This window comes from Melozone crissalis, unplaced genomic scaffold (genome assembly GCF_028551555.1).
Source record: "Melozone crissalis strain CALT ecotype California unplaced genomic scaffold, PUWL_Pcris_2 ptg000041l_1, whole genome shotgun sequence".
Lineage (NCBI taxonomy): Eukaryota > Metazoa > Chordata > Aves > Passeriformes > Passerellidae > Melozone > Melozone crissalis.
This window is the reverse complement of record NW_026535819.1, coordinates 5440987-5578174: the sequence shown is the minus strand read 5'-3', so window position 1 is coordinate 5578174 and position 137188 is coordinate 5440987. Positions and strand designations below refer to the sequence as shown.

Below are 137188 nucleotides of genomic sequence, written 5' to 3'. Positions count from 1 at the left end.
AACATCCTTAGACTGTGTGTCTGCAGTGTTTAGATATTTATGACTTTGTACTGAAAACTTAATTATTGATAGATTGCTTTTTGGCATCCTTATTCATAGAGCCTGAAATACTTGATTGCCAAACAGCTTCATTACATGCACTGTTGCTACACAGCTCCTTCAGGCCAAATGTAATCTTTTGTCATTGCAATTCATTTTTAAACAGGAGAAGAATTAATCATACAGTCAATAAAACAGAACTGGTCTGGGCAATATCTACCTCCAACTCCCTGCTGTTTCTGAGAACTGGGGAGGGGGAAGCCTAAGGCTTATTTGAGAAGAAGCAGAGTAAATGCCGCCTGCCAAGCAAGGACCGAGTCCTCCTACTCAGTCTGGCCACCTTATGATTGCCCCGCAGCTCCGGTATCAATGGCACGGACACGTCCCTGCCAGGCTGGCAGAATTTCACCCTGCCTGAGGCGGTGCTGCAGCAGCTCTGAGTGTTTACACCTGACAATCTGCAACGCGATGTATTTCACTGCTGAGTTACTTCGTTTTCTTGTGCCTGCCGCAATTCCCTCCTCCGCACCTCCTTTTGGGTAACGTGGGGCTCCTCGGCCCCGCCGCTCTCAGCAGCGAACGGGACCCGCACCGAGCGTTTGCTGCCCGGCTCGGGCTCCGCATCCCGGCTGCTCAGGGCAGAGAAGCTTCCCACTGACGTGCTGCCGAACATCCGGTAGCCCTCCCCTCGCTGCAGCCCTGCCTGCTCCCTCTCCAGCCCAAGCTCCCGCAGCGCTGTGGGCGCCCCTCAACCCGCGGGCTGCCCGCGCCTTGTCCTTCTACGCTGCTCGCCGCCGCCTCCTGTCCCCCTCAGCCGCGACACCCACAGCCCAGCCTCCGCTACTGGGAGCGCCATCCGCCGCGGGCGGTGCCGGAGGCGCTCCCGGGTGATTCCCGGTTCCAGCGCGAAGCTGCGGCCCCGCCCCGGAGCCCAACGCGCACCCACCTCGCAGGGCGCCGCCATCTTGCCGCGCCGCCTGTCACATGACCCAGCTGTGAGGGCGTGTCAGGGGCGTGGCCTGTGCGGCACCACGTGACACCGGCGTGGTGGAGGGAGCCGGCCCCTGGGTCACGTGACATCGGAGCGAAGATGGCGGCGGGCGGGCTGAGCGCGAGGTGCGGGGCCGGGGCCGCTGGGGCGGAGGGAACGCGGGGGCAGCGTGCGGGAGCCCCCGGCTCTCGCTGCGGGCGGACCCCGCTCCGCGGGACCGGGAGCCGAGAGGGGCCGGCGGGGAGGGGGCGCAGCGCGGGGCCGGGAGGTTTTAACTGCGGCGGGGCGCGCGCCGGGCTGGCCCCGCCCCCGCCTCGCGCGCGCGGTGAGGCCCCGCCCCCCGGGCTGGGGGAGCCTCAGGGTCCCTCAGGGTCCCTCAGGGAGCCCCGGCTCAAGGAGCGCAGTGGGGAGAGACTGCCGGCATTTTGTGGTTCTTCAGTTCTGCCGTGCGGGATCAGGGCTGGGCAGCGCTCCCTGGAGCCGTTGCTTTGGCGGGGCCGGGGCTCGGTCCGCGCTCCCTTCGCGGGGGTGCCCAACGGGCGCTAGGCTCTCCCTGAGGCGAGGGGCGCGCCAGGGCTGGCTGCGCCTCCCGCGCGGCTCCTGGGACGTGCGAGTCAAATCCACACGTGGAAATGTGTAACGGAAGCGATTTAATGAATGCCGTGTTCAGTGATCATCTTACTTCGGTGGTTTCGTATCTCCAGAGCACGTTTTTTGTCATTTATTACAACGCTTTATGTTCTGGAGTTTCCCTAGTGTCTAATTTTTATTAAATTAGTGACACCGCTGTTACTTGTGGTCCTGTACAGAGAGCTTTCCTTCCTTAGCTGTCTTGGAGCCTTATTGATGAGGGGACAACAAACCACGGTCTGTTTTATTCCCAGAGGGGGTTGTGAAGGAGTGAGAAGTAGGTGGGCTGGCGTTGCTAGGCTGGGACTCAGATTTGACAATAAGTGAAAGAAACTGTGCACGACAAATAAAGGCACTGATCTGACATGATCACCGAAGTTGGGATTGATTCAATAGCTTCTTTCACATTGCTGTTCAATTCTTGGTAAAATTCTGGGCCTTTGGGTGCTCTGTGTGGCTGGAGAGGTTCCTGGCAGAGAAATGCACACAACCATTGAGGAATGAGCAGGGAGAAATTATGCTGATGGGTGTGCTGCAAATAACAGGTGTTGTCATTAAGTGTCACCACATGGCAGAAGTCACAGATGACTTTCACTGCCACAGTGACTTATTTTAATAATGTTATTCTAAAAATAAGGCAATGAGTGTTCTTGTGTAGACAGTCTTTGTGTGGGGAGTTGGGGTGTTTAAATCCTCATTTGTAATGTGTTGCTAGCAAATCATAGTTTATCTAAATGAAATACTCTTTTTGGCAAATATCTTTTCTCTGGGCTGTTGTAGGGAGACTTTTTGAATGCATGTGCCAGGGTCAGGGTGTGATCTGTAAATTCTTGTAGTGCAGGTTGGCTTTTCTACAGAGTTCTCATGAAGAAATGAGAAGCTGAGTGTAAATATTCTGGTGCCTGTGTAAAGATGGTGCAGTTTTTCACTTCATACTCTTTTATGCTCTGCTTAGAGTGGAGGATGAAACTGGTGGAAAACTTTGTTTGAAGGAGAGCATTGAATGTAGCAATAGAATACTGCTTTATGCTTTCATTTTCTTAGGAGCCTGAAATGTTCAGTTAGCAAAATTGAGCTGGTAGCCTGATATCAATGTGAAGCTTTGATGTGAATTCACAGGTCTTGCTGTGTCAGTTGTCACCCTCTCTGGGTTTTCCCTTGGTTTTTCTAGGACATCTGAAGCTCATTAGCTAAAAGCTAATGTTCCTTAAATCACTTTTCTCACACTGTAGTGTCATTTGCTGCAAGTTAATTGCAGGTTTGAAAAGTGTAAGCTAAATGGAAGGCTGGAATAACATTAATCATTAAAATACTCTCCACCTTTTCCTTGTGTTTGCAGGAGCAGCAGAGAATTATGGACAATTCTGCTGGGCAGATCAGCTTTAAGAGAACCAGTAAGTTCATTCCCTGCAGAGCAGGTTTGGCCATCACTTCCTGGGCTCCATGGCCAAACATATAATTTGTTCATCTCTTTGAATATTAGTGAAAATATTTTCTGCTGCTTTTCCTTCTTTCTCAGTGTGATTTTTGTTCCCATACCTCTGCTACTTGTTTATTTTTCCACTGCTTGTTTGCAGCTGCTGCATGAAGTGCCTGGAAGGGTGTATGGAAAAGGTGCTTCCTTTTCTGGAGTGGGCACAAGTGCTGCTGCCTGGATTGCCCTGGGGTGTTCATGTGTGGTACAACTGCTGCCTTATTTTGAGGGCTGGAGCCTGTGCTTTCAAGAATTTGCCCAGAATTTGGGAATCCAAATGTTTCTAAACCTACTGCATTGCCTCCCTTTTCCCCACCTCCCTAGGAATGGGCAGTGCCCTGTTCAGTTCTGCATCCGTATTTATTCTGACCCACAGACTGCCTTGTGTTGTTCCTGCCTCTTTGTGCTGCTGGAATTTCTTTGCTTTGCTGAAGTTTAACAGCTCTAATATTTGGTAATGCACTTTGAGGAGTCTGTTCAGTGGTGTTTGGTTCTGTTTTAGGCCCAGATTGCTGCAGAGTTGAACAAGCACTGGCAGAGGCTGTTAGAGGGACTGTCATACTACAAACCACCAAGGTACAGTCACTGCCTGATTTTAGACGTGAATCTCTAATGTGGAGTTTCCTAGCAAGTAAAGAAAGGTTACAGAATATTGTATGAAATATTGAAAGGTCACTGGGGAAAAAGCAAATGTTCAGTTTAAACTGGTAGAGTGGAGAACTTTGAAATTATGCCTATTTAATTATTTCCTTGAGATTGCTGCCTTTTTAATGACTAAAATTTCTTTTCACTTTAGTACCACTTCAGCAGAAAAAATTAAAGCTGATAAAGATGTTGCTGCTCCACTAAAAGAGTTGGGTCTGAGAGTCAGCAAGTTTTTGGTGAGTGAAGCTGCTCTTGGATTAGTTTCTATCCCTGGAATGCATTGTTACAGGATTCTGACACTGAAGTAACCTTTGTGATGTTGAGTAGAGAGAAACTTAAGGTCCTTTCAGTTCAAAGTAACCTAAAGGATGTTGAAGCACATGTTGAGGCTCTAGGTCAAGCTTCCAAAGTGATGAGTGACTTTGAGATGCTGTGGTTTTCTTGGTCCTGTTCAGTGGCAGCCACCTGCTGTGGGTCTGAGCTGGATTCTTCCAGGAAAACTGCTCAGCTAAAAAACTGATGTCCCTTAAATCAGTTGCCTTGTTTGACAATCCTCTCAATTTACCTGCAAGGTTCTGTTTCTTTAAGCCAGAAGTTTAGAGGTCAGTGGCTGGTGGTACTTTTATTTAAATGACTGATGCTCCTTTAGCTGAAGTTAAACTGCAGCTCAGTGACATTAAAGCTGGTATTTGGATTTAAAAGAAGTGCTGATTAAAATATCTGCCTGGTGCAAAAATATTCTTTTGGTATATTATTTGTTTTGAAGATAAGAGCTGCCTGAGTATTTGGAGAGAATCTTAATCTTTAATGAATTCAGCTGCCTTTTATTAATTTCAGGTCATTTATCTTTCTTTTGTTCAGGGTCTGGATGAAGAGCAGAGTGTGCAGTTGTTACAATCTTATCTTCAAGAGGATTACAGAGGAACAAGAGACTCCTTGAAGGTCCATAGCTCCCATTTATGTTCTATTGACTCCACACCTTTCCTTAGTAACAGTTGTTTTTTGATGCAAATGGTCACATGTGAATCCTAGTTCTGATCGGGAAATGGCTTTGTAGCTTTTCTTCTCTGGAGCTGCATCCAGGCTTATCTCTTCCTTCTTGGATCTCTGCAGGAACTCAGCTCCTCTCTCTGTCACAGGAATACAGGAAAGCTCCAGATTTGTGAATGAGAGTGGAGCTGAAAAATAAATACATAGTTAAAAATGAGTGTTTTGGCTTTGTGCTTTTGGAATCTGTCTTTCCAATTGAAAGAAAAATTGTCTTTTATTTGTTTTAGTCATTTTGTGAACACACATTTTGTCAGTAGGTATTTCTCCAGTAGCTATTTTTTTGTCATTTTTTTTTTTACAGACAGTTCTTCAGGATGAAAGGCAGAGTCAGGCTCTGATGCTGAAGGTTAGTAATTTCCATTTGTATTTTCTGGGGAAAAATCTGTTGGCAGCAAACCTACTTTATTTCTGTGGAAAATCTTGAAATAATTTAAGTATTCCTTAAATAAAGGATGACTTTTATTTAGAAGGTGCTTCTGAATTGAGGGATGTGCATGTAGACTTGAAGAGGGTTAGTAATTGCTACAGAAATGCAGTTTTAGGCTTGATATTAGGGAATTGAGCTGGGTAGATGTACACTGCCATATTTTCCAAAGCTTGCAGATTTGTATGTCATGACAAGATTGATGATCATTTCTGACAGAGGGTAATAGGGGTAACAATTTCCAAGTTTGCTCATTTAACAGTGTAATTATAGACCTGTCGTTATGGCAATGCTTGATTGAGTTCTGTGACGTTTTTTAAGTCTTGGTTATTTTCCCCAAATTCAGAACTGCTCAGTTGAAATTCCATCTGTAATAACTCTGTATTCCTGTGGTGAAGGCCTTGGCAGTGGTTGGGAGAGGGAGGTGGCAGGGACTTGGACACTGTGCCAGGTTGGTATTGGTGACACTTTACATTCACAGCTCGCTGACTACTACTACGAGGAGAGGATCTGCATCCTGCGCTGCGTCCTCCACCTGCTCATCTACTTCCAGGACGAGAGACACCCTTACACAGTGAGTGCAGGACGTGATGCCATTGAAACAGGCTAAATATGGGAGCTGTGCAAAAAGCCTGCTATTCCCTGCTTGTGCAAAAAGCCCACGTGCATGTGAGAAGTTGATGGACTTGTTTCTTTTAGGCACAGTACTTCCAGTGCGTTGAAAAGTTGGACAAGGAGCTCGTTCCCAATTACCGCAAGCAGTTCGAAGCGCTGTACAAAGCAGAAGCTCCTACATGGGAAACACATGGAAATCTGATGGTATTTTGTTTCTTACTATCATTTCTCAAGCTTATAAAGTTGTTTCTTATATGTAGTGTATTGGAAAATATATCTGTACAGATGCAGTTAATCAGGACATCTAAGAAACATAAAATTTGTTTTCTCTATAACAGCATACACTTTTGCTCAGAGACAGAGTCTCCTGAAACTTAGTGTTCCTTGTAATAAATATGTGGAGAGCCAACAGAACCATTTATGTGTAGTTGTTCATGATCTCTCTGGACCTAGAGTGGCTTTCCTTGCCATTGACAGTGTTTCTGGCTGCACAAGCTGTTGAAATGCCTCCACACTTCTCAGTTTCTGACTGCTTTGGCTGCCCTGTGAGTTTGACACGTGATGATGGAACTTTCCTTCATGCAGACAGAACGTCAGGTTTCCCGGTGGTTCGTGCAGTGCCTTCGGGAGCAGTCCATGCTCCTGGAAGTCATCTTCCTCTACTATGCATACTTTGAAATGGCACCTGAGGAGCTCCTGGCCTTTGCAAAGATGTTCAAGGAGCAGGGATTTGGCACAAGACAAACCAACAGACATTTAGTAGATGAGAGCATGGATCACCTCGTGGATCGTATTGGGTAAGTGTTGTGTGTGTTTGTGATGTGGGTACAGAGCAAAACAATTGTTTATCTCAGGAAAAAATGCATTTATAATTAATGTCTTCGTTGTTCTGTGTGGGCCATGACTCAGAAGGGGGAATGAGAATCCTGCCATACCTCCTGATGGCAGAGAGTTTTAAAGGTGGAAAAGCTGTCTTCAAATTTCAGTGACCCTTTTTTGTCTGTTCAACCAGAAAAGGTAGTTCTGAAGATTGTATTTTTTCCTGTACCAGCATTTCAAGACAAAATTTGGATTATGTGCCATTCATTTATTGTAATTTCTTATTGCTTCGAAGAAAGATGAACAAAGCAAATTAAAGGTTGCTTTTTGACCTCTTATAGTTTAAAAAAAAACCTCACCTGAACTCTCAGATGAAGTTACTGACCTATTTTTGTTCTTCTGCTGCTTGTAGCTACTTTAGTGCTCTTATTCTGGTGGAAGGCATGGAAATTGACTCCCTCCATGAGCGTGCTCTGGATGACAGGACAGAGGAGCACAAGTTGGCCAACAATCAGCACATCCACCAGGTAAAACACTGGCAGAGCAATCAACCCCTCCTCAAGCCTAACAATACAGAACTTATTGTGATTACCCAGGCTGTGTTTGTAAACTTCTGGTCCTTGTGCTTGTTGGCCAAGTGTAGAAACTGGCATCCACATACCATGAGAAGGCCACAGTTAGCTGTGTGCTTGTTGAGTGTGAATTATTTTCAGATCTCAGTTATTTTACTTTTGGTTTGTCTCTGTGCAGGAGATGGACAATCAGCTGCTGCAGTTAGGGGATGTCTCACATCATGCTCCAGTGCTTTTGGCGTGGGCTCTGCTCCGTCACACCATAAACCCAGATGAGTCCACAAACATCATCAGGAAGATGGGCAGCACTGCTATCCAGCTGAATGTCTTCCAGTATCTGACAAAGCTGCTGAGATCCCTCAGCAGTGGGGGCAAGAATGTGAGTGTCTTCAATTGTGCATGTAAGCTTTTGAGGGTCTGACTGCTCCTGATGTACAGCTGTGATGGGAAGCAGAGACTGAACCAATGTTCTTTTCAAACATGCAGTAAAGCATGTTCTATCATCTTCTTTCAGTGAGGATCAGAAATTGAGTTGGAACAAACCAGATTGTTATGTCCAGAGAGTTAAGAAGAGCTTTGTAAAGCAAGGAACTACATCTCACTTGAGCAGAATAGACTCCAGTTCATCAAAGTTCTTGATTTGCCTTTATATGTGTATTTGCCGTTGTAGATCTTGAGTATTGGATGATTTAACTCTACACTATTCTATGTATAGGACTTCAGTAGAAAACATGGTGTGGTAGGATAAACTGCTTTGTAGATAGAAGCCTGTGAAAGCAAATCCTTTTGATTCCTAGAAGTGTTGAGTGCCTTTTTCTTTTTTTTTTTTTTTTTATTTTGATGCCTGCAAGGCATTTCTAGTGATAGTGGTAGTGGCAAGACTTCTCCTGTCAGTGAAATACTTCGTGTTAATATGGAGCTTAACTAATGACTGCTCCCTGTTTTGCAAGGATACATAAAAAGTCAGTTACTTGGTGTGTAAAGCAGAGTTACAGCATGTTTGAAATTCATATCTTTCCCATAACAGCCATGTTTATTCTGTCTTTGCAGTGTACTGCCAGCACAGCCTGTATGTGTATTTATGGACTTCTTTCCTTTGTCCTGACATCACTGGAATTGCATACATTGGGCAATCAGCAGGTAAGCATCCAAAACCCTTTGCAGTTGTTACATAATTTAAAATTACCTGTCATAACTGATGCTAATTGTCTATTAAATTGTAGTCCTGCATTTCAGACTGCAAATTTGAATAGCTTTATGCAAAAATGCATAATTTATGCAAATTTTCTTTATGCAAATTTGCTTTAGGCAAATTTGAAAGCTTTATGTGGCTTAGGGAGACTCAAATGAGTGATTTGCTGGTTTTCCTACTGCATTTACACCATACAAATGTGGTAAACACCTCTACAGACTGGCAGATTAGTAATGAAAGAACACATCTTGCATTTGAAGGCCTACGGATGTGAAGCTAATTGGTGATCTGTTATTCCCAAAACAATGGAAATAATACAAACTCCATTCTGAGTTGGACTGGACATTTTACAGCCCTCTGCAGATATTGTGGATGTGTTTGTTGTGGCCAGTTCATTCATTATGAGGAGCATGGCTTTAGGTTGTGGTCTGGGGTGGGAGTGTTGGATGTGTTTTGGATCCTGGAAGTAATTATATCTTGGTGGAAATTTAAATTGCAAAAATGTGGCAGAACCTGGTTGGAACAAAATCCTCCTGTGTGAAGTAGCTTTGATTTTTTCCATCCTGTCTTCCTTTGTAGGATATAATTGATGCTGCATGTGAGGTTCTGGCAGCTTCCAGCATTCCTCAGCTCTTCTGGAAGACAGTGAGTGTGTTTGCTACTTGTTTGACCTACCTTGTTTATAACTATGACCTGATAAAAGGTTCCCTTTTAGGAAAGGAACAGGCTGGTTGTATTTGGTGAGTTGGTTTCTAGGAGGGCCTGAGGAGCAAATGTTCATTTGCCTCTATCTTTGATTTACTTTTGCCCTTTCCTGCTTTTTAGGTACAGCCTTGGCTTTACACTTGAAAAGGATACTGGAACGAGTTTTAATATAGGTGATAGTTGATAGCAGGGCTGGGGCTGCAAGGATTGAACTAACTGCTGGCAAAAGCACTGTGCTTATTTTTTGTTGTCAGAATTAGGATGATATGTAATGCCTTACGGTCTTCTTGCCTTATATTTGCAGACTGCCTCATGCTTTAGTCTGTGCAAGTGTGATCTCCAGTCACTGGAGTGATACTTTTGTGCATGATTAATGTTAAATGTACAGCTTAAAATAGAACTGTAAACTTGTGCTATACTGAGACCCTTTTAGCTTTTCTTTTTAGTAATAAGACATTTGTTTTCTGTTTCCACCACCAGGAGCCTACTGCAGGTCTGGGTATTATCCTGGACAGTGTTTGTGGGATGTTCCCCCATCTTCTCACTCCTCTCCTTCAGCTGCTCCAAGCCCTTGTGTCTGATAAATCTACTGCAAAAAAGGTACAGGATCTCTCTTGGTGTTTGGGAGATGATTTGTTTTGAGTCAGGGATGACATGCTCTGTGATTCTCTCTTTCCATTACATGTGCTTATCTCAGTTGCAGTCTTAGATAACAGACATAAGCTTTTGTCTAAGGACAGTGGACACGGCTTCTTCAGAATTGTGTGCTGTTGCAGGATGCTGTTTTCTGGCTTTTAGAAAACTTTTCAGCTTTAATAGTTGAAGATTAAGATGCTAATTTTTGGGTGGTATTTATCTGATTCATTAGATGAGACTTGTCTGAACATGAGGGCTGTGTAATAATGCTTTGGTAGCGTTGGTGTATTAGAAGGATATTGTGCACCTCGAGTAAACTTGCTTGATACTGGAAATGAGCTGGTTGATAAATTTTTAAGAAGCTCTGGCTCTTTGGCTGGTTGTTGAAGCTCTCTCTGATGCAGGTATACAGTTTCCTGGATAAAATGTCCTTCTATATTGAGCTGTACAAGCACAAACCTCCAGATGTGATCTCCCATGAGGACGGCACACTGTGGCGAAGACAGGCTCCAAAGCTCCTCTATCCTCTTGGTAAGGAAACTGCACTCACCTTTTCTTACTGAAATCCTTTGGGGAACTCAGCTCTTTCTTTACCTGGCTTCTAACTCATGGGTAAATTTGTGACTTTGTTTCACCTGCTTCTTCAATCTTTAGGACTAGGTCAGACAAATCTACGGATACCTCAGGGAACAGTGGGCCAAGTGATGCTGGATGATCGGGCTTATCTGGTACGCTGGGAGTATTCCTACAGCAGCTGGACTCTGTTCACCTGTGAGATTGAGATGCTGCTCCATGTTGTGTCAACAGCAGGTGAGACAGGCTGGGAGTGTAAAAAAAATAAATTATTAATTGGTGTAAATTTGAGGTTAGTAGTAGGACTGAACAGCTCTGAGTGCATTTGGAAGAGCATGGGATATTATTCAGAAACCTGATGATGATTATTCTGTAAAATTCACTGCAAAAAGCCAAGAGCATGTAGTGTAATGAGATAGACTTTAGATGAGGGAAAAGTTGAGATAGATAAACAAATGTTTTTTGATATGGGAGAGGGATGGTTTTGAGTCATGCAGATATATGGTAAGATAAATGTGCATTGTTCTAGGCTTGATTACTGCTGAAGTGTGACTTTGCATTCTAATGTTTGGTTTTTCTTTACCCAGATGTGATTCAGCATTGCCAGAGGGTCAAGCCCATAATTGATCTGGTTCATAAAGTCATCAGCACTGATGTATCAATAGCAGATTGTCTTCTGCCAATCACATCACGAATCTACATGCTCCTGCAGAGGTGAGTCCCTGACAGCAGAGGTTCCTAAGCAGATAGAGTGACCTGAAGGGTAGCTGATTACTTATTTTGCCAAGAGCTTTACAGGATGTGTATCAGTGCTTGAATTCCCCAAGACTGGTGTTCAGCTCTCAAAACTGTTCTGGTTACACACAGGTTAATGTTTTGATACAGCAGAAATGTCCCCTCTTCTACTTCTTTCCTGAAAGGTGTGCAATTTTATCCCTTTAAAGGTAATTTTGATTAGTAGCTATATTTACATGAAACAGGGATAAAACATAGCATTAAAGCAGTAGCTCACAGGTTTTAAAACAGTTGTAATTATTAGCTCCTCCCAGAGTTAACTGCCTGGGAATTGATGTTCAGCTGTATAATTATTGTTTGCTGTGACAACCTGCTGTCTTGCCAGCCTTGCTCTGGCAGTAAATTGATCTGACTCAGGTGTGAGGGGGAGGTGGCAAGTCTAGACTGAAAGTGCTGACTGTGGTGTGTGTATTTATCTGCTTAAATTTTATATATGTGTACTTCAGTGAGAAAGAAAGAAGCTTTTTGATTAAAAAACAGACTAGACCACAGGTGGCAGTGCTTTTTTCCATGCATGCTGTTTCTCTTTTGCAGGCTAACAACTGTAATCTCTCCCCCTGTGGACGTTATTGCTTCTTGTGTCAATTGCTTGACAGTCCTGGCTTCTCGGATGCCAGCCAAGGTGAGGAAAGGACCTGCTGGTGAGAACTAGTACATTTATCTGTAAATCAGAGGGAGTATCTGTGCCTTTTCTCTTGCAGGTTTGGACTGACCTTCACCACACAGGGTTTTTGCCATTTGTTGCCAATCCACTGTCCAGTATGAATCACATGATCAGGTATTCCTGTTCCCCACCCCATTTTTTTTGCCTATCCAATTCATAACATGCAATAAGAACTTTTTGCCAGTGTGCAATCTCTGCACCTGACATCTCTCATTCATGTCACAATCCTGCTATTCATGTGCTGAACTCTCTTGCTCATTTCACAGTGCAGAGGGAATGAATGCTGGGGGCTATGGAAACCTTTTGATGAGCATGGAGCAGCCCCAAGGCGAGTACAGTGTTACCATCTCCTTCCTGAACCTGGTAACAACTCTTGTCCGGGTGAGTCCTTCTGGAGTGCTCTGGTGTGACACCAGCTCTGAGCTGTTATGACTGAGAAGTGAAAGTGATCTCAGCCATGTCTGAGATCAGTCTCTTTGCAGCAGGGCTGTCTAAGTAATATTTGCTTGACTCTTCCTTCTGCACTGCTGTTTGTTCTTTTTCTGATGTGAGTCTTACAAAAAAAACCCATTTTGACTTGTCTCAAATGACAACAAAAGACTAGAAATTGCTTGTACATCTATGTTCCATGGTTTTCTCACACTTCAAAGACAATAAGAAATATCTCCCTCCAGAAGTGTCCTCGTTCCCCTCCTGGTTAAATAACATTTCTGTTTCTCCTAGGGACAACTTGGTAGCACCCAGAGCCAAGGCCTGGTGCCCTGCATTGTGTTTGTTCTGAAGGAAATGTTACCAAATTACCACAAATGGAGATACAACTCTCATGGAGTGAGAGAGAAAATTGGTAAGGATGTAAAAAAGGAGAGTAAGAGGGGAAGGGAATAAAAGGGATCACCTGCCTTCTTTTTTCTAGCAGCCATTTGGGATTTGCATTGTACAACTCCTGATATTGTTAGATGCTGTGATTTGTTTGAAAATACTAGGAACAAAGCAAGTTTTCAAAAGCTGAGTAGTCCATTCCATCTCTGTTTTAGGGTGCCTAATTCTGCAGCTGATCCATGCTATTCTGAACTTATGTCCTGAAATGGATCCTCGCAGCAGGTAAGGCAGGTGAGAGGTCTCACACCTGCACTAGCCTGATTTACAGTGCAGGAATCACTGTCATCTTGTTTCAGTTTTTGAATTCAAAAGAATAGGAGGGAGCTGGCATAGCTGTGTAGTTCTGGTTTCAGCTGTTTGCTGCATTTCTGAGTACAGGAAGGGTAGCAAAAGATTAGGGACAGAGCAAATCTTGTTGGTTTCTAGAACTTCTGGTAGAAAAAAGAAAAGAGCACATAGATTTCTTGGGACAGACTGCCATCCACTTTCCTATTTGGTATACTCTGGTGAAAGTAGAAGGGAAAGTAAAGGAAAGGTCAGTGGGGGTTTAGAAATGAGGAGGTTACTTTGTGGTAGTTTTTCAAGTTCAATGTGGCAAAATGCCTCAAGTGCTCCTGCTGACACTGTCCTGTGTTTGTGTCACAGCAATGCCCCCAGCCTGCAGTCCTTGTGTATCTTCAGCCTGGCCAACACAGAGGCAGGGCAAGCTGTCATTAACATCATGGGCATTGGGGTGGACACCATTGACATGGTCATGGCCTCCCAGTCCAGCAGGTGAGTGGGGTGTGCCTGTTTGGGCAGCTTCTGTGTGCTGGTTTTGAGTGAAAATGTCTTGTAACTCTGATGGAGTTTCTTCTGTGAATGTTATAAAATCATAAATGTTGGTTGTGAGCACAGTTCCTTACTTTGGATTCTCTTTGGACACAGTGATGAGTCCCAAGGCCAAGGGCAGCTGCTGATCCAGACAGTGAAGTTGGCATTCTCCGTTACCAACAACGTCATCCGGCTGAAGCCCCCGTCCAGCGTGGTGTCACCCCTGGAGCAGGCACTCACTCAGCATGGTGGGTACTGCCTGGGGCATCTGCAAATGGCACTGTGTGTCTCATCACAAACACTGGTTAAGGTTTCCAGGTTACAAAAAGTGGTTGCTACTGATGGGAGGATGCCTCTTCTCCCTCCTCTAAGGCATTCTTCCCCTCTGGGACAGCTTTTAAAGATTAATCAAACATGGCTTATTGTTTGCTGCTTTGTAATGAGATTATTTTAATTACAGAAAATACTAAATCATGTGCTGCTAATGCCTCTGGCTGGACCCATACCTTGTTCTTTGGGGAGACCAACTTAGTTCTCATCTTCTGCTGTGGAAATCATTTGGTAAATAGTTACATCTTGTTGTTTCTTCTCTTTGATTTTATTTGTGTTCTCTCCAGGTGCTCATGGGAACAACCTTATTGCTGTCTTGGCCAAATATATCTACCACAAGCACGACCCTGCACTTCCACGCCTGGCCATCCAGCTGCTCAAACGACTGGCTACAGTAAGATAAGACACATCAGTGCTCCTTTGCTTCTCCCCTTGTGACTGATTCCACCACTGAAATTTTTTCAAATAATCTCCTCAGGCTTTTTTTGTATCAGGGAGCTTAGTGCAAGTCAGTTGAAGCAGGGTGGACTGACATCTGTAAGTTAATGCACATGAAAAATCATCTAAAAGATCCTTTCATTTTTTAATGTGATCTGCTGTTTCAGAAGTCACTCAGCACTCACTGGGAGGCATCCCATTAATGGGGGTTTTTCTGCAAAGTATTTGCACCTCCAGTTGTTCTCTTCCTAATTTTTGAGCAACTTTCTCTAGTCACACTCTTAAACACAATTCCTAGACCTTCCTACCTGGAATTGTACCATCTTACTGAGAAGAGCATCCTATTTAAGTTTTTATTGGGACCTTTCAACTTTTAGACTTCTGGACTTGGTAAAAGTAGACTTTAGACTTAGAAAGCCTTTTACACTTACTCTTTTTGTCTGCTAAACATCAGAATATTTGTAGCTTTCTAAAAGCATATAAATCCATGTATTGGCTCATTTATTTCAAGAAATGCAATTCCAAAACAGTCTTTTTCTTTGTCTTTTTTATTTCTGTTGTAACCTTTGAGAAGTAGGTGAGGATAGAGTAGAATTGCTCAAGAGAAAAGTTTGGATCGCTGGTCGTGTTTCTTCCTGGTTAATGACAACTTACTTTGATAGATTCATAGATTCAATATTAAATATTTTTGAGTTTCAATACAATCACCTTTTAAGCATTAAGCATTGTGTTCAGCATGTTTATTTTTCCCTCTGGTGCTTGTTCCCATGGGCAGGTTGCTCCCATGTCTGTGTATGCCTGCCTGGGCAGTGACGCTGCTGCCATCCGCGACGCCTTCCTCACCCACCTGCAGAGCAAGATCGAGGACATGCGCATCAAGGTCATGATCCTGGAGTTCCTTACAGTGGCAGTGGAGACACAGCCTGGCCTCATTGAGCTGTTCCTCAACTTGGAAGTGAAGGATGGCAGTGATGGGTCAAAGGTACAATAGCAGATTCTTGCCCGAGGACTCACTGGCTGTTTTTTTTGTAACCTGATGTGCTTAATGTAAAGATAAATGCAGGTTGTGCTTGTGTTTAATGCATGTGGTGTTATCTCAGTTTTGCTTTTCCCTGTAAACCAAAGAGAAACTTTCCCCAGTATTTCAAGGCAGATACTGAGTTAGCAACAGAGCATCAACAAAGACCAAGGGTGCCTGTGAGCTGCTCTCTTCACTGCATGTGTTGTTCTTTAAGCAACCTTAAAACACTCGTTCGTGACACTCTGGCAGTGAGAAAGATAAAGATTTGTGTACAGTGGACAATATATTTCTCCAGCATTATAGCCTCTTGTTTCCTTTTGCTTTAGGAATTCAGCCTGGGGGAGTGGAGCTGCCTCCAGGTGGTGTTGGAGCTGATTGACTCCAAGCAGCAGGAGAGGTACTGGTGCCCTCCCCTCCTGCACCGCGCCGCCATCGCCTTCCTGCACGCGCTGTGGCAGGACCGTCGTGACAGCGCCATGCTCGTGCTGAGGACAAAGTGAGTTGTCAAGGCATTTCCCTTCCTCTTTTCCAGAACACTCTTTCTGTGGTTTATCAGGCTTTTCAGGGACATTTGCATCTTAGTGTGTTGAGGGTACACAGTGTGTGGGCTTTGAGTGTAGAAGATGAGAAGCCCCAGTGTGTCAGAATCAAATATATTTGTTTCTTTTATACAAAGCTAAATAAACTTGTATTTATCAAAGCATATTTTCTGCAAAGTTTGGGACTCTGAAAATGCTGCTAGGCACATGACATGAGGGAGATAACTGATAATACTTTTGTTTATGTCTTTTAGACCAAAGTTCTGGGAAAATTTAACTAATCCCCTCTTTGGGACCCTTCCTCCGCCTTCTGAATCATCAGAGGTGAGTTACATCCAAACAAAATGAAGGGATTTATGTACTCTTCAGGAGAGGTTTCTAAGTGATGTGTGTGGCCATTCCCTCTGCTTCCAGCTTCCTAAAGGGAGCTGTGACCAAGTGGGTTAAACACAGACAGAAGATGAAGGGAATGCTGTCTTGCTTTTCAGAGACTGGGCAGCCATGAGCTGCCTTTTGAAATTCTCTGCTATTTATTCACATATGAAACAAAAATAGCTGTGTGGCAGCTGTGGTGACACTCACTGTAGAAGGTGTGTGTCTGAAGTGTATCCATATTCTGGGCTCAGGCTGACTGATATCATGGAGGGATTGATTAGGTTCTTGTTCTTCCTTTCTGTTCGAGTTATTTCCTTCATTCTGAAAGCCCTGTGCTCTCACTGAAGAGTTCAAACTCTGAGCACAGTATTCTGTCCCTATTGTCACCAGTCTGTGGTCAAAATGGCATAAGTATTGCTATTGTGGGAGAAATCAGTCTCCTGCAGAACTGGAGTATCAGCCAATCCCAAGTGGATGGGTAGGGATAATTTCAGTTACCCTGTAGAACTCAGATTTTGATTTTTTTTTCCTTTTTTTTTTTTTTTCTTCATAGCTCAGTGTCTTGGATACCTGTGCCTTAATAATGAAAATCATCTGCTTGGAGATCTACTATGTTGTCAAGTGAGTCTTTGGTAGTCTCTCCTTGATCCCTGTACTTGTTAGTTATCTAAACTGTGTGTATTAACTCTTGATACACCATATGGGTTTTGATGGGCAAACCACTTGTAATCCTTTGAAAATTTGGGAGTGATTCATGAGCACATGACAAACATTTCAGATTCTTGCAATCACTAATTGCAGAAAGACATTACAATTCTTCTGCAGCCTTTAGGTGGGAATGTATCAGTATTTTCCTTGTATCCTGAAATAAGAATATACAGTATTTATTAAAACTAATTGTCAACTAAACTGAATAAACCTGTAGTGGTTGAATCACATTTAGTAGTTTCCTCCCACTTGATTTTCTTTCCTGAAAGTAACATCTGTTTCATATGTTGAAAAGTCAGGATTAACTAAAATTTGTTTAAAAAAAATTATAAATTTTCTTCAAGGATCATGTTTTTCCTTCATATTTGATGCAAAAAGTGAGATTCCCTGCACAGCTCAAATACGTGGAGTAACCTTCACTTGCAAGCTGTGTGCTTGGCTTTCCTCCCTGAATCTCAGAAGAGGTATATTTTCTGACCCAAGGATAACTGAGGATAACTTCTCCTCTTGGTTTGGCCAGGGGCTCACTGGACCAGTCCCTGAAAGACACTCTGAAGAATTTCTCCAGCAAGAAGCGCTTTGCCTACTGGTCGGAGTACGTGAGGTCCCTGGCCCAGCACGTGGCAGAGACCGAGGGCAGCAGCTGCGCCTCCGTCACCGAGTACCAAATGCTCATCTCAGCCTGGAGGATGCTGCTCATCATCTCCACAAGCCATGTAAGGGCTGCCTCCTACCCTGCATGAGAGGCTGAAATGAATGTTTTGAGTAATACAATGTCAGCAGCTTCCTAGAGCCAGCTAAGCAGAATTCACTGTTTTTTCTTTCAGTTTTGTTGTGTATGTGAGCACAGTACAGGTTGGTGTGAGCATGGTGCAAGAGGTTAGAGTGGGTGGTGTTTTGCTGTTTGATCAAAATGAGCATATTGCCCTCTCAAGGAAGGAGGTAGTAAATCATTTTTAGAGGGTTTCTAAGTAATTTTGCAAACCTGACAAGCTTTTCCTGTGTCGAGTGCAGCAGGGATGCACCATTAAGCAATTAGTCATTACCAGCTTCTTGTCAATGGTAATGTAGGACTAAAGTGATTTCTGTAAAACTCAGCAGTTACAATATTGATGGATTCTTAAAGTAACAAAACAGTAGACTGATTTTAGGCTGCTTAGAAGATGCACCTTTTGTTGTGCTGATTGATCTTTATCTTTGTTGATTTAGGCTGATATCATGCACCTGACTGATTCTGCAGTTCATCAGGAGTTGTTTCTGGATGTGCTAAATGGCACCAGGGTTTTGGTAGGTGTTGCTTCCTATCAGTTCTTTCATTTCCTAATTGCTTATCTTCTTTGCACTATTCCTACAGATGCTTGTAATCTTAGGGTTTTTAGATCGTGTGAAAATGGGCTGAAACAGAGACTCTCCATGAACTGATGAGCTGCTTAAATCTTTATTTTGTATGTGTCATTCTTGTCATTAGTAAATGACTCTGTGGGGGTCCTGGCTCTGGTCCCCTCAGTTCTGCTGAAGAACAAACCTGGTCATTTGGTGCTGGTGGTGCTTGAGCATTTCTGCAGGGTTCTACCTGTGACTGTTCCAGCTGTAACTCTTACTGTACTTCTCCTTAGCTCCAGGTTCCCATGTCAGTGCCCTGTCTGCAGCTGGGGTCTATGCTGTGTACCCTTCTTCTGATCCTGCTCAAGCAGTGGAAAAGGTAGGTATTTTGTTTGGATATTTTTTAGTCACTGCTAGAAAAAAACTTTGGAGGTCATGTTTAAATAAAAATTTGGGAGATTATGTTGAAGTGTTTTGCTCTAGTGAGAATCCCTTAGTGATCTGGGGAGAAAACTGAAGCCTTATTGAATTCTCTTTTGGCATGTCAAATGTCTCTTGGTTGTTGCTGAAATTGTGAGAAATCTCTGGTAGCAATACAGTTAATTTGGTTTCCTGCTTGCTGGTGAGAAGTAGCAAAAGAGCTTTTATGATAGTTAGTCCTGCTTTCTCACTCTCATTCTCACAATGAAGAGAAAAAGCATTCTCTCATTCTGTGGAATGTCTTTAGTGAGATCCAGGTGGTGACTTAAACTTTACTTTCAAGAACTGCTTATGTTTTTAGGGGTCATATAACTTATGATCCACACAGCTCATTCAAGGCAGTATATTTATTAAGGGATCTTGTCTAATCTGAAGAGCTCTCCCTTTTTGTTGTCAGCGAGTTGAGTTCTGTGGATAAAATCATAAACTCCTTGACGCAGATTCTGGAGGGAGTACTACAGGCAGATCAGCAGATGATGGAGAAAACCAAAGCCAAAGTGTTCTCAGCTCTTATCACTGTTCTGCAAATGAAGGAGATGAAAGGTGAGGTGGTGCATGTGCAGGTGTTGAGGTGCCAGGGCTGAACACTCCTTACCCCCAGCATGTGCAAGATAAACACACAGTGCTGGTAGTAGTGCTGAATGTAGTCACCAGCCTGTGGGACTCTCTACTTTTTTCTTCCCTTCTTTAGCTAGTTTTGGAAAGAGGTGAGGTTTATCATTCATTCACTCTGTGTCCATGTCTTCCCTTCTCTTTTCTTTCCCTGACAATAACCTCTGTTTGATCAGTTTAGTTCCTGTGTGTTTTTGGAGACAGCTCAGTGGATGTGTAAGTCAGGCTCTCTCAGGGTGACTGTAGAGCTTAGATTCTGACATGGATTCCTAGTTAGAGATAACAAAAGACCCAAACACAAGAAAGGGTACATTTCTGTGGTTTGTTACAAACCACAGAAACCAGCCTGGTCATTGTCCCTTGTGGAGCATCTGGCAGTGCAGTAGAGCTTGAAGACCCTCAGTGAAATCTGGGCAGTATTTCTCTGTGCAACACATACAAAGGCAGCTGTGATTAAAAGTGTGTCAGGTTACTTGTCTGTGTTCCTTGTCCCATTGCTTTGGCTCTGCAAATGTTTACATTTTGAAAAATAAGTAGAAAGTGGAGGGTTGGTTGTTGAAAGAAAACAATTTTAATTGTTTTCTTTGCTGTTGAATTTGAGTTTCTAATCATGCTGGTAAAAGGTGGGGCAATTTATTATAATGGTTTTGATAAGTATGTAGTATTTATATGGATTCACAGACCATGGACTGCACCCAGTCTGCATAGGCTGATACCAGCAGTCTGGAGCAGTGGGTGGGAATTGCTGTGGTGGAATAATCTGTCCATAGTAGTGCTTGATTTGTGTTTTGACATGTCATGAGTTTATATGACTTTGTATGACAAAATCTACATGGTTTTATTATTGAGATGAATATAATCCCTTAATGTATCCTCCTAGATGTAGAAATCTAACTCAGTCACAGCTGCTCTCATTGTTTTGTAGGTTTTGAAATGAGAACAGAATCAATGCTAATTCCAGGAAACGTGGCTCAGTGATGTTACCAGTTAAACTGGAAAGCCGAGTACAAGGCCTGTGTGTTAACTGGTGTGTGTTGTGTGTGTCACAGTGAATGACATCCCCCAGTACCCCCAGCTGGTGCTGAGTGTGTGTGAGACTCTCCAGGATGAGGTCATTGCTCTCTTGGACCAGACCCGGCACGGCCTGAGCGTGGGCGATGCCACGGACGACAAGGACAGCATGGAGACCGACGACGCGTCCCGCGTCAAGCACAAGGACCAGCGAGATGGGGTAAAGGGCTGCTCACCTGCTCTGCAGTCTTGTCTCTTCTCTCTAGACAAGCCTTTCATGGTGCTTGTGATAGTGGAACCTTGGAAAAAGTTAAAGATACATTCTAAAATGTTAGGCTTTGTGCTTTCCCAGATCAACTGCACCTGCGTAAGCAGTATGATAAATTATATAATTGTTAGATGTGATGATTGTTTAGTAATTAAATGTAATTATTATATAACCATAAGAAGAATAGTGAGAAACTATGTTGGAAATTCAGAGAGGGGCTAAATTTATGTATACAATAGAAAAATATAAGTTTAATAATTAACATGAAAGTTATGTAACGATAGAGTAGAAAACATGATCATTCGGATGTATGGTCAGAGTCAGATTTGGGTTGAATATACCCCGATTCCCAGAGCTCTTAATAAAAAGCACCGCATATAATCCCCCGTGATTATGTGTTTTTGAACGCTAACACTTGGAACAGCTTTCCTTTGTAGCCTGCTGCCTTCAGAGGAAGTTTCAGCAGTTTCTATATCAGAATTTTCTTGGCTCACATCAGTCTGGGAAGTTGGTTGTTGCTGCCTCTTCTTCAGGTGTGCACTAAAAACATTGTCCTGAGTGCTGATACAGCCAAGAGGTGTACAGAGTATAATGTGAGGGATACCAGGAGCCTTCATTTGTGATTCTGAGAATGATTGAACTTTAGGTGGTGGTAGTAAATGCTTTTGAGATTTTTCTTGGTACAGCCCTGTACCTACCTACCTTTCCTTGTCACTGCAGGTGTGTGTTCTGGGTTTGCATCTGGCTAAGGAGCTCTGTGAGGTGGATGAAGATGGAGACTACTGGCTGCAGATTACTAGGAAAGTCCCTGTGCTTCCTACCATCTTTGCTGCACTGGAGATCAGCCTGAGAGTTAAACAAAACCTTCACTTCACAGAGGCCTCGTTACATCTGCTGCTGACCTTAGCAAGGACTCAGCAGGTGAGAGATGCAGAGAAGTGAGAGTGCATGGCTGTACACTTTAAATAAGAAAAGTCTGTCTCATTTTTTATCTCATTATCCTGTCTGTGATGCAGCTGAGTGATGAGCTGTAGATAAAGGGATATTTTTTGGAGATTGGCAAGCAGCAGGTCCTGTATGTACACCTGCTTAGTGTGCCTTGTTCTCCATGGTGGGATGTCTGGGAAAAGCTGAGCCAGCCAGGCAGACCTGCCATTTAGAGCAGGCACTTTCACTGAATGGATTCTGCAATGCAAATACCCCTCATTAAACCAGCATTGAGTGTTGGAACCTGCTTCTTCATTAGTTTTAATAAAGTGTTACTTACCTATTTCAAATTCAACTTATATGGGGCTTTAAGTGAAAACAAGGTTGTTCCAAGCCCCTTTGCAAAGATTATGTACATACCAGAGCAGGTGATAAATGGAATTTTGAGCATAGTTATGCAGGTTTGATTTCCCTTTTCTTGATGTTAAACTTTTAACAACACAGAGCTGTGTGTAGATGAAAGTTCTGTAAAAGGGTGGTGACAGTGCAAAGGACAGAAATACCTGCTGCAGCACAAGTCTCTTCAGTCTCAGGGAGCAGAGGCACAGATCCCAACTGCAGTCTGTTCTTGCAGGGAGCAGCAGCAATGGCTGGAGCTGGTGTCACCCAGAGCGTCTGCCTGCCCCTCCTGAGCGTGTACCAGCTCAGCACCAATGGAGCCATCCAGGTGGGTGCTGCTTCCTTCACTCCAGCTGGGAATGCACCCAGAGAGCTTCCCATGCCCTCTCAGGCTGTGGCTGGAGGCTGCCAGAATGGTGTGGAGGGGAAATAGTCACTTGTTTTTGTGTGTGATTTGTTCAGACTTCTGCCTCATCCCGGAAATCCCTGGATGCGCCCTCCTGGCCCGGGGTCTATCGGCTCTCCATGTCCCTCATGGAACGTCTGCTCAAAACACTCAGATACAACTTCCTGACAGAAGCTCTGGACTTTGTGGGTGTCCATCAAGAGAGGATCCTTCAGGTGTGTCACAAACTGCCCCTGTGCTTCACTTGGCTCCTCTGTTCCAACAGCAGTGGAGATGAGTCAGAAAGGGCAGATGCACTGAAAAGCCACTGCTGCTTTGGGCAGGGTTACAGTGGGAATGTCTGTGAGAGGAGGATGGGCTGTTACTCTGTCTGTCCCTTATCTGCCATGGCCCTGATTTACTTCTCTCTCCTTCCCAGTGCCTGAATGCAGTACGGACTGTGCAGAGCTTGGCCTGTCTGGAGGAGGCTGATCACACTGTTGGCTTCATTCTTCAGCTCTCAAATTTCACAAAGGAGTGGCATTTCCACCTGCCACAGCTTATGAGGGACATGCAGGTAGGAATCAGGATAATACATTGCCTTGGAGTGCAGGGATTTGGTTGTCTGAATAGCACAATATCACTTCGTTATTACCACTCCTTTAATGGGAATTACAGCTGAGGTTATTTAACTGCCCATTCTGTCAGTACCTGCTCTCAAGTAAGAAAATATAACTGTTGGGAGAGAGAGAAGTGGTAGCTTGGTAAAATAAATTGGGTAATTCAATGACTTAATTTCAGTTCTTAGTGCCAGGTGATTTCAAGAAAATACTGGGAAATCAAGAGACTGCGTGGATCCTTTATGATCACAGTGCTATGTTTGGATTTTCTGGCTTCCAGCAGTGGCAGTGAATAGACAGGGTTTGAGCTTTTCTGAGATTTCTCCCTGACTTTATTTCTTTCAGGTGAATCTGTGTTACCTGTGCCAGGCCTGTACCTCCCTCCTGCACAGCCGTAAAATGCTCCAGCACTACCTGCAGGTGAGGATCCTCAGCCAAACCTCACCATGCTCCCTGTCAGAAGGGAGCATTATTCATTATAAAGAGTCTTGGATATTGAATGGATTATTGATACACTTCATGGTGATTATTGACACCCATCTGTAGTTAGAATTTGCATTTTTCACAGCCAAAAAAAAAAAAAAGTGCTGAGATTAGTCTGGACTCTGAAAACCTTTGGACTGTGTAAAGCCAGTCCTAGATAACCAGCAGCCTGTGCTGAGTAGCCTGCTGTTACAAAGAGGCTGCATTGCTGCAGGACTCTGGAGTGCCATTAGTTAAGCCACTGTTGACCTGGTGTCCTTAATTTGATTTAATTTGTTAAAGGGAGATAGTTCTTGTTCTTTGGACATCTTCAGATGCACGAGGTGGAGATGATGCATTGCTGCTGCAGAGTTCCTTCAGCATGGCTCAGGCTTGGTGTGTTGATCATTCTTTTTCCTGAGTGTGGAATCCAAACAGCCTCTGCAGCTGCCTCCCTGCAATGCAGTGTCTCCCCAGCCCACACCAACTGTACATTCTCAGCAAGTGACAGACTTTGGGTGCCTTATTTCCTCATTCTCTTTGTTCACAGCATTTTTTTTTTCTCCAAACATTTATCTTAGTGCAAAATAATCCCATCTGTACCCAAGACTTTCTCTTTCCTTTCTCCGCAGACAAAAAACGGCGACTCCCTCCCATCCAGCGTCACTCCCCGCGTGCAGCGCAACCCCCAGGCCTCCTCCAAGCACCCCAGCCCCGAGTCAGAGGCAGCAGAGCAGAAGGCCCTGCTCACAGTGCAGTACAGCCTCCTCAAAATCCTCAGCAAGTCCCTGGCTGCCCTGCGCCACTTCACCCCTGATGTCTGCCAGATCCTCCTTGACCAGGTGGGTGCTCCAAAGGGGAGTTCCCAGCATTTCCAGGGATTTTCTGGATTGGTGTGTCCTGCTTGATGCAGTGACCCCACCTGTCTGCTGCTCTGCACAGAGCAGGAAGGCAGGAGAGAAGGAATTTGCCTTGGGAATCAGACGCTGCACAGTGGGAAGGGGAGGCTTGGCTGAGCTTTTGTGTGATCTACACAAGGCTCTGTGTGTGTGACCTTACTGGAGCAGACAATAACCCAGCTGGATTGTACTTCAGTATACCATTCTACATGAAAAATCCTCTTGTCATCCTCCAATGGTGGTGTGATCCAGTGCCTGGTCTCCAGGTTCAGAAATGAAGGTTCAGTCCTTGATTCTGCTGCTAACTGTTGAGTAGGGAACATCTTCCTGTGTCTCTGGGAGCAGCCAGTACTTTGGTGTGCCAGTGATGGCAGCTGTGAGGGGAGAGCAATGGAGTCTGATGGTGCAGTGCTGTGCAGGACACTTTACTGCTCCAGCTGCACACCTGAGACTTGGGAAATTATCACAGTGCTTGTATTTCTCCATGTAAAAAGTGTGATCAGGGACTGGGTATTCCTGGTCCTATGGCAACACCATCCTCATGGCCTCCTGGGTCTCACTCCTCTTTCTGTTCCTCCACAGTCTCTGGACCTTGCTGAGTACAACGTGCTCTTTGTCTTGAGTTTCACCACACCAGCCTTTGACTCGGACGTTGCACCTTCCTTTGGGACCCTCCTTGCCACTGTCAACGTGGCCCTGAACATGCTGGGAGAGGTACTGGCCCTTCCTGTGTCTGGGAGCACGGCAGCTGCAGTGCTCCTTCAGCTGAGACTCTGAGGAGCATGAGCAGTTCTTTCCTATCTCCTGTCTCTAATGCCTGTCTTTTTTTCCCTCAAAGATGGATAAGAAGAAAGAACCTTTCCCTCAGGCTGCAGGGCTGAATATGCAAGAGGGAACCAAAACCCTCAAGTAAGTTTCCAGTTACTTGGTGTAGTTACAGCCAAGCAGCAGCCCGAGCTCCTCAGATCAGAACTGAAGTTTAGAAGCATTTGTGTATCTTGGTACATCCCTTAACTATTTGACCTGGAAACCAGAGTGTGCTGACCCTTTTGGCTGCTGCTGATGTGTGTTTCTTTGCACAGGTCTCTGCTGATGTTTACAATGGAGAACTGTTTCTACCTGCTGATCTCGCAGGCTGTGCGGTACCTGCGGGACCCGGCTGTGCACCCGCGGGACAAGCAGCGCATGAAGCAGGAGCTCAGCTCGGAGCTGGTGAGCGCCTGGTGCTGTCCCCTCCCTGCTCAGTGGGTCTGTGCTGCCATTCCCCAGCAGCACTGAACAGCCTCGGGCTGCTCATGGTGCCACATCCCTGTGGGGTTGTGGTGGAAAGAGCTGACTTGTTGCTCTCTTTGCTTGCAGAGTACGCTGCTCTCCAGCCTGTCCCGGTACTTCCGCAGGGGAGGTCCCTCTTCCCCTGCCAGCGGGGTCCTTCCCTCTCCCCAGGGAAAGTCTGCCTCCAAGCTGGGTCCAGAGGGGCAGGAGCCCTTGTTCCAGCTGGTGCAGGCCTTTGTCCGGCACGTGCAGAGATAGATCCCATCCTGGCCCTGCCTTCCTTGTCAGGACCTGCAGCGGAACAATTCCCATCCACCACAGAAGGCATCACCTTTGGCAGAGCTGTAATGAGGACTGGGGAGGGAGGGAGGCCAGGTGTGGGCAGTGGTGTCACCTGAGCAGAGAGATCCCATGGAACTCTTGCCACCCAGGAGCAGAGTGAATGTAAGGAGAGCCCAGCTGGCTCCCCATGCCCAGCCCACGTGCACAGTCTGCTCACCCTGTCTGCCAGAGCATCCTGGCTGGGTACAAGCACTGAACAGTCAAAACCTTTATTTTTATAGCTTGTACCTCAGCTGGGGAAGCTGTGGCTGGGTGGAGAGAGGAGATGCTTTCTGCTGGGCATTAACTCTGCTCCTAACACAAGGTGCAGTCTGCATCTCCTGTGTGGAGTCCAGCTAAGGCGCACCCAAGGGATCAGCCAGCAATTCAGAGACCATCTTTCTACTGCTATTTTTGTACTGAATGGTTCCAGGCACGATGGTGTATGTGTGCTCACGCCTTCCCTGCACCCTGCAGTCTGTGTGTTGTGTGTGTTTCTGAAGAGCAAGGCCTCACTTAAGGTTTTTACGTCAAAATTCCATTGCTCCAGTCTTGCAGTTTTTTGTAACTGTGCCCTATTTATACTGATATTAAAACCTTTATAGACAGCAGCTGTGTTCATGGGTTTGTGTTGGACACAGCAGCACCAGTTCTGCAGTGTCTGGGTGGTAGTTCTTTGAAATCCCAGCTAATGTTGTGACTTCTAAGTGACAATCCAGAGGCTGTCTGAAATGATTGTAATTAGAGGCTGACTCCCTGGGTTCCCCACACCCACTCCCTTTCTCTTACTCTCCTGTTGGGGAACTCGTGGGAGGTTTGAAAGGAGCAGAACTATGAAATACTCCTCAGGGATGATTCCCCTGCACACTGAAGGTGCAGCATGTGGTGTAGCTCTAGATCAACAAACTCTTTGAGGTTCTGAGGCTCAGTGTGTAGTAATGACAGTAAGAGAAAATCAGTGATTATTGCTTAAAATACAGCCTGAAATCTAGACAGACTTATCTAAGCTAAGAAATCAAATTTCAGTGTAGCTGTGAGCTAATAACCTACCAGTTCTTTCCTAAATAGACACTTGATTGCTTTACCAGCCAGAACCTTTTTAATTTCAATAGTTTTAAAGAGACTAGAGCTAGAAAATGAGATTATCTTGCTTTGAGGTTGTTTGGGCTTTTTTACCTTATAAGCTTAAGTGCTGGCAATATCCTGGCACATTTCTTTGATCTGGTGTTGCATGCCCTGAGGGCTTTGGAGAGATTTGAACTGGCTGGAAGTAAAGTCTTAAAGTAGAAGGGAGAGGGGCTTGTGAGGTGGTGTGACAGTCCCAAACCCAGTGGTGTTTTGATGGGGCAGCCTGTAACCAGGAACACTTTGTGCCATGGGAGCTGGGTGTGACCAGGGAGAGCTGAAGGTGAACAGCTCTGCAGAGACAGAATGGATGAGGGCTGCCAAGGGGAGGGGGAGCAAAGCTGGAATCTGGTCCATCTAAGCAAGTTCAGTTAGAGCAGAGACTGTTACTTGACAGCTGTGGTCAGGATCTTTCCTTTTTCATTCCTTCCTTCCTTATGGCTTTGGAAGTTGCAGTGTGCTCATCACTGTATTTGTGTTCAACAAGAATGGATTCTTCTAGATGTTTATTCAAGCACCAGAGTGAGTTGGTGGTGCTTGGCAGGAGCCCTTGGTGCCAGACAGCAGAAGCAGTGGGTGCTGTTGGTTGTGTGTGTTTGAGAGCTGCAGCAGCATTTCAGTCTTATCTGCCCCTGCCCCTCAGGCACAGAGGGATCCAGCCAAGGATGTCCCCTGACATCTGCAGAGAAGCAGCACAATTGTCACCTCCCTGTGCAGAGTCAGGAGCAGCAATAGATGTTCCATGTGCTTTTCTTCCTACTGCAGAGGGAACAGAGTGCTGGTGCCAGGAAGAGAATTCCCTCTGGCTGCTCTGAGGGAAGAGACCATTTTCTGCTTCATTAAGCTGCTGCTGCTTTAATGTACCAAGGAGAGGAATAACAGAGGAACAGGGATGTCACTGGCCTGGGGAAAATATACATGCTGGAAGGGAAATAGACAGGAGGAGATCTCTAATAGATCAGGACTATGAGATTGGTAGTCCTGGCAGTTTTAAAACTAACTAGAACAGCAACATCATTTGATTTTCCTGTTCTCTTTAACTAGAACAGCCAAGCTTTACTGCTGCATTTCAACAGCTTCTTTTCCCAGGAGTTCCTTCCAAGCTGGGTGTTGGGGACAAGACTTTAGGATTTTAGATTAGCAGCAGATCTAGTTTCCATAACAACTCAAAAAGTCTGTTAGATCTAGAATAGCACTTGGGTCTCCCAGCAGCTGAAGTCATCCTGCTGCTCTATTTTTGCTTCAAGTGCAGGAGGAGCTGTTGTTTCTCAGAGCCCCTGAAGCTGTAGTACAACTGAGATGTGGCAGCTGGGAGAGGAACCACAAGGCTCTGACAGAGTGTTGGGAGCGTCAGGTGGGACAGGAAGGATGAGCAGCTTTGTTTTGCTTTTAGCCTCAACTTCCAAGCCTGGGGCAGCAGGAGGGCTCTGCTTTCACCTGAGCTGCTCCTTTGTGTCCCTGCTTACAGGAGCAAGGACAGCCCTGAGCCCACAGAAGATGCTGAGGCAGGAGGTCAGGCAGTTCTGTTTATTGGCAAATAAGTGCTGAAACCCATGAGCCCCACAAACACAGGTGCTCAGTGCCCTGTTACATTAGAATGGTCACAAAACCTTTGGGGAAAGTGCAAAAGATCAATAAACAAGCAAAGTTAGTTCTGACATACCTGGGGAAGGATGTGAACAGAGTTTGGTGCAGGTGAGTTTCTCTTCCATCCAGCTTGAGTGGAAAACTTGTGACACATCAAGTGCAAGTCCTTTAGGTGAGCTCTAGCTAAGAGTTCATTCCAGAGTGAGCAGGCACACACACACCTGGGCTAAGCTGGGTTCTGGAGTGTGTGTGGCCAAGAACTGCTCCTTGTTGGGGGTCACAGCAGCTGGGACTGTCCCTTTCTGCACTAGGATGCACCAAGTCTGTTCACTGCTGACATGGGAGGGGAAACATTCATTAAATCAGTGATTCAGGGTGGAAATAAAGTCAGGCTAAAACATGCCTGGACAGACACACTGAAAGAAAAGCCTGGACAATAACACAGGGAGCAAAGCTTGTAAAAAGGCTTGTAAACTTTGCAGTCCAAGAGCAATTTCCCAGAGGAAATGCAAGCAAGATGCATGGTCCCTTGCACAGAGGTTTGGGGTTAGGCCCTACGGTAGCAGGTTGGTCTTCACAAAGAAATCTTCCAGCTTCAGGGGACAGGGGCAGGTGGGAGCCTCCAGCCCCAGGACAGTGACTGTGGCTCTGGCCAGCTGTGCATTGCTGGGCTCCCAGGGGACAGCAGGGTGGGTGGGCTTAACAGGCTCCTAAATTTCACTGCAGCCTCCTTGCCTGGTGTGCCAGGACAGGTCAGGGGGGGTGTGGGACATTCCCTGCTGGAATGCTCAATGGCTGGACTTGGGCAATTCTACTGGAGAAGGGAGGAGGGGCAGAGAGGCACCAACCCACACCTGACACAGGGAGTGTAAGTGGTGAGCAGCTGCTGAGGGACACAGCTCCCTCACCCCAGGAAAGCCACTGGGAGGAACAGGACTAGGGCAGGGGAGGGAAAACGAAATCAAGGAATCTTGTGCCATCAGGACTAACCTCAAAGCAGGCTGCACTGGTAGTAACCAATTCAGTCTTGGGTGCCATCAGCCCTTTCCCAAAACCTCACCAGAACAGCGTTCCCACTTCTTTCCCCCAATTCCTGTATGAGCAATGGAGTGTCGACCCTGAAGAGAGCAATGGTCTCGGATGAGGAAATCCACGTTGGAAGTGCCAGATGAGGGGTGCATTCTGCTTGTACATTCTTCTTCCTTAACATTTAACTTAACAGTTCCAAGTAAGTGACAGGAACTTTCCCTTTCTGGTTCCCTCTTTCCCCTATGAGCCAGTCTGGATCCATGCCTGGCAGGCTGTACACAGTGATCATCTGGGGAGAGAAGACAGCACATTAGACAGGACCTTACTCTGCAGACAGAGCCAAGAAGTTCAGTCAGATGAGGACTGAAAGAACAATAATTCCTGAAGTTCATTTAGCAGCCATCTGTGCCCTCTCCCTGTGTTAAAGCTCTCTGCAGCTTTAACACAAGATCTATGGAAAACTGCCCAGTGATGTCCCTGTTGCTTTTTCATTCTCCAAAGTGACTCAAGGTACTTTTACATGTTGCTATGTCATCCCTTCTCAATATGGAAGTTCAGTCTACAGAACAGAAGAGTTTCCAACTTGCTGATTTTTCTTTTTTTCTCAGCATGATTAGAGCAGGCCTCCAGCCAACAGCTTATCCCATGGCTCTGGATAAGGGAGCTGTATTTGAGGGTCACAGTGAAGATACTGAGTATTGGATATTGAGGATTTTTGGTACAGTTGGGCTTCAGCAGGAGGAGTTGTTTGAGTGATGTAAATAGTAAATGGTTGTGAGCACAAGCTCACTGCAACTCAGCAGATACTGCTATCCAGGAAAAGACTCTATTAATAAAGCAGGTTTTAGGGGCAGGAAAAGGAACCAAAGTCCTTGTTGGGCACACCATGGGCTGCTGGGTAGCTGTAGCCAACACTCAGGAAAGGCACCAACCTCATCTGCAAGAAGTGCCAGCTCGGTGCTGTCGGCTGCTTCGTAGTCGTAGAGGACTCTGGCCCTGCGTGTCCCACTGGCAGGAGGTTTGACTTCATTGGGGTTCAGCACACCCTCTGCCACAGTGTTGGGCACCCCAACAATTGTGGGCACCACTGGGATGGTAGGCACAGCAGGGAGGGTGGCAGCAGCAACAGGAGGAGAGGCGGCGGCTGCAGGAGATGCGGATTCTGCGTTGCCCACGAACGTACCTGAAAATCTGACAGGGGAGAAAAGAGCCCAGTTCAGAGAGGCTCCAGCCTGAGGATCCACCATCAGCTCTTCCTTTCAGCAGCTGCTCTGCAGAGATGATGCTCAAGAGTTACAGAGGCAGCTGTAGCACACCCACACTGCCCTTCATGTGGGGAAACACCCTCAGTTCTCAGGTGCTGAGGCTGAGCAGGTGACATTTGTCTGCCCATTGTGACTCCAGTGCTCTGCTTCAGCACTTGCAGAGTTCCAGACTGATGTATGGCACTGCAGAGGGGGCTGGGCAGGTGCTGCTCTGGCCTCTGATTGACTGGGTCCATTGTGCTGTGTCCTTGCCCTGTTCTCACACAGTCTGTTACCTGTTCTGCCTGCTAATTCTTCTGGAAAGGGATGGGCACTGATGCTGTTGAACTGGGTAACACAGCTGGAGGCTCCCAGGCTTTGCAGGCTCTCTAGACAGACACAGTGATGGAGCTCAGGCTCAGTTATCTAAGGGGGTACAGCTCTGGCCCTGGCAGTGCTCACACAGAGATCCCAGAGTCACTGAGGGGAGGAGAGCCCTCAGAGCTCATCCTGGCCAGTATCATACTTACATTTCTCCTTTGGAGCTGCAGGCATGGAAAAAGAATGGAACAGGAGTGTGAGTGAGCACGTAGAGGCAACAGCCCCTCCTGGGTCAGGCCTGTGCTGGTGTGACAGGACCAGGCAGAACATCCCAGCCCACCCCACGGGATGTGCAGCCAGCAGCACTGAATGTGGAATCTGGGATTTGTTACTGATGCAGCAGAGCATGCTCAGGCTCATTGCTTGGCAACAGGAATTTGAGTCCTGTGTGATTTAACTAATTTAGAGGAAGAATGTTCAAACTCCCATGGCCATCATGCTTTGAGAGGAATGTAAAAATCCAGTGGCAAAGCCTGCTCCAAATGCACCGCCAGCACCAGGACTGCTCGCCACTGTAAACTCAGAAACTCTGTCAGAGCTGTGAGGGCAATTTATAACTTCTGCCCAACATTATGATGGGAGGGAGAAAGAGCCCTGAGCTGGGGGTAAGGAGATCAATAATCCCCAGAGAAGTAAAAGCAGTCCCTTGTCTTACCTGCCCAGCTGCTTCTGTAGATCCAGCATGAACTGGTAGCACTGAGCATAGTAGTTGGTCTGAGACTCCACAAACTCGTGGAGGCAGCGAAGATGATTCACCTGCAGGGAAAGGAACCATCAGCTTGGCTGAGTTTGGCTGCCAGGCACAGAAACCCTCTTGCTGCAGCTACTGCTGCCCTGAGGTACCCCCAGTTCACCACCTCTATTGCACATGCAGGACTCCAGGAGCCCAGAGCCCCTGTGGTGCCTGGCAGCCCAGGAGGACTCACGTGGGTGCTGCTGATGCCCTCCAGCAGCAGCCGGGTCACCTCCGCCTGCCGGTCGAACTCGGTCTGGGTGAGCCTGAGCTCGTGCTCCGCCTGCAAACAGCACAGGGTGAGGCAGCACAAGGCAGAGCCCTGAGCTGCCTCTGCACCCCCTCCACATCCCTGGCAGCACAAGGCAGAGCCCTGGGCACCCTCTGCACCCCCTCCACACCCCTGGCAGCAGGATCCCCCTGTGACACTGAGCAGCAGGCACAGGAGAGCCTGGGCTGGGATCCCAGAGACCTCTGGCTGCATCTCAGCCTGATTCCTTCTTAACCCTGCACTGGACCACTGCAGGTGATGGAATGAATGGCAGCTCAAAACTGGTGCATCAAGCAAGGAAGCTCCTACTCCCACAAGACTAGAACATGAAGATGGGGAGGCTTTGTTAATCCTGAGTTATGTGGGAAGTCAGTCCCGTGCCAGCTCTGGTCCCTTTAATCCCCTATTTCTGCACCTGCAGGCACAGGAATGTCACAGCCTCCCCAGGCTTCTCTCTGAAGTGCAGTGGTTTTGCTTTTATCACCACAGAACAAAGACTGAGGCCAGGCAGCATTTACCAAACTGCTGCTGCTAATTAAATCTGCAATGGAGATGAACATCCCCATCCAACTTCTACCCAAGGGTCTCCTTTGGGGCTAGTTACTGATTCTGAGCTAGGAGGAATTAAACACTGGTGAACAGCAGGCAGCTCCACAGCAGCTCTGGGGATTCAGAGACAGACTCACATGGAGACCCATCTCTCGCCATCAAACAAAGCATTTACACTGGGGCAGTTCTGCAGGACCAGAACACCCAGGTGGATCCTGGCAAGGAGATTCAGAAGTGCTGGAGCAGCCAAGTGCTCTGGTGCTGGCTCTCCCCTCCTGCTGATGAAAGGGGTGACAAGCATCCCCACATGTTCTCTGGTGTTATTGCTTAATAATTCCTTAATTCCAGAGGGCTGGTGTCCTCTTGGGATGAGCTGTGACTGTCACAGAAGAGTGACACCCACCCAGCTCCAGCTCACAGGAAATAGAATCCTTTCCCCCCTCCAGGAGTGTGCAGCCATCGGAGCTGCCTTGGTGCAGGGGCTCCTTTTGCTGCTTTGGGAATGCCCTGACCATTGTGGCACAGGACTGGCATGTCTGGAACTGAGCCCAGAGGGCTGATCCAGCCAGGCTGACAGAGCAGAGGCCACATCCCTGGTGACCCCAGAGGAGACCCAGCATTCCCAGCAGGACAAGCTGGAGGTGCTGCTGGGGGTAGCAGCACTACCAGGGTAGGGCCAGGCTACAACAATGAAATGCTTTGACTGTCTTATAATCAGATTTGTCTATTTTAAGCTGCAACTCAACTGATCTATTTTCTTGCATCCTCTGTATGAAAGGGATTATTTAAAGGAGAAGGGGGAATGTAACAGAAAACAACAGTGCAATGCCTTCAAAACACCAAGTGATTCTTGCTCCTGTGAGCTGAGGCTCCAGCCTTCAGAGCTATTTAAACTTGTGCCAGGCAGACCCAGCTCCATTTGGTGCTGCCTGGGATCTGCCTCTCCCTGCCAGCTCTGAGCAGTTGCAGGATGCAGTTTCCTATAAAACCAGAGCCGGATGGTGACCTGGGAGGCCTCTTCCAGTCTTGTGCTTCTCCAAGAAAGGAGAACTGCAACATTTACTTACACACTTCAGTCTATCCAAGCAGAATAACCCAAAGAGAGGACAGAGGAACAGATCCTTGCATGCTCATAGCTGACTGTAGCCAGCTTGTTTGGTTGAGGGACTGAAGGATTTAATAAGAGGAAGGGCTGGGTCAGGAACAGCCAGTCCATTCTGCAGATGCCTTTGGAGTAACAGCAACAAGCTGCTGTCATGCACAGCACACAGAACCTCTGCCATCCTGCACTTCAGCTTCACAGCAATGCCTGCTGGGGGTGTTTGAGGTGGGAAAGAACAGGAGCCCAGGGGTCTCTGGAAGCTCCAGGCTGTGCTGGGGCTCCACACAGAGCTCACCTTGGTCTCACCCTCCATCCATCCTCATGGACAAGTCACACTTCCCTTCCAGAGCCTCCATGGATCAGAAGGGTAAGTGCAGCTCATCCACAGAGAATCAACTCCATGAGGCTTCAAACCTCTCCCCTGAGCAAGCTGCTCCCTGCAGCAGCTGGGGATGTGCTCTGTCCTTGCTGCAGCTCTGTGAGGAGCCAGCTGGGTGGGTCAGGCCAGAGGCACATGGAGGATCAGAGCCTTGGCCACAGGAGCAGAGCTGGTCACACCTGAGCCACCACCTCTGCTCCTGTCACACAGTGCAGGGCTCTGAGCCTCCTTTCACCACACAGGGAAGTGTCTCCCACCAGGGACAGCCAAGGGGCCCATGGCTCATCCCAAGCTGCTGCCATTGCACTGAACCACCCAGAGGGATCAGGGCTGGGGCACACAACAGCAGCAGCAGCCCCTGACCCTCCCTGCCAGGGAACAGGCACGGTTCCACATTAGCCCTGTCCTCAGAACACCCCCAGAAGGTTTGAGCACAATCCCAGCTGGGTACTCACCTTTTCCACCTCGTCGCTCCAGAGCTGTGGGGGCCACAGAGCAACAGGAGAGGAGATCAGTGTTGGAGACATCGTGAGGCACTGGGCACTGACACCAACAGCAGGGACCCTCCATGGGCACAGCAGGCCAGCTCCAGGACAAGCCAGCCCTTCACCCACAGCAGCTGCCAGATCCATGCCCCTTCCCCTCATCCCTGCACCCTGGAGCTCAGTTCCACAATGGGACAGCGAGTCCCTGCTAGGGCTGCTACAGCCACTGCATCCCATGGGCTCCAGGGAAAAGGGATTCACAGCAGAGTCCTCTGCACAGCAGGCTCACTGTGCTGGAGCTGCAGAGGCTGCTGCTGGGGGACAGCCCTTTTGTAGGATTGTGGAGAGGCAAGTGAGCTTTCTGAGCTCAGGCCACAGAGAGGCAAATGTTCCTCACCCACAGTGCAGAGAAATGGGATAACCCACACTGCTCGGTGCCAACAGCCTGCTCAGGCACAGCAAGGAGGAAGCAGGGGCTGGATGCTGCCTCTGAGCCAGACAAAACATCACACAGCTCCTTCAGCTGCCTCTGAGCCAGGCAAAACATGACACAGCTCCTCCCTGCTCTCCTCATCCTCAGGGGCACACCTGAGGAGCAGAACACTGCACACCTCCAGCTGCTGGTGGGATCTGGCTTCAGGACACGAAACAATGAACAGAAATCACACACAGCAATGGCAAAGGGAGAGAGAGGAGCCAGAAAAACAGAAAAACACATTGATCCTTCCCAGAGGTCCTTGGCTTGGCCTTTCCTCAGCAGCCAACAGTCCTGGCAATGTGAAATCCCCCCAGATGCAGGAGCACAGCAGCCTGCAGCACCCACACCAGCAGGGCCAGGGGAATGAGCCCTGTGGAGCTCAGCTTCACCACCCAGTGTCAGCTCTGCAGGCCTGGGAAGGGCACCAGGCACAGCTGGATTTGCACTGGGGGCTCAGAGGGAGAGCAGGCTCTGCTTGGCCCAGGCTCTCCCAGCTGAGCTTTGCTCACCAGCTGCCCTCAGGTGAATTTGTGGCCAGATTTGTTTCTCCCCTGTTGCCTTTGCTGTGCCACATCCAGATCCAACCCTGTGGTGCTCTGGGACAGCCCAGCTTTGCCCAGATCTATCCCTGGGCTAAGACTCTTTGTGGCTCCTCTTTGGGCAGCTCAGAGGGCAGAGAAGGCCATGATCTGCTGTTGTCTTCCTGCACCCCAGCTCAAGCCAGAGGAATCCCCTTTAAGGCACTCAATTTGTTTTTCTTGGAGTCATTCCTAGGAGTACAGCACATGGCAGGGGCTGAGAGAAAGGGATATTCAGGTTTGCACAGCTCATGTACACCTTCTTACACAAAAACAAAAGGTCAGTGTGGGAGAGAGGAGAAATGGCTCCTCAGCCTCCAACTCATACAAAACAAGGGAGGTGCTTTTTTTTCTTGGATTTAATTCCATCTGAGCCCTCCTGCCGTGGAAGGAGAAAAAAAAAAAATGAAAGCACCATGTTATCCACCTCTCCAAAACCAACAAAGTAAATTTAGAATCCAAATCAGAGCCCAGCTGAGGGCAGGTGTGGTCCAGGAGAGAGCTGACCTGTTTGCTCACCTGTAAGACAAAGCTGTTCCCTTGGGCACAACCAACCCCTCCCTCCAGAAAGGAGCAGGTGAGCAGCAGCCACTGCTCTGCACTCTCAGTGCACACTAAGAAGTAGCACAAGGACTCTGGCCTGGAAGAAAAGCAGAGCAACAGGATGAAGAGCTCCTACCTTGCTGCAGTGCCTGACCCTTTGGGATGAATGCTGGGATTTGAGAGCTTGCAGCCAGGCAGCCCTGCCTGTACAGAGCCAGGGAGCAGCCTGGGCTCAGCCTGTGTGCTGCTAATTAGAGATGCAAAGTGCAATTCATGTCACCCCTGCCAGTGCAGCTGGACTTCAGATGGCCCTTCAGCCACCAACTGCAGCCTCTGGAAGAGTTTTGGAAGCCACAAGGCCTGACTCTGGCCAGGCCAGCACATTTCCCACAGGCACTCCTGGTAGGAGGCCCTGCTGTGCAATAAAACCCTTGGGTCAGTGCTGGCTGCTCTCCCAGAGCCCTGCTCTCACTGCCCAGTGCCACCAGCACCAGCACAGCCTGATGAGGCAGCACTGAGCTAGGCACAGATGTCCCAGGGTAGCCACCTGTTGCCTAAAAAACCTCACAAAATCTGTTCTGTAAAGTTCCTGTATGTGGCACCTGCTCCCCAGAGCAGCTCTGCAATAGAGCAGGAACAGACCAAGGTAATTTCTGGCGAGGGCTGGACGTGTCCAACTGAGTGTCTGTACAAATGCTTGTCTTCAGCTGTGCTTTAGCCCTGCTCTGCTCAGAGGCAGGGAAAGCCCAGCTTCTCTCCTCTGGGTGTCCCAGAGCTTCCCTGCAGTCCCTCAGAACAGACTTCCCAAGGGAAGAGGAGAGCCACAGGCTGGCTCTGAGCTGCACGAGGAGACAGGAGAACTGCAGCACCACCAGCATCAGCTTCTTCTGCAGGACTCTCCTCACTGAGCCTGGGACTGATGGAATTGTTTTCTAGTGTTGTGCAAAGCTGTTTCTGATCCCAGCATTGCTCTCCAAGAAGGTCAGGACAGATCCCCCTAGGAACTAACACTGATGCTGTCAGCTCAGTCACACCTCTGGCTCCAAGTGGGATGGGTTCCCCATTAACCAAATCCAGCTTGTTTCCATTGTGCTTTTTGTTTCTGAGAAGGCTGGGCTGTCCTTTTTCATATCAGCAGATCCCACTCCCAGATTATTCCGTTAGCAGGCATCAGTGTTGTTCTGAATGCTGGTTAGGAAGCAAGATGATCAGTTTTCAACATTTTAACGAGAAATGTGACATTGTGCAATGGGGAGCCATGAACACAGCATGGGAAGTCAATTGCTTGGCCAACATCCACTCAGTGTAAGAGTGGAGACACAGTGGGCTGCTCACCCACCCCGGGCACATCTGGCTGTGCAACAGCTGCCAACACACTGAAACTGTAAAAAATGACCTCTGTTTGCAGAACAGACAAACCTCAATGTTATTGACACTGGTGGCAGAGAGATTCCTCCACCTTTGCTTCTCTTGACCAGCTTCAAAGCCTCTGATTCTGATACCACAGTGCAGATCAGGCAGTCATTTGTGTGATACTGCCAGTGTACAGCTGGAACCATCCAGAAAGGCCACTCTTGGGGGTTGTTCCTCTCAATTGCTCCCCTAGCAATACAAAACCATCAGAAGATCCCCACTGGAAATGTGGAGGAGGGCTGGCAGGGGAGCTGGTTTGGAAAGCAAACCCAGCTGCAAAGGGCCAGACCCTGAGCAGGCACCCCCAGAGGGGTGATGTGAATCCTGGAGGCCGAGTCAGAGCCTGGGCAGCCCATGTCACATTAAAATGTTGAAAACAGCAGAGCACTAGGCCTAAGTCAAGTAGAGAGAGGGCAGGAGGAGGCTGGAGAGGCAGGATCCAGGAGGAGCAGTACCCAGTGATCTTACCGCTGATGCGCTGGCGGAGAGCACGTAATTACGAGGTCTGGTTTCCTGAAAGTCAGGCACAGCCTGGGGGGGAATAGAGGGTCATGTACAAGGCACCAAGGAGCCATCAGTAGTCACTGGGTGATGGCTGGAACAAGAGACCAGTGGCTTTTTTCCTGCCTGTGCTGGGAGCTTCGCTCAGACTCTGATGAGAGGAGGTCTCCTGGCTTTGTGCAGCCACAGCTGGTGCTTGGACAGCAGACACTCCTGCTCTTAGGAACTCTGTACTGACAGCTGTCAGCTCATACAGCACCATCCCAAAGGCATTCCCACTCCCTTGCAGCCAGCAGGTTGCTCTTGTTGCATTAACTCAGTCCTGTGGGCAGGACCTCCCTTCCCCTGGTTTCCTACAGCCACTGTACAGGGCCTTGCCCTTAAAGCAGGAATGTTTGCCAGCACTGGAGCATCCCTCCCACAGTGCCTTCCACTGCTCTCACTCTCTCCAAGCCACGTTTCCTCCTAACAGAGCCAGATCTGCAGTTTCCAGGAAGGCACATGGCTTAGCCAAGCCAGGTCTAGCCAAAGGCAGTGCAGGAGTTTTCATCCCAGAGGTCAGGAAACCTCCAAACCAAACCCCTTTCTCCATAGCTGAACTTCTGCCCTGGGGCACCAAGACTTGAGCACTCTGGAGGTTTCCTCCCTGGAAGTGCAATGGATCCAGTCCATCCCCCCCAGTTCTGGGCTCACTACCCACCACAGAACGTGGTGCTTTTATTCAGGTGAGACCAGGCCTGCTCCTGGGATGGCAGCACTACCTAAAGAACAAACCAACACCACCAGGAACCCTCCTGGCCAGCCCTATTGCACACAGGCTGCTGTGCAGGGCTGGCACAGTCCTGCTGCATCCCAGCTCTGCTGTTAATCCCCTCAGGCCCTCTCCCAGGTTAATCTCTCTGCTCTCACCCAGATCCACTTACACACACTGACCCACTTTGCTGGGCCCAAGCAGCCGGCTGGAATGAGTGACCAGTGTGTGGAAGAGCAGTCAGGCTGTCCCAACCATATTTCTTTTTCATACCATTTAGGAGTTTTAGGGATGGCTGGAGGAAGGAATAAGGAGGAGCAATTCCTATGCAAGTTAAACCTGAATATAGGGAGAAAAATGCACCAGTGAGGTTTGAGGCCAGCATAGCAAGTAGGCTGGACTCCTCCCTGTGGGGAGAAAGGATGGTTCAGAGAAATAGCTGCTTATGCTTTTTGGTTTTTGAAGATCAAGAGCAACTGCAGAAACCTCTCCTCCCATTCCCTGGTCTCCAGGGGGTCCCAAAACTAGTCACAGCACATGGGATGAAGGAGGCAAGCTTCTCTTGTACTTCTGTGCATGGAGAAGTTGAATTTGCAAGCAGTGATCAAAAGGGACCCACCTCCCTCCCCCTTCCACTCTGGTAATGGGGAAAAGGGGCAGAACAGCAGCACAACCAGATCATCCTGCCTGTCATTGTCTCTGGGCTGCCCTTCCAGAGAGGGACTGGCCACCCGACCCCAGGGGGTTTTCTGGGGAGCCCCTGCCTCTCTTGAGCACTGCTTGCAGCAACGTGGATGGACCCAAGGGATGCTCCAGAGGGGCTGCAGGCAGCCTCTGACACTCCCACCCTTCTGGAGCACCTTCCCCAGGCAGCCACAGCCCTGATCACGCTCAGAACATGCTCCAGGGCCAGTCCCAAAGGGACCAAGGAGAGATGAATTTTCTTTTTAAAAATGGGAAAGAGACAATGAGAGGTGTTAAAGGAAAAAAAAAAAATCACAGCACTGTTAGCACAGTCAATACTCACATCTCCCTCACACTGAGCAAATCACAAAGAAACAAAACAAAAAGGTTAGTAAACAAAACAGCATCAACAGGAGGACAAAGCACAGAGTCTGTGGGAAATGCACAAGCCCAGGTGCTCCACAGCAGCTCACAGGTCTGGGCAGCAGCTCCAGGGGCATCAGGAGACAGAAGCTGTGGGAACACGAATTTGCACTACAGAGGGGAAAGAGCAGCAAGAGAGAGGTGAGCTGGGAGAGCTGGGATACTTCAGCTTGGATGGGGAGGTGTGGCACAGGACTCCAGGCAGGTTACAGGGAATGCTGTGATCCAGGTGAGGTGTTTAGAGCACAGGGAGCAGCTCTCCCCACTGCTGGGAGCTTCCACCCTGACATCCAGCAGTCAGGGAGGCACCCAGAACCCAGGGACTCCCCCTTTGGGGTGACAGATGGGTCCCCAGAGCAGCAGCTGGATGGATCTGCTGCTGTGCTCAGTGTTTCACCTTGGGGAGGACACCCTGAAAGCCTGGACTGGCTCTGCACCTGCCTGGGACACCCCAAAAGCTCCAGTGGGAAACAAAGTTTTTTTTTTTCCAGCTACAGGGGAGTCCCTAAACCAGGAGAGTGTGTGCAGGTGAGAGGCCTTGGGATCATCTCCTGTAGGGAGCAAGGTAAGGAGGGTGGAAAGGGAGGAAGCACAGGAGGCATCTGAATTCCTGCTCTGACCATAAAGATAAAGCAATGGCCACCAGTTTCCCCTGAGACTGGGGGCACTGTCCCCTCCAGAAGGGGAATGGGGGATTCCTGAAGTTACTTTCAGAGGATCTGTGGGACCTGACTGATTAGAGGAGGCTTTTTTAAAAGGGCAGCTACTACTTCTGTTCACAGCTGTCCTGTGTAGGTCTGAGCACTCTGTCAGGGCTGCTGAGCTTAGCACAGCTTCCCCATCTGCCATGGATGTAACTGGAGCTGGAGGAAAGGGAAAACACCTGGGAACTGGCTACCCAGGGAGAGAGGCCCAGCTGGCAGATGGTTAGAAACAGGCTCATAGCAGGGCTGGTATCCCAGTGCAGCCCAGGTCTCACTGACAAGGACAGCCTGATTCTGACTTGCACACATTTGCCAGTTGAGCTCCTGGCCCCAAGGCAAGAGCAGAACTTGGCAGGTCCTTGTGCCAACAGTCAGAGCTGCACAGGATGACAACCAGCTCCAACCAGGCCCTCCAGGGAACCCATCAGTGCCCAGTGGGATGAATTCCCCAAAGCCAGAGGGCAAGACAAGCTGTAACTAGAGCACCATGAACTGAGTGAGCAGAGAGGCTCAGGGACAGACCTTGCAGCCAGTCTGACCCTGGCCACCCCTTACAGGCTCCCACAGCACTCCTGCCTGGGAGCTGCCAGAATCCTGACTGGTCTGACAGGCTGGCACTGCTGCAGAGCCCCAGCAGCCTTTCCCTTGTGCACCTCCCAGCTCAGCTCTCTCTTGCCTTGGTTCAACATCCCCTGTGAAAATCAGCAAGTCCTCAGAAGATGCAGCCTTTTAGTTACTAGCACAACTCATCAGCAACCCTGATCAGTCAGGAGGCAGGAGCCTGGGTCAAGTGCAAGTTTCCAGACCCCAGAAGCTCAGAACTGTCTCAAACAGGCACATGGCTCCTGCTCCAGCTCCCTTCCACCCCACATGAGGAATTAATTCCCCCACCCATGCCTGCCAGAGACAGGACACAGCAGGGTAACCTAATTTTTGACCATGTGAGCCAAGCCCTGGGGCCAGAAGGACGGGGAGGGAAATGAGGGGAGGAGTTACCGCTGCTTTTGCCTCGGCAGCTTTGGCCTTCTTCAACCTGGCTTTGCAGGCATCCAGGTCCAGGCGTCGGTTCTGCAGGATCCTCCTCTCTTTCTGCAAGGGACAGGAGATGGCTCAGAAGCAGGATTGAGGAGGGGGTGTGCTATCACCTAGGAATCAAATCTATTTCTTTATTAAAACATGCCAGGGAGAAAGAACCAGTTGCTATGCTCATCTCCTTAGCAAGAGTTTTGGGGCTGGTTGCCAGGGATACAGGATAACCTCCTGCAAGCAGGGCAGCCTGTGATGGGTGGTGCCCACAGGCTGCAGGAGTGAGGAAATGAGTTACTTTTTCATGCACATCAGCTGGCAACTCTTCCTTATTAGAGGAGGAACCTGAGCAGATCTAGGGCTGGTACTTCCTCATCCTTGCACTGTTTAAGGGGAGAGCTATGGAGTTATCCCTTATCATAGAGAAAGAAAAGGGGTTCTCTTAGCACTGTGTCCCTCTCCCCCTGCCCTCCCTGTCTCCAGGGCTGTGACAAGCTTGCCCTGCCCTGGTGGCACACTCACAGAGATGGTTCTCCAGTCCCCCTCCAGGAAGTTGCGCAGCGGGGTCAGGAAGCTGATGGAGGCAGAGCGGATGAATTCCCGTTCTGCTGCACCCAAGCGCCTCTGAGTCTCTCCAACTTTAATCAAAGTCTTTCCTGCAACAACAGGAACCTTCAGCTCCAGAGAAACCAATTAACACGTGTTGGCTTCAGCCAGCTCAGCCAGAGCTCCCACACTGCCGTGCTGGGGGACACAGGCACAGCTGTACCTGGCCTGGGCAAGGTGACCGTGCCTGTCCCAGCCCAGCTCCAGCCCTACCCACTCTGCTGCTGGCCTGAGGCATCTTTTCACTGCTCCCAGGGCAGCTCTGATCTTATCTACCTGAGGCACTCATGCCACTGATGGATTTTACTGCTCTACCTGCTTGCGCAGACTGATCCTTCTCTGCCTCGTAAAACACAGGCACAGGAACAGAGCAGCAAATTAAAAAGCACCAGAGCAGAAAACATGAGTTGATTAGGCAGGGTTGGCTATAGATGCACCCACAGCTGCTCTGGCTGTAACAGGACTCACTATTGAACAGCTATTGATTTGGAGAGCAGGAACAAAGCTCATGGCAGGGGCAAGGACAGCTGGAAGTGAAGGCTGTGTGCTGTGAGGATTTAAGAGCAGGAAGATGCTCTGTGTGGTCAGGAAGGGCTTGCTGCAAACATCTCAATGCAAAACAGGGATGGATTCCCAGGACTTCTCCATTAGCCAGGCTGACTTACCATAAGGTGTCCCTGGCCCAAAGTCATTGGCTGCCTCTGTCATGTACTGTGCCAGCAGCTCCCCGTTGGTGACCCGGGAAGGCACCTTCCTGTCCAGCTTCTCATACAGGAACTCTTCCACTCTGGCACCTGGAGTGGGGACAGCAGGGAGGCTGAAAGAGGGTCCCTGAACTGGGAATGACAATAGCCCAGCCCATGCAGTCCTCAGAGGGCCCCTGAACTGGGGATGATGACAGCCCAGCCCATGCAGTCCTCAGGGATGCACTGGACAGCAGTGCCAGGAGCAGGGGTCCCTGCCAGGCTGTGAGGTGCTCTCAGCTGCTCAGGGAAGGAGGACAGGCCCTGCAAGGACACATTTCTCCCAAACCCCACAAACCCTGCCAGAGGCCATGTCTTTCAGTGACATTTGTCCCTCAAGCCTTAGGAGAAGCTGGACTTACTGGGGTTTGGCTGTAGCAGAACTTCAGTCTGACGCAAGATCTTCTCTGTCCAGTTCTTTGTGCAGTCTGCCCTGGCCAGGAGGTTTTCAAAGTGGGCATCAAGCTCAGTCTTCTCAGCCTGGCCCAGCTTTTCTTCAGTAAACTGCAGGAAGAAGGCAGTCATTAGGTCTGTTCTTCCAAAGCAGATTTACAGTGTGTTGGAGAGCTAATAAGGGACACTGAAGCTGCTTTTGTCTTGTGTATTTACCTTAGAATAGAGCTAAAAACCCTTCAAGGTATCATTCTTTTCTCCCAGGCATCTTTCAGGGCAAGAGGGCAAATTTTTGCCCAAGAGTAGAACAAGCATTGGGCTAAAAATAGACTCCAGGTCTGAGAGGTATTCCAGAATAAGTAACTTTTAATAAGATCTAGTACAGAAATAGTCCAGTTGTGAGGGATCTATTTAAATATGCACATGGCTTCCACTGCTTCATGCAGGAGAGCAACAGACATCCTTCACGTGAGGGAAGGTGCTAAATCCCTTCATCTCCTACTGACCAACTCTGTGTCCTGCAAACCCAAGGGGTCAGGAATGCCACCACCATCTGAAATCAGGAGATTCAAACTCAGGATTTAGGTAAAACCACTTTCAGCAAGTGACTCTTCTTCTGGGACACAGTCTGAAGCAGGGAATTGAAATACAACACTGTCCAGCTCTTCTCAGCACTCAGATTCATACTGGCAATGGACAATCCCTCACTCTGCAATTCCTTTTAAGTCTAAAATTAGCAGTAGGGAGAATTAGGTGGTGAAAGTCTCCAGTGTTTTCATACTGGGCAGTGGCACCTGACCAGGTTTGTCAGATGCAGCCTCAGATGGCCTGGACACTCTCCATTACTTCCTTGAGGGATTTCTGAGAGAAGAGCCCATTCCCTCTCCTCCCATCCCCATTTTCCACTTACTCCTTTCAGTGAAGTTGGCCGATTTCAGTGTATTTTGAATTCCTGCTCTTGACAGAACCAGCATCTTGTTGGATCATGCCAAAAGACCCTTTGGACAGCTGTGCTATTTGGGGTCTAACAGAGGCTCCAGCTGTCCCTTAACCCTTGTTACTGCTCTCTGATGCCATTGCTGAGTCACCAGGACACGGTGCTGTGCAGTACTGGCACAGGCAGATGCCAAAGATCACAGCCTGGCTAAAGCTCTGGGATGAAATGCAGCTCCTGTCTCATCTACCACTGATACCCTCTCCTCTCTGCTTCCCTCCTCCAGAGCTCAGCTCTAGGTGGGCTGAGATGTCCCTTCCATGGGGTTGCTGCCCTTCTGAAAGGCTTCCTGGCCAGCTCTTTCCTTCCTCACCCAGCCCAATGCTGGGAACCAAGTGAGATAAGGAGAGCCCAGAGCAGGGGCAAACAGCCCTTGGAGTCCTGTTACCAGATGGCTGAGATATACAAGGCCTCCAGGTATGTTTACACAGCGACCTGTTTGGCACCATGCACTGGAGTGCTCTGTCAGATGTGGGAGGTGACAGAGCCCCAGCTGCAGGGACAATTCCTCAGCTGCAGGGACAATTCCTCAGCTGCAGGGACAGTTCCTCAGCTGCAGGGACAGGGATCCTGTCCCTGCTCTCTGCACCAGCAGCCCCTGGTTACTGCCACGTAATTTCACCTAGGTCTTGCCATGGTCCCCTGGGTAAAAGCAGATTCACTGTGAAAGGGTGTTTGCATTGTTTGGGCTGTGATTTCTCCGGGGGTCACACATGGCTCTCAGTGGCTGAGGCTGCTCTCCTCTGTCTGGGAGCCCAGGGCTGTTTTCAGACTCTGCCAGGCTGGGCTGAGTCACTGCCATGCAGCAAACTGGGACTTCCCAGGTATCTGGCACCAATTCTTGAGTCATCTGTTAAAGATCTTTCCTAAACAAGACTCTTTGATGCAAAGGTAAGTCTCTCCCACCCCCCCTTTCCCAGACAGCATTTTGAGACCTCATCTCACTTTCAAGTCCAGCTCTTTTTCCTGCAGTTTGGGCTTATCCTGCACCAGCATCTGCCCTGGAGCTGTCAAACCTAAACCCAATTTCTATTCAGCTGAATTGAGTCAGCTTCTTACAGCATTGCTGCAGTGCCAGATCACTCCAGCATCTCCAGAGTGCTGCTGCCCCTGTCCTGAACACTCCAGCTCTGGGGTCCTGTGCTCTATTAGCAAGTGACACCTTTGGCATCACTGTCCTCTGGGCCTGTTTTGTGTAACCCAGTGCAGGGGTCACAGCTCAGCATTTGCCAGAAATCAGAAACTCAACTCTTAAGTCAGGCACTGAAGCTGTTTGTCCTGCAACAAGGTTGAGGGCAGCACCAGGACCACAGCAAGGCTGGGATGCCTGGCAATGCCAGAAAGGGAGGGTGGGCAGGAATCTCAGCCACAGCCCCTGGTTCCAAAGGGTCAGGCCACAAAACAATCTCTTATTGAGGCTTTCTTTCAGGGCTGGAAAGGAGGGCATGGAGTGGGTGCAAGGCACAGGAGGCTGTGGCTCCACTGACCCTTAACTCCCTCAGTGTCCCCCTGATCCAGGAGCTGGATGTGCTGAACCCAGCCCAGGCACAGCCTTGGGGGATTGGTGCCTCACTGCAGTGACCCCAGGGTGCTGTCCCTGTCCAGTGCTACCTCCTTCTCCTCCCCCCTGTGCACAGAATCATTGATCCAGCTCAATTTGATCTCTAATGTGACTTTTCAGACCTATCAGAGAACCCACCTGACTTGACAGCAGTGGTGGGGATGTGCCATGAAGTGCAGGGAGAGCAGGACCACTTGCTGCAGGAGCAGCCTGCCATGGGATCAGATGAAGCTTCTGGAGGCACAGCCAGCTCAGAAGATCACAGGTAAATTACACTGACCTAGGAGCTGGTTTGTGTTTTTGTCTGCTGCAAGTGGAAATCTGAGATTCTGGGTGCAACAGATCTCAGCTGCTGCTCCCTTCTTACCTGGCTGCCCAGTAAAAGAAGGGTAGAAGAACAGCAGTTTATGAAATTTGGCTACTCAAGCACTTCAGGCAGAACTCCTCTGTAAAGGATTTCTATTCTTGAGAATCTGTTTTCATAACAGAAATTTGATTAAAAATATTTCACTGTGACACCAAGAGATGCAGGAGAAATGAACTGATCATCCTCTCAAGCCTCCTGACTGTAAAAAGACAGACTTTGAGTATTTTATATCTTGCTGCTCCCAGACTAGAAGCACTGCTGTCTTTTACAACAGACTGCCAAAAATGGCAGTGATACTGGGTTTTATCAAGCTGATTTACAGGCTTGGTCTGTTACAGATCCCTGGGGAGAGGGGCAGGGCTGGCAGAGCACAGGTAATTGCAGAGCTGAGAAGAACCTCCAGCTCCTCCATCCTGCCCTGGCAGAACCACTCCCATTTATTTGTCTTCTAGAACCTGAGGACTGGGTCAACAGCCCTGAACCAATTCCCAGCTCTACATCCTGGGATCATGAGCCAGGTGGCCGTGCTGAGGCTGCTCCCCTGCAGGAAACATCCCTGCAGCTGACCCAGAGCAGCTGCTTAATAATGCAGGGCAGCCTTTTGTCAGGGCCACTCTCCAGGAAGAGCAGAGCTGTGCTGCATTCCAGGACATCAATAATTCAGCCAAAGGTTGGGTTTCCTCTGGGAGGCTTGGCTGGCCAGCAGGAACAAGAGATGCTTTATCAGGTGGACAAATAGGGTGACCCAGCAGGAAAGCAGCACTTGGGGCACAGGCCCAACAGGAGCATGGATGTGCTGGACTGCACTTAGGGCATTCACAGCTTGGGGAAAAGCCCCTTCCCCAAAAGAGTTGGCTGACACTAATCTGGGGTGTCAGGAGGGTCAGCAAGTAGTGCTGAGCTGGAGGGGCCCCTCTGCACTGCAGGTACAGATCAGACAGGCTGGGCCTGACAGAGTTGGCTTTAAAATAGCCCATGCTGAAAGCACCAGCACCTTCCTCTCCTTAGAAGGGGAATAAAATCCCAGTATAATAAAAACCCATGCTGTATCTCTGACAGGGTGGCTGCAGCCCCCTTGCAGAGGATCTGGGGGCAGAGCTCAGGCCTTTGTACCACTTGCAGGGTCTCCATTTTTATCCAGCTGGATGTTACTTATGACTTTCCACTTTAAATTACAAAGATCAAACTGAGGCCAGGAGACTTAAACCAGGCATAGTCTCCTGTAGCTGCCAGTAGATTTAGATTGTTGGGTTTTTTCAAAGACTCCAAATAACTCAAAATGCCCAAAACACAGTAACATTTACTCTTTTGGTGATCAAAAGAACAACACAGTCAGCTCAGCAAATCTGGCTCCCTCTTTGCACAGGGTTGCAGTAGGAAAGAAGCCACAGCCACTCAGCATCTGAAAACGACTTGATTTTCAGCAACTCTGGACCAGATAGAGAGTCTGCTCCAAGTGTTTGGTCACCAGGAGGCAGGAAAGCCAGGCTGGGAGCCAAGTGAAACTGTGCTAGAGGACAGAAGGAAGCCATTAACAGGCACAGCTTGGTTAACTCATGAGCAGGCAGTCAGCAGAGGAAAAACACTGCGGTGGTGGGTGACCTTGGCTGGACGTGAGGTGCTACCCAGCCTCTCTATCATCTCCCTCCTCAGCACAACAGGGGCGTTGAAAATAAGATGGAAAAAACTCATAGTTCAAGATTAAGGCAGTTTAATGAAGAAAAAGTTGTGTGTGGAAGCAAAGGAAACCAAAAGATGTTCTTGTCTTCTTCCCATCTGAAGTGATGTGTGAGCACTGCCTGGGAAGCTGGGCCTCAGTCCATGTCCAGCTTACTCCAAAAGACAAATGTGCTCTGTAATCATGTCCCACCTCCTCCTCTCTCTCAGGTTTTATTGCTGAGCAATGTCCCATGGTGTGGAATATCCCTTTGGGCAGCCTGGGTCAGCTGTCCTGGCTGTGTCCCCACCAAGACCTTGTCCTTTCCTTGGGTCACCTTCTGCTCTCTCCAATTCTAAAGTGTGAGCACCAATAAGGTTGGCAAGCAGAGGGTTTATTTCATCTACAAATGATAAAAGTGTGTTTTATCACCAGAATTCAGGGAGCTGGGGGAGTCTGTCTGTCTGTCTGCAGGGGCTTCAGGATGAGTAAGTCAGCCTCTAGCTGTTTCAGTAATGACATTTGGGCAGGATAAGCACCCAAAAGCTGCATTCACCCTTGGGCATTTTCACCCAGAGTCTGCTCACATCAGAACTGACAAAAGACAGACCCCAATTATTTCCAGAGCTCCCTGAAAGAGCCTGGCTTGCAGCCTATCTAGAACAGAGAAATCCAATGTGTGGCCACACAGCTTCCACTGGCCAAGGCTTGGGATCAGACCCACTTATGATAACTGGAAGGTGCAGCTGATCAAAGGCAGAGGCCCTTCTTCAAGTGAAGAGTGACCTGTCAGGAGTCTGTCTGCAGGTGCTGCATCCCCTCAGAGAGTGCAGATCTGGCTGCAACTGGTGCAAGTGGCAACAGAGGCCATCCCCAGCTGAATGCTGAACCCTGCACAAGCCCTGTACCTTGGCAGTGCCCCAGCCTAGAAGCTCATTCCCCACTCCCAGGGTAGCAGAGCTGTCCACTGCTTTCCTACCCCAACTTTCCTGTCTGCTCTGCTTTTCTGAAGGAGCCCTGTGACTGGAGCATGAACAAGGAAGAGCCAGGTAAAGGAAGCAGTGGGTTTGAGCTGTTTTGATTGGGTTTTGTCATGAGGAGCCTAGTCCAAGATCATTCTTCCAGCACGTACATTGGGTTGTGTTTGACAGATTCCAAACCAGCTCCTGCCCTGAGCCAGCCCAGAGGTGTTTGCTGACCATGCCCTGTCTCCTTTCCCCCTGGCTGAGCCCTAATTCCAGTCCAAGTGAAGCTCCTGTGTTGGTCAGACAGCTCTGCCAGACAGCAGGAGCAAATGCTGTCTGAGTGGAACAGCACATAATGGCCAGTCCATTTATTTCCCAGCTGCTGCAGTTCCAGTAAAACATCACTTTGTTAAATGCCTGGAGCTGCAGAAAGCATCTCCAAACACTACAGAAAACAGCTTTTTCTAGACAGCTTATTCCCATCCTAGAAGATCTGCAGTGCTAAAGAGGGCTACAAAGCCAGCCCTTACTGCCCACAGCAGAGCTCAGCTGTCAGTGCTGGCTCTGGGGGAGATGGGGCAGGGCTCACCCACACCACGGCTCCGTGGGCACCCAAAAAGGCTGAATTCCCCCAGCAGTGACCCCTCATGAGGTGGTTTTCAGCCTCAGAGATCTTCTTCCTTCCAGCTCCCCCTCCTTACACACCGCTCGCTGTCCACAAGTGCCAGCGCTCATTTGGTTTCAAGAAATTACTACTGTAATTAGGCATATGAATATTCATGTACGAGACGGTGGAGTAGGTGTAGCAGGCAGCAGCCACGATTTCTGAACGCCTCCTTGCTCTGGAATCACTGTGTGCAGACACTGTTCCCAGGCCTGTCTCCTTCCTACGCCTTGGAGCTAAAAAACACTTATCAGAGACTTACAATAAGGCTTCTAAACAAGATTTCTCTCCAGCATTTCTTCTGCATCCAAGGTCATTTGCATGAGAACGGCATCTTTAGGTTTTCCATCTGCTCCTTATTTTGCACCTGTAGTTAATATCTCCCTTTTTCATAACATATGACTCACTGGCACGGCTGCAGGAAGGGATATCTGTTTACAGGAGACCAGTCCTGGACAGAGCCAGAATTACTCCACTGCACAGAAGGTCTGGGAGGAGGCAGCTCTGTTCTCTTTGTTTACCACCCCCACACAATAGGCAGAGCAAGAAGCCCAGTCCCAGAGCCACCAGGTGGACCTCACCTTCCAAACAGGATCCCAACCAGTTCTGACCTGCCTCTCTCCTCTCCTGGCCAAACAAGAGCAGTTTTTCCACCCACTATGCCCAAGAAATGAATACACTCAGGAGCTCAACTTCATCACCTGCTGCACATCTGCTGCTTATGTGCACCCAAATTTCTTCAGAGCTCTGAGGGAGTTCCTTCATCCCCAGAAGCTCCTGATCTCAAGTTTGTGACTATCAGAGTATTTTGAGTTGGAAGAGCCCACAGGGACCATTGAAGGGATCTCACAGGGACCATTGAAGGGATCCCACAGGGAGCACTGAAGGGATCCCACAGGGATCCTGGCCCCGCACAGAAGCAGCCCCAAGAACCCCGGCTGTGCCTGAGAGTGTTGTCCAAGGGCTCCTGGAGCTCTACAGGTCCTGGGACTGTGACCCTTCACCAGGGAGCCTGTTCAGTGCCCCAGCACCCTCTGGGGAAGAACCTTTTCGTAATTCCAACCTAACCCCCAACTCAGCTCCTGCCATTTCCTTGCATGGTCCCGGTGCCTCAGCAGCCCCGTGAGGCCCGACCTGCTGGCTCCCAGCAGCTCCTTCCCATCCCTTCATGGTCCCAGTGTTTTCCCAGGGCTGGCACCTCCTGCTCCTCCCCAGGGGCTGAAGCACAGAACAGGTGCAGGCACCTGCAGCGACAGGGACCGTCCCACAGGATCCCACAGTGATCGGGGTTGGAAGGGGCCCCTGGAGAACATCCCATCCGAGCCCCCTGCCAGGGCAGCGTCACCTGGAGCAGGTGACACAGGAGCACGTCCAGGTAGCTTTGGAACGTCTCCAGAGTGGGAGACTCCACGTCCTCCCTGGGCAGCTCTTCCAGATCCCCGCACCCCTTCCCAGCGGGTCTGGGCACGGACAAAGCAGCCGCAGGCCGGACCACACAGCTTTGTTCCTTTAAGGTCAATAACGCCAGGCACGACTGTGCCCCGCATCCCCTCCCCATTCCGAGGGCCATCCCCGGGGCTCTCCCCAGGACCTTCCCCGAGCCACGGCCGGGGCGATGCTCCTGAGGGGGTGCACCTGAGGGCGGTGCTCCGGCTCACATAGACGGGCCCGCCCAGCTCCGATCTCCCTCTCCAGCCTCCCCGGGCCCGAGCAAAGCCCCCCTGCCACCGCCAGGGCCTAGACCCGCGGCTCCCCCGGCCCGCGGCCTCCGGGCGGTGCCGCCCCGCCCCGCCTCACCTGCATGGCGCGGGAGAAGAAGACTCCCGCGTCCGACGCCAGCTTCTTCACGTTGAACTCCATGGCGGCCCCGAAGCCGCCCCGGCCGCGCCGCGCCCCCGCTGTCACCGCGCCCGCCGCGCCCGCCGCCTTTTATAGCGTCGGGTGACGCCCGCTCCGCGCCTCTTAAAAGGGCTATGGCTTCTTACAGGGTCCGTGAGCCCCGGCAGCGCCTCGGCGGGCGGGGGCGTGGGCGGGGCCCCTTTAAGCTCAGCAGCGGCGACGGAGGGTGCTGTCAGTGTCCACCAATAGGAACTCGCGCCGTGCTCCCCTCCCCTTCCCTTCCCGCTCCGCCGTGATCGTCGCCGTATCTCCGAGCCGGGCGCTTTCCGATTGGCGGGGCGGCCGGCGGCTCTCCGCTCTGATTGGCTGAAATGGAAGCGGGGGCGGTACCTCCGCTTGGCCCCGCCCCCCGCGGGGTGGGCTGCGGCGCGGGGGAAGGAGACGCTGCCCTTCCGCGGCCATGGCGCGCGGCGCGGGGAGAGGGCGCCGAGCGGGGCCGCGCGCCCCCCCCGCCAGGGTGAGTGGTGCCGCCCGCGCCCGCTCGCGGGGACCGGACCCGCCGGGCCGCACCATCGGTAGTGGGGGGGGGAAGCAGAGGGGAGCGCCGAGCTGGGGACCCCCGGGTGAAGCCGGTCATGGGGGTGGGAAGAGCGGACGGTGCGGGATCTCTGGGTGCGGGAGCGACGGGGATGCCCCCGGGATGAATGAATGCGGGGGCCGGGGATGCAGCAGCGGTGCGAGGCACCCGAGGGCGCGGGGGGGATGCTCGGGGATGCGGGGGATGGCGGGGATGTTGCGGGGGTGCGGGAGCCCTTCCTGCAGGGCCCAGCGTGCTGCAGTGCAGGTGCGGGGCTCCCGTGGCACGCTCCCGCCGGGCCGGAGGGTTGAACCCCCAGCGCCCCGTGCCTACGGCGGGCAGGGCTGGGCGGAGATGCCCGGACAGAGGCGCTGCCTTGGTACCGCGGTGCCTGCGCTCCCTGTGCCGGTATGGTAACCCCGGGCTGCTTTCTGTGCCCAAAATCCCTCGCACTTTGCTCTCCCCATCCCTGCTGTGGCCGGGACGTTGTGTTTAACCTTGTGGGCAGAGCCCGTGTCCGGTGTCCGCTCCCTGCGGGCTCCCGCTGCCCGGAGAACATTCCGTAGGGTGCTCGGGGCAGTGGCTGCGGGGACGCTGTCAGCAGGGCAGGGCTTTGGGCTCTGTCACCGGGACGGTGTCAGCAGGGCAGGGCTTTAGGCTTTGTCACCGGGACGGTGTCAGGCAGGACAGGGCTCTGTCACCGCCTCTGGGGTCACACATCAGCGCCTTCTGTCGCTCTGTCCTTGACCCGAGCACATCCTTCCTGCCCAGCCCCGATGGCAGCGGTGAAACCTCCTGGGCAAACCCCCTTTGGTTGGTGGCTCTCTGTGATGCACAGAAAACTGTGTGAAAGCAGTTTTGGCAACGAAAATGTGTGTATGGTTGTTCGGGGTAATTGGGACTTTTGTCATATGGGGACTGCAAACAAAATCCCTCCAACCATGTGCAGCCAGGTCTGGTACATGTAGAAATCTCTGTCAAATCCCAGGGTGCTGCTGCTGTAGAGCAGTTTGGGAATCTGTCCCTGTGGCTGGTAGGACAAACAAAGGAATTGCTGCTGCTGCTGCTGCTAAGATATTTTAGATTCGCGGCTCCAAGTGACCTGGAGTGTGTTCTGTAAAGTGCAGGAAGGAACAGGGCGGGTGCTCCCCTCACTCACCTGATTTTCCCCCTCTTCCTGCAGGAGGAGGATTGTTGGATGAAGGCCAACCCCAGGACTCTGAGCCAGATGTCAGAGAAAAGTTGGATTCTTTTGTGAGCAGCTCACACAGCATCCACAAGTGCCCTTTTCCATTGTGGCTCCCGAAGGTGCCCAGATCCTGGTGCAGCCATGGCATTCAGGAGGACAGAGGGAATGTCCATCATGCAGGCCTTGGCAATGACCGTGGCTGAGATCCCCGTGTTCGTTTACACGACCTTTGGGCAGGTATGAGGAGCAGGAAGGGTTTTCCTGTCACATTCCTTGGGCTGGCTCTCACACATCTGTGTGAGATGGAGGCACAGTGGGACCTGGGCAGTTTGTGGGATTAGAGGAATTGCAGGGGGAGTTTGGGGTGGTGGAAGAGAGTTCTGAGTGGGTTTGGAGAGGAAAGAAAAGTGCTTCCCACATCCCTCCCTGGGAGAACAACCAGGTTCAATCTTTCTCTTCATCAAAGGCTCTAAAAAAAGACTTGTCTTTTAAAGAAGGGTAATATGTTCCCCACTTGTAGTGATGCAGCACTCGGAGCAGCGAAGCTCAGCTTCACACCAGGCTTTCAGAGCTGAATTTGGGTAACCTGGATTGCATCTGTCCCAGGCTGTGTGCAGATTTTGCAGAGTGTTTCGGCAATGAGGATTGAGACAAAGTTCTCCAGCTCCTGTCAAAATGATGCTCCACAGCCTCTCTGCTGCTGTCTTAGTTGTGTAGCAGAGGGCGTGTTTTATGGGTGGGAGGGTAAAGCCAAGGTGTTTCATATTTAACAGTTTTAAATTTTTTTTTTTTTTTAAAAAGGGCAGTGAATTGATTTTTCATTGTTGCTCTTCCATTTCTTTTGTGTTTAAAGTCTGTGTTCTCCCAGCTGCGGCTCTCTCCAGGCCTGCGCAAGGTCCTGTTTGCCACAGCCCTGGGCACCGTGGCCTTGGCCCTGGCAGCTCACCAGCTCAAGCGGCGCCGCCGCCGAAAGAAGCAAATTGCTCCGGACAAGTGTGGCTTTAAACCAGGAGGGATCACAGTGCCCATCCTGCCAACCAGGAGGGTCTCCTCTGTGAAGAAAGGTTGGCCTCACAAAAAGGGGAAAATCCCCAGAGAGGTGGTACAGGGATCGGTGGGGAGGTGTGGGGAGGGCACAGCAAAACCATTTGTGTAGTGCTCCATTGTGGAATGAAGTGGGAATTCTGAAAAGCAGTGCCATGAGCTCGGGGTTTGGGGAGCAATGGGAGAGACTGTGAGCTCACAGTCTTGGGAACAAAAGGTATCCTGATGTTTTCCCTGAGGTTTGTATTTCCCATCCCCTTTCCATTACCAGGCTGCCCCAATAATAACGACCTGGGCACGCAGTGACCTGGTTCTGCATTGATCTCGTGGTGTCAGTGCTCAGCTGAGGGGAGGGCAGGGTGGCCTGAGCCAGGCTGGGCAGTTGGGAGTGTCCATCCAGCTCTGTGGTGACTCCCAGACCTTGGACAGCTTCCTCACCACTTGTACTGATTTTAGGGGTAAGACTGACCCAGGCCCTCACAAAGCACTTTAGGGATTTAGGGATTTGTTTGGTGAAACATGAAAATCAAGGGAGCGGTGTGCATGTTCTGCCTGCCCTGAGGGAAGGTGGAGGAGTTTTTGCTTGATTGTTTCCACTTGCCCCTTGCTGTCCATAAGCTGTGAATAGATTCCTCAGCCTCAGATCCCCACTGACACCAGTCTCAGAGCAAAGCAGAGCCAACAGGAGATCTGTGGCTTATTCTAGATATTGGACACTGCCTTGCCCATTCACAGTTATACTGGACAAGGTGATGTTCCCCTCCCTATTCCCTTCTGCAGTCACATGGGCCTAAAACCCTGTTTCTGTGTGACCTTCCCAACTGCAGGATACTCCAGCAGGAGAGTGCAGAGCCCTGGCAGCAAGAGCAACGACACGCTCAGCGGGATTTCCTCCATCGAGCCCAGCAAACATTCCAGTTCCTCCCACAGCCTGGCCTCGGTAAGGACCTGCTCAGCAGGGCTGGGACATGGCAGTGCACAGACCTGTCTGGAGATCACCAAGTCCTTGGGCTTGTGCTGGCCCATTGGGGAGAACAGATTGCAGTATAATTGTAGGGCAGGTCCTGATGTTAACCTTGCACTGGGTGTCTGGAGTTCCCTGAGCAGCAGTTTTTGTGGCCAGGAGCTCCAGGGTTCCTTGGCCAGTTCTTGGGCCAAAGAAGAGTCTCAGAAGGGATTTTCCCTGTGGGACATGGCCATGAACCCTTGGAGCTCTCTGTGACCCCCTCAGGGAGTTGGGCTGGGTTGTTTCTGGGTATCACAGCAATGGGGAGCTTTGCTTCCCTCTGTGGTGGGGCTTTGGGTGGCCCAGCAGCCCCTCCCTCCTGTGCTGGGGCTGCTCACAGCTTGCTTTCTTCTAAAAACCAAATTAGCCACCAAAATCTGATAGCTCTGTTCAGGAAACAGCACACAGCCCAGTCATTCTACCTCCTCCAAAGCCAAAGGAGCAGCCTATGAGTACAGGTAATTCAGGCTTAACCAGGCAGGAGAAGCTACCAGTGCTTATATCCACCTTTTGTGAGACCAAACCTGGAAGCATTTGTGTCTTCAAGACCTGTTCCACATCCCCGTTGCTCAGAGCTAACATTCTGTTGGAGCAGGGGGGATAAGGGTGAATTTCTGTGAGTTTCTGCAAAGCCCTCCCTCATCATCACCCTGGCTCAGAGGCTGCTTGGCAATGCTGGGGCAGGGAGAGGGGAAAAATCACCCCTTTGGAAGGAGCTGTTGGGGCACCAGCACTCCTCAGCACACGCTGCTGTTGCTGTTTTTGGTGGAGCTGAGGCAGCAGGGGCTGGCAGAGCCCGGGCTGGCCGCAGTGTGTCTCCAGCAGGCGGCAGTGCCGGCTCGGCGCTGGGCGGGCACAGCGTTCCCCGGGGAGCTGGGATGTGAGGGGATGTGTCCATGAGCACCAGGCTGTGTCCAGCTCCTTCCCCTCCCTCCACAGGCACTCACATCCATGTGATTCCCCCGTGGCTTCTCAGTTCACACAGATGCTGCCCAGGTTTTGTATCGCTGAAGTTCTTTAAATAAAAAGCAATCCATAATTAAATGCCTTTTTCCACTGCTGGTGCGTGGGTGGGGGTATCCCCACGGAGAAGCATCTGTTTCTGTACAGATGAGCTGACCCTGTACTTACAGTTTTTATATTACTTGGTGGAAAAAACCAGCTCATCCTTTGCACAGCTGCAGGTTTTGCCTGAGCTCTCTTTTGCTTCTCTTTGCCATCCAGTAAGTAAATTGGCAGCAGTCAACTGATGATTTGCAGTTCAGGATCTCAAGGTGATTTATTAACACTCCACAGGAATTGTTCAATGGAGGCAGGACAGGAATTCATCTGTCAGCTGATTATTGTAGCTTTTTTTAGTACCAGGCTCATGTTTGGACATCTTTCTGTAAGCCACAGGAAAACACTGGACACTGATAGTGTTGAATCCAGCACTTTATTGGGTCAGACTTTAGAAGACATTGATGCCTTGTGGGAAATTGGACAACGCTGAACTGACACTGCTGTGTGGATTGTAAGCTCAGCCCTCCCAGGAGAGGGTCTGGTTACAAAGAGGAGAGTGAGGATTCCCTTTGCCCTCTGGGGAATCCTCAGCTGTATTTTTTCTGGGAAACTGTTTCTTTTGTTTGGACTGTGCTTGCTTCCTTACCACCTCCAGTGTTTTTTGTACAGGCAGCTGGAGCTGATGTGAGCTTTCCATCAAAATCCTGATGCCTTTGTAGCAGTTGCTCTGGAACTTTCCTGGGCTGTTTCCTCCATCAGGGCTCTCCTTTCAGTGCTCATCAGTAGAGGGGAGCACAAGGGGGAAGGAAAATGCCTTTTTGCTGAAGGCTGGTGGTGTTGGTTTGATCTTAGCATCTCTAACCTTAAGAGAATTCAGAAGGCATTTGCTGCTCTCTATTCCCCTCCTGCAGATGGTAGCAGTCAACTCCTCAAGTCCAGTTCCCCCAGGGATGTGGGAGGCCCAGGCCATGGGAGATGCTGGGGCCATTGGTGACTCCAGTGCAGAGAGCCTCTATGTTCAAGGTAAGCAGGATAAGGGTAACATTGCTCTGGGGGGTTTGTGAATCACTGTGAGAGCAAGAAAGGGGTGAGAATTGACACAAAGCATCAGCAGCTCAATGTAGAGCTCTAACAGAAAGATCCCTTCCATTCTCAGCTTAAACTCAAATAAAAATCCCATCTTCTCTTACAAAAAACAAAACATTTTTTGTCAGTGAATAATTTACTTCCAAAATACTGTTCTTGAGCAACAGGCTCATCCTGTGCAGAGAACAATATTTTGGCAGTAACATGGATGATGCTTTAACCAGTTTGGGGATGTTCTCCTTCTAATCCAAAGTAAACCGTATTTAAACAGGAAAGAAATAGAATATGTTTATTCTTTATTTTGGGATTTCCCTCTTTGCTGGATTGTCTGAGTGAGCAAAGACTCATCCTGTATCTCTTTGCTCCTGAGTGCCCCAGGACTCTCACAGCCAGTGTTTGGTTGGGTTTCCAGGCATGGAGCTGTTTGAGGAGGCCCTGCAGAAATGGGAACAGGCACTGAGCATCAGGCAGAGGGACAGTGCTTGTACCAGCACCCCTGTGCCCTGGGACAGCAGCAAACAGCAAGAGAGCATGTCTGAGAACATTTCAGAGGTAGGTCCCCACATGCTGAAAGGCCAGCTGGGTGCTGGAAGCAGTAAACAGTGGGAGGTTAAAAGGAGAGCAAATTAAGGGCAGAGTCAGGCCAGACTCTGTTTAAGAGCTGTCTGTATCTGCAGCTTCCTTATGCAATGGGAGTGGGTGTTTTTAATTTCTTTCTCTTTTTAATACGTCTCGCCCCCTCATTCCCCAGCGCTTCCATCCACCTTCCAGCCTTGTGTCACTCACTGTCACACGCGTCCTCCCGTGGCACAGCCTGTGCTGAGAAAAGGCTCTGATGAATGCAGCACTGCTCTGGCTGGCAGTGTTGTCTCTGTAACTTTTTAATGCATTTAAAATGCAGATCTTGATGGTCACTGCCACTTGTGGGAGCTGAGTGGAGGGCAGAGCCCAGCTCTGTGTGTGTGTGGATGAGGAAAGCAATGGGAATTTGGAGATGTGTACCTCACTCAGCCTCTGCAGCTGCAGAAATCAGGATTTTAGGACACCCCTTGCTGTCTGGGACTTGTGGACTGCACATGGAAGACCTGTGTTAAAGGAAATCTAAACTAGAATGGCTCAGTGACAGCCACAAAGCTAAAAAAACCTGCTGTAATTCAGGACTGTGAAAGGAGCTGAACTCTGAGCTCTCCAGGAGTTCTCACTGGAAAAAAAAAAAGTGTTCCCAGCCTTTTGTAAACACAGTCTGGTGTAGTAAGTATGCGGGACATTTGTCTTTTGTGCTGGATCATATTTATCCAAGGCAAATCTGGATTCTGTTGTTGTTGGCTGTCCTTGAAGGGCCCTGTAGTGTTTCTAAAACTGCCTTAAAACCAGTTGATTCATTATGAAAATAGATTCTGTGCTTCTTGCTAATGCTCCTGTCTTCTGGGTGAGATACTCATGCAAACATAGGGGCATGAAGGCAAGATGCTGTTTAAGTCTTATTTTTCCCACACCTTTTTTTTTTTTCCATCCTCCAAAGTTTACAGCAAACTTTGCTTATGCCCAGCACCTTAATCTGAATATTCTGTTATCCAGTTCTGGATATCCTGTTATATTCAACAGAGGTTTCCTGATGCAGTTTCTCCTGGAGGTTAGGCTAAAGTCAAAAGGCAGGAGATTTAAGTGGTGTACAACTTAATAAAATACCTTTTTTTTGGGGTGACAGGTTAAAGTTCTTTAGTTCTTTCTTCCCTTTTTAACAGGAAAACAAAATAGTGAAGCTCAAAAGCCAGAGGGTTTGAGTAGGCTGTGTGGAAGCTTCCCTCCCCACGCATTATTAGCTGCATTGTAGGATTAATGACTCCTCTCTCTTTTTATTTTTAATCATTTAATCTGCAGACTGCAAATCCCATTTTTACTGAAAATTTCCTCCCGTATTTGTGCTGTCCAATCTGTCTGTGCCCAGCTGGCTAACTAAGGGTGGCATTTCTGTGTGTTCCAGGAGGAGTCCCAGAAAAGGGAGTTTGCTGAGAAGCTGGAGTCCCTCTTGCACCGAGCCTACCACCTCCAGGAGGAGTTTGGCTCCTCTCTCCCGTCGGACAGCGTGCTGCTGGATCTGGGTAGGGCTGCAGTAAAATGCCAATTTCCTACCTGGTTTTATGTCTTTTCTATAAGCCAGAAAAGTGACAAAGTGGGAGTGGAAGAGAGCACAGGAGCTAAGAGGGATGTTGGTCCATGAACTCCTACATGTGTGGTTTCTTTCTCTCCTCCAGAGAAGACTTTGATGCTTCCACTGGCGGACGGGTCCTTGCGGCTGCGGTCGGATGATGAGGACAGCTCCACTTCAGAGGATTCCTTCTTCTCTGCAGCAGAGGTGACTGAAGTGTCACCTGTGTGTCACAGCCCAGTGGCTTGGAGGGAAGGCACAAAGGCAGCAGAGCCAAAATATCTTGGGAGAGGAAGATGATAAACATAGAGCAACAACCCCTCAGGCTGGGAGGTTCCTGACGGATGTTAGGAAAAGGTTTTAATGAGGGTGATGGGGCAGGCTTTTCCAACTAGCGCTTCTTATCCACCACATCTTCCTATCTGCTACAGAAAACATGCCATAACAGCTAGGAAAGTGCTGTTGTCTATGTAGATGGCTTGGTCGTGTAAATTTTATGGAATATTGAGCAGTGTCAGAGCTAACTTTTAGTGAAAAGTGAAATATCTTTGCATGAAACAGTTGTCACTGACAAACTGCTAGCTGAAGATTCTCTGAAGAAGGCCCACCTTGCTTGTGTGCACTCACTTGCGTGTTTGCAAATATTTAATGAGCTCATTTTGTTCTTCCCATGTCTCTTGTTACCTCTACAGCTCTTTGACTCTCTCCCCTTTGAGCAAATGCCATTCCACCTCTCCAAGCCAGTGGCAGCATATGAAGAGGCTCTGCAGTTGGTGAAAGAAGGGAAGGTGGCGTGCCGGACGCTGAGGTGAAGAGCCAGCTGGAGCTGTGGGACCTGGTGTCCCCTGGGGCTCTGTGAACACATCCTCTGCCTTTGAGCAGCCCCATAACTAGAATAACCCATTGGGGTCATAAAATCACAGCATCCTTCCTGCTGGTTCAGCCTTCCCAGGGAATTAATGCCAGATTTTAGGGACTCATGAGTTAAGAAAGAGTAATTGTCCCAGGAAATCAGTGATAGGAAGTGTGACTGTTGTGGGAGGCTGGCGTAGTCCTGTACCAGCCTGGCAGATATGCTGTGTTCCTCCAGGGAGCTGGATAAAGGGAATGTGACTGTTCCTTTCTCCTATGCACAGACTGGGAATTTAGTTTTTTGTTTTTAGGGAGCCATAGTTGTAGGAACACCAACACCAGAACTGGAATTTACACAATTCTTCCCCTTTCCCTCTAGGACTGAGCTCCTTGGCTGCTACAGTGACCAGGATTTCCTGGCAAAGCTGCATTGTGTCAGGCAGGCATTCCAGGTGAGAATGGCTCCAGGCTCCCAGGTTTCCATGGCACATGGCTGTGCAGTTTTGTTTCCTAGGTTCCACCTTCCTGAAGGTTAACAACACTGGTGTGTGCAGCACTGCACTGCTTTGTGTCCTGCCCTTTGCGGTTTTTTTCCCAGCTTAGAATTTGAGGGTGTGTAGGTGCTCACCAGAGACATCTGTGTTCCCTTTGCAGGAGCTGCTGGAGGATGAAAGCAATCAGCTGTTTTTTGGGGAGGTTGGGAAGCAGATGATGATAGGACTGATGACAAAAGCTGAAAAGGTAGGAAGTTTGTGTAACAACTAAACTGTATCTTGAGCACAGGGATACTTGTTCCCCCATCCCAACCCAGAGCTTTTCCAGTGTGTTGGAAGAAGAAAACTTCATCTTCATGCTGGTGATTACTGTGATGCTGATGTCAGCTCAGATCCAAGTAGTTAAACTGGTTTGTTTTTCTGCTCTTCCAGAATCCCAAAGCTTTCCTAGAAAGCTACGAGGAGATGCTGCGTTATGCCTTGAAGCAGGAGACCTGGCCAACCACTCAGCAGGAGCTGGAGGGAAGAGGGGTTGGTAAAACCATTGTCTTTACAGAGCTGCAGAGGAGATAGAAGATAATCCTTGCCCAGAGAGGTTGTGGAATTCCCACCCCTGAAAGTGCTCAAGGGCAGGCTGGATGGGGCTTGAAGAACCTGGTTTAGTGGAAGATGTCTCTGCCCATGGCAGGGGGTGGAACTGGATGGCTTTTAAGTCCCTTACAAGCCAGACCACTGTGATTGTATTACAATGCATATGTAGGAATGGCCCAGGTGGGAAAGACCTGCTGTTGAAATATGATTACATTGACTTCGGCTTCTTACATCTTCTTGCTCCAAACCAAAAGATCCCATCTCTCTTTTTAAAACCTGTTCCCCTTACAGACTGTTCTGCTCCCTGACAGGTGGTGTGCATGAGCTTCTTTGACATTGTGCTGGACTTCATCCTCATGGATGCCTTTGAGGATCTGGAGAACCCTCCCTCCTCGGTGCTGGCTGTGCTGCGCAACCGCTGGCTGTCCGACAGCTTCAAGGAGACGGTGAGTGAGGCAGGGAGGGCTGCTCTGAGTGTGGGACCAGTGCCAAGGCCAGGAAAGAGCACAACCTCCTCTTTCCCAGCTGAGCTGAATTCTCTCTTTATAATTGCCACGCTTTCCTGAAGTTCTGAACAACAGCCTTCTTGTGCATGGAAATTGTTTGCAGGAAAGCTTCCCTTATTTTGAGAGCATCTGGCTGGCAACCAGACCTATGGCTCTAGGGGATTTTTATCAGTGATGCCATGGAGATGTTAAAAGATGACAGCACCTATTTTTATGAATGAGAATAAAAGGGGCACAATGTAGGGGAAAATATATGGGTTTTAGCATGTGGCCATTCATTCTGGCAGTACCTCAGCATACACTGAAGCTCAAATTGCAAAGCTTCCCTTTAGTTCTGCCCCCCAGCTGTATTTTAAGACTGATTAGCTTGATAGATTGAGAGTAAAATGGCACTTTGTAACAGCTGTCTGCTTACAGAGGATTGTGGGCTGTTGGGCAACTATGTCAGATCATATTAACAATCTTCAAAAACCCTTAGGCTTCTCTGGAATGGATCTGAAGTGGCTAAATCTGCTTCCAGTTTGCTTTAATTTTGTCATTTTAAAAGGTTTTGGCACAAAAGGGTGACTGCTTTGATGTTTTGATGACAATGTGTTGGTAAACTTTGGGGTTTTTTAAATAACCCGAGTAACTAATGGGCTCTCTCTGTTAATTGTAGGCTCTAGCAACTGCTTGCTGGTCAGTTCTGAAAGCAAAACGGAGGCTTCTGATGGTAAGCAAAATTAATCAAAAGAGAAAGAATCTAATGTATTTGGGGCTGAAAAGAGAACACATAGATCTTGAGAAAGTGTGAAATCTTAGGTGGTAGAAGACTGAACAAGTCACGTTCTTTGTGGTGCTTTAGAGCCCTGGGGTCCTGCAGTCACTGCTCCAGTGCTATGCCAGTATTTTATTGAATCAGTCTGAGTGTATTCTCCCTTTTTCTTAATGTGAGGATTCAAACGACAGTGTTGCCTGTCTGGAATTCCCTTTCCCTGCTCACAATACTGTAGAAATGGCCACAGACCCCAAGCAACAAGGGACTGCTCCTGAATTGTGCTTTCCTTGCTGGCAGCAAAAGGAAGGTTCCACTCCTGCACTGCTCCACTTCCCAGTGCTGATGCTAATTAGCCATTACTTGATGAGTTTCACTTAAATCTGTGACTTCCTAGAGTATCACAGCAGATGAGTTTATGGAGCAGGGGAACAGGAAGCCGCAACTTCACAACCCTGGTTTTGCCACAGGGTCTGTGGCCTCTGGCAGTTTTTCAGCTCAATCCCACAGCTGGTGTGACGGGGTTTGGCTCCTGAGATGGCACAGAAAGAAATGAGAGAATTGGAAGCTCTATTGGTGCTGTCATGCAGTAGCTCTGCCTTGGATATTTGCATGTCCTTTCCTGGCCTGGTCAGCAAATTATAAATAGAGGCTATAAAGGCTGGCTGGTGATTGCTTTTAATTTTCTTCTGTTCATTTTCCTCTTGAAATAGCAATTTAGAAACATGAAGATAAAAAGCTCTAGCCATCCTTCAAGGGATCTGAAAGATAAATGTAGTTTTGCAGGAAGAGATGTTCCAAATAGCTCTTAACTTCAGATACTGAAGCTTTCTGGCAGGAAAGTTGGTGGCTGATACGGAATAAGCTGCTAATTCTGTCTGAGAATGAAGACCAACTAATTCTGTCCTTCCCTGTGACAGGTACCAGATGGCTTTATCTCTCATTTCTACTCCGTATCGGAGCATGTCAGTCCTGTTCTAGCCTTTGGTTTTCTGGGGCCCAAGCAGCAGCTATCTGAAGTCTGCAGTTTCTTCAAGGTGAGCTGTTTTTTGTGTGCCTCATTGTGGGAACTCAGCACAACAGTCCTGATGTGCAGAGTCTCCAGGACCACCCTTGGGGGGCTCGGAGGTCCTGGAACGTTGCCAGAAGTGTTTGGTGGTTGGACTTTGATCCTGCACGGGAGACGACACCTGTATGAGGATGGGAGGATCACACGGGGATAAATGGTGAAGAGATAGACTAATTATAGTGTGAAACACAGGTTTTAGAATCTCGGTACAGGGGGGTTCTAGGGAGACAAGATGGAGGAATTAGGGTATGTCCTGTCCTTCTTCTTCTTCTTCTTGTCGTCCATCTTCTATGGTGATGGTGGCACTTTGAAATTGGTTCTTACTGAATGTGCACTTGTCAATAAGGGTGAAAGGTATTGGGGAGAAAAGGTAAATATCTTACACGTAGTTTTGGGTATAAAGATAAGTGACCGCCCCGAGGGCTCTCAGTATGCTCATGGCTGACATGCTGTGTGGACCTCTGTCGGGCCGGGAGAAAATATTGTAGATAAGAATTAATAAACAACACTGAAGACCGAAAAACCTGAAGACTCCTTTCGTCCTTTGGAGTGCGGGCTGCCCCAAGGCCATCCCGAGCCTTTCCAGGCCATTTAAAACAGCCGAGAACGGGACACCTCATGTGTGTGGGACTCCTGTCTGCTGGCTTCAAGCAGGAGACACCCCCACACCTCCTACCCAGCAAAAGCTGCTGCTGTGTGCTCTCGGTGGCAGGTGAAGGAGGCCTGACCGTAACCTTCCTTTTCTTGCAGCACCAGATCGTGCAGTACCTGAAGGACATGTTTGACTTTGACAACGTGAGGTACACCACGGTGCAGCTGCTGGCAGAGGACATCCTGCAGCTGTCGCGGCGGCGCAGCGAGATCCTCCTGGGATATCTGGGCACCGAGAGCGCCCCGGAGATGAACGGCGTGCTCCCCGCGGAATCCGAGCCGCTCAAGGACGAGCTCATCTGATGTCACTGCAGGAAAACACTTTTGTACAAGGACCTTTTCCTCCCAGACATGGATAAAACTACCTGCAAAGTGCAGCGGTGGCAGCAAGACTATGTGAGCACACAGCAATCTGGTGGGACCTTCTGCTTTTTGTAGCCAGTAGTGTTTGCTGGGATGGATCCAGGACCACTTGCCAAGTTATGGTTTGAGTTTCTTCTTTGTTCCACCTTCCTGTCATTATTATTACTTTCAATGTTTCATATATACATTGTGTCCTGAACTGCCCAGGCCCAGATTTTTGCCCAATTTTCTTGAATAGGGCAATGGATGTACTTGTTTTGCCTTTGTGTTTTCTGGGAGGTGAATCCCTGGCGTTTACGATTGTGTGTGGGAACAGGAATATCGTTGGTAAATTCTCCACTTGACCATTAGCTTCTCAAGGAGGCTTTGCTTGCTTTGGGATTTTTATCACTGTTCTTCTCTGCTGTGTTCCTACAGACACTAATTACTGCTGATTTGTACCATAAGTGTGATAACATATGCAATGTGACTAGCAAAGATTTCTTTCCTGGGGAGGAAGAAATAGTTCTGTAAAGCACTGAAGTAAAATGCCAGACTTTTGTAAGGAGTCTGAAGCTCTGGGGAAATTGGTCTGTTCCCTTGGTATTGCTGCTCTTTGGAGACCAGATGACGAGGTCTGTGTCCTGGTCATCCTTGCTTAGGAGGTTGCTGAGGTTTATATTTGCCCCTAAGGCAGGTTAGTGTGAGGAGGGGGGAGGATTTGCATCTTGCTTGTGCTTGCACAAAGTCTTTGACACCCATCAAAGTGCCTTGCTGGATTTCAGAATGAGCCAGCAGCAGCTTTTGCTGGGTAGGAGGTGTGGGGTGTGTACAAGCAGGGGGAAGGGGTAATAACGTGGTGCCTATTGCTGTTGTGCACAGGGTAGTGAGAGGTGTAGATGGTGGATGTGAGGTTATGTGTGTGGATAGTTGGAGAGCTGGGATCAAGCTTCTAGAGAGGAAATGACTCTTTACAGTCTATCAGTTCTAAGAAATACAGCATAGTTTTGGGTAATGATCAGATGTGTGTGTGTAAGGTAGTGCTTCTCAAATGCTGTGATCCTGACTGCCCAGCCAGCTCCTGGACTGTGGCTGCTTTGGGATGTGAGCTGGATACTGGTGTAGGACAGCAGCAGTGGAGCGTGCTGGACTTAGCGAATCATAAAAATCACAGAATAATAGAATATGCTGAGTTGGAAGGGACACATCAGGATTGAGCCCAACTTCTGTCTCTGTACAGGACACCCCAACATTCCCACCGTGGGCTGAAGGAGTTGCCCAGACTTGTTGAACTCTGTCAGGCTTGGTGCTGTGACCACTTCCCTGGGGAGCCTGTTCAGTGCCCATCCACCCACTGGGTAGAAAACTTTTTCCTGATATCCAACCTAAACCTCTCCTGACTCAGCTTCACGCTGTTGACTTGAGGCAGTCCTGGCTTGCAGGACTGAGGTTTGCGATGATTTGCTGAGTCCTCTGTGAGTACAATGCCACAGATAAAAGTAGAGATCCAGCCTGTGCCTTCTTCTGTTTCAGTCCACATACAGGTCTAAATCCACCCCTGGGAATGAGGAGGTCTTCAGGACTTGCACAAAAACATGAGCCTCACTGTTTTTGTTCCAGACTGATTAGTTGCCCCTTGTGCCTGTTCTGGGTGAAAGACACAAGGCTTACCCGGATGTATTTCTGCAAGTGGAAAAAATATGTAAGAATCTGGCATTTCCATATGAGTGGAAAGTCAGTGTGTGGGCTTGGAGAATACAAATGCTTTCTTCCTCTTCAGATATCTAATGTGGATTCTGCTGGTAAAAGCAGGAAGGAAATAAACAGAGAAAAAAAGTAAACAGGAGGATGTAAAAGGAGCAGATAAATGTGTTGTGCCACGTGTTTTAGGGACACCCTCCCTGAGCAGGGAGGTGGGACCAGATGACCCACTGTGGTTCCTTCCAACCTGACCCTTCTGTAGTTCTGTGATTCCTTGAAATGCTCCTGAGTTGTTTGCAGGGGAGTGCATGTAGAGCACAGTAACATCTGGTGCTCTGTAAGCACATCAGACTGATGTGGCTTATCCTGGAAACCAGATTAATGGAATAAACAGGACAATGCTGAGGCAGAAATTAGGAGCAGCTGCCCCAAGTGAGGCTGCGTGGAATAAACTGTTATGAGAAGGCTTTAAGAGACAGCACTTGAAACTAGGAAGGGTCTCTGAGGTGTCTTGCTCCTGGTAGTGTGCAGGGAGAAAAAAAATGGAGAATGTTGTATTAGCATGACACACCTGCTACATGTTAACTGTGATTCGAAAGTATGGTATATTCTGAAAGCAAGTTACTTTGCCAAAAAAATAATGTTGAAAGTGCTTTGTGCTCCTGTATGGCTGGTTTAGAAGAAAGTCACTTCAGCAGCTTTTGTATAGTGGTTAAAAAGATGCTAAAATGTGAAGATTAATATAATGAGATGGACTGTAATTCTAAACAATCAGTGCTGTTAAATTTTGTTTTGTTTTTAGTGTTGTTTTATGTATATTTATTTACTATTTTGAGTGTCTTTGTCCTCAGTTCTTGGGCAGCCTGCCTGTTTTGTGTACAGACAAAAACACTGGCTGCTGACTTTGGGCTTTTGCATCCTTGTGGGAGAGGATACTGAAACAGGGTCCCCCTGAAGCAAACACTAACTTGCACTGTGGCTTTTTAAGCTGAGAAATTGTAAATTCCTAATCAATCAAATGAAGAAAGACTGTTTTATTACAGCTTGATGCTTTTCCTTAGCCCTTATTGCAAGTAGGTTACACATCCCTCCCAGTGAAGGTAAAGAGGAATCTGCCTCAGGAACATCCTCAGCTTCTTGAAGGTCGAGTTCTCCACCTTCTCCCACCAGCAGTGACTTGGTCCTGCACCAGCCAAGGATGTTTGCCGAGACAAACTGGTTTTATCTTTACTGGGATGGATGTTAAACTTCTCTACACCTCCCCCTCACTTCATCGCTGCTTTTTGTCCATCCCCAGTCCCAGTGTAGCTCAAGAGGAAAGGCAGAAAGGGGTCTGCAGGCTCTGGAGGGAACTTCAGGGATTAATGGGTTGACAGGAGCTGTTCCTGTGGAAGAAGCTTTTCCTGGCCTGAGCAGTGGTGTCACTGCTGTGTTCAAGTCCTTCCACTGATCCCACCCAGAGCAGGGCCCAGCCCAAAAGCTGACTCTCCTACTCACCTGTATTGCAGGGTAGAGTCAAAGGGTGTGATGGAACACCTGCCTGCCCTCTGGCTTCCTGAGATCCCTAGAAAACCCTTCCCCAGCAAATTGTGTTTAGCAACAGAAATTCTTCAGTATTAGCAGCAGCTCTGTATTGGGGTAGAACCCCTTGAGATAAGATGTTCACCTTTTTTCATGATGAACTCTTATTCTCAAGGGGTTAAATCATCCTGGGCTGACTCTTGCAAGATTTTAACACTGATGGGGATTTAAAGTGGCTTAGCAGCAATGAAATAAAATCCCTCAATAGTGTCTGATGCTTAAACAGAATTTAAAATATGCATGACTTTCATTTTTTATGTGGAGGTTGTAACAAGCTTCACCAGAGGTTAAAGTACATCCTTGGTACTTTAGTGTGTATGTAGAGACTATGCCAAATGGCTCTAGGAGGGTCTTTATGGTCTTTAAAGCACATTAATAAAAAAATTATGAGGAAAAAATCTGCCTTGTATCTACAAGATCAGTGTGGCTTTGAAGAGCATGACTTGTGTTGTCTCATACAGGGAAGTGGGAAAGCAGGATTTTATTTATCCCTCTTTAGTAGAACATTCCTTTGCCATATCTGAAACTAATGAATGTAAACTTGTGCCTATTTTTTTTTCTTGATTTCCTAAAGGTGTAAAAATCTGTTCTTGTTTTGCTTTTATCTTTTTCTTTGCAGCTAATTTTTTAAAAATATCTTTAATCTTAGGATGTGGGCATTACAAGTAAAATAAAACTTTCCTTCCTGATTGTGGTTTTTGTTCCTAAATTTCCTGGAGAAACATGCTAGAAACTCAGTCTTTGGTTTCTTATTTAGGTGACAGTTGTGGTGGCACCTCTGCTGCTAGTGATGGTATCAAACATCTTGCTGTTCCTAGGGCTAAAATGAGGAACTTGAAAGGTTTAAGTGTAAAGTTAAAGGGTTTGATTGCATGGGGAATCTTCCTGGCTCTGCTGAAAAGTCCACAGATGAAGAGGGCTATAAAATAAACAAAACTCCTTGTACTTTGAGCTGTGGTTGGAAAACTGTGGGGTTTCATTTTTCAGATTTTTCTGTGGTGGTTTGGCTGTGTTGGGGTGTGGTGTGAGTAGGCTGTGATGAAGAGATAACAGAAATCCCAGTGAGGAGCAGAATCTCTTAAACATTGTCCAAGTTCCTGCAGCATTTACCAGCTTCCCAAACTCTGTGAAACCCAGACTAAAGCCTGTGGGTTGGTATCAGAGCTGCTTATCTGCTGAGCAAGGCAAGAAAATCATCTTGCTCTCCTGAAACAACTGCAGTGGATTTAAATACTTTCATTTTCAAACGATAAAGAAACCAGACTGAATCAGATTGGCTGATTCTTCCACAGTGATTAAAATTTCATCCCTACGCTTAAAAATAAAAAAAGTAAAAACGAGACTCTGTTAGCATTAATGCAAGCCTGTCATGAATTCGGATATATGCAAATAAAATGTTCATGGATAGGAAAATTTTTGTCTCACGCCACACCCTGATCATTAGTTGAGAGAGTTAAAAGGAGTTTATCTCAGTTTCCATGGAGTCAGACTCCACACTCATTACAGCTCCAGAGCAGCTTTGTGCTTTCTTGTGTGAGGCACAGAGCAAAGGCTGCTCCATGTATTGACACTTTTTTCTCCTGTTCAGGAAGGAGTGGGTGAATACAGCAATGAAGCCCACAATTTTCAGTACTTGTCATGGTACATAGATCAAATGTAATCCACTCTGCCAGCATAACTCTACATTCAATAGCTTGGAAAGGAGGAGATTTATTTAACTTGAATAATGAAAGGAGTAAATCACTCATGCTCCCTCATAGCAGTCTTCTGCGATGAAGTGAGCTCCTGCAGTAAATATTTTCTCTTTCTTGCCAAATTATAAGACTTTAATACTATTTTACTTCTTGAAATGCCAGGGAGAATGTCAGCTATGAAGAGCTTGTTGAAATTAATGGGACATAATCATAATTGAAGAGGGTATATTACAACTGCAGGAAAAGGAGTTTTCTATCCTTTTTGAAATCTTAATTAATAGGCTGGAAATCCTGGTCCATGTGCTTCCCTGACACAAATTAAAGGCAATCCCATGCCTTTGTTGATCACTTCTTTTGGGCCTCTTGCATATTTATTTTTCTATATCTTTTTTGTTTATATTGAATTAACTTGGCTGTTTGGTCTGAAGGTGGATTTGCCTTCTGAAAGCTTTTCTGTCCAATGCTGCTCCATGTTCTGCTTTTCCTGAGGCTCCCCAGGTAAGTCTTATTTCTGGGGTCACACATGGGAACACTTCTTTTGGCTTGGTCTTCAAAGTGATTTCAGTAGTTAAGGTATTTGGGGGGGAAAATAAAAGTATCACCTGGACCAGGTGTTTGCCTGGCCTTTGCAGAATCTTTAAAGGATTTTCTGCCAGGACTTAGGAAGAAATTGTTGCCTGTGAGTAAAGCCAGGTTGGACAGGGCTTGGAGCCACCTGGGCTAGTGGAAGGGGTGAAATGAGATGGGCCTTAAGGTGCTTTATCAAGCAAACCATTGTGAGATTCGATGACTTTACTTCAGGTTTTTATTTTCACGTGTGCACACCCACACGGGAGCGGGTTGTTCTTTACACCTGCGGTTCCTAGGTGTTGTATAAAAAAATCCAAATATTCTCTTTAAACAGCGCTTTGGACATTACCAATAACTTCTGTTTGGGGCAAAGAGAAATGTGCCTGGGGTAGGGCAGTGATGTAGATGCTGTGATGTAGAGCTGAATGGAGTAATACTCTTCTGAAATTAACCATTTTCATTTAAATTACTTTTCTTCTTTTTTTCTTTTTTATTTTCGGTAGTTTGTTTTGGTTTTTTTTGCTTTTTTTTTTTTAACAGCAACTGTGGCGGCTGCAGAGGGCTGTGAGGGCAGCCCGGGCGGCACCAGAACGGGAACCCGCGGGGTGTGAGGGATGTGAGGGGAGCCGGGGCTGTTCCCGCCGAGGTGTGAGGGGAACCTGGGGCGGGGCGGGTCGCGCCGGGAGCAGGGATGCGAGGGGAGCCCGGGCCGTTCTCTCCGGGCTCTGAGGGGGCCCAGCCCGGCCATTTTCCCGCCGAGCCCCCGCCTCACCGCCCCGCGCCCGCCGCGCCACCGCCAACGCTGATTGGCTGAGAACTAGCGCCAGAGCGAGGTGCTGATTGGCCCATCCGCACGGCAGCGCTGGCCAATGACGAAACGCCATGCAGCCCGCCTTTCCTCCGACTGGCTGTGCCGCTCCCTACGCCCGCCCACTGCCGGGCCGCGGTGCCGCCAACCGATTGGCTGAGGCCCTCCCCGGGCTGGATGTTTAATTGGGCGGTGCTGGGCTGCCCGGCGCCTCACCTGCCGCGCGCCGCCATTGGCCCGCCGCTCCCCGCGCCCCCGCCCATTGGCCGCACCGCCCCTCAAGAGCGTCCCGATTGGCCGTAGCGGCCCGGCCCGGTATCCGGGTAAGATGGCCGCAGTCGGGGAGTGCTCGCTGCCCGCGCCGTGGCGGCCGGTCTCCCTCACTCACGTCGAGTATCCCGCAGGTAACGCTCCGTTTCGCCGCCGCCGGGCCTCCCCACCGCACCTCCGGGCGCAGCGGGCCCCTTCCCGCCGCCCCGCGGCGGCGCCGCGGGCCGCGCTGGCGGCTGCCAAATAGTGAGCCATTGAGCAGCAGCGCTGAGGCGGCAGGCCGCGCGTGCGCGTTGGGGGCGGCGAGGCGCTCTGCCAGATTGGGAGCCGCGGCGGGAGCGGCGATGCGCATGCGTGGTGGGGGCTCCGGGCTGGGGGGCTGCGGGAGGGGGGGACGGGGAAGGGGACCGGGAATGGGCTCGGGGGCGGGCGGCTCCGTCCCGGGGATCCCGGAGCCGCCCGGCCCTCCACTGCCTCCCTGCCCGCTCCACACCGCCGCCTCGCCGCCCCTGCAGCCCTCTGGCCATGTGCAGTACCCCTGGCTTCGAGGCGAGGGTCCCACCCACGGTGTGCAGCTCCCGGTGCCGCCTCAGCAGCTGCCGGTGTCGGTGTCACCTCCCTGTTCCGAGCGCTGAGGTCTGGCTCGGTGTGTCACCGTGCCGGGGGCTCTGGGGGCCCTGATGCCCCTCAGGGAGCGGGGATGTGCCACGGGGGCCGTGTCCCCTGGGTGGGCTCGGCTGCTAGGGCAGTGCGGGGCTGTGCTGGCAGTGAGGGTGGCAGCGTGTCCCTGTCCCTGTGGATCCGGGGCTTTTCCTGGGAGCACTTTGGTCAATCAGCGCTGAGGGAAATGCCCCGAGCGCTCCGGGCAGAGGAGGTTTTGTGGCTCAGCTCTGGCCAAGGTGGGTTTGTGTCCTGGTTGAGGAGCAGTGGGTGCCTGAGTGCAGGGTGGGCTGTTCCAGCTGGGACAGGTGTGACCCTCAAAGCTCCTCACACCAGCTGGAATGGGTTCTGATGTGCGAGAGCAAACGGGTCTGTGTTCAGCTGGCAAGTGCCCAAACTGTGTCCCATCAGTACCTGTGGGGTTTGGAGCTCCTGTGGGTGCTTTGTGCTGTGCTGGGTTTGGGTGCTTGTTATAATCAGAGATAATAGAAAAATGAACTGTCAGAGTTACAGCATTAACCATTTGCTCAGAATCCAAATCTTGTCTAAACTCTGTTCTCAATATTTCCAGTTCCCAGCTTGCCATGGAGTGTTGCTGTATGTCCTGTTTCAGTAGCTGGATTTTAGCTCCTGATGAAAGCTCCTCTCAGCAGTGCAATTCCTAAAGCTTTTAAAGTGCTTAGGGATCTTCTGGGTTGAAAGTGCCCATTTAGCTAGGAGACTTGAAATGTGACAACACTGAAAAAATATCTGGCACTGGAGATACATTATTTCTTGGCCCTCCCTCTTATGGCTGTTTGATGGTTTTCTGTGATGCTTTATGTGAAATACTGGCATTTCCTTTTCTGTCTTGCATTTTCCTCCACACTGTCAGCTCCTCTGCCATCCCCCTTCTCAAATATATTAATGTGTCAGTTTTGGAGAGATGGGAAATAATCTTGCCAGTAGTACTGATATGTTCATCTTTGTATCTTATCTTCTTATCTGAACCTGGCAGTATACGCAGAGCGTCCTGTGCTCCATTTGTTGGATTGGTTTGGGAAATGAAGGTGGTGGAAATCCCTGCACAAGGGTTATCTGTCAGATCTTGAACAATGTGACATAACCTGAATATTTTCTCTCTACGTTGAGAGCTCTTAGACAGGCAAAGGGAGGAGGTGATTGTATGGAGGGTTAAATTATCACCCAGCTTAGGGTTGTGTTTGGAGGGGATGGGCACTGTGTTTATCTTGGATAAAATGTGTTTATGAAAGCCTATAAAGTGGAGACAAAGGACTAAAACAATAAAACAGCTGGGGGTATAAAAGTTTGTTAATTTATTTTCATAGAATCATTTAAGTTGCAGAAGCCCCTGAGATCACAGAGTCCAGCTGTTCCTCCAGCACTGCCAAGGCCACCACTAAACCCCATCCTCAAGTGCCACATTTGCACAGCTCTGAAATCCCTGCAGGCACGGGGAGTCCACCACTGCCCTGGGCAGCTGTGCTGGGGCTGGATAACACTTTCTGTGAAGAAGCTTTTCTTAATATCCAAGTTCAAACCTTCCCTGGTGCAGCTGTGGCTGTTTCCTCTTCTCCTGTCCCTGTTCCCTGGGTGCAGAGCCTGATGCCTGTCCCTCAGCTGTCAGGGAGTTGTGCAGAGCCAGAAGGTCCCTCCAGGCTGAGCCCCTCCATCTCCCTCAGCTGCTCCTGGTGCTCCAGATCCCTCCCCAGCTCCGTTCCCCCCTCTGGACATGCTTCAGCCCCTCAGTGCCTTTCTTGTTGTGGGGGGCACAAAGCTGCCCCCAGGGTTTGAGGTGGGGCCTTAGCAGTGTCCAGCACAGGGAGATTTGGTGTCATCAGTGGGCACTTGATCTCCTTGGCCAGTTCATGAATAAACATATGAAACAGAACCTGCCTCAGAGCTGAGCCCAGCCCCAGCTGCATTTAGCTCCATTCCCCACCAGTCTGGGCCTGGACAGGGTTTTTACCTGGAAAACAGAGCAGCTGTCCAAGCTGTGGATGTTCTCCAGGAGAATGCTGTGGAAAGCAGTGTCAAAGGCTTTACCAAGGCAAGGCAGATGACATTTTGGTCTAAAATAATGACTTGCAGTAAAGCACAGATCTGAAGCTTTTACCTGGGTTTGGGGAAAGTGCTCTTAACTTTCTTTAGAAAGCTGTTTACATTCAGCCTGGGCACATCTGAACTGCAGGTCCATGAAGTGCCTGGCTAATGTATATTTATAAAGGAGTGGTGTTGGCAGCAGGTTCAGCACAGTGGAGTTAATGCAGCCTCGTGCTGCTGAGAGGGTCGGAACGAGAAATGGATCCTGCTTTTACCAACATCAATTATTAAGCTGTCTTGGCATGTCATGCACTGCTCTGTGGCAAACAGCTTCGGCTCTTGGCTGATCCCAGAGGCTGCTGAGCTGCTGTGGCAACTGCCTCTGAAAATCTCACATCTTTAAAGATTCCCAGTGCAGAGCCCCAGCTTTCATCTGCCTGGGTGATGGTCCTGCTCCCTGGGTAAAAAGCTGTCACTGCTGATTCCTGCCTGGCAGATGAAGCCTGCATTTGGGCTTCTGCTTCTAATTGTGAAGGGGAGAGGTGTCTCCAGAAAGGTGCTCCCTGTTCTGATCTAATGTTTCCTTATCAATAGTGATACATCAAACCCATCCTAAGTTGCTTGTGTGGCTGCATAGCTCTCCAGGGCTTTCTGTGATGTCCACTTTAAACAAAACAAATGAGAAACAGCAAATGAATGCTGTGGTAATCAACTGCAGACTGGTCTCAGGAATGCAGTCTTGGAGACCCGACTGAAATACTACCCATAGGGAATGTTAGGATTAAACATAGGGAGAAAAAAATCAGCCATGGCAGTGCTGCCTGCATGTGCTAAAGCACGCTGCTGCAGAGGACAGCCTGTAAAAATATCATCCTGCTGCTGCTTTCAGAATTTCTTTTATCCTGGAGCTTTTCATATTACCAGCTCTGTTTTGGTGAGACCAAGGGATGATCTGGCATAGTGTCAGGTTGCTGGCAGGTAGGCAGGAATAATCCTTCTTCCCTGTGTCCTTCCAGTAATGAGCTGGTGATTGCATCAGGGCTGTGAAGCCCTTTGATGGATGGATAAAAGCTGGATCTCTAATTGTTCTTTGAATCCATTTCCACTTTGGATCTCACCGTATCTTTGGCACTGAGCTTTGTAGCTTAATGTGGTTGTTGTTTCTTTTCTGTTAAGTCCACTGCTCAGTAATTTCATCAAACACTCTCTCATGTGCAGTGAGAGGCAGCGATTGTTTGCTGTCAATTTCTCCATATAATTCATGAGTTTATAGAACTGTTGTATCATCTGTTTTCCTTTTTCAGCTGAAAATCTGATTTATTTGATGCTTTCCGAATGGCTGCTGTTGCATACTTATCTTTGTCCCCATTCTATTTGCCTCCTCTGTGTGTACTCTCCCTTTTTAGCTGGTGACACCACAATTGCATAATAAATTTTTGTAGTGCTGTAACAGTAACTTCTGTTGTGCTCTTAGAATGTTCTCCTTGCCTTTTTGACTGCTGCAGAGCACTGGGTGCTACTCTGAAGGTATTGGCACACTCTGAGTCTGAGGGTTTTTGTTTGATAACAACTGAACTCAATCCTGTCATGTCATGGGTATAATTAGGGTTGTTTTTTCCCGTATGCATTGCTTTGCATGGGATGACTTTGTGCTGCAGACTTAAAACTCATCTTCAGGGACTTCCTGCCTGTAGGGTGAGTTTCACTGGAGAAACATTGAGTTCCTGGTTTGTTTGGGTTTTTTTTTTATTATTATTTGGAGAAAAGAAAGAAAACTTCCTCTCTTCAGTGCAGCTGGGATTCTTAGAGCTCTGGGACTTTCTGGACCTTCTCACACTGGACAAATTCTTTAAGGAGAGAAACCTGATGTGCCAAACCTTTTCTCTGCAGAATGACAGAATATTCCCATTTTCCCAGTTTCTCCAGGATGTTTCCTACAGCCAGGCAGAGTTGGAGAGGCAGGTGTGCAGTGGGTAAAGAGGTTCAAAGGTGCTGTGTCTGCTTTGGCTCAGCAGTTCTTGTTGCTGTTCAGTATCAGCACAAGCAGCTCCTATAGGAATGTTTGTTCTGATAACCCTCCTGTGCTTCTGTGCAGGCTCACAAGTTAGGGCTCATTCCAGAGCTGAGCAGTATCTCCTGGAAGAAGCAGATCCCACTCTTGTTTGGCTGCTTGAATGCAGGGTTTATGTTTAATCTCCCTGCAGAAGTTATGTCTGATTTTATGCCATAATTTAAAGCCTCCTGTAGATACTATTGCTGTCCCTCAGCTCGTGTTATGGGGATATGCACATGCAGAGGAAATTACTCTTTTATATCATGAATATTTAGTGATTTAGTGAGACACACACACTGCATGTTGTCTGTGCAACTTGCACATATGCTCTTAGGCAAGAACACACAACCAGTGGCAGTGCCACAAATAGATCCTTAATAGGAAGTGGTGGTGGCAAAGCTCAGTCTTGTGGTAGGATGTGGTTGGGGGCTGTTGATTCACATTTTTACATCCTATACAGGTTAAGTAGATGTGGTGAAGCTCAGCTATTTCTACTGACAGGATGCTGGGTAAAATGTTGAATTGGAGCAGAAGTAGATGCTGAATGAAGGCTGAAAAAATAGTGTGTGTCTGAGCTATGTATAGTGCTTCACGTCCTTATCTCTTGGCTGCCCAAAAATGGGGTGGATGCATCCTTTATTTTTGCCTTTTGAGCTCCAAATAATGTCCAGGGAAAGCTGGACTGTAAAAAAGCAGAATTTAAAACTAAATGAAACCCAAGATCTGTATTAAGTCGATTCTCCTTTTGCATTTCTGCGGAGATTTTGTCTCTGTTCCTTCTCCTTGGGGGAACTGTTTTAAAATTCCCAAGTTTATCAAATTAAAGGAGAATGAATTTTTTATAGAAAAAGACAGGGGTGCTGCTTGCTAGATCTGACTGGACTTTAAACTGTGGCTCTCCTGCACGTCTCCTTTCGCTGGGAATAAGTCTGGGAGCGCGCTGGAGCGTGAGAGGAGACGGGAGTGACAGAAGCAATCACGCTCCAAGGCCCCTGGAGCGCTGAGCAGCGCTGGCCTTTCTCTCAGAGCTCACTTTGCCTCCTCCACTGGGGATTTCCAGTCCTTTCCGAGCTGGGTTACTCACTGAAGCTCTGCCTGGAGCTGCTGATCCTGTGGGGCCGTTTGTGATGGCATTCGTGTGTTCCTGGGGTAGCTCCAGTGCTGCCTTCAGTGCCCAGCTGTTTGTTTGCCTCCTCTACAAAAAGTGGCTTCAGAATGTGGCTGTGTTTAATTGCCATTAGGCACAGGAATATGAAGTGCTATTAGTGTTATCTGCTCTAAATGGACTGCTGAAATATTTGAGGAGGTTTTGTGTTAAGGTGGAGTGAAGGACTTGGTGCCTGTAGGCACATCTGGGATGGTGTCTGGTTCCCCTCTCAGGTGTGGTTTTTGTGCCTGTGGAGTCTGGGTGATTTGATTTATTGGGAATGTTATCATGTAACATAACAGAGGATTTTGAGTCTGCCACTGCTGATCCTATTTAAATTAAAAGACTACTTGTTTAAGTACCTTTCCACCATCTGCACAAGAAATAGAACCCTCTGAGAAGATAAATAGTCTGGTTTTATTTCTTCTTGACAAAATTATGGCTTTTAATGTGGAAGTGCTAAGCCTTTATGTACCGTGGATTAACAGAGTGAGTGATCTGAAACATGGAGATCTCTTGGTGATGAGTTCTCTTTATTTGGCAATGCTGGAATTGAGACTTTTGGAAAGTATTCCTAAGGCTTTCAGGGTAGTTTAATTGTCTCTTGACAAGGTGGCTTCTCTCATGAATTCCCTCATCATTGATGACAGAACTCATTTTGTTGAGCGTTTGTGATTTATGTAAAACCATAAGGGGCTTGATTGTCTATTGCCAAGTAACTGGTAATGTCACTTACATCCCCTTTGTGTTGCCATAATCCATTGCTTTGGGAGCATTTGGAATGCACCTGATGCAAGACAAACCTGCCATATGGAGCAAGAAAAGTTTCAAATTCAGCGTCTCCCAATGCTTTTCAGGTTAAAACCAAAGCAGAACCTCGCTTCAGTGGAAACCCAGCATGCCTGGGGGTTTTGTGCTCCAAATCCTCCTCCTTTCACCCAACTCCTGCTAGGAATCCTTGCTGATGATGTTGCTGGTGCCCAAATTTACCCCAGAGCTGGAATTCCAGAGGCTTCCATGCACTGTACCTGATGTAACCACAACTATGGCAATAAAATCAGCAGCATGAACTTTGTTGTGGAGGGGCAATAACTTCTTTTTTTATCAGTTCCAGCACTCAGAGGCTGAGGTTAAAGTCCTTTTCACCAAGTGCTGCTGTGAAATGTGGCTGTGTGGGCTGGGGAGCCTTGCAGTGGAATTGATCTAGGAATGAGTCCAATGCTCAGACTTGCAGAGGCATCCTGTTTCCTTTTGAGAGGAGGGAAGAAGGACAAATTTCTGTGGGGGCTGAGCCTTTTGTGATGGGATGGAGAGGATCTGGTCTGTGAGAAGCAGTACTCAAAGTACCCACCATCTCCTCTGCTGCTCTCTGGGTTCATACAGCAAGTTTGTGGTGACTTCTGTATTTAAAGATTTTCTGGCAGACAGTTCTCACTCTTCTCATAGAAATTGCTGATTTGGAGCAAAATTGCTCTGATAATTTCTTGTGTCCTCGGAATTTGTGCTGACATCTTTTCTCCAAATGCTTCTCTGTGTGTCCCTTTTTGGGGAGGAGAGGCAGGAGAAGCTGGGATCCAAATGCACAGCTGCTCCTTACTGCTGCTGCCCACTTCTGTGGCTTTTGTAACTCAGAATAAAGGTTTTGAGGGACCTTATGACCTCTGTGAGGTCCCATTGCAGCTCCCTGATTCTCCCTGGGGCATAACTAGACTGTTAATTATTTGGGTTGGAGGCCCAAATCCCCCTCTGTGTGGTACCAGTGGGCTACTGGTTAAAAAGGCGGAGTCTCCTTTATTTCCCTGACATCTCCTGCTATGTTTAGCTGTTTATTTCCTTCCCATTTTGCTAATGCTGGTGTTCGTGCAGACACATGGTGAGACAGATTAGGAAGCTGATCCAGCTGAAAACTAACCCATTTTAGTGAGGGAGTGGGAAAGGATTTGTTTGGGGACTTTTGCTGGCTCAGAGAAGAAATAGGAATGAGGGGAAGGGAAAGATGCAGCAGCCTGTGCTCATGTTGGATTAAAGTGGCTCTGGGCCCACAGCCATGGTTGTTGTTGTAAACTGGGTGTAAATCTCTGCTGAATGATTCCAGGCTCCTTTCACCCTTGATTTTGAACCTGCATGGAAGCTCTGCTGTCTCCCTGTCCTTCTGGAACACAGGGACTGGCTGCACTGCTGAGTCTGCCCCTCTGCTCTGTGATGCAGGGCTCTGACTGACCCATGTTGTGATGGCAGGTGAGTACCTGTGAAATTCACACTGATTGGTTTCTCTTGTTTGTTTCCCCAGGTGATTTCTCTGGCCAGCTTTTAGCTTATTTGAGTCTTGGTCCAATATTCATTATTGTTGGCTTTGTAACACTCATCATATTCAAGAGAGAGCTTCACACGGTGAGTCCTTCTCTCCCTTCCCAGCCTCTCCTTATGACAAAAGTCTTTTCCTTTGTCACCTGGGGCTCCTGTATTCACACTTCTTTTTCTCTCTAAAAGGAGCAAGCTGAGGAAAGCCATCTTCCTGTCAGGGAACAGCAGGAGACACTTAGCACCCGTGGCAGGTTAAAAGGCTGCTCAGCCTTTTCTGACTTCTCTGTTACTCGGGTGTGTTTTGGACACTATTTGTCCAAAGCCATCGAGGGAGATGCCTGAGGGAGTACAGGATGCTGTTGCAGAGTGGGAACACTCCCAAAATCCAGTAGGATCATAGCACTGGGCAGCATATGCAGGAAATGGTGTGTGTAACTCAGGGGGATGCACTTGCTTTGAACTACTGAGGCAGAAAAGGGGATAAAAATAAAACCTAAAGCTTTCCAAGGCAGTGGATCTGTCTTTAAGGGCTGTTTTTCAAATGTGAGCTGAATACCAGGGGCAGAAGAGATTTATTCCAATCCAAATTCTTAAAATACTTTTTATCTGCTCTGCCAGGTAGTTGGGAATGGATAAACTCCCTCTAGGACATATAAACCTCTTGTAGCATTTGTCCTCAGTAAACATCTAAAACAGGGGCCACTGAAAGGATTTTGAATGTAGGGCCACAGTGTCATGGGAACCAGTGGCCCAAGGGACCTGGGAATAGGCAACTCTTAACTAGGGAAGGCAGCTGCACAGTTTTGACAACTCAAAGGTTTTGTGTTGGCCCAAAAGATAAAAGAAGCCAGAGTAACTATTGCACAGATTTATAGGCTTCTCAATAAAGGGATTTGCTTGGTGTTGAGGTTGAGTGTCAGTTCTTCATGTGGGAAGTCACCACTGGGCTGGAGAGGGACACTGGCTGCCTTGCAGCAGCCTGATCTGTGGCTCAGGATGAGGAGTGAAAAATTGCTTCATCATGTGGAATGGGACTGAGTGCTAAGGAGGCAGTGTCATCACCAGCTGGGAATTTGATCACAGCAGCAGGACTAATTTAGGGGAGGTGTATGAACTGTGAAGTTGAAGAGCAAAAATAAATGCTACCAGGTCTGGCTTAGCTCAGAATGTGACTTCATCTTGGACTGAAGACAGCAGCTTCAAGATGAAAATATTCATAGAAGGAAAAGCCAGAAAGCCTAAAAAGTCACCTTTGTTTTAAACTATTTACCCAAATAACAGTGTCTGCACTCCCCCTGTTGGTCATTGGGAAAAGCCAAAGTTCCCAAAACCTGCCCTATTAAAAAGGTCACTTTCTGCACTCACTGGTGCTGGCAGAAGTGCCCTGCTCTGCCATTTTTGTCTTTTTGTGTATCAGCTGCTGAAAAGCTGCATGTACACAATATGTTGCCATATAGAAAGTGAGATGAAAATAAATGCTTTTCTTCTCAGGTGTAGAATTTGGAAGCCATTGGTTTTAACTCTAGTAGTCAGAAAAGAAAATTAGAAGCATAATGTTTGGGGTTTTGTCAACAGAGAGAGCCTGGTAAGTAGAAGGATCTCTTGGAGGGGATGACACAGCTGTCTTGCCTTCACAGATCTCTTTCTTGGGAGGGCTGGTGTTCAACGAGGCAGTGAACTGGTTAATAAAAAATGTAATCCGGGAGCCTCGGCCGTGCGAAGGTAGGGTGTGCACCATGTGTGGTGTGGCAGGGGAGTTTGGGGTGGAATGCTCATTGTGGGGGAGTTTCAGGGGTTTTCCTCCTTTGCCTCACGTTGGCTGTGGGTGTTTGGGTGTAAAAAGGCTGACAGAGCCTCCTGAGCAGGGACATGTCCTGTGAACTTTGTGCATGCTCCAGCAGCATGGGCTGGCTTCACATCTGGAGTGTTCCAGCTGCTGACCATACCTTGACCATCTTCTTTTTTTCTTTCTCTTCCCAGAAGCCCATTCTACAGTGACCACAAAATATGGGATGCCGTCCAGCCACTCCCAATTCATGTGGTTTTTCTCTGTCTATTCTTTTCTGTTCCTTTATTTAAGGTAAAAAATCCGGGTCAGATTTTGGCTGTTAATATGTTACAGCACCTGAAATGAGTGGGATAATGGAATTAAGTCTGAGGACCTGCGCAATTTATTGTGGCTTGGTGGGATTGGAGCTTGAATGACTCAATCTGCATGTAGGGCTGGAGTTTCTTTTTCTAAGCTATGATGATGCCCTAATGTGAGGGAAGAGGTGGGAGATAGGGAGGAGAAATGAAGAGCTGCTTTCTCATTTTGTCTCAGTTTCAGTGGGGTTATCTACAATCTTTTGGATAATACCAGCTGCATGACTTTTTAGCTGACTTCCCTTACCAAGTACTGGGTTTGCCTGTGGTTCAATGGAATTCTTGCTGGGGCATGGCTCTGGATGGAGGAAGACAAAGCTCACAGTTCCTCCTGTGGGTGATGGAGGGACTCTCTTGGCTTCCTGTTGCATGTGCTCAGCACGTGCCTCTCACATCAATGTGAGCATCCTGCCCTCCCTCACAGCAATCCCTGCTCACAGCTGGAGAGAAGCACCTGTGGCTTCCTGGCTGCTCTTTAACTGCTGCCAGTGGGACAGATTGCTGCTGGGGTGGGATTGAGCTGCCCATGACCCCAGTGGAGTAAAGCTTTCCTAGGGTTTCAGGGGAAGGGAGGTGAGGAGTGCTGAGCTCCCTGCCCTGTGCTCATGGCTCTCCTTCTCTTTCAGAATGCACCAAACAAACAACGCGAGGTTTCTGGATTTGCTCTGGCGACACGTGCTGTCCATCTGCCTCGTCACAGTGGCTTTGCTAGTCTCATATAGTAGGTATGGAGCAGCTGTTTCTCTTCTGCTCTCACACAGCAGCCCTGGCATTCCTCATCCTGCCTTTCCCACCTCATTCTGCACTGCAGCTTTGTACAAGTGTTGCCATGAGACCCAATAAACAAAAGTGCTACGTGTGTGGTGCTTCACAAGTGTTTACAAAACCCCAAATCAGCTGAGCTTGTGCCAGTTCCTCATGGGCTCCAGTGCCATGCTCCATCCAGCTTCACTGCCTTGCCCTCTTTCCAGCACTGAGTGTGGAGGCATTGCCCCATCTGGGCACACCATGTGGATCACTACAGATGATCAATCCCACTGTTTTGCTTGCTCATTACTTAATCAAAACATTTATAGCTGTTAGCTTGCAAGATTTAGTTAAGATGGAGAAAGAAAATGGAACTGTGATAGTGATTTTTTTTTTCTCTTTAGTAGATTAAGTGTAAAGTGAGCTCCAGTAATTGGAAAAACAAATTCAAGTTAGAAATAGGGTCACATTTTCCACAGGAAAGTAATTACCTGTTGGCACAGTTGAATGTATGCTACAGCTGATTACTTATTACTAATTATTTTAAAAGCCTGACAGGACAAATTTGTCAGAGGTATATGGTCTAATTAAAACAAAATTAGAGGAAATCAAGTGACCTATGCTAGACAGAAGGTCAGATAAGATGATCATAATGATATGTGAGCAAAAAGAATTTTGAATGTGGCTTGTGCACACATATAACAGGCCAGCAGTGCAGCTCTGAGTGGCTGCAGTCACAGTGAGCACATTGGTCATGCAGCCTCTGTGCCTGTCACATTGGAGAGAACCAAAATCACAAAAAAAAATGCTGTCCATGTTCTTAAAAGCCTTTAAGCCCCAGCTGGCCTGGAGGAGACTTGTCCAACAGGAACTGCCTTCTGAAAAGTTTCTTGTGGGAACTAACAGCATTAGTTCTTCAGCTGATCCAAAGATGGATGAACAAGAATGTGGAGGGTTATTGAGTTAAGCTCAAACTAGAAGTGCTCCAAGCTGAAACTGCTGTAGCAGAGAAGAATTTCCCCCAGTTTTTCCCTCTACTATTTTGCCAGCTTTTTACTGAAAAAAGACACCCACTTTTAACATCTGGAGGATAACTTGCACCCATGTCTGTGGGTCCAGTGACACCTCAGCTCGTGATTCTTGGCTCCTTTTGTTTTAAAGCCTGTCTGGTGACTCTTCTCTTCCACTGCAGGGTTTATTTGCTTTACCACACCTGGAGCCAAGTCCTATATGGAGGTGTGGCAGGAAGCATCATGGCCATAGCCTGGTTTGCCTTCACACAGGAGATCCTGACTCCCCTCTTCCCAAGGATAGCTGCGTGGTAAGGCTCTTTATTCTGTGGAGGTTTGTTGTGGATGTTAGAAATGAGAATTCCTGGGCTCTGTCCCAGTTTTGCATGCTGGCTGTTGTGTAACCTACTTTGTTCCTCCATGTTTTCTTGTGCATGCATCTATACAGAGGATCATATGTCCTTGGTAAGGGTGGGGAAGAGGGAATTCAATCAATTGCTACATTTTGTAAATCCCTACTAAAGCTGTGAGGTGTGGCAGCCTGCTGGAGGAGCTTTGCAAGATGAACAGCAGACCTTTCTTAATGAATGTCTAATGACCCAGTCAAATTGCAGTGCTATTTACATGTAATATAGTCTGGAAATATTGCATAAGGAAAGAAAAAAATGGTTTTTTAACATGTAACAAAGCCTGAAGTGATAGAATAGTACTGTTAAGTAGAGCAGGTTTTGGGGTTTTTTTTTGTGGTTTTTTTAAATCAAAATTCCAGTGAAGAAAGTCTAATTATTTCCCCCTTTCTACCACATTGTCCTTTTTCAGGCCAATTTCAGAGTTCTTTTTAATCAGAGATACCAGCCTCATTCCTAACATCCTGTGGTTTGAATACACAGTCACAAGAGCAGAAGCAAGGTAAGTTCTGTTGGGAGTGGAGGAGCTGTTGCAGTTCTGACCTTTCAGATGCAGTTATTAATTAAATTTCTGATATGTAGCTGATAATTTTGGGCTGCTGTGGGTAGAATAGCTCAAAGTAAGGAAATACCAAGTTGTGGGTTAATGACTGCATCTGAAAGGTGAGTCAAGAATTTAATCTCATTTAAGCAGCATTTCAGCTCCTTGGCTTAAGGTTTTTGCAAGCAGTTGTTTATAATCTTGCATCCCCATGTGAGCTTGTTTACACTGAAGATGGGGTGGGTGTTCTGGGAGTGTGGAGAGTGGGAGGGAATGATCAGCTTGGTGGGTATGGCAGGAGCACTTCAGTTTTGTGTGGAGCTAAGCAGAGGCATACTTTAATCCTCCTGTGTTTGCCTCTGGCTTGTTGCAGCCCCCTGGGATGGGCTGGGTGTGGTGGTGTTCAGAGGGGTCCCAGAATGAGGGAAGAGATGGGAACCTTTACTCCATGTTTCAGAAGGCTGATTTATTATTTTATGATATATATTACATTAAAAGAAAATTGTATACTAAATCTGTACTAATGAATAGAAGAAAGGATTTTACGAGGATTGAAAGGAATGGTAATAAAATCTTGTGACTGCTCGCAGCCTCGACACAGGTGGCTGTCATTGGTCATCAAGTAAAAACAATTTCGCATGCTGGGTAAACAATTCTCCAGATCACATTCCGAAGCAGCAAAACATGGAGAAGCTGAAGCTTCTCAGGAGAAAAGATCCTAATGAAAGGATTTTTCATACAATATGTCTGTGACAGCTGTGTTACCTGTGCCTGTGCTGCCTTGCAGGAACAGACAGCGCAAGCTGGGTACGAAGCTGCAGTGACCGGGACCAGGGCGCTGTAATGGACAGACAAGAGCAGAGACCTGGGAGCAGCAAGGAGCCTTTTTACAGACGGACCAAAGGAACAGGCAGGGACCATACCCAAAACCTGAAAGCCTTTGCTCTGCTTTAGCAGCTAAGCTGGATGCTCCCTGATGCATGTGGGACCGTGCAGGAGTAGAAACTCATTTTGAACACAGATGCACATGGTTGGATGTACCATCGTGTCTACGTCAGGGGAGGGGGGAGAAAATGCCTGGTGTCGTGTTCGGGGGAGGGAAAACCAAAAATGAATCCTTTCTGTGACTTTTTTTTTTCAGCATGAAATATACACACTATTTATTTATTTTTTTAAATGGAACTATTGTTTATGGGGTGGGTGAGGTGTTGATTGTGTGTTTTGCTTTTTTTTTTTTTACTTTTTCTTTTTGGAAGAAGATGACAAAACTATAATCTCAAGTTGGTCATGTTTAATTAGGGCTTCTAATTCTTACATGGTTCTTAGGAGGGAGGGGATCTAGGAGGGGTGACCAAGACAGAAGGAAGAGGAAGACTTTCCTTTCTGCAGTCAGTTTGGGAGATCAAAATCAATTCCAACTGTACTTTGTACAGACAAAAAGACAGACTATAAAGATCTGATTTTTAACACTAGTGACAGTTCTGCAGGGAATCCTGCACGGATACCAGTTAAGAGGAGTGTGTGTGTAAAACAAAGGAAAAACACAAATATACTGACTCTTATTTTTTTTCCACTGCTGCTCCTGTTGTGTAATTAGCAAGAGTGTCCTTTTCAGAATCTCTTCCAGGTGGCAAGATTATCATACATATCTCACATTTATTCCATCTCTTCCTTTATACTTTTATTATCTCAGGGTTGCTGTGATCAGTACAGCTTTTGTTGTACTGAGTGTGCCGAGGGCACTGGGAAGCCCATTGGTTATAAGCAGTGCTGTGCTCCAGTGAGAGTCAGCCCAAAGCCTTACAAAATTCAGTTGCTGGTCTCTGTCTTAAGCACTGGATTTTTTTTTTTTTCTGTTAAAGCTTAAGGGAGGGATTTTTATGAATGAACATAGTGACAACCACAAAAGAACAAGGCAAATGACTAATAACTAGCTCAGCTGCTCTCTGAATTATTCCTTGAAGAGCCCTATTAGACTCCATCCATGAACTCCAAGTAGGGAATTTATCCTAGCAGAGGCTCCATCACAGTGGCTTGGTTGGGGTTCTGCAGCTGTAACCTTGAATGCTGAACTCCTACCAGCAAGTTTTGCTCTCCATCCTTCTTCCATGGCGTTGTGGCGCTCTGGGGGCTGTGTCTCTGTGGGAGTGTGCCTGCCATCTCTGTGTGCTGGTGATGCCTACGACCTCTGTGAGCCATCAGTGACCTGCCAAGGGCTATTCTCACAGTGCTTCAAGGCTGTGCATGGACACTTTCTGTATTTCTAGTATATAATGCAGCAGTTCAAGTGTAACTACAGAGAAGTATTTATTCAAAGCACAATTGACTTGAACTTTCACAGATAAAGGACAGCTTCTGAACTGGCTCAAAGGTCATCGGTGTGCCTTCGATGCAGTCATGAGCAGAGGTAAAATGACTGTCACATCTCAGTCTTGCTGCTTGTTTTACTATCTCCACTTTAATCAGACTCCTGCATTATGAAGCTGCTTGAAGTCAGATTTTTTTTTTCTGTTCATCCTGGTTATTTTTTTTTTTTAAAGTTTTCATTTGTGCCTGTTGCTATAGGAGTTTGTGTGTTTGTGTGGAGCTGCTGTTGGACACAGAGTGTAAACTGTAGAAAGTGATCCTGATTCAGGAGATCAGGAATGAAGGCTGTTTAAATTTCTGTGTTTAAATAGCTACGGGTAGTAAATTAACTGTTTTCAGTTGGTACAGCAAGTGTGTATATATATATATATGAATTTTTAAAGAACTGTTTAGCATAACATAAGCAATCCTGTAACATCTGAAGCACTGGATCTGCTTTGAAGGTGCATCATAATCAAGAGGCATCTTAGAGCTTTCACAAGGACATTTGATCTGCCTTAGACCAGCTCTGTTGGCATGAGACAGGACATCGGGCAGGTCCCATGACATGGTGGTACCATATGTTTCAGTTTGAAAACTGGTACTTATGTCTTGCAAAACCATTCATTTTCTCTTTATATCTTTTGTAAGTGCACTGACAAAGCCAGAACAGAGATCACACCTCTCTTCCAAGGTTGCTGAAGGAGTGGATTGTTTCAGGAGTGGCTTAGCACTTCCCCAGCCTCTCGAGCTGTTACAACAGACTGCTGGAAAAAATAAATAAATGGAAACACCTATTGAGCATAGGGAAGAGGGTTCATCTCCTCATGGAGAGCAGTGCAGTGTAAAAAGCTGTTCCACTTCATGTTGCCTTCAAACCCAAGCTTCCTACAGTAATTCTTAGGAGTGAGGGAGAGGAAGAAGAGCTCTTGTAAGACACTGTAATAAACTCTCCTCTGTTCTCTCTAAGTTGTTTGTAATTGCATCTTCTGCCTACTTTTGCTGTACCTTTTCAGAAATCTTTGCAATACTTGATATATGGTAGAAATCCCTTAGTGATTCCATGGATTTTCTTAACTAAATGGTGCTGTGCAGGAAAAAGATTTGAGCTCTGCCTTATTATCCTACACTTGTATGAAATCTCCTGCCACTAGTTTTCTGAAATTGAATGTTTTCTTTGGAATATGTGGCTTTGCAAGCAGATGCTTTCTCTTCCTCCCCTGTACTCAAGGGGGCTGGATGGAGATATAACAATAAAAGGAAGGTGACAGAATGCTGTGGTTCACTGTTCTTGCTGTCCCCACACAATCATTGTCCCATTAAGGGCAGTTATGTAACTTCTGCAGTGTTTAAGGAGATTTAAGCCTTTTTGTAGCATTTATCTGTTTATTGTGTCCCAGTTTATTCAACAAACATTTCCAAACTTTGCAAGACATGGATCCCGCTACCCAACAGTATTTAACACAGCTAACCAGCAAAACATGCAACACTACCAGGCTGTGTCAAAAATTGCACTCACCCCAAGAGTTATCTTAATATTTTCAGTTTATGAGTTTCTGAAATAATTTGTTCCAAATCAGTCAATTTTCTGGAGCTTTAGTTTCTTCTACTTAATGTGCCTTTAAGACAATGGGCATCTCTTGACAAAACAATCAGAAACAGGGAGAAGAGTATTCAGTAAGTCAACAGTGAAAAAATCTTGAAGATACAAACCAGAAGGGCATCACATTTTAGAACTTGTACAATAAGAAAAGACTTTTTAAAGGAAAAACCTTGTCATGATTTTAGTGTCCTTTCAAGCACTTTAAAAATCAGCCTCATTCATCTGAATTTCAGCTGTGTGTTTTAGCAAGGATGCATTAGGTGGTTTATGAATCTTGTATCTCTTTGTCTGCTCCCTGCAGCTGTACTCTGCTGAAGCTAGTGGGATGTCCAGATTTAGTTCCAGAATAGATCAATCCAATCTTCTGAGGTACAATCTTCAGCAGCACATGCTTATGCTTAGTCTTTAATAGGCACTTTGCTTTGAGAGCCTTCCCCTTTGAGACAGAAGTGGAAAAAGGCCAGTCCCAAATACTTCAGTGGTGCTACTTGGAAAAATAATTCTTCCCCTGGTAACAGAGGCTGATTCAGTATGGGGGGAGGATTACTTTGGCAAAATGAATATTTTTTTTTCCATGTAAAAGGCTCCATGAATCCAGATGTTACTCCAGTAAGGTTTGTTCTTGTCTGTAGTATTTACACAATCACTTAGAGTTTGATAATACTGAGTATCCTCTTGCAGTTTTCAGTCTGATTGATACAGAGGAGTCACCAGAGCAGGGATTTCTGCTTGCAGGTCTGTAGTGCTCCTATTCATGCTTTTAGGCTGTCTCACTCCATTCAAGATTCTTCTAAAAGATCAACTAAATCCATGTAGATGATGTGAAAGTGGCAGTTCAATCAAGTTCAATACAATCACTGGCTGTGCAGGTGAGTTTCAATTAAATTTTCCTCTTTTAAGGTATGTTATTAGGTATAAGACAGAAGCTTTGAATAACATCCTTTCAGGAAAAAAAAATGCCAAAAGCATTGGCATGTGTATTTTGAGAAACAAATTAGAATTATTTTTTCTTCTTTTACTTTAAAAAGCTTTAGTGCAAATTTGTACATATATGTTCATTAAGGCACTTTGATCATGTCCCTTGCAATTATTTCCCTGTTAACAAAACAGGCCATCACACTCCTAATGCTTCTTATTTATGGTGACATCCCAGCAGACACATCTTGAAGGGTGTGCAATTTAAATACAGAATTCCTACTGCAGAAAGAGCACTAGAATTCTTTATTACCATATGGTTTTACTAAATAAAAGTGTAGTCAGGAGCTTGGGTTCTGACAGATGGGTTGGAAGTAGTTCCTATGCTACCATTGTATGTTAATGTTTATATATAATCTTCTACTGTCTCAAGTTTGTCAACTGAACATAAAAACAGTATCACATGAGATCATTCTCTCACAGAATAAAGCTGACACAAATTGGAGTAGTATTTCAGTAAGAAATAACTCCCCAGAGTGGCAGAAAAGGTGCTGTGCAGGAACAGTGCAGAAAAAAACCTACAGCTTTCTTCCTGTTTTTCAAGATTTTCTGCCTTGTTACAACAGAGTGAAAGAAGGGTTTCTGCAGCTGTTTCTCCTTTGCCCTTTAACAGATTTCACCTCTGTGGGCCAGGAATGGAAGTATGTGTTGGAGTTCCTGATCAGAAACATCCTTATTTGTCCACAGCTTGGGCATAACATTGTGCACAAAAAGGCTGTTTCTGAAAGCAAGGTGTAAAACCACATTGGGTTAATGTTTGTGTCCTGAAGGACATCAGGCATGTGGCTTGTTCATAAAGAGTCAGCATCTTTTTCTTTTCCTCAGCTCCAAAGTAAGGAACAGTGGAGCAAGTGTCAAGCTAAATGTCTAAGAAATTCCTTCTCATCTCTGCAGATGTGAAGGTACCTAAAGCCAAGGCTGGCAAAACTTACATGAGGAGAGTTTTGTAGCAGCTTTATGGGGAAAAAGCTTAAGGCTGAGCTGGATGATCAATGGTAGGACCATGGCAGGAAGCTTAACAAAAAGCTCAGAGCAAGAACAACAACAAAAATAACCTGAAACAGTAAAAATCACCTTAGTTTGTATCAAGTCATGTCCTGTTGTTAAGAGGGTCAGTATAAGACGAAGGAGATGCCAGTGTCCTGAACAAGGGGAAGGAACATTCCTGCAGAGCCTGTACTGGCTGGAGTGCCTGGGATAAGCAGTGCAGTGTACTCTAACAAGACTGGATCTGCTCTGGCTGAACTTCCTTCTCCTCTTCCTGGAGTTCAATTATGAGGCTTTGCTGGAGCAGTTGAAAAATCTTCAGTCAAGACTGGAAGATGCTCTTAGAAGATGAAATCAGGAAAAAGACTTGGTCTTACAGTAGTTCTATCATACAACAATCATTCCCTGCTTCTCATGGACAAGAACTACCTTCCTCACCAAATGGATTTAGCCACTGGCAAGGACTGTGCTTTCTGTACTCCCTTACAGTAGTTTTCATAAAAATCATATTTGTGTCCTCTTTGAGGACAGGAAGGTGCACTTTGCATTGATGGGAGAGGCCTCTCAGTTCTACTTTGGTTTGAGGCAGTGTTTCCTCTCGCTACAGAGTCTGACGTCTGCGGGTGACTATTCTGTAACATCTTGCTGAAAACAAATGGTAGATATCTTTGCTGTTCTCTGAATTGTTTTCTGAGGAACTGGGAGCTTCAGTGCATCAGGGATAGCCCATTTAACTGGGGGTTTCCCTCTTACAGTTTGGATTTGGGAGCAGCCTGGAGCAAGATCCTCATGTCCAGCAGTGCTTTCTCAAGGTAGTGTGCCATGCGGGCGGCGTTTGTGTCAGCACAGCTATTGAAGGCTGAAATTGCAAAGTTGATGTGTTCCTCCATGGGGTTGTAACACACTCCGTAGCCATCTGGAACCACGGGACCAAAACACATCACACAATCTGTCTTGGCTGGGACCTGTGGAGACAATGTGATTAAAACCTTCTGACCAGTCAGAGAAAAATGAAACCATCAAATGGAAACAGCTCTGTCAACAGAGGAAACTCATCTCATTAAACTGCTCTAGAAGGGCCTTTGGTCACCCTCACCTTCCACCACATGTGCTGGATCCTACTATTTAGCAGCAAAGTGTTTTCTGCATTTGCACAGGAGTGCTTCTCCCCAGGGTAAGCTTGCAGTAAGTCACAAGTGGAATTATACAGTAAAAATCAGAGCACAGCATTTAACACAAAGCTGTTCTGGCTGCTGACTTCATTGATATCACTTGGATTTAGACATCAAACACTCTTGGTGGTCTTGGCTTTGGTTATGTTAGTGTTTTACGTGTCTGTGAGGGACTATGGAAAGCGTAAGATCAGATCTGTAGCTTTGTGGGATCGACAGCCAGCTTAGAAATTTCTCACCCAATGTAGATGAGTTTCTAACAAAAAGGAACTGAAGAGAAACACGGAGAAGGAAGGCATGAAAAGGAACAGAGAGTGTATTTGGCTCAGATGAGTTGTACCTGGCTGGTTGAGAGGTTGAAGTGCATTGCAACAGCATAGGCTGTGTCCATGAAGAGCTCAGGAATGCTCACCAGGTCCTCGATTGCCTGGAGCTTCAGCCCCAGGAGGTGCCGGTCTATGGCATTGCCCCGGATGGCCTGGGGGAAAGCAAGGATGGACACATGAAAGCCAGGCCTGAGCAAAACTATTTCTTTGGGTTAAAGAAAAGAACACTTCTAAAAAGTCTCTAAAGTTAGAAGGAAACTAGATGTTGCATTTAAGACACATAATCTTGTTTGTAAGGACTGTGAAATTGAACACACCAGTGCAAACAACCTTATAGTTCCTGCCCATGGACTCCCTCTGGTTTAAAAGCTCCTTTTGCAACTTCAGTGTTTATCAGCAACAATGATGGTAAGAAATTAAGCTATTGTAATACCTAATTCTCTCCTTTAGGCCAGTCACAAGGGACACTTAACACACCAGCTAGAGAGGATTTAGTCTGTGGCTTTAAAGCAATGTCACATCAGACCTTTGCAACCCTGATGGCCACACTGCTGTGTCAGGAGCAAAAGATGTTCAGGTCTTGTCTTTCCTCAGAGCTCTCATTTGCTGGGTAAACCCCCAAGCCTGTCTGTATAGAGGACACTCACCATGTCTGTGTATTCCCTGTGGGCCTGTGTGGCTTTCCTCAGCAGGTCTGCTTTCTCCTGGTCCTGAGAACACATAAATCTGTTTAAGTTTTTCTGCAGAATGGAGAACCTTATTTTGGCTGTTCTCTAGGATGGAGGACATTTCTGCTTTGTGTGTCTGTATGAAACTCATTTATATTTACTAGATTTAATTTTTGCATCATTTTGTTTGGCAGCGTTACTTCATTTGAATAGAGTTCATCCATCAGTAGCAGAACTTAGTTTGAGTAGCTGAACAGCCTTACAAAGGACTTTTTGGTGGGTTCAGAAACATCCACATGATATTTCCCAGGCTTTCAGTACATATGATAGAAAAGTCAAATCAAACCCCTGATGTGTAAAGATACTGCAAGCTATGGTTTAGCCCAATATGGGGCAGCCCTTCTTAGCTGAAACCAGATGACACAGGGTTAGCCAAATAAACAGCTTTTCTCTTTGCTGGATTCCTCTAACTCCACTTCTTTGAGAGCCTCACCGATTTGTCAGGGCTGTCCATGGACTGCACAAACTTGAGGGAGTCCACGGAGGCGGAGCGGATGGTGTCGGTGCGGCCCAGGCGGAACATCCGCAGCGACGCGCTCTCGTACGTGGCACAGGCGCGACCGTACATCCTGGGGCAGCGAGGAGAAAGGCACAGCAGTGAGTCTGCCCTGGCAGAGCCTGGTCTGTGCCAGCTTTAGCAAGCTCACAAGTTTGAGTCTGTCAGTGAGGAGGCTGAGGAATGACCTGTGGGTGGTCTTACCTGTAGTATGCCAGCTGCAAGGCCAGCTGGATAAAAGCATCAGGGCTTATCTTCTCTGACTTGGGGAATCCTTTCCCAAATTGATGAAAGACCATGACTTTGATATCCAGATCTTCAACCATTCTGCAAGGAAAGAAAGAGGAACTGTTCCTTTGTTGCTCATTCTTGTAACACAGTGGAATGTATTTGCTTTCTCAAGGCTCAGAGGGAACAGGCCATCTGGATCTGACCTATGCAGGGACAGAGAGCTCCAGCACACATAGATCTCTTTGGGCAGCACCACAGAGGTAAGAATTTTTGGCCACTGTAGAAAATCTCCATCAGGTTAGATGGTCATGTGTGTGTTTATACTCCAGTATTCTTGGCTGGATCCAGTAAAGCCTTGCTCTTTCTTAGCAAATGGGATGAATCAGTAATAACCCTTTTCTAGCACCTCTGACCTTATTCCTGGCAGTGCTTTTCAGCTCAGCTGAATGCTGTTGAGCCCAGAAGTCCCTGGGAAAACTCCCTGGCTGCAGTGGGAAAAGCCTCATTTAAACCACTGACAGGCTCCAAATGGGGACAAGAATTACTCCCTCAGTCACCCACCCACTTCTCCATACTCACATGTTGAGGTTTTGCTTTGCATTCTCGATGTCATTCTTGATTTCTGGGGTGATGTTAAACCGCAGCTTTTTGGGCATTGGCAGATGAACTGTAGGAGATTTGCCCGTCTCAGGTTTCTTCCTGCACAGAGAAATGGTTCAGTTTGACCAGGGCTTTGGCATGAGACCACAGCCTGGATAGAAATGCACAGGAGACCTTCCCCAACACCTTGTGACCCTGATCACAGCCTGCCAGACCCCTCACAGTGCCAATAAGGGATCTCCAATGCTGAGGAGAAGCAGGGCAGGACTCACGTGAACTCCACGATGTGGTCCAGAAGAGCAACGATGGGTGGGCCTTCGGAGGGAGCGTGCTCATATACGAGACCACAGGAGCCATCTTCAGCAACGATGAACTGGGACAGAAGCATGAGAGGACAGTGTTGATGACAGGCAGTGTGTGAGGCAGAAGATACCCAGAGAGACTTCAGTGTCTCCCTGTCTGTATCAGAGCCTGTCCCTGCACACTGAGAGGTCTCCTTTAGCAGCACAGCAGTGGAATCCTTTCAGCAGGTGCAGAAGATCTGGGAGCACTGTTACAGTTCTGCAAAATTCCCTGGATAAGGGTGTGCTTGACATAATGGTGTGCTCAGTGCTTTGGCCATACAGAAAGGTTCAGTGGCTCTGGTTTGCTGAGATGCACCCACAGTACAGGAATAACATTGCCACATGCTGCCTTACCCTTACTTTTCAATCAGCTGGAACATCTAAACTTTATCCCCTTAGTGAAGAGTTCCAAATAAGAACAAAACAGCTGAAAACACTGAAGAGTTCAGCAGGTATGAGAGGAGTCCTCTAAAGCATCATTGCTACAATCTGCAAGCCAGGATATACCAACTAATGAAGGAAAAGCTCCAACAGCAGCTGCTGTTGAAGGATCTTGACAAGACTGAATGGAGAAGAGATCAGAGGGATGCTGTGAGATGGCAGTGCATGTTTCAAAAAACTAAACAAAATGCCATTGGGCAGCTTCTGGCAGAACCAGGAAAAGTGACAAGCCTGGAGGAGATCCAAGGAACAGACCTCCCATCGTCTGGGCTTCCTCCGAGCAGATGAGGCATTGTTGACCGCAGGCAGAAAATTGATTTATAAGGAACACAAAGACCTGCTGCACTGAATAAACGTGGGCAGAGGCAGAAAAGAAGCAAGTCCCTGAGGCAGCAACAAATGCTGGTGACTGCAGGGGCAACCACAGCATCTCACACCATCAGCCACCACTCCTCCTCTCCCTTGTTTTTCCATTCTCTTGACATGAGGACCTTTGCTGCAAAAGGGATTTTTTAGACTTTTGTAGTCTCAGGAAACACCTCCAGAGCGACCTCTTCAGTACCTTTAGAGCATCAGCTCCTACCTGCAGGGTTTTGTCGAACCATCGGTTGCCGCTGTTCAAGCGGCTGCCGCCGCCATGCAGCATCTGCGCGGCCACGCGGCTCTTGTAGATGTCCTCGGACACCCGGGGCATGGGGGCGTCCAGGCACACGGTGCAGATGCTCTTCTCAATCGCACGCACGGACTCCTTGTTGGTCTTATCTGGGAGAGAAATGACTGTGAGTAAGTGGGGGCTGTGTCATTGGAAGGAGAGATGTTTGAAAGGATGGGTTTGAAGGACGCGGTGTTGAGTTCCCACCATACCTCAGTGGGGGTGTACACAGCTATTAAAATTGCAGCCAGCTGCGTTGTTACAGGTGTGAACATGCTAAATTCACCCTCCTTTTTTCACTTTTCTTACATCCTACCCATTTGCAAGGTCACAAACTCTGGGATTTCACTAAACTTCATACTTTGAATCTGTACCTCCCAACCCAAAAATTACAACAGATTGCAACAATTGCTTCTTTAAGGTGGAGAGCTCATGTTATCTGTCCAAAACAAGCTTCCAAAGAAAAAAACTGAACAAAGCACAGTGGGGAGGTTTGTTGGTCAAGGATTTGCAGTGTTTTTTAGTACATGTGTGTTAGAGGCTCTACAGACCTTTCAGGAGGTTGTTGTAGGCTTTTGCCCAGCTGTTTCGGTGGTTGGTGGTGAGGATCCCAATAGGTTCTTTGTTTGTTTGGAGGGAGGTGTTCCAGATCTTCTCCAGCTGAATGAAGAGCTGGTCCGCAGTAAGGGGAGATCCATCACTGTGGTAAACATCCAGCTCAAAGAACTGAAGGTGAGAAGAGTGGACAAGGACAGATACAGACAGTGAGAGAAGATAATTGTCCAGCCCCAGAAACTGGGAACAGCTACTTTGAGAAGGTAAGGCCTAGCTGAAGAACTCAGCTTGCAAGACTTTTGAAGGATGCTCAGAATTGAGAGACCCAAGTCCAGCTTCCTTTGCGGGGCATAAATACAGTCCTGGTTTTATGAAGCCATGGTTACAAGGACCAAGGAGGAATTCCTGTTTCTGAGACTAAGCTGCAGTGGGAGGATTTGTTATCCAATTTTCACTTTCAGTTTCCAGTTGCAGACATGGTCTCTGGGCTTTGAGAGACAGGAATTACAGGGGAAAGAAACAGAGGAAGACATTTTTCTGCCTCTAGTCTGCTGCTTTTATGTGGCAATTCTGCTGCTGGCCGAAGGGGATAAAGGGAGCAGGAACAAATCCCTGGTGAGAAAAACCTTGTGGGCAGAGACTTTGTTATTCCCTTTCCTCTGTATAACAGCTAGCAAAAGGGACACCTGCAGCTCAACAAACCTTGAGAGCCCAGCAGTTGCCTTACCTGGAAGTTGTGAACAACTGTGATGTGTCTGGACTGCTTTTTGCCTTTGCCATAGTTGACAATGGAGTCCCGCTTGGGCCCGGGAATGCGGCAGGATGAGAGGATCTGGTAGTACTGGTTCATACAGAGGGGCTTCCCACCCATGTACTCCACTGGGAGGGTCTCACTGGACACACAGCAAGGTAAGGAGGAAGGAGAGAGGGAACAGATCAGTGTGAGCAGGCCTGTGCTCCCTACACAGGTCACAGGCTCTCCCTTGCAGCTGCACTCCCTCCCTACCTCTGACAACACCTAAAGGTATTGGTGGCATAAAAAAGGGGCTGTCCTTCCCCATTCCCAGCAGCTTTCTTAGTACAGGCTACAAAAAATGTCTGTCTGCTGGCCTTTCATTTGGGAAGGGGAATAAACAGTGTCCTTTCTGTGACACCAGAGAATCAGGTCTCTGGACCTAGTCCATGGCTGTACCTCTGTGTGATGAGTATCTGATGTGATTCATGAACTAGGCAGGGGCTCAATCTCTCACTTCTGCAGTCATATTCCAACCACCCTGAACTTTGTCTGACTGTTGGTGTTGGTAAACGTATTTTTGGACTTTAAATAAGGTGTGTCCAACAGAGATTTGCTGGTGACCAAAAGAAAAAGAGTAAGGGAGGAACAAATTTCTCTAGAGCTCATTCCACCTAGCTGGGAGGTGAGAAACACCAGGAACCCAATGTTAGAGACTCAAATTCCTGCTGCCTGAGCTGTAGCTTGTCCTGTGAGCAAACAGAAGTGCAAAGCTCTGTAGGACTGTCAGTCGTGCTCGCTCCCTCCAAGCATGTTCCCATGCCAATGAAAAAAGTATTGAGGTAAACAAAGAACGTGAAGACAGAAGAGTAATTTTGCTTTTTTCCACTGGAGGGGACTGGGGATTACAGTGTCTCTTTCCAAATCTGTGCTGTCATCTCCTGCCTTTCTGTGTGGGAGATTTATGGACAAGGCTCAGCCTCTCCATGATGTTAAAGAAGGTGTGAGCTCTCAGGAGGGTCAGTTACTCACTTGTCAATCATAGCCTTGAAATCCAGGATACCCTCGATCAGCTTGGCAGCAAACCTGGAAAAATACCAAATGTAACAAGCTGAGATCAGGCACAGATGTGTCTGGGGCTGAGGGACGAGCTGAGGAGGATTAGCAGAGCTGCTCTCTGCTCCTCAGGAAGCTCAGCCTTTCTGCCTAGCCCCTGTTGTGCCCATCTCTGGTTCACTGACACAGCCACTCTGGGCTGTGGTTTGAGATTGCTGCATAGTCCTACTGTGTGCATTTTCTTTTTTTTATGTGTCTTACTACACAGCCAAGGAACTCTGGACAGCTTTCAAGAAAGAAGGATTCAGTTATGCATTAATGACCCTCTAACAGCAGTGTTTGCTACTGATGTGTTACAATTTTATCATATCTGAGTTCTGATTCTCAGCATTAAAACCAGCACCAAGGATTTGTGCCCTTCCCTGGCTAGGGGCCACCTTGGAGTGTCAAGCCAAGATGCAGCTGTTTGTCCCTGCATCTAAGACACCACTGGTGACTGAGTTCCTACCCCAGTGAACATCCTGCTGCTAACATAACTCTGGAGAGTTCCTCTGGCACTGAGGGCTTGGAAACAAAGCAGATGTGCTGCATGAGGACGCTGAGGGGTTGTGTTTACCAGGATCAATGTAAACAGTGCCAATGCCAGCTCCCAGCAGGGCTGTTGCATGCCACATCAAGCTGCTTAGCTAGAATTGACCTTCTCTTGGCCAGATTGGCCTTCTCTGACATGGGAGCTCCCACCTGTCCCTGCAGAAAGGAGGCAGGAGGTCACTGGGACAGGGGGTCGTGTTGTTGGCTGAGTGATGTGGTGCCAACATTTGGCATTTGCAGGCAGTATCCTTCAGATTGGCTCAGCCTGCCCATTCCTAGGAAAGATCAAAGGACACAAGTCCAAGAACCTAAGGGTTCTGTGAAATGAGGCATTCTGCAAAGTAGTTTTCAATTAAAATTACTCAGTCTTACTGCAAAACATGAGGGAAACACAAGTAAGAGTGTCTGTGTTCCTTTCCAGAGAATTAACAGCCTGGAAGCAGAGTTTGGGCTCGAGGAGATAGGAGAGGTTGGTTGACTTGTTTTCAGCCAGCAGTTTTGCCAGGTCAAGGAGTAAAAAAATCACCACTTTCCGAATTTGCCTTTTGCTTTTGGAAGCTTTAGTTTCAAGCTGCACTGTCAAACTTCTTTGTGCAGCCACAAACTACCCAAACACACATTTAAACTGTATTTTACACAGGAGCCCACCTTCTTATGCAGCTGCTGAATTCCACTGGCTGGGCACTTGCAGCTCTCCAGATTATTTGGAAAACTTAAGAGTGAATAACACAACAGGGAGCTTTCAAGACATTTGTGTACTCTTGCACTGTTGTGAGGCTAATCCTGTGCTCAGGTGTATCGAGGGGTGGGAGGGAGGATTTGTTCCCAGCCTCACTGATCCCCTGGCTGGTACTTCTGATCTGCCAGGGCAGTGCTGACTGGTAACTGTGGCAAAGGTACCTGTGTAAAGGTCAGTGCTGAAGTTTTGTTTTTGCAGATGGATTCAAAACACACTGCTAGTGGTGGTTAAAAATTAAAGGGAGCCCATGAGAAAAAGAGGGCATGGCAGGGTCTGATTGCAAGGAAAAGCCTGGAGTGGGAAGGCTGGTCACTGTGGTTTCCCAAACTATGAATCACAACAGGGGACAGTCCCTGTCAGGCTCCTCCATCCCTATAAACTAGCAAACTCCAGAGGCATTTCTGGGTGATCTCCTTTACATGCCTGGGCTACTTTTTGTGCCTCCTTTAACTGCACACACAATAACACTGCCTCCAGTACATCCTCACAATGTCTTCAGCCAGTGATGGGGCCATTTTGCAGTGAAGATCTGTGCTTGAGCAAAGACCTAAATGTAATTTCTTAGTCCCTGTTTAATACCTGAACCACTAGACTCTTTGGTTTTCTCCCCTGATGAAATATTTAGACTGGTGCAACCAGGAGTTTGCTTACAGCCTGGCAGCCTTGTCCTTACAGCAAAGACAGCTCAGTCCTGGGGACCACATTACTCATTCCCAATCTGCCTTAATACCCTCATCCCTGTTGAGCACAGAAAGCTCATCCCAGCAATAACCTAAGGGAAGGTAGAAAAGGATTTTACCTGAGCTGACCTTGTCGATCCAGAAAATCCTGCTTAGGTAAAACCACACCTGGGCTGGAGTGGACCACGACTGGCAAGCGATATTCCAGGTAAGCTGTCTTCAGCCACCAGTCTGAGAGCTGGGATGGAAAAAGAAAACATGCAGAGAGCTGCTGCTGCTGCTGCTGTCCAACCCAGTTCTGGCTGATGGGTCTCAGCATCCTGCCCCCAGTTCTGTCCCACACTTTGCAAACAAAGGGGTTTGTACTATGCAGGTGGAAGGGGAAAGGAGGATTTGAGCAAGGCATGGGTGGCTTTTGGTGCAGGGCTTGAGCACAGGGTCTCCTTCAACTTCCTGAGGCAGCTGTGTGATGCTGACAGGTTCAAGCCTTCAGCAGCCAGAGGCAGGGCCAGTGACTCCCTGTCCTGCCATAATCTCTCTGCTCACCGAAGCCCCGGCGAGGAGTTTGCACAGCCTGGGGAGACCAGCAGCAAACTGGTCAGGAAGGTGGTGCCATTAAAACACAGGTACCAGTGGATGCAGCCAGGACAGGGAAGAGATGCACATCACCCCTCCACCCTCCATAACCAGAGCTGGGCCCAGAGCCCTGACCTACCCAGTTCTCTGTTTTCTTGGCTCTTCTCTCCAGGCCTTTCTGCAGCCTCTCCCCGACGCCTCCCGGCTTGCGGAACTCGGCCACGAGCTGCTGCGTGTGGCTCAGCTCCTCGGGGCTGATGATGGGCTGCAAGGCCAGCAGGTACTGGTCCAGGGTCTGCTGCAGGGGGGGCACAGGCAGGTGGGGCAGCGCCTCCTGGTGCAGCTGGAATCTGCCCACGATCTTGTTTAGAGCTGTCTGCTTCAGCAGGCCACAGGGCCTGGCCTGCAAAGCACAGAGCAAATGTCGAGACAGAACATCCCCCGAGACAGCAAAGAACCTGGATGTAGGAGTCTCCATCCCAGCCTCTCTTTGGGCACGTGGGTGTCCCAGCCTGGGAGCAGAGCATGGCTGTGTGCTGGAGAAGGGTGCAGGACATCCAGGAAAGCTGTGAAAAAGAAACTCCATCTCCAAGATACCTATTCTCAGCTCCTCAGAGAAAATGCTGCTGGGATAATGACACATCTCCCCACTCTGTGGACACCTTCCAGCTGAGAGTCTCCAGGTGATGACAAAGTCAAACCCTTCCATCCCATGGTAAGTGGGAAGAAAGTAGTGAAAAAAATAATAATCTTGTACACTATCAGAAACTTCCATTATTTCTTACAAAAGCATAAGGATAAAAACGCAGAACCCTTGTGCCAAACCAAACTACCCTCTTGGCTTTGAGGAGGCAGAATTTAGTTACGTTTGGGGTAGGATTAAAATGCCTCTTCTCTATCTATTCAGGAAACTGTGGGTGAAGCCAAAAGGCTCCTGCGATCCAACTGGGTCATGTGGGAAAAAAAGCATCAACTACTTCCCTGGCTGGAAAATTATAACACAGCAAACCCAAGTGCTCACCAGGAAATCAACTCACCAGTTTTCCCCAAAAAGAGTAACAACATCCTTCTGGATGAGCAGTGTTGCACATTCTTCAGCTTGAAGATGTTTCAATAGTACTCTCAAGGTTTCCAGTTCCCTCTGCACCTCCCTCTCCCATGGATCTACTGAATCATACACTCCTGCAGGACTCTGGACTTTGCATTGTCAGTGTACTGAGAATGCAAAGCCACTGAGAACACTCCCTTTGACTTCCAAAACAGTAAGAAAATAGCTGTCCCCACACCTCCTCCCAGCAGTTAGGCACAGAGAAGAAAGAGCTAATCTACAAGGTGACAAAGCCCCCCAGAAACTGCCCTGCTTTTGGGCAGCTGGGTCTTTGTGGGACCTGAGAAGAGCTGCGAGACTGAGGTTTGCAGGAGGAATGAGAAAAACAACAGGAGGATGAATTACTGAAGCATAAAAGAAGAGTGGGATCGGGAGGAAATGAAAGGTGTTGATCACAGCAGCTTGGGCATACTGTACCTTCTCTGCTTGCTTCTGCTTCCTATCCATGGCCGGTGGGACAGAACAGACCGCACAGCTCTCCCTGGGCCTGTGTGGGTCTCCTCTTCCACCTGACAATGTGCTGCCCGTGCAGGGCGTCACCTCATTAGCCAACTGCCACATGACTGCTGCGACCAGAGGGCTCCGGGGCTGGCACAGCCCCGGCAGGGGACAGCAATTATCGGCTCACTGGATTGCGACAACTGCCCTGAAGGTGCCCCTCCTGGCACTGATCAATACCTGGCTAGAGACTCTCTCTGACCAAACTCTGGGCTCCAGCTAGGGCAGCAGTGGGGATGTTGTTCCTTCAGCCTTTGCCTGCATGAAACAACTGTGGCTGTTGGGAGGGACACCTGGACATAAGGCAGGAGAGACCCCAGTTTATGTCCTGGAGGTGGCACCATGGGCAGTACCCTAACTGCCCTCACTCCCTATGCACGTATGGTCATTATTGCAAGCAGAGATTTGGGGAGTTCTGGGTTGTCAACTCTTAAAAAAAAAAACAACCAAAAAATATCTCCATGCGGGGCAATGAGATTGCCATGCAGTCACAAGGAATATCAGCCCCTCCTTTGTGTGTCTAATGACCTGAGGGGCAGAAAGCACAGTCTGAATAGCTTGAATAGAACATGATGATCCCAAACAAACAGCTGCAGATTTTCCATGGGGTAACAGTGAAAATCCCAAAACAAACCCATGGAAGCCACTGTATGTTAAACTGTGGAATGCATTTGTTATCTTCCCTCTTTTCTGTCCCCTGCTTGTTTGGTTTGGGGTTAAACTCAAGAATTTGGTAGAAGAAGGAACAGTGATCAGAGCTGAGGGGGCAGCTGGCAGCAAACAGAGGGAACAGCCCAATCCTGATCACAAGCAGCAGGAAAATGAACACCAGTGGAGCAGGGTGTGCAGACAGGGCCAGCCTGTGGGCTGGCATCACTGCTGAGCCACTTTCCAACACAGCAAAGAGCCTTTTCCAGAGCCTGCAAAGCTGGTGGGAAAGGAAATCCACCTGCTGGGGGGCAGAAGCAACTTCATAGCTGATTCTTAGCACAGCCACAGAATTGAGTACCAGGATGTCTGAGGTTTGTCTTTTAAATCATAATCTGGAGTGCCCCTAAAGCTCCGAGACAACTGGGTGCCCTGCCTGGTCCCTCAGTAACTGTGAGTGGATCCACACCGTAGCTGTTCTGCTCTGTCTCCTCCTGTCAGGACCCAAAAGGGACTGCAAAGAGCAGCTCCCAAGCCTGGCAGGGGTCTGACAGCTCTGCCCTGTGTGCAGCAGGATGGGCACGCTGGGAGCCACCGATGCCATCTGCCGGGGCTTCCCTGGCCCGTCCCTGTCCAGCAGCCACATTCCTGCTGCCAGCCCCAAGTGGACACCCCAGTACAAGACAAGGCACTGGTGGAGAGCGTCCAGAGGAGGACATAAAGATAATTAAGGAACTTGAGTATCTCTCGAATGAGGAGAGTGACAGACTGTGAGTTCATCCTGTTTAATCTGAAGAAGAGGAGGCTGACAGGGAATCTCAACAATCCATATAAATATCATCAAGGTGGGCGTCAAGTGGGTGGTGCCAGACTCCCTTCAGTGGTGTGCGGTGACAGGAGAGGAAGCAATGGCCATAAACTAAAACACAAGAAGTCTGCCCTCAACACGAGGAATAACTTTTTTACATTGAGGATGGCAGAGCACTGCGCCCTAGTGCCTGCCCAGGGACGGTGTGGAGTCTCCCTCTCTGGAGACACACCTGGACACGTTCTTGTGTCACCTGTCCCAGGTGACCGTGCGTTGGTGGGGGGTGGGACAGGGTGATCTCCAGAGATCCATCCCTTCCAGCCCTGACAATTCTGGCACTGTCATCTCCGTCCCGGACAGGAAAAAACCAGCGGGAAGAAACCGGCGGGCCTGGGGGACTGACACCGGCAGGGTCCCTGCCCCGCTCCCGGGGGAGGTGGCACCGAGCGCACCCGAGCACGACCCTGACCGGGACCCGGGCTTGTGCTCCGGGCCGGGGCGTGGGATCGGACCTGACAGCGGCACCGCCGGGAGCGACCGTGAGCGCTGCCCCGGCTAAAGGCCCCGCACGGCCCCGGGCTCGCCGCCCGCCCACTCTGCCCGACCCTCGACCGCCACCTCGCGCCCCGTCTCCGGCCGGTCCTGGCAGAGCTGCCCCTCCCGGTGTCGCTCTTACCGCAGCCTTGGCCACCAAGGCGAGCATGGCCCCGCGCCCCTGGCCCCGGGCCCGCCGCAAGGACACCCCGGCCGCCGCCGCCGCCGCTCCGCCGCCCCGGGGCGGGGCCGCCCCGCCGCCATCTTGGAGTGGGGCGAATCCTGCGGTGCCATCTTTGGGAAAGGCAGAGTGATGCTCTGAGCAGAAGGAGCGCCGCGGCCGGCGGCGGAGCCGTGCTGCGGGCCCTCTCTCCGCTGCCTTCTCCGGGAGATGGTGAGGAGGGTCCTGTCCCTCGCCCCTCCGCTGCCCTCGGCGCACACCCGTCCCTCCCCGGTATGGGCAGGGAGGGCCGCGCCCTACACAAACATGGCGGCGTGAGCACGACGGTGGCCGGCAGGGGCCGCTCCACGGTGTGACAGCCCCGGGACCGACAGGGCCGGGCGGCGTGCCCTGCTCAAAGATGGCCGCCGGCGGCTTCGGCGTGCGCGGAGGTGGGAGGTGAGGGGCGGCCGGGCCGGGCTGCGGGAAGATGGCAGAGAGCGAGCGGCGGGCAGGTGAGCGGCGCCCGGGGGGCTCTGGGAACCAGCGTGCTGTGGGCTGCGCTCTCTGCCTCTCAGGGCCGTGCTCGGGGCCGGGGAGCGCCAGTACAGGGCCCACGCTCCGGGGGTGCCGGGCCCGGGTTGCGGGGGGCGGCGGCAGCAGCGCCCGGCCCGGGGAGGGGGAGGAAGGGGGCGATTTACTGAGGGTGTGAAGAACCTGGGGCCCCGAGTCTTGGCACCACCCCAGGGCGAGGTTGGTGGTTGGGACTGAGGCTCTGGATCGGGGATCCCTGTGACCCCCAGCCTGGATTTGTGGCTGGTTCTCTTTGACTCCCGCTCCTCACACCGTGACACGAACCTGGCAGGAACTCCTCCTCTGCCCGAGCTGCTGCTCGTCATAAAGCTGTGCTCCATCATACCAGGAGGCTTGGACTCCTGTGTACTCATCCCAGAATGCTGTAACCCCTGCAGCCTCACTGTTTCCTTTCTTGAGTGTTCCTGGTCTCCTCACCAAGAGGAATTGCACAAAGTGTGGGTCAGAAGCAGTGATGGCCGAGAAACAAACACAAAGAGAGGGAGTTCTGTTAATGGAAAACACCCAGATCGGGACACTGCCCTGGGATTTATGTGTCACTTGTGCTGATGGACACATCAGTGTTTGCTTTTTCACTTCACTGCTTGGGCGTTTTTCATTGTTTTCATGTTATAAACTCTTAAAAGCAGAGCTGCGTTGCTGTGGTGCCAGTCACTGTGAGTTGTGTGCTGAATTTTCAGAAGAGAGACACACGTGTCTTTAATTTAAATTCATCACATGTTGTTCCTCTCATCCTCCTACCTGGAAGTTTTGCTGTAACTTCTGCAGGAATTAACCAAACATTGCAACATTCAGGGCAGGAGATGAGGCTGAATTTGTTCCGTGCATGGGGAATATGAAAGGCAGAGAAGTCCAATAACTGTCCAAGGTTGTATGACAAATCTACAGTGGACTCTGTGTGCTTCCTGGGACTTTGGATCCCTTTTAATCAGATCTGCCTGCTAGAGAGCATTGTGGAAAAGGCTGCTGATGCTTCTGGGTGGTGTTTTCTATGTAAATGCAGCTGATGATATTTTAAGGAGTTGGAGTTTGGTGGTTTGTTAGGGAGACAGTGCCTGAACTGGCTGGGTTGGGGACAGCAGTTGCTGGAGTGTGTCAGGGCAGCTGGTGCTGCATAAATGCCTGCAGATTTCTGGGTTTAAAAAGGTGAACTGAGTGACTCTGACAGAATTCATAAATTGACATTAGTGCCCAGGTTCTTTGACAGTGCTCTCTGCACAGCCTCTTCCTATTAAAGTTGCACTTACAGGAGCATAATACAAATTACTTTAAATCTCTGTGAACTTTTCTGGTTCTTCAGGTTGAGCCCTGGGCTTGGATACTGGGGAAAAGATCCCCTCTAATTCATTAGCAACTCCCATTTGCATTAAATATTACATCCTAGGCTTTGAAATGAAACAATCTTCACAGATTCCACCTGGAAGAGGCTGTGCCCATCATCCCCCAAGTCCTGGTGCTGCCTGGACCAGAGCTGTGACTCTGGGCTGCATTTATTGCACTGCTCCAGCTTGTCCATGCAGGAATTATCCTTTTAGAGGAATGAAGGTCAGGCTTGACACTTAAAAACAAGGCAGAGTTAGTTTGTAGGAGAGCTCAGTGCTTCAGCATGACCTGAGGCTTGGCTGCACTAGACAGAAATAATTAAACAGGCTGGATATTGCTTTTATCTCCTGCACTAGTCTCTCTGTGAATGGGAAATGCATCTTTAACAATGAAAACAGACATAATGCTTCTGTCTGAAGGGTTGCAGTGTCCTTAGGAGGATGTTGGTGAGGAGGACTTGGAGAGATTACAGCCCAGCTGGGACGGATTTGTGTGCTTTATATCTCCTGAGAAATAAAGCTCATTTCTAAGTAATAAAAATAAAGGATTTCTCCTTCCCCAGTGCCTCTGTTTTATGTCTTTTTTTGTATCTCCCAGGCACCTCTGAGGAGGTGGCTCCTCCTGTCCAGCAATGCTTCATGGTCCCCAAAAAGGAGATAAATGTGGTTTCTGACATGGCCAAGTGGAAACGATCTCAGGTATGGCTCTGGGGACATGGAATACTGGGAAATGCTGCTGATCTTTTGGTGGCAGCCAGGTCTGATCTGGGAACAGCCAGGAAGTAAAGGAGGCTTGGGCAGAGAATGGGCAATAATTGAATTTGTGTTGGTGCTTGTTTGTAGGAAAATTACTTGGCAGTAGTGATTACTGCTTCCTCCCAGCAAGCTGGATGAGAAGCTGGTGACTGTTTCATCCTTCCTGGCCTGTGCTTTATAACCAAACTGGATTTACCCAGCCCTGTTTGAGCTCACCTTAAACATGGCTCTGCTGCCTGGCCCTGGTAGCACCAGCCTGGGTTGGTTCCTTCCCTCTGTGCTGCTCTGGAAAGGACTCTGGAGCTGAGCCCTTCAATTTCCTGGATAATTTTTGTTTACAGCCTGTGTGGAGCTGGTGGAACAAGCAGGTTCTGCCCTCTCTGCCTTTGAGGGATTGGGGTGTTGGCCCAGACTTGTCCCACCTCTTAGGGGCAAATTCTTGCTTGATGACTGATGAGAGATGTCTTGAGGGAAACTGAGGTTATAGCCAGGTGTCAGACAAACCTCTGGGTGCAGCTTCCAGTTTCAGTCTCCTGGGTTTAAGGACTTGCTCCTGGTCAGGATTCTGAGGCAGGGAGGGAGAAGTGGCAGTGTGCTGCTGCTGAGCTGCACTGGATGCCTCCAAAGCAGCAAATCTAAAGAGAGAGGGAATGAGGAGCCTGGGCTGTCTCCCACTTCCCTTTTGTGAGCACAGGGGAAGAGTCCAAGGGAGAAAGGGAAGGTAAAGCACAGGTCTGGGAGGAGCAGAACACAATGCCTGGGCACAGCTGAGACTCTGCAGAACTGAGGAGTTTGAATTTGACCTGATGGGAGCTGGGGGAATGATTTTGGGGTCAGTGTGAGCGTTTTTAGGATTCTCCTTCCTGTAATTTTTGCAGCGTTGCAGTCACCACCTGCCTACTGCTTCTGGGGCTGCCAAAAAGAGCAGCAATTTCACAGCAAGCCCTGCACCCCTGGATGTCTCCAAGGAAGCAGTGCTGTGTGTTGGGAGAGGTTCCCTTGGGGTGCAGGATGCTCCTGTGCTGTGCTTTGTGCTCTGACAGACCCTGGGCTCTCCCTAAAGCTCTGCCCTCTTGGTGTTTTCACAGGCATATGCAGACTACATGGGCTTCATCCTCACTCTGAATGAAGGTGTCAGGGGCAAGAAGCTGACCTGTGAATACAAAGTTTCAGAGGTAGGACAAGAGTTTGGATCCCCTTGTTAGTTCTTTCCTGCCTTTTTTCACTTTTTTTTTTTTGGCTCTACAGTGAGTGTTTCCTGGATGAGGAATGAATAAGTAATTTATGTGGGAGCCAAGGGAGATTGAGTGTGGTTGGGCTATGGTTGGGGATGCAAATATCAGGGTGCCATCCTCCCCTCAGGATTCAGAGACTCTGGATGTGCTTGGTGGATGGGAAATTGAGAAAGTGGGCAGAAGCAGAGGTGATGCTTTGAAGATGTGATATTCCCTCCTGGTTGCAGGCAGAAGGCTGGGATGTCTGTGCCATTCCTGCCCCCCAAGTGGTTTTTCTGTACAAAAACCCATGGGCAAAAACTTCTTCTCAAACCACTTCTCTCCCTGTCCCTGCTCAGACTGTGTTAATTGCACCCATCTCCTCAGCCCAGGCTGTAGCTGAGTTGTGCAAGCTCTGCTTGGACAGCTGTGACCTCAAGGTGTGTCACAGCTGCACCTGCCTTGCCCAGGGTCCTGCTAAAGGTCCTGGGGCCTGCAGAGCTCTCAGGGCTGCTGGGCTGGGCTGGGAGATTTAACCTGTGGGGCAGGATCTCCCCTTCCAAGGTGTTAAGCAGAAAGCACCTGGTTTTCCCTTTGCATGAAGGTGGCTGTCACTTGTCCCTCCCTGCTGCCAGAGCCAATTTTAGTGGCTGTTCACCTTCTTAGGGCCAGAGGGAAAGGGCAGGCAGCCTCAGTGGTGTCACTGCTGCCCTGAGGGCTCTCTGGGTGCTGCCAATCGCCAGAGCACACACTGGCCACCAGCTCTGCTTCCTTGCTGCACACTGAATCCCCTCCCTTGGTCTGTGCTGCACTGAGGAGATTCTTGGAGACGTTTTTACTGATCAGGGCTGTGCAAGAAAGCTGAGAGTGATGTATAAAGATCTAGGCCAAATGGGAGCAGACTGGGCCCTGTGTTTGTAGCTTCATTCTGGTGTGGGAAGGCAGCTGATGGTGGGGTTTAATCCAGTCTGCATGTTTGAAGTACTGTGTTGAGTCCAGCCTTCCCTTCCAGGAGCCAGTGTGAATGAGAAACTCCCCTGTAGTTCATGGAGGGGATCAGGGATAATGAGTCTCTCCCTAACAGGCTTTGTGCCCCTCTTTTGTTCCTTCAATTAAGTAGAAACTGCTGTCAAATGCTGCTCTTGCTTTTTGCTGTTTGCATTTCACCTTTGAATTTTGTCTTTGTCATGATCTAGCTTGTTCCCAACCATTCACAGAGCACTTCTAGGGAAACAAAGCATTAAAAATGAACAAAACAAAGGTGGGGGAGGAAACCCAACCCTCTTCACAAGCCCTTTGAGCTGTCAGGAAAAGCTGTACCAGGGCTGTGTCTGCAGAAGAGCCCTCTTGGAGGGAATGTTTTCCATCCATGGTCCCAGTCCAAGTAACAAACAGGAGACACAATCCCAGCTGCTTGGGAAGTGGCAGGGAACAAATCTCATTCCCTGCACACTGAGGAGAGCAGGAGCCTGAGACTTGAGGCACAGGTGGAGCATCCCCAGGGTTGTCTTGTTGATGAGGTTGCTTGTTCACACAGGCTCCTTTGTAGATCAAACTGCTTATCTGTGCTTTTAAAGGCTCAGCCCCTCGTGGCCTCTTCTTGCATCTCTGCTCAGCTTTCTTCTCTTTTGCTGTACCTGCTACCAATGTGCTGTTGTGCCATCCCACCTTCCTCCCTGATCAAATGCCAGGGACACCTTCCTTTGGCAAATGACCTCCTGAAATCCTTCCTGCTGAATGCATATCCACTCTGTGACTTACTGTTGTTGCTTTGCCATGGAATAAAAAATGGAAGTATGGTGTGCTGTGCTTTGAAAGAGGCAGCTTAGTGGTTTCCAAAGAGTGTGTGTTGATACCAACCTTTCTGTTGGATCTGTGGGGGCTGAGGCCCCTTGGAGACTTGCTGAGCTTGCTCTGCTCCTACTGACACATTGTGTGGAGCTGTCCAGGGTTTGCTGCAGGCAGCTGACAGGCACTGATAGCAGGCTCTGGCACAGACACTGTGTCTGGCACAAGGTTGTGTGAGTGATAGGCTGTGACCTGCCTTCCCCTCCTGGAGGGAGTGCTTTCTACCTGGGGATCCATCAGCAACTTGCTGGGGCTGCAGCCTTGGATCAGAGGTGCAGTGCAGTGAGGAGGATGAGGTTAATTTTTGCCATGCAAGGAGCAGATCTTCCTGTCAACCAGCCCAATGCACTGGGGGAAACTGGTCGGTCTTGTGGCTTGCTCTGCTTCCAGGAAGGAAGTGGGGGAAGCAGCAAAGGCTCTGATTTTATCAGCTCCCCATTCTGACAGGGCCTGAGGAGCCCAGAGGGGGAGAGTTGGTTGCCACAGGCAGCTTTGGCTGCCGTGATGCCTCCTCAGCACCTCTGTCTGCCTGGCCCCTGCTCTTGAGAGCTGCTGACAGGTCTGTGCTCTGTAGGAAGCCCTGTGGTTTGCCTTTGGGACCGGTGGCAGACTCAGGGTCAAGGAGATGCAAAATCAGCACAACGAGAAGAGCAAGGAGAGCAGGGGGGAGGCTGCCCTTGCTTTGATCACTGAAAAGGTAAAGCAAAAATAGAGCTTAAAAACCCAGCCAGGCAAAACAGGCTGCAGTGGTGCTGATGGCTGTGTTCCCATAAGCTCCTTTCTCCCCCACAGGGGTCAGCCCTGGATGTACAGGCTTCCTCTGCTGGACAATGGGAAGCTGCTTCTTTTAGTTACCCCCTTTTCAAAGGGCATTGAGCCCAAAATGAGCCTCAGCTCTTTAATTATTTATTGATGTGGCTGAGCCAGCAGCTGGGTCCTGCTCTCCCGTGTTCAGTGGGGCTGGGCTTTTAATCCCTTTAAAGGCAGCGAGTGGGGAAGGGGAGGTTGGGCTCTCTGCTCCCCAGGGGAGGAGCTGGTCCATGCCAGCCATTTATCCAGGCAGCACCGAGTGCTCGTGGAGGGGTTTGAAATACGGTGGCTGCTCATAATGAGCTGCTGGTGCCGGCGGATAAATCACCAGCACGATTTAATTATTTAATGCAACCCAGTGCTGGGGATGCTGCTGCTTAATTGGAGGGGAATGCAATAGCCAGGAAGGAGTAGGGCTGAGTCCAAACGTGGCCCAGTGCAGTGGGAATGTGTTTGATTCCTACAGTGTTTTGGGAGCAGGGAGCTGATGCAGAGGGAGCTTTGGTCCACATGAATGTGGGGCACTGGTCTGTTAGTGCCTTCAGGGTTACCCAGAGCTTTAGGCTGTCTTGTCCTTTTTTTTGTGTTCTCAGTGTGCTCAGGTCTTGTCCCAGTCTCTGGTCTGGCTCAGTGGCCAAATGTTGAGGTCCTGGGGTGGGAGGATCCCGCCATGTCCTTGGGGTGGCACCTCAGGAGTCACTGTCTGTGGAGGGCTGTGTCTGCCATGAGACCCTTTCACCCAGGAGTGACCTGCAGCTGGTTCAGCGGCAGCACAGCTCTGCCATGCCTGGCTCTGCCCACCCCCTCTGAGTGGCACTTCAAGGGCTGCAAACTTGCTGGGCTCTGCTGTTTCCTTGTCCTCCCGACAGCAGCGTGAAGAATTGAACCACAGCCCAGGAGACCAGGCAGCTTCACACGGTCGATGCCTCCAGCAAAGTCAAAGCAGCCGCTGCTCCTGCTGTCCTCTTTGTCCCCTTGAAGGAGGAATCCCCTCCAGAGACAGAGGAGCCTACATTGCCCGGGGCCTGGCCAGCTGCTGTGGTGGCTGATGTCTCTCCAGCTGCTTGGAGTCAGGCAGGGAGAATCCCAGAGCCTCTGGCAGGCTTGACCAGTTGTCAGCAGAGCCTGCTGAAACTGTCTGGAGCTGTTAAAAGTGCTGCCTGTGGTGTTGCCTCTTGGTATGGGGGGGTGTAGCTGTTCTCCAGGCATTTGGGCCAGGCAGGGAGATTGTGTGCATTGGCCAGCTCTGGTCTGACAGCACAGCTGGAGACATTGTGCTGTGCCATCTGCTGCACCTCTTTTCCTTCCTCATGGGTCCCTCACTTCCAGCACTGGGTGTGAGAAACATGGCTGTGGTCTTGCTGTTGTTGCTGTCTTCCCTTCAGCTTTGTGTTTGAATTGAGACATTTCTTTGAGAGCTTCTCATTCCTGTTCTGATGGGAGCACTGGTGGGCTAACCAGGCTGCCTCCTCCCCTGGGTAGGTTGTATTTTGCCCCATGCAATGGGTGTCCCTGGGCTGGAGCTGCCTGGTGGTAGGAATTTGAGGCAACAGGATTCGTGCTGGCAAGGTTGACTTGCTGTACAAATGTGTCGTGGTTTAACAGCATCAGCTGCTAATCCTGGTTCCTAAGAGACACTTCAGGACAATTATCAGAGCCTTGAGAAGGGCCTTTAAATCATATCATCAGCCAGTGGTGAGGATGCATGGCACTGTATATGTGCTGTTCTTTATCCTATGGGGAATGCAGGACCCTTCAGATGTTGAGCCTGAGTTATTGTGCTGAAGGTCCCTTCCCTGCCTCTCAGTCCTGTGAGAACTGTTCTGCAGCTCTTCTCCAAGAGATTTTGCAGCACGGTGCTGTTACAGCTCATGGAAGACTGTGTGGGTGACTGAGGAGTCAGCCTCAGGCTGGGCTTTGTACTGGACTGCTCCCCTGCAGGGAAAAATGGTTTTTCTGCCCCCTCTGCATTTTGAGGAGGATTGGTGCAGCCCATTTGCACTTGCCTCTCTTGGGAACCATGGTGTGGGCTTTAATGACTCCCATCAAGGGGAGAGATGTCACAGACTGAGGGGCTGCTCTGTTTTATGTCCCTGTGACCCCTCACCCTCTTGCTCTCTGTAGCCCATTGAAAAGCTGGTGGCTCTGCTGAACACCCTCGACAGATGGATCGATGAAACCCCGCCCGTGGATCAACCTTCTCGCTTTGGGAACAAAGCCTTCAGGACCTGGTACGCCAAACTGGACCAGGTGAGCCTGTCTGTGCTGTGTGGTGTTACCTGCAGCTCCCAGAGAGGGCAGTGTGCCCAGCAGGGTGGGAGGATGGCTCTATCACTGTGTGCCAGCCAAGCAGCTCACAGAGGGATTGCTCAGATAAGCCTTGAAGGATCCACCCCTTGATACACATCACTTACCATAGACTTGGTGCTGTTTTTTCCTCCTGTGAGAGCATATGGGCCGTGTAAATGCTCTTGGCTGGGTCTCCAAGTTCTTGGTGTGTCACAAGGGCTGTCCAAGCCCAAGGAATTCCTTTGCTTTGTAATTGCCCACTGTGTGGGCAATAAAATGAGAGAAAGATCAAGGAAAACTGCTCTAATTCCTTTATCTCAGAGCACTTGCCCTGCACCAAGCTCTGGAGGTGGCACAGCCCCACTCCCAACAGCAGTGGCCTTGCTGCTGCTCTGCTGCTCTAGTGGTGCTTTTGTCCTGGAGATGGCTCACTGGGTAACTGGTTCAATGTGCTTGAGTGATGAGGCTTTTCTGTCCTACAGAATGTGTGTGGCCTGAATAGGTCTCAGGACAAGCTCTCCCTGACTTGTTCCATCTCTGGAGATGACTCCTCCAAGAGGAGAATTTGCTCCTCCCTCATGCTACCTCCAGGCATTGCAGAGCACCATTGCAGCTCTCACGCTGTGACAGCATCTGAGCACGGGGTGCCTTGTTCCTGGGAGCTGTGACAGATCTGTGCTCATCCAGGGGAGTCTTTTGTGTCTTTCAGGAGGCAGAAAAGTTGGTGTCAGCAGTGATTCCCAAGCATTTGGCTGATGCTGCCCCAGAAGTGGCCGTGTACCTGAAGGAATCCGTGGGGAACTCCACCCGCATTGACTATGGCACAGGTACCTGGGCTTGCTGGGTTTGTCAGGAAGGGACCTTTGGAGTTGGGTGCTGTGTTTATTTAAATACATCATTACCACTATTTTTAGGACCAGTTTGAACTGAACATCTTCTTTTTAGGGCCCCCTCACCCCTCTGCCCTGTGTGGGCTGTGACTGAGAGCTGGAGCTGTGCCACCCTTTCACATCTCATCCAAGGAGATGGGAACCAGGCTGTTCTGGGATGAGCTGTAGGACATGCTTCACTGCATGCAGCAGTCCTGCAGCAGACAGTTTGAAGGGATAAAATATACTAGCTTGAATTGGAACTAGAGTGAGAACCTTGTTCATGGTCAGTAGGAGGTGTCCCTAGAGGGACATCACAATGGTCTGATGGTCCCTGGAAGGGAATCACTGCTTACAGAGGGACTTTGAAATCTGAAGTTAGAAGCAGATGAGGAGATACTGAATTGCAGGTGAAGTAACCACACAGGCTTCAGTGAGAACTAAATTCAGAATTGTCTGCATGCTCTGCTCCTCTCTGGAGGATAGCTGTGTCCTCACCAAAGGGCAGGAGAGCAGGATGAGTGCAAGGAAACCTGGCTTTGGACTTGGGCAGGGAGAGGAAGAGGAGGCTGTGGGTAAAGGCTGAAGGATTGGAGGCTGTGCAGTGCTGGCTGCGGCTCACTGGCACCAGGGGGAGATGTTGTCCTTGGAAAGGCTGGATGGGGTTTGGTCAGCTCAGAGAAGGGAATTCAGCCTCTCCTCCCATCCCGTGTGTCCCAAGCCAGGGGCCCATGTCCCAGCTCACAGTGTCCAGACCATGGGTGCATTTTGTTCCTACACTGGGAGCTGCCCCTGTCCATAGTGTGGAACTGCTCATCTTGTACTCTCCCTTCTTCCCTGGTCCTTCCCACTTAAAGACATTTCTGGGTGTGCTGGTTGTTTCTTTTCCTTGCTGTTAGCTGGAGGGCCAAGCTGCAGAGGCTTAGCCTGAGATCCCAGTTCCTTCTGGGACAGACTGTTCCTGGCAGTGTTGTGGGATCTGCATCCTTCCAACACAGAGATATTTTTGTAGCAGGAGGAAATCTGTTTGCTTGCAGATGTGAGGTTCTGTTGCATCCTCCAAGCAGATGACTCTGCAGTGCTCCACTTCCCTTGCTCTGCCAAGCTCCTGGGAAAGTCCCTGCCTTGCTCCCAGCATGCCCAGTTGGAGCTGTTTTCCCTTAAGAACTTCTTTTCTCTAAGTTAATGATCACCTTATGAATGTCTAGAAGGTATAATTTGGATGGGTGCTGCAGGGAGATGAAATATTGTCAGCTCATGGCATTAACAGTGACAACAGGGTTGAGAGGGGACTGTGACTGCTGTGATTGCTGCAGAGCTGTTGTGGTGCCCACAGAAAGGTTGTCCTGGGGGCCAGAGACACCTGTGTCATGTCTCTTCTTGTCTTTTAACTCCAGGGCACGAAGCTGCATTTGCAGCCTTTCTGTGCTGCCTCTGCAAAATCGGTGTGCTCAGAGTGGATGACCAGATGGCCATTGTCTTCAAAGTGTTTAACAGGTGAGGTAATGGGAGGAGAAGGGCTGGAGTATTGGGCTGTTTGGGGGGAAGGGTAGAATGGGAAAGCTGAAGACAATTTTAGACAAAATTAGGAGCAGATGTACATTTTAATGGACTGTACACTGACCCATTATAACTGTCTCAAAAAGAGGTGATGGCTCCTTGTCTTCAGAGGCAGAGTGCCCTTCTGGAAAGTTACTTTAGTGGAGCACAAGTTACTGAACTCTGTGGGTGAGGCTGTGCTTTGTGATAGACAGGAATATCTGATCAGAGGATCTAACATCTCTTCAGGCATCAAAAATAAAAAATCTATGCAACTGGCAGGCCTCCACTGCTCCTCTAGATGTGTTTCCAGCTCAGGAGGTAGAGTTGGTAGTGATGAAACTGGTGGAATGGGTGTTTGGAGTCCAGAGATCTAATCCCAGCTGTATCACTGTTTGGTGGCATGGAAACAATTTCCTTCTATAGTATTTCCAGCTTCAATTTTCCACCTGAAAAGTGGAAGTAGTGATTGCTGTAAGGTAGAAAACTCTGTGCTCTTTTGGAAGCTGGTGAAGGGATGTGAAGTGTCAATGTTTTCAAATAACAGCGGGGATGAGGAAGGATCTGCACAATTATAAGACTTTGCAGATAAAACAAACCCCTGCCACTGGATTTCTCTGTGCATTTGGTGTTAGGTACCATCAGGCTGCATTCTATGGCAAAAGCTGAATATATATTCTGTGAACTGTGCTGTGTGTGGGGGTCCTGCTTACAAGTGACAAATTGTGTCCTTTCCCCAACTGGTTTTTCTTGTCCTCACAAAAGTCAAAGACAGGAGAAGGCCCTACCTTAACCCTTCCTGTTCTCTTTGGTCTCAGGTACCTGGAAGTGATGCGAAAACTGCAGAAAACCTACAGGATGGAACCTGCTGGCAGCCAGGGCGTGTGGGGCTTGGATGACTTCCAGTTCCTGCCTTTCATATGGGGCAGTTCCCAGCTGATAGGTACTAATGAAAATCTTCTTGTGTCCTGGGTTACCCTTTACAACCCATTTGTCTAGGTTGTAAAGATGATGGGACTTGGGGCTGACTTTTAAATTCAAATAGGTCAGATTTGTGTATAATACAGCAGGAGAGTTTGGGGCTTGGATTTTTTTTTTTTTTTTTTACCTCAGCTATCCAATTAAAGCTGGCTGGGAGATGGAAAGCTTCCTTTTGTAGTACTTCTGTCTTTATTGCAATGACTGCAATGAAGTTTTTTAAAAGGAGAATCTTGGTTTTGATGCTAAAAAATGCAGTTTCTGCTCTGTGGAATTTTGTCCCTGCAGAGGCACTGGAGTGGGAGATGAGATAGAAGGGACAACTCTGTGCTGCCTTTTAAAGAGAGGGTTGTGCTTCTGGGTGAGGGGCAGCACACCACCTGGCTGAACTTGGTCTCAGGGGGGATTACCATACAGGTTACTTCCTGTTGTCTCTTTTTTTAGACCATCCCAGCCTGGAGCCTCGGCACTTTGTTGATGAGAAGGTGGTAAATGAAAACCATAAGGACTTTATGTTCCTGGAGTGCATCCTCTTCATTACAGAGGTGAGGAATGGAAGGTTTGTCCCACAGGGACATTCTCTTGACATTAGATACTTGGCTCTGGCAGTGTTTTTTTTCTTCCTCCTTTGCCTGTTTGTTTGCTCTCATGGAACTGTGCAGATGAACCATTGTTGCATGGCAGAGGTGTTCTCCTTGAATGAGCTGAGACAGGGATGTTGAGAAGAAAGTGTAATTAAGCTGGATGGGCTGTGGATTGTAGTTGAAGGGAGCTGTAACAAGTGCAAACAAATAACTTTGGATCATCACTTGGATCAGTCAGTGGGAGCTTATATGGAGAAGACTGGTTCCTGTAGATGCACTAGGAAGATGAAGGGGAAGCTGCAAAATTACTGGGCTTGCCAAGATAACCTCCCTTCCCTGCAGCCCTTGGGTGCTGCCTGGCAGCCTTAGGGCAGGCTCCCAAACCTCTGTGCTGCTCTGTCTCCTCCAGATTCTGCTAAAAGAGTTGCCCATGAAATTCCCCTTATTTGCAGCTGACCTAGAGCAGAGGTGGTGCAGAGATTCCCCAGCTGGCAGCACTCTCAGGGCTGTTTCTGCTCAGGCACTGCAGGGCCCTTTGGAGAGGGGTGGGTGATGCTCAGCTCGTTGGCAGCCCTGGGCTGTTTCTCAGTGAGGGAGCTCATGGCTTGCTGCCTGCAGCATCAGTGCAGGATTTGGCTGTGTTTCTCCCAGTTCCCTCACTGCACAGTCTGGACAGGGAGAGCAGGAGCTACCCACTCTGTTGTGGTGAGGGATTTCTTGTCTCTGGCGGGAGGAAGTTGATGGGATTAATTTTGAAGGACAGAGTGCAGTTCTTCCCTTTTGTTCTGTTCACTTTCCCCCTTCCCTGCCTCTCTAATTTAGTGAATAGATGGGAAGGGAGGTTACAGACTATGAACTTAGCCTTTCATGTAGGAAATCTTTATAGGAGCCTTTGGCCCAAACCCCAGGAGGTGCTGTGTCAAGTCCTGCTAAATCTGGTAGGGTTTGTTGGTACTCAGCACCTCACAGGGTTTAACCCTTAATGCCAAGATAAATCATACCATGGGTAATAAAGAGGTGCTGGTGGAAGAGATCAAGATGAGGACAGGAAACCAGGAGCCAAGATGGTCAAAGATTTATTTTAGTTTAGGCCTCTGTGATATCCAGGCAGCGCACTGGCCTGTTAAAAAACATCCATCTCTTGAAACGTGTCTAGAAGATTCTGCAGCGCCCAGCTGACAGGTGATGTTTAAAATACCCAGCACAGTCCTGCTGCTTCAGGTCACTCTGCTTCTGCCTGCAGAAAGTCAGCTTTTTAGTAGGCTTTTCAAATAAGGGATTTGAGCTCCTTTTCTGCACATTTGTTGTGAATCATGGAATTCAGTGTTTCTTCCGAGATCCCCAGTGCCACCTGGTGGCAGGGAGCCCTCTTGGCCCTCCTGCCGCGGGCTGAAAGGGACAGCAGCAACCTGCATCACCAAATCCATGGAATATTCAGTGCAAATCCGTGCGGGTTACTGCTTCATTTTTATGAAGATTTTCCTTTTAAATCTTGGGGTTTTTGCCTCCCAAGCTCCCGGGAAGGCCGTGACTGCCACTAGGGGGGGCGAGGCAGCCTCAGTGCCCTCCAAATGCTTTCTCTCCAAAATCAACAACAAAACAAAATAGCAGGGGAAAAAGATAGAAGGGATTAAAGACTTCAATAAATGAATAATATTATTTTCTTCTGAGCTTGTAATCTGGAAACAGCTCTCCTTTAAAGGTGTTAAACATGTAACAAACACCACAGCAGTTCCCATAGTGGGTCTTGCCGACATGAGAGCAGGTTTTGTTTCAGACTACAACTGAGGAAGGTTGTTTGCTGTCAACTGAGAGAATATTCTCTTGAGCAGATAGTGTTCTCAGCCCCCAGGTGATGTTTCAGGAATATGAATATACGCTGTTGTGGTGTGTATTTAAACCTCAGGCTTTTAAAGCAGCAGCAAGATGATGTCCAGGCTGAGCTCACCACAGCATCCTCCTCAGAGGAGCGCCCAAGCACAGCACTGAATTCTGCATGAGCTGACCTGATGTTGGGAAATCTGCAGGGTGGGTTTGGACCTGAACATATGGTTCTGGGACAGGGTGAGGTTTGCAGAGCTGGCTGGGACTCGAGTTGTTCCCCTGCTGCTGCCTTTGCCTGCCAAAGGGGTGTGTATGTGTGGTACCTGAAAGTGTGAGGATGAGGAGGGTTTGGGAGCATCCCTGTGCTGCCTGCCACACAGGCTGTAGAGGACAGTGATGTAGGGCTGCCTGTGGGTGTGCAGGGAGGGGAGCTGGGCACACCCCAGCTGTTGTGGGGGATCAGTGCACTTGCCCAGATGCTCCTCTGAGAGCTCAGGGCAGGCAGCAGGAATTTCAGCTTCAATCTGGCTTCTAAATTTGGGAAGGGAGGGCTCGGGTTTCTGCTGGAAGGGAAGGAGCTGACAGGAAAGCACGGCCTCAGCCGTCCCCCTCCCCCCTGCACTGACAGAGGAACCATTTACAAAAGGCCGATTCTCTTGGGAACCGAGAGGCAGGAACGCCACGTCTGTGAGTAATTTCCTGCTCAATATGGCTGCTCTGACTCACTCCGTTCCCCTGGGGTCACTGCGGGACTGCAGCGCTCGCCGCCTCTCGCTCTCCCCCCAGCTCTCCCTCTTCGCCCTTTGTGGCTGGAAGGAGATGATTTTTTTTGTTGTTCCCCTTCTCATCCCTCTTATTTTTCCCACCCCAGCTTGAAACCATGGCCAAGCCATCCCTTGCTGGGTGTCTGGGTGAGGAGGGCCACAGTGGGCATGAGCTGGGACTGGCCAGCTGTGCCTGCCTCCTTCTCTCCCTGCCTTGGGAAGGGGACAAGAGCACAGTGGTGGTGGCTGATGGCAGCTGTGCCCCTGTGAAGGGCGGTGACACCAGGGGAAGGAAGGTTTGGAGTCAAAACCCAGGCAGCCAAAGCTCCTGTGTGGGGAGGGGAGGCTCTGATGGCTCAGAGCTCCTGGCAGCCGCTGCTTTGGGTGCCAAATCCTGGCCCTGGGTAACGCCGTGCTTTGTGTGTGTGCACGTTTCATCTCGTGCCCACGAGGGAAGCGTGTGGCAGAGGGGACAGGGAGCGGCTCAGCTGTCATCCCCAGCTCACAGGAGCCTCCGAGGGGAAGTGGAGATGCACCCCTGCTCTCCCAGCACCAGGCAGAGCTGCAGACCCGCTCCCCCTGCTGCTCCAGCCCCAAGGCCAGCGGGTTTGAAGCACATCACCCTCCAAACAGGGAGGTTTAGGGTCCTCCCACCCTCTCCCTCTTTCTTTCTTTCTTCCTCTGCTGCAGGCTGGTGTCACACAGGCATTGCAGAAAGGCAGCAGCATTTTCCCAAAGCACATTGATTGGCCCTGCTTGCTTTTTCAGCGAGCAGAGAGGTTGTTTTGGAGGCGTTTTCCCACCCTCTGTCCAGGCCTGTGCGTGCACAGAGGGAAGGGGTTAGCTGTTCGAGCCCCAGGTCGGGAATGAGAGTCCAAGAGATTCCTCTCTCCCCACGCTCCTCTCTAGCGTGAGCTTCGGCCTTGTGGTTTCTGATGTCATGGGAACTTCCCTCAGTCAGAGTGGCTGTGTTGTATTTCTTTCTCTCCCTGAGGGTCTGTTTTTGTTCGTGGAGGAGAAGGAGAGACAACCACCCAGGGAATCTACATGCAACTGCCCCTGATTGCAGCTTCCCTCCTGCCCTCCCTCCTCCAAACCCCTCGCCCTGGGAGGAGAAACAGCGGAGTATAAAAAAAAAAAAGAAAAAAAATGTAAAGTATCTGCTGCAAGGCAGCAGCTCACAGCTCTGGAGCTAGTTTGGAGAGCATGTCCCCTCTGCTCCTGCTTCCCCCAGAGCCCTCCTCAGCTAGAGGCAGGTGTGGAGTGGGCTGTGGACACAGAGCTGCTGCCAACCTGCACTGCCCTCTGTATTCAGGGAAGGCAGCGATGGCTGTCGCTGCTGCTTGTTGTTGATCTGAATGGGGAATGAGTCATTTTCTTGGAAAGCCCAGCAGTGCTGAACTGGGAGGTTTCTGGGTAGAATAGGAACAGCGTTGAGCCAAGCTCTACTCGGGGGAAGAACAGGACTTATGTGGGGCTTTTTTAATACACTCATTGAAAGGGAGGAGTGCAGAAGGAGGTCTGATTAGGAGAGCGTGGCAGGAAAAAGCTTAATTTTATCAGGGAAGGAGGGGAGCTGGATTGCCAGGGCTCCATGTGATGTGGCCACAGCGGGAGGGAGCAGGGCGGGAGGGAGGGAGGACGCAGTGAGGTGGCTGCTGCGTGGGTCACTGGGCTTGGTGGGAATGTTTGCTTGGAGAGAGTGTGAGCATGAGTCACTGCTGGTGCACGAGCTTCCTGGCTGGCCCAGCTCCCTCAGCCCTGTGCTTGGGTCTCTTTCAGATGAAGACAGGCCCCTTTGCCGAGCACTCCAACCAGCTCTGGAACATCAGCGCCGTGCCCTCCTGGTCCAAGGTCAACCAGGGCCTCATCCGCATGTACAAGGCAGAGGTGAGTGCTGTGGGCAGGGGGAGGCTGCTCAGCCACACACCTGCTCTCCCACAGCACCCTGGGTCAGCTCCTGTGCTGCTCCAGGTGTGGGGACCCCATCACAGCCATTTGCTACTCCTTGCTGACTGTGGTTTGGGAGCCCTTGGCTGTTCAGGCGCTGCTGGCTGGAAGGAAGCTCCTGCCTCGTGTTTGCCCCAAAACCAATCCCAAAGTGGCTGTTCCTTGCAAATGTGACTTTTACCATGTCTTGTCTTACCACAGTGCAAGTGCAGATTTCCAAATAAGGGCTAACATCTTGACCTGCTTGTTCTTCTGGCCCACCATTTTACCAGCTAGAAGAGACTTATTTTAAATTACCATTCCATGTTTCAAGAGCCCCAGAGCAGGCTGAATGCTTCCTACTGATTTATCCTTTCTACAAGCCCCATCCATGCCATGTGCCAGCCCAGTGAGACCACAGCCACTTCTCTGGTTTGGCCACCCTCCGCCCACCAGCTCTGCTGGCATTGCCCCAGGCTTTCCTGGTGAACCCTGACCTGCAGAACTGGGCAGTTTTGGCTCTCCCTTATCTTCCTTCCTGCTCAGGCTAACCCTGGGCTGGAGGAAGCAGGACAGGAACCTCCAGAGGGAATGGTGTTGGCTCTGCAGGACTCACTGGCTGCACTAAAGCAGTGGAAGAGCAGGGATGGTGGAACTCCCTGCTGGCACCGGGTGGGTGGGGACTGGAAGAATCAATCCCACACCCTGCAGTGCTGCTGGTGTCAGCCGTGCTCCTGTTGGGAGCTGGGACACAGAGCTGTGCTCAGGCCCAGCGCACCAAGGGGTTAACTGTGCCTGAGGCCGCTCCCTCCCCCAGCCCTTCCTCTGCTGCACATCCTGTGTTTAGGTTCCAGGCCACATACCTCTCTAATCTGTGAGGTGTCACTCCCAGCCCCGCTGGCTCCTTCCGCCCCCAGCTCAGTTTTCCTCCCAGCCTCCAAAGAGGAGAAGTGGGGCTGGGGGCCGAGCCCTGCCTGGCTGCTCAGAGAGGGGGCTGTCCCTGGGCTGCTGCTCAGAGAGGGGGCTGTCCCTGGGCTGCTGCTCAGAGAGGGGGCTGTCCCTGGGCGGCTGCTCAGAGAGGGGGCCGTCCGTGGCTGCAGCTCCAACACTGCCTGCTGGAAAACCCTGAGCTGGAGCCTAAGCTGTGAGAGCTGAGGGGAGACCACAGCACTGTGAATGCCTTCATAGTGAAACAGGAGTGTCCTAAGACCTAGAGCTTCAGTGTGGTCTGCTGCTGCCTCAGCAGCCTTGCTGTGGTCCTTCCTTTCCTTTGGATCAGTTCTTTCACAAGCTGGGTGCTCCCCTGGCTCCCACATTGCCTGGGATGTTCATGTGCTCCTGCCTGGTGCCCCACATGCCCTGTGCCATGGTTGCTCCCACCTGTACGTGGCTGGAGAAGCTTGGCAGTGATGAGCACACATTCACTGATGTCTTGTGGCCAGTGTGTGCTGGCACATCTACCTGTCCCCTGGCTGGAGAGAGCACTGGGATTCTCTAGAGACTGGGAGATTTTTGGCTCTTCTATGTGCACCCAAGACATGGTCTTTTCTGAAGGCCTCAGTCTGTTTTGATTAGCAGGTGACTTTCTGTGTGAAAATGCTGGATCCAGTACTGGTAAGTTTCTAGAAATATCTGAGATGTAGCTGTGTCAAGGGGAGAATACAAAAGTTGCTAGGAAGGGTAATGGTACTAATTTAGGCTAAAGTGTAAAAAATGTTGAGTCAACTAAAGAGCTTTAAATTTAGTTTTTTTCCTCAGATAATGTTTGTAGGTCTTAAAGGACTAATCCTAAAAACATGATCCTTGTGCAATGTTGTCCTCTCTTACCATGGCATGGAAGTTGTGTTCACCTGGATAGGCAGAGGAGAGGGGGCACTCCTGCTCAGGGGTCCCTAGGGTTCTTTACAATAGATATATCTTTAGATGTAATCTGTTCTGGGGTATTATCTACCCTGCTGTTGGCTCAGTCAGTTCCTCCTTGGCTTGGGGGATGACAGGGGTGTGGATGTGGACAGGGCAGCATGGCTGGACAGAGCTTTCAGTGATGGTGTGCCTGGCCCTGCAGGTTACACCAACATTTGCAACTGGAGGATCTCTTAGACTGATTTTCTGGGAGTGACACAAGGTTGGGAGTCACTTAATCTTCATCCTTTGCAAACTGAATCCATCTGGGTGTCTCAGGCCAGGCACAAAGTCACTGCTGGAGACCTTGTCTCTTTTCTGCTGGCTCCTGGTGTATTTCTGCTCTCTGTGCAGCCTCCACCAGTGCAGTCTCTCTGCAATTAGCCACTGCCAGCATTAGCAGAAGAGAAGTCAGCAGCACCCCTCAAATGGGTGTTTGTCCAGCTCAAGACAGCAGCTTCTGTGGCAGAGCCTGGGGCATGTGATGGCAAAGAGAGGAAGGTTTGGGGTTGTGGTGCTGCTTTGTCTAACTGGCAAAGTGAGAGCAAGATTTCAGGTTTTATTTGTTTTCTCCTCCCTTCTCCCTGCCCCTCTGATCACTCATTGCAATTGGATCAGGTGAAATCAGACACTCAGCTGGAGGCTCCAGCTCTGTAACACACCTGGGGTGCCTGAGAAGTGCTGGGTGCTGGATGGTGCTGGCCAGGACTGGGACTGAGTGGGGGCAGCAGCAGGGGAGGGGGTCACTTGCTGGAAACAGACCAGGAGAAATCCCACTTGGTGGGAGTGGGGCAGCCCCCAGACCTAGTTCATCTGAAAAGCACTCCAAAGGCTTTATCTCTCCTCTGTCTCCTCTGTGGGGTGGCTTTAAACAGCTGACACAGAGCTCAGGTGTGTCTGTGTGTCCAGGAGCTGTGGTCTGGATCCAGGCACTCCAGGGCAGATGAGCAGCAGACTGAAGACAACGTGTCTTCAACTCTGTGTGTTTATGAAATCCCAAATGTGTCTATTTATAATATAATGGGTGAAGGTGTTTGCTTGAAAGTCCATGGACTTTTCTTATTCTCTCCATCAAAGGCAAGTGAAGAAGTTGACAGAATAGAGTGTGGTTAAAGCAGCAGCCTTGATGTTTTTCCCCTGAGCCTGCTTTTGAGTCTCCTGACCTTTCCTCCTCTGCAGTCAGTCAGGAAATACTTTCCATTGTAACTAATCTAGTCCCAGTTCCATCTTTAAAGGTTGGACTTGGTGCATGAATCTACTCCCCAGCTGAGTCCCAAGCAGACCTTCAGTGGGATCAAGATGATGGCAAGAAGAAATAAGCCTGAAATTGAGCAGGGTGCAGTTGAGTTGGGTACAGTTTCATCCACAGCTGATGCAAGGAAGGCCCTGTACAGCTGATAATTCAGTAAACTTGTGCTAGACCTTCTGAATAGAGGAGGAGAAATTTCTTGCTTGTCTCTTCTTGAGCTGGTGATGTGTAACATGGAATGGACACCCCTTCTTCCCACTGGTGGTACAGTCTCTTCATCTGGAGCCCAAACCAGTCTGGTCTTCCATGGGACTCCTTGGAGCTAATTGGGCTGACATTTTGAGCTGTCAGCATCTCCAGTGTTCATTTCTCTCTGCTCTCCCCTCATGCCCGTGTTACCCAGCCCTGCTTCCTCTGAGAGTTTGTCTAAGTGGTTGTGTGGAGAGACAGCAGCAGCTCTGAGCATTAGGAAGCTTTGAAGGTGACATGGCCTGATGCTCACAGGACTTACTTCTCCTTGCCATGGAGAGTTGTGGTTTTCTGCCTGGCTCTTATTCCCCTGGATGGATGCTGCCATGCTGTACTTTCATCACCTCCAAACTTGTTTGGCTCCACTGTGCTGGTGCTTGGAACCAGTTGCCTGACCTCTGGCTCCAAAGGGATTACTGTAGGCCTGGGCTTCTGGGCACTGATCTTCCTGCTTGCCCATGATGACAGCATGAGGGCAGGGTGCCTGTGCCTGATCCTGCCTTGGGGTGAGAGCTGTCTGCAGCACACAGCTTCCTCTCCAGCCCCAGAAAACTGCAGCAAGTCCAGTTTGGCCCCGTGGAGAGCACAAGACTTCTGCCTATGGAGAGTTGTAACCACATCATGGCTGAACACACTCTGCTGAGCTCTGTGTGATGGAGTGGAGCCTGCTCTGAGCCCTCCAGGAGGTTTGGGCAGTCTGAGTCTACAGTGACTCAAAAACAAGAGCTCTGAGTGGCTCTGCCAGACAAGTGCTGGCAAACTCTGACGTTATTGACCACAGTCCATGACCTTCCTGCTGTTGGCTGCTGAGTGGAAGGGGCTGTGCCCTTGCAGCCCTGCTCACCCTGTGCAGGGCCCTGGTGTAGCTGCAGGAAGCAGCTCTGAGCTGATCTGCTTTGTAGAGGTCTGTGTGACTGCCCTGTGATCCATTACTCTTCAATGGGAGGTGGGAATTTCAGGGGTGAGGGGTTGTTAGAAATAGGATCATATCTTAAACTATGGCTGCAAAATCACTGGTGCTTGTCCATCAAAGACCTGGAAGTCTGGAATGCAGTTTGGGCAGTGCCTTGCAGCTGCAGAATGGTGCCTCAAACCCAGAGTGTTGGCCCTGGCCTGGAGGGGAGAGTCTCTCTGCCCCAGGGGATTCTGCAGTTCTCAGTGTTTGTAGAGTGAAACTCTTCAAAGACATCAGCTTGAGCTAGGAGAGTGCTGAGGGAGAAAGCTGCTGACATAGACATGCTGCTTCTGCTCATGCTCCAGGCCTCCCCATAATGAATTTCAGTAAGAAAATGACTCCTGCTGAAGGGAAGGGGATGGGATTATGAAGTGCTACTGGCCTGAGAAGCCTGACTGGAATGTGTGGGGGAAAACATGGGGCTGATCCTCTGCCTTTGTCTGAGCTGCGTGGCCCCGAACCCTGACCCTGCGGGCAGGATGTGGCTCAGGCTGTGTGTGTAAGGTGGAAATGTCTCCTGAATTCACCTCTCTTTATCTCTCCTCCTGCAGTGCCTGGAGAAGTTTCCTGTGATCCAGCACTTTAAGTTTGGCAGCCTGCTCCCCATCCAGCCTGTGACATCTTAAGGAGACCGCAGGAGGAGCCGAGGCAGCGGAGGCACAGCACGGCGCTCTTCCTCCTCCCCTCACCCCTCCTCACCACCCAGCCCATCCATTCCTGCACATCCTCATCGGCAACCACAGATCCAAAGCACAGGGATGGGACCTGGAGCAGCTCCTCCTGCACGTCCTCACCCTGGGGACATCTCGCCAGCGGCCGAGCCGGGGCCGCGCTGCTCCGCTGTGTCCCTGCCGGGAATGGGGATGGGCTTGAGCAAGGGGCTGCCCTGCAGAAAAGGCCTCTGCTTGGCTTCCCAAGAGAAAGGGGTGTGGAGGGGAGGAAGGCACGTGTGTATGTGTTGGGCAGTGGTAACTGCAATTTCCCTTTTGAATTTCATTGGAGTTTCCTGTTGCTGTTTGCTTTGGGAAACGGCTGCGCGGGGTGAGGTGTGAGCCTGTGCGTGTCTGTATCAGCCAGCTCTGCCTGCACTGGAGGTCTGAACTGGGAAAAGGGAGTTTTAGGGAGTGTCTGTGGGTTGGGGAAGCCCAGGATACCATCTCTCCCTTTTCCTGGGTAAGGAGAGCGCCCTCCCTCCACCTCTTCTGCAAGAGGGCCTTCCTTTCTCACTAGCACCTCTTCTCTTGGGTGAAGCTGGGAACCTTCTGGGCTGTGGGCATCTGAGCTGGCTCTGGAGCTGGAGACAAGGTCCCTGGAGGGACCCAGCTCTGTGGGAACAGCTATGCAAAGACACTGCTCAGGCCCCCTCTGAACTGGCACAAACCCTGACACGTTCACACACATCCATAACTGGGTCCAACCTGCCCTCTGCAATCCCCTGCTTTGCTGCTCTGGGGCTGGGCTGGCCTCAGTGGCACAAGGTGACCGTGGTTGCTCCTGCTTGGTCATAAATTGTAGTGGCACCCCCCTGGCAAAGGGATTTCCCCATGAAGCAGCTCTTTGAGGGGGACATCCCTGGAGCACAGGCAGCATGAGGGGACAGCATGCAGCTTCTCATGCATTCATATACTCATGCTGGAAACAAAAAGCATAAATAGCCCAGGACAGCAGGTTATACCTGTAGAAAGCTCTTTCCCTTTGTCCTTCCCTGCTGGTGTTGCTGTCCTGGATCTCAGGCAGGGGAGCCACACTTGCAGTGCCACCAGCAGCAGTGTGTGTAAGACAGGAGGTCTGGATCACACCAGCAGCATCACTGGAGGGCAGAAAGGGCTGGTGCTGTTTTTGAGATGAGCTGTCTGTCCACAGGTCGTGACCAAGCTGGTGCACAGCTTTGCAGCTGCAGTGGGGTTGTTTCTTCTTGGGGCTCCAGGCTGGGTGTGGCAGGGACAGAGGTCTGGGTTGGGTTTGCTGGGGATCAGGAGCAGCAGGAATCCTTCCTCTGGCATTCCTGCAGACCATGAAGGGGCTGCCCCCAGCCAGGCTGCTCAGCTTTTGCTGCTGCACTGCTTTACTGCTGGGCTGGGACGAGGAAACATGGTTGTGATCTTTTTCTTTTTTATTATTATTTTTTCATTATTTTTAACAGACCTACTCACTCCCTCTTGTAAAGGTTCTTGCAGGCACTTAGGGGAAGGAGAGTGAAAAAAAAAGAGTCTAAGTTAAGAGGTGGTGAAATGTCCGCAGAGCTGAAGCAGAGCTTTCTGGCACTGGTGCTGTCCTGTCTGCTCCTGGCTTGGCCCTGGGCAGGGGGTGGGGGACAAGGAGCTTTTGACCTGCCTGAAACAACTATAAACTTCTATTTTAAATGAAAATGGAAGACTGGGGTTAAGTCTCATTTTACTCCTAAATGGGATGTGTTTTGTCTTTGCTTTTCAAATGGATCCACTCCTGGAGTGTTGCTGGAGATCTGTGTGCTTGCTGGGACTTGATGAGTCCATCTTCAGTGGAGCAGAGACTCATGGTGCCTCCACCTGTGTCCCCTCACCTTGCTGTGTCTTTTGGCAGGTGTCCCCATGCTTTAAATAACTGTGCAGCATCTGGCCAGCCATGGCAGAGCAAAAGCCCCTGGTTTTCTCTGCCTGAGGGTCAGGAAAACATCTCTCCAGGTTGTCTTGTGGAAATGAGGCTTCCATGCAAAAGGATGGGTAGAAATTTTGACATGGATACATGGGAGGGCCTCCAGGAATGTGGAATACAGCACCAAAAAAGGGTGGAGAGGTGCTTCCTTCCCCTGCAGCTGCAGCATTGCTCCCTGGGACAGTGTCCCTGGGCTGGGGACCCGTGGTGGCGGTGGGAGGAGGCTCACGCACAGCTTTGTGTTTGTTGCTTGCCCGAGTCTGCACATCTGCCCTGCTGGGGGTTTTGGGATGTCAAGCAGCTAATTCTTGTTTGAGTCCTCTCAGCGCGCTTGGGATGTGCCCCTGTCACGTGGCAGCCACTTGCTTTGCCTCCCTGCTGCTCCCAGTGACATCCCCCACGGGCTCAGCTCCTCTGCCCACGCACGTGGCAGCACCAGGGCTGCTCCGTGTCCGAAGCAGCACTTCCCACCTCCCCCTGTGTTGTAGGTTTAATTAAAGTTTCTGTGTTTTGCACTGGTGACTGTGTTGGTCTCTCTCAGGCTGGGTTTGCTCCTGCTTTGGGAGCAGAGCCAGCGAAGCCAATGGCTGGAGCCTTCAGCACAGGGAAGAGGCCCTGTGGAGGCGCTTGCCGTGTCGGTGGTTGACCTCATGCTTGCACTAAAATTGATTCTTTATTTACCTGCATGATCAAGTGCACCTGGTCTGTCTTTGTGTCCTTCCAAGGTGTCTTTCTGTTGTATTGTGTGGTTTATTTATTAACTTTTTTGCTGCGTCCACCCCCATCCCATCTGACGTTTGGCAGGTAGGTGATGTGCAAAGCCTGATCCCAGGCCAGCAAATCTCTTGAAGATCAGAGACTCTTAAAACCAAAGGATGTTTGAGCCTTGTTGCTAAGGCAGGGTGAGAACTGGAACCTTTTCCTTCAGATGTTTTTCCTGTCCTGCTGTAGGAGCTGACTCGGGACTTCCAGCATCAGTGTAGTTCAGCAGCTTTGTTGGACTTATAATAGACCTGGATTAAATTAAACCTAGACCTTCTCACAAGCGGTGGAAGGTAGCGTAGCTGCGCTTAGCAAATGCTCCTTTCCTTGTCTCTGGGTTACATCTTCTCCATCAACACAGGCCAACTGTGTGAGCTAAAAGTGGCAGCAGTGTGGAGGGGTGGCTGGTGAGCAGAAATGTCATCTTGGATCACAAATGTTGTCTTTGAAGGCTCTTGAATTCATCTTGAGCGTGTCCCTCGGTGAACATGACGCGCAGCGAAGGGGAAGCAGTGGTAGCGTGGGTTTCTGGCCATCTTCCCCCTCAGCCCACTGACCAAGCCATTTTATTTAAATTCAGTTTTCAGAGCTGGATCTTTGGGGTTGCCAAACGTAGACCAGTTCGTGTTGCTGTTTAGCAGCTGTTGCCTTGCACGGGGTGCGTTTCGTGAATCGCCGCCAGCCTTGCCCTGTCTCTTCCTTCACAGCCCTCCTTTAGAAGCGATCTCTTATGGCAGCCAGTGATGAAGTAAGAGCTGAGAGAAGCAGCCTTGTGTGGAGATAGAAGTAACAGAATAAAAATTAGAAGTAACAGAATTAAAAACAGAAGTACTTGATATGTCATTGCTGCTGTATTAACTTGTCCCTGGTGTGTGGCTCAGTTCCACCGTGCCGTGCTGGGATCCTGTGAGTGGATAAACAAAGCAGCCCCCACAGCAGGACCTGCAGAATCTGAGCGGGCCCTTGCCAAGATGAAGATGCATTTTGTACCCCAAGGACCTGGTGCTGAACCACACAAGTGTCCCTGTGACTGCACTGGCTTCCTGAGAGAGGGAAGGAGGCAGAAATGGGTTGGAGGAGGTGAAAATGGTTGTTAATGATAACTGCTAAAGTTACCTGAACTCTCCTGCTGCCAGCGTGCTGGTGGAAACCTTGTACAGTTGAGAAGCTCAAAGAATCTTCTTGCTGCTTCAACAAGGACTCCCCTGGCTCAGAGGTAGAATTTAACAGGGCTTTTGGAGGTCATTTCATGCTCTAATATCCAAGAGGAGACATCTTCATCGTTTAACTTTGCTTCCCCTTCGGTGGATGAGCACTCTTGCCATTGACATTGGAGAAAACTCCTTGAACTTCCTGGGGACACACAGGGCCTTGTAAAATTGTGCCAAACTTCAAACTAGGACGAGCCAAATTGAAAAAGGGGCTGTATCCACATCAGATTCAGCGAGGGCTGAACCGTGACGGGCATCATCAGCTTGGAGATAGGCTTGTTGTGAGGAGCACAAGGCTGTAAGCAGGTTTTGGAGGTTGGAAAAGGCCTTTCAGGGGGTGGAGTGGTTGCTTCTGCTTGCTATAAAAAGCCTGGGCTTGAGAATGTCTACATGGGCCGGCTCTGTGCAGGGCATTAATGCAGTTGTCGCTAAAATTGGAATGAGTCCCCTCCCCATGTTCCCAGTTGCAACTGTAACATGGATAATAAATAACATCAAAATCCCTCATTAGAATTTGGGCTCCTTAATGCTCGGTACAGGCACACCCATGGAAACAAAGAATCCCCAGGAGGGGGTCCTGTAGGAGTGGCACTGCAGCATCCTGACCCACGGGCACCGAGGTGCGGGGTTGAGTCCTCCTGAGCACATTTCCCTTCCCTTTAGAAAGCAGATTAAGGTTTTCCTGACCCTATGAATGGAGGAAGGAGAGAAGGCAGAGGATCTTTATTGCTTCTCCTGTGTTTCAAGGCACCTGGGAGAGATAAACCCGAGCAGGCTGCACTCCACAAGTCAACTACCCAGATTTTCCACTTGGATGTGAATTCCTCCCAGTTTTATGTGTGAAAATTGGGCTTTTCTTTGAGATGGTGAAGTATGGGATGCTGGACACCAGCACCACGCTCTAGCAGCTGTTGGGTAGACACAACACTGCAGGTTTCAAGGGCTGATGCTGCTAAAGGATATCTGTATTGTATTATGGCTAAAAGAGCAAAGCTTGACAATATTCCTAAAAGTTTATGTGTCCTATGATGATACAAACTATAGAGAAATGACTGGTGTGGGTAGAAATTCCAGCTAGATTGTAAGATATGAGAGTAAATTCTTTTATCAAGTACTTGCTGATCACTGGAAGTGACTGCTCTGCAAAGGGCCTTACTTTTCCATGTTTACAGCATATACCTTTAAAAATATTAGTTTAGGTATTACATACTCCCTTTGAAAAAAATTCCCTTGTAGGCAAGAATAAAACTTACAAAAAGGCTGTTACAGAGATCATCAACTCTCTATTAGATAGCTTGGAATATGCTCCACTAGCACCAGAGTTTAGTCTTCTCCAAATTACTGTAGAGGATTTGACTGTATCTTGCTGATCCATCCACATTTTAATTTCCTCTGCACGGATACATATTGCAGGATGCTGGAAATCCCCAAGCCCACTGGAGCTGCAAGACTGGATGTTTCATCCTGTAACACCAATAAAATGTTAATGCATACTAATAGCAACAGCAAAGGGGTTTATGGAGCGAGCTTGGAAGTATTTTATAATTGGTAGGGTATCTGTGTCACAGAGAATTTGGGGTTAGAGTCATCAAGTATTGCACTTTGTCAACACAGGAAAAGAAAAACCCTCAAAATATACCTCAAACCTACTAATTTTTATAATTAAAGGGGAAAGATGGGAGATGAATCCCTGGGGAGAGAGTCAAACATAAATTTCATATACATGAGAGAGCTGTCACTGGTGTGGATGGATTCAGGATCTGTGTGTTCAGTTGCCTGCTCTGCCCGGAGCCCGCTGCCGCCTTACCTGAGGACACTGCTGTACCATCCTGTACCATCCTGCTGTACAAACCCAGTGCATCTGGGCATGGGGTGACATAAATACATCAGCAAGATGAAATCCAGGGAGCTGACCATGACTTGGCTTCCAGCAGCTCGTTGTGTGTCCTCTCCACCCAGCCTGGTTGTGTTGTCCTATTTTCTGCAACCTGAGGTACCAAAAACAAGGAAAATCTGAAACTGGGGTCAGAAGGACCAGGTTTTCTCCCTCTTGCAGGGTTTCCATCTGTCAGTGTTTGAGTGCACCCCTTATTCTGCCTATTCCAAACACATCTGGGTGCTCTGGTCGCTGCCTGTTGTGGTGAGGAGCATGGGACAGAGACAGGAGATCACACAGCATCAGGACAGGAATTGCTGATCCACCCTGGCTGGCACTTTCCTCCCCTTCTCCTGCTGGATTGAAGCACGAGGTCTCCATGGTCTGTGGGCAGGAGAGGGAGAGCCTGGATGGCCCCAGCACTGCTTGTTTTTATAGATGTGCTCCAAAACCTGAGGATTTTCCCAAGTCAACAGATCCCAAGCCCAGGAATAAGCCAGAGGCACTGCCTGACCCTGCAGGCAGCAGTGGGCTGAGTTGAAGGAGCTCTGGATGTGAGTGCTCCTAGAACAACCTCAGGCTGAGTCAATCCCGTGGTAACTGCAGGGGGACAGACTGGAGGCTCAGTCCTGCCCTCATCTCTCGTGTGACTGAGCCAAGGGCACAGCACCACAGAGCCTGGGCTTCCATGTCCTGGATCCTGGAGCTTTTCTGCCCTGTCCTTGCCTTCGGAGTGGGAGTGGGACAGCCAGGATGCTCATGGTGCTGTGGGGACACGCTGGGGGGAGATGGGTGATGGAAGAGAGCAGCCACAGAGCCTGGATAGGGGGGTTCTCCCCTGGCTCTGAGCATTCCCCAGACCCCCTGTGCAGGGTCATCCCCCATCCCAATCTGAGTCCAGAGCCTGGATATGAGGGTTTTCCTGTGGTTCTGAGCATTCCCCAGACACCCTGGGTGATGCTCTACCTTTGTGCAGGGTCATCCCCTATCCCAACCTAGTCCAGAGCCTGGATATGGGGGTTCTCCCCTGGCTCTGAGCATTCCCCAGACACTCTGGGTGCTGCTCTATCCCTGTGCAGGGTCATCCCCTATCCCAGCCCAGTCCAGAGCCTGAATATGGGGGTTCTCCCCTGGTCCTGAGTGTTCCCCAGACACCCTGGGTGCTGCTTTATCCCTGTGCAGGGTCATCCCCCATCCCATCCCAAGTCCAGAGCCTGGATATGAGGGTTCTCCTGTGGTTCTGAGCATTCCCCAGACACTCTGGGTGCTGCTCTATGCTTGTGTAGGGTCATCCCCCATCCCAATCTGAGTCCAGAGCCTGGGTATGGGGGTTCTCCCCTGGCTCTGAGCACACCCTGGGTGCTGCTCTATCCTGTGCAGGGTCATCCCTTATCCCAACCCAGTCCACAGCCTGGATATGGGGGTTCTCCTGTGCCTCTGAGCGTTCCCCAGACACCCTGGGTACTGCTCTATCCCTGTGCAAGATCATCCCCCATCCCAGCGCAGTCCAGAGCCTGGATATGAGGGTTCTCCTGTGGTTCTGAGCATTCCCCAGACACTCTGGGTGCTGCTCTACCCTTGTGTAGGGTCATCCCCTATCCCAACCTGAGTCCAGAGCCTGAATATGGGGGTTCTCCCCTGGCTCTGAGCACATCCTGGGTGCTGCTCTACCCTGTGCAGGGTCGCATTCCAACCCAGCCCTGCTGGAAGCTGCCTGCAGAGCTCTCCCTTGCCTCACACCCTCACTGCTGAGGTGCAGCCTGTTCCTTCACACGTATTCTGGGCTGTGTTTGCTCTCCAGCACCAAAGCAAACAGGGGTGAGTTGCTGGCAAGCCCTGAGCTGTGCAGAGCAGCCCCGGCTCTCTGCTCACAGGAAAATCTCCCGATCCTGAGCGCTCCCTGCCAGGCCGGCAGCACCGCCAGAAGAGGAGGAGGAGGAGGAGGAGGAGGAGGAGGAGGAGGAGGAGTGGGCATGGGCAATGGTTGGTGTTTTGTTCATCCTCACCAGGGAGAAGAGGAGAAACAAAAGCAGGAGCAGCGCAGGGCACCGGGCGGGCTGGGCGAGGAGGAGACAAAAATAATCGTGCAGAATTTCATCGGGGGGCTTGGAAAAGGGAGATTTTGTGAGCAAACAGTCCCCTCCCAGCACAGAACTTCCCAGTCTCTCCAATTTCTAAATTCCATTCACATCAACATCCACTTTCATGTTGCAAAACCTGGGGAAAAAGGGAGGGAAAAAAAATGCAGCTTCGCACATTTCAATGCAAAAGTCTCATTTTGGTGAGGAAAAGAGGGAGAAAGCACTGCTTTGGGGGTTCTTTATGAGAAATAGAGCTCCCAGAATGAAATGTGGAAATAATCAGGGACCTGAGGCAGGTGGGGTTGCCCCAAAGCTGCTCCTGTGTGTGGGGCAGAGCCCAGTGGGGCCATGAAGTGGCTGCTGGAGCTTCCCATGTGGGAAAGGTGGGAGCAGGGTGCAGAGGCTGTGCTGTGGCGCACAGGAGCCCTCATGAGCTTGGGACAGCGGGTGTGGGGGTAAATACATGGATCCAGCCTGATGGGGGACCTGCCAGCCAGGCAAGAAGGGGCAGCTTCAGTCCCAGGAAAGGGAGGAGGATTGCAGGGAGCAGGAATGGGCCACAGCAGCACCATGGATGTGGAGGTTTCCCTGGGAAAACCTTTCCCCTCCTCTGGGCAGAAGCACAGATGGTGTTAATGCTCTGTCTCATTCCCTGCAGGTGTGGGACAGGTGATTCTGCTCAGCTGGACCAGCCATGGGGTGGGGAGTGAGGATAACAGCAGGCTTAGGTGGGGACTTCTCTCCTCTCTGCTCCTTTACCTATAAGACATGGAGTGTTTTCCCTGAGGAGAAGGAGCCAGGGCAGCTCTGCCCTCTCCTTCTCTCCATGCCAACCTCCATGTGCTGCTTGGCATTGGCCGAGGTCTTGGATGGAGCTCCTGCCTGCCTGGCATAGAAATCCCAGCGTAACTCTGCTGGAGATGTCTTTGCCCTGAGGAGCAGCTGGAGGAGCCCTCAGCCCCCAGGGGTCGGGGTCAGCAGCGCTGCAGAGCAGCCCCGGGTCCCTCTGCAGGTGACCAGAGCTGCCTCTGGCCCCTCAGCCCCTCAGCCAGGACCAGCAGTGACCCCAGGGGAGCCAGTGCTCAGGAGAGCAGGTGAGCCCACCTTGTGGGTTATGGATGTTGCTTGGCTGAGCTGTGCAAGTCCCAGGGTGAAGTTAGCAGCTGGTTTTCCCCATTCCCAGCTTGTGGGAGCAGCAGGTCCTGCTCTGCAGACCCCTCATTGTGTCTCTCTGATGGAAAGGTGGCTGAGGTGATCTGTGCACCCCAGCTTTGCTGCAGAGCTCTGCCCAGCTTGTGTCTCTGGGGTGCCAGTAACCCCCTAAATCATTTGCAATCAGTGTCTTTTGAATGCTGAGGGAGGTTTTTTGCTTCTCCTGCTGCACATCCGAGCTCCTCGTGCGTCGATGGTGGTGGCAGAGTGTTGCTGAGATGGCTGCTCTGTGCTTAGTGGCTGCTGCTCCTGTGAAAAGTGCTTTTTACTCTAATTTTTTTCTATTGTGCTGTTTTTGCTGTTCTGTGTGAGGGACAGCAGCTTCTGCCACACAACAGCCTCCTCCTAACTTTCCCACTGCGTGCTGGTAAATCCAGGACAGGCTTAACTCAAGGAGCAACATTAATCATCGAATCTATGAGCAGGATATAGAAAGGCCAAGTGTGAATAATTACTGCTCAGGTGCTAATTACCCAGGCCCAGACCAAACCCACCACATTAAACAGGCAGCGGCCTCTCAACCACGTTGCTGGGTCCCCCATTGCTCTCCTGCTGCTCTCTCTGCAGGGGACTCCTGCAAACATCTGCTAACATGTGCAGATCCCCAAATATTCTTCTGCTCATTTGTGTTTGAGCTGGGGAGATGAGATGGGAGGGATCTGACTCAAAATCAACAGATGGAAGGAAGGACAGATAGATCCTGCCTGGGTTCTGCAGAGCACAAGGTTGCTCTCCTGAGGATGGGCTGGATGTGGGCTTGTTCTTGGTGTAGGAGGACATGGAGCTGCTCCAGCTGTGGGGCAGCACCTGGGAATGGGTGCTTGGCTCATGGTGTGAGGGCGGGATTTCCTCAGGGGGTGCCAAATGTCCCCCTGGGAGCTGGGGGTGGGCTGGGCTGGGAGATGGGAGAGGGGAGGGTCAGTTCTGCATCACAGTGTCCATCCCTGGACAGAGCTGCTGGGTGTGCGGTGACATCTGGGCTGAGCCGCTGGGCTGGATCCACTGGGCTGGATCTGTGACTCCCTAATGCCAGATCTGAGCCCCCCAAGAACCAGGGGGGTGTTGGGGTGCGGGCAGAGCCCCGAGACCGGCGGGTGCTGGGTTTGTGCTGACCCCCTGCTCTTGGTGAGCCCAGCCCAGCCCGGCAGCCGCCTCTGTCGGGGAAATGAAGGAGATCTGGACCCTGCTGGGTTCCACAGCAGCTCCCGGTGCTTCCTGCCCTTCCTGCCCTCGGGAAAAGCGGGCTGGGCTCGGGCTCTGCTCCAGCCGCGGGTTGAATTTCTGCCTCTGTTACCGGAGGCAGCGTCCCTGCCCCGGGCAGGGTGAGGGTGACACCTTCCCCAGACAAGGGGGTTCAGCCTGGTGACACCGAGGACACCAGCAGAGGGTCTGCTGCTTGTGGAGAGCATTTTGCAGTGGGAAGGGAGAGCCACACGTGTCTCGCAGCTGGCAGAGGGAGCGGTGTGAGCACACGGA

General features: G+C 49.2%; 7 protein-coding genes across 14 annotated transcripts in view; 4 read left to right on the top strand and 3 right to left on the bottom strand.

Moving 5' to 3' along the window:
- Positions 1-1019, bottom strand: part of DOLK (dolichol kinase) — a 4336-nt gene extending 3317 nt beyond the window's left edge. Inside the window, exon 1 of the mRNA XM_054284225.1 lies at positions 986-1019. The gene's annotated coding sequence lies outside the window, so the exon portion shown is untranslated. The remainder of the gene's footprint in view (positions 1-985) is intronic.
- An 86-nt stretch (positions 1020-1105) lies between these two features.
- NUP188 (nucleoporin 188) lies at positions 1106-26508 on the top strand. Its single transcript, XM_054284389.1, has 44 exons — positions 1106-1155; positions 3000-3054; positions 3637-3710; positions 3931-4015; positions 4641-4721; positions 5131-5175; positions 5735-5827; positions 5953-6072; positions 6454-6665; positions 7100-7214; positions 7438-7638; positions 8310-8399; positions 9031-9096; positions 9637-9756; positions 10197-10323; positions 10447-10602; positions 10953-11079; positions 11695-11782; positions 11862-11938; positions 12091-12205; positions 12548-12668; positions 12859-12925; positions 13349-13477; positions 13631-13764; positions 14134-14240; positions 15060-15266; positions 15632-15801; positions 16099-16168; positions 16773-16840; positions 17448-17643; positions 18137-18214; positions 18544-18629; positions 19128-19273; positions 20392-20573; positions 21342-21542; positions 22183-22275; positions 22410-22568; positions 22772-22909; positions 23298-23372; positions 24047-24256; positions 24896-25027; positions 25152-25222; positions 25396-25525; positions 25673-26508. Exons 1-44 carry the CDS (start codon positions 1130-1132, stop codon positions 25841-25843), a joined length of 5214 nt encoding a protein of 1737 aa, XP_054140364.1. The 5' UTR covers positions 1106-1129; the 3' UTR covers positions 25844-26508.
- A 2036-nt stretch (positions 26509-28544) lies between these two features.
- SH3GLB2 (SH3 domain containing GRB2 like, endophilin B2) lies at positions 28545-53532 on the bottom strand. 5 transcript variants are annotated; one of them, XM_054284008.1, is made up of 13 exons: positions 53429-53532; positions 43604-43749; positions 43164-43292; positions 42415-42548; positions 41863-41955; positions 40083-40094; positions 38272-38334; positions 34762-34785; positions 32199-32288; positions 31928-32028; positions 31422-31436; positions 30580-30838; positions 28545-29936 (listed from the first exon to the last, which is right to left on the bottom strand). In XM_054284008.1, the coding sequence occupies exons 1-13, from the start codon at positions 53530-53532 to the stop codon at positions 29829-29831; spliced, it is 1278 nt and encodes a 425-aa protein (XP_054139983.1). In that variant the 3' UTR covers positions 28545-29828. The 5 variants fall into 5 exon arrangements, with proteins under 5 accessions (XP_054139983.1, XP_054139979.1, XP_054139980.1 ...); XM_054284004.1 differs by lacking the exons at positions 40083-40094; positions 53429-53532 and adding an exon at positions 51640-51735 and having other exon boundaries at positions 43604-43745; XM_054284005.1 differs by lacking the exons at positions 31422-31436; positions 40083-40094; positions 53429-53532 and adding an exon at positions 51640-51735 and having other exon boundaries at positions 43604-43745.
- Positions 53533-53579: 47 nt separating this feature from the next.
- On the top strand, positions 53580-68964 carry MIGA2 (mitoguardin 2). Its single transcript, XM_054284002.1, has 15 exons — positions 53580-53684; positions 54301-54511; positions 55319-55431; positions 57411-57522; positions 57998-58137; positions 59570-59687; positions 59841-59941; positions 60427-60542; positions 60966-61038; positions 61241-61327; positions 61513-61611; positions 61983-62117; positions 62836-62889; positions 63852-63968; positions 64751-68964. Exons 1-15 carry the CDS (start codon positions 53589-53591, stop codon positions 64952-64954), a joined length of 1776 nt encoding a protein of 591 aa, XP_054139977.1. The 5' UTR covers positions 53580-53588; the 3' UTR covers positions 64955-68964.
- Positions 68965-71657: 2693 nt separating this feature from the next.
- DOLPP1 (dolichyldiphosphatase 1) lies at positions 71658-87006 on the top strand. Its single transcript, XM_054284010.1, has 8 exons — positions 71658-71751; positions 79811-79911; positions 81462-81546; positions 81805-81904; positions 82596-82694; positions 83909-84037; positions 84546-84635; positions 85462-87006. Exons 1-8 carry the CDS (start codon positions 71676-71678, stop codon positions 85496-85498), a joined length of 717 nt encoding a protein of 238 aa, XP_054139985.1. The 5' UTR covers positions 71658-71675; the 3' UTR covers positions 85499-87006.
- Positions 87007-89115: 2109 nt separating this feature from the next.
- On the bottom strand, positions 89116-104395 carry CRAT (carnitine O-acetyltransferase). Of its 4 annotated transcripts, XM_054284001.1 has the most exons (15): positions 104244-104395; positions 102031-102133; positions 100645-100908; positions 100049-100167; positions 97896-97949; positions 96858-97023; positions 96127-96301; positions 95507-95685; positions 94411-94511; positions 94118-94237; positions 93512-93634; positions 93245-93380; positions 92731-92793; positions 92098-92235; positions 89116-91550 (listed from the first exon to the last, which is right to left on the bottom strand). In XM_054284001.1, exons 1-15 carry the CDS (start codon positions 104393-104395, stop codon positions 91335-91337), a joined length of 2109 nt encoding a protein of 702 aa, XP_054139976.1. In that variant the 3' UTR covers positions 89116-91334. The 4 variants fall into 4 exon arrangements, with proteins under 4 accessions (XP_054139976.1, XP_054139975.1, XP_054139974.1 ...); XM_054284000.1 differs by lacking the exon at positions 102031-102133 and having other exon boundaries at positions 104244-104294; XM_054283999.1 differs by lacking the exon at positions 104244-104395 and having other exon boundaries at positions 102031-102282.
- A 285-nt stretch (positions 104396-104680) lies between these two features.
- Positions 104681-131056, top strand: PTPA (protein phosphatase 2 phosphatase activator). Its single transcript, XM_054284009.1, has 10 exons — positions 104681-104776; positions 106776-106876; positions 108022-108108; positions 112930-113055; positions 113804-113921; positions 115361-115460; positions 116321-116445; positions 116925-117025; positions 121435-121542; positions 126488-131056. Exons 1-10 carry the CDS (start codon positions 104752-104754, stop codon positions 126560-126562), a joined length of 966 nt encoding a protein of 321 aa, XP_054139984.1. The 5' UTR covers positions 104681-104751; the 3' UTR covers positions 126563-131056.
- The last annotated feature ends 6132 nt before the right edge of the window (positions 131057-137188 follow it).

Coding starts and splice junctions, on each gene's coding strand:
- NUP188 (XM_054284389.1), top strand. CDS start 1,130: ATGGCGGCGGGCGGGCTGAGCGCGAG. Junction 22,276..22,409: donor GCACCAATGGAGCCATCCAG/GTGGGTGCTGCT, acceptor TGATTTGTTCAG/ACTTCTGCCTCATCCCGGAA. Junction 25,028..25,151: donor CCCTGAACATGCTGGGAGAG/GTACTGGCCCTT, acceptor TTTCCCTCAAAG/ATGGATAAGAAGAAAGAACC.
- SH3GLB2 (XM_054284008.1), bottom strand. CDS start 53,532: ATGCTGTGTGAGCTGCTCACAAAAGAATCCAACTTTTCTCTGACATCT. Junction 43,293..43,603: donor TCTGCTACAGCCAAACCCCA/GTAAGTCCAGCT, acceptor TCCCCACTCCAG/GTGCCAGAGTGGAAGAGTTC. Junction 32,289..34,761: donor GGAGCGACGAGGTGGAAAAG/GTGAGTACCCAG, acceptor TGCTGTTTGCAG/GCGGAGCACGAGCTCAGGCT.
- MIGA2 (XM_054284002.1), top strand. CDS start 53,589: ATGGCATTCAGGAGGACAGAGGGAATGTCCATCATGCAGGCCTTGGCA. Junction 59,688..59,840: donor CAGCGTGCTGCTGGATCTGG/GTAGGGCTGCAG, acceptor TCTCTCCTCCAG/AGAAGACTTTGATGCTTCCA. Junction 60,543..60,965: donor GTGGCGTGCCGGACGCTGAG/GTGAAGAGCCAG, acceptor CTTTCCCTCTAG/GACTGAGCTCCTTGGCTGCT.
- DOLPP1 (XM_054284010.1), top strand. CDS start 71,676: ATGGCCGCAGTCGGGGAGTGCTCGCTGCCCGCGCCGTGGCGGCCGGTC. Junction 82,695..83,908: donor TTGCTAGTCTCATATAGTAG/GTATGGAGCAGC, acceptor CTTCCACTGCAG/GGTTTATTTGCTTTACCACA. Junction 84,038..84,545: donor TTCCCAAGGATAGCTGCGTG/GTAAGGCTCTTT, acceptor GTCCTTTTTCAG/GCCAATTTCAGAGTTCTTTT.
- CRAT (XM_054283998.1), bottom strand. CDS start 101,280: ATGGAAGTTTCTGATAGTGTACAAGATTATTATTTTTTTCACTACTTT. Junction 96,302..96,857: donor CAGTTGTTCACAACTTCCAG/GTAAGGCAACTG, acceptor TCTCACCTTCAG/TTCTTTGAGCTGGATGTTTA. Junction 92,236..92,730: donor ACAGGGAATACACAGACATG/GTGAGTGTCCTC, acceptor GCTTTCCCCCAG/GCCATCCGGGGCAATGCCAT.
- PTPA (XM_054284009.1), top strand. CDS start 104,752: ATGGCAGAGAGCGAGCGGCGGGCAG. Junction 108,109..112,929: donor GTGAATACAAAGTTTCAGAG/GTAGGACAAGAG, acceptor TGCTCTCTGTAG/CCCATTGAAAAGCTGGTGGC. Junction 121,543..126,487: donor TCCGCATGTACAAGGCAGAG/GTGAGTGCTGTG, acceptor CTCCTCCTGCAG/TGCCTGGAGAAGTTTCCTGT.